Below are 107,171 nucleotides of genomic sequence, written 5' to 3' on the forward strand. Positions count from 1 at the left end.
CATCTCAAACAGGAGCTTTATGAGATTTATGGATCATGTTTTCTGGGTCGAGTGGCTGTACGAGTCTGAGATCACCGGTCTTGACTGGAGTGGCGTAAAACACACCAGCACTGCAATTTAGAGCAATATAAACACAGATGAAAGTAGACGGGGGATTAAAGCTAAGTAGAAAGGTCATCAGAAGAGTTAAGGCTGGCTGTGAAGAGGCACTGACTCCATGTTAATGTATTTTATACAGGATGAGTTCTACTGGTGTCTACATACTTACGGCCATGTGGTGTGCACCGGTTTAGTTCAAGTCACACACAATTGTGTTAAGAGGGGATTTGCGTAGATGTAATTAGTGCAAATGGCACAGTTAATCAGTATAATCAGTGTGTGTGTGTGTGTGTGTGTGTGTGTGTGAGCTCTCGTTAGATGACAGATTAATCTCTTTATGGCATTTAGTGAACACAGAAAATTTGCATATTAGCAAATGCTTTGGTTCATTTGCATGTCTTTTGCATATTTTTTGCATAACCCAGTGTGGTTGGTCATGACCTCTGAATTAGCTCCGCCTTTCATAAACCTCAGCAGCTCTTCATCATCTTTCATATGAGCTATAAATAGAATTATTTTCCTTTTTTCATTTTATTTTCATCAACCCGCTTTATCCTGGTCGGGGTTGCTGCGGGTCCAGTTTCACCAGGAAACACTGGTCGTACGGCAGGGATACCCTGGACTGGACGCTGATCCAGCAATGGCTTCGGCCTCCCCCCACCCTCAGACAAAACCAATAATGAGTAGACGCCCAGCCGGCTGATATCAGGTTCGGCCGATCTGGATTCGGATCTGGAGTGGTGATGGGCTAGCGTAATAGACAGCTGCGCCACCTGAGCGCCGCCTTTCTTTTCATGCTTTAATATTTATTTTCTGGTTGATTTTCTTCACTTCTTTAACCTGTTTTCCTTTAGTTGTTGATTTTATTCCGTTTTATTTATTTATTTTAAATATATTTATATCACCAGAGCTGGGATTTCGAATACATCATATCGAATCTCAGCTCTGCCATCCGGCTGTGCTCGGCGACTACATGAACAACGATTGGCTGTTGTTCATACAGGGTAGGAGCCGGACGGGAACACCTCATGACTGATGCATTTACGACCTCTGCTGGCTGATTGATGGCGCCTGCACAGAGTGGAGGGATAATGCGTTGATGGTGGATGATTGTGGTGGATGATTCTCAGCACTGCAGTGACACTGACATGGTGGTGGTGTGTTAGTGTGTGTTGTGCTGGTATGAGTGCACCAGACACAGCAGCGCTGCTGGAGTTTTTAAAAACCGTGTCCACTCACTGTCCACTCTATTAGACACACCTACCTAGTTGGTCCACCTTGTAGATGTAAAGTCAGAGACGATTGCTCATCTATTGCTGCTGTTTGAATCGGTCATCTTCTAGTCCTTCATCAGTGGTCACAGGATGCTGCCCACGGGGCGCTGTTGGCTGGATATTTTTGGTTGGTGGACTATTCTCAGTCCAGCAGGGACAGTGAGGTGTTTAAAAACTCCAGCAGCGCTGCTGTGTCGGATCCACTCATACCAGCACAACACACACTAACACACCACCATCATGTCAGTGTCACTGCAGTGCTGAGAATCATCCACCACCTAAATAATACCTGCTCTGTGGTGGTCCTGTGGTGGTCCTGACCATTGAAGAACAGGGTGAAACAGATGGACTACAGTCAGTAATTGTAGAACTACAAAGTGCTTCTATATGTTAAGTGGAGCTGATAAAATGGACAGTGAGTGTAGAAACAAGGTGGTTTTAATGTTATGACTGATTAGTGTAAATATATACAGTATATATATATATACAGAATTCACCTGAATAAATAAATAAATAAATAAATAAGTGACGCACGGCGTGTTGGAGTGAGCGCTGGAATTTCCTCTCCTCAGTCGGTGCTGAGAGAGAGAGAGGGAGAGAGAGAGATAGTAAATTGCCAGAATTATTGGGACGCAGAAGGAAACAGTCGCTGGTGGATGTATGTTGTTAGGTTTGGAGGACTGAGGATCATTTCGGATTGATTTATTTGGGATGGAGGGAGCGCAGCGCCTTTTGCACGCGCCCGGGTAAGAATGCATGATAAACACTGAAAGTGCGCGTGCACATGCACTCTATAAATACTATAAACACTAACGCAGCGTGCACGAGCACTTTAAACATCCAGTTATGTGCAGTGAGTCTCTGTTTCTGTCATTTTTATGGTTTTATGTTGTTTGGTGTAATAACAGCGGGCTGCTTCGTGTTTGGGTTCAGTTTCGCCTCGGGACAAAGCTTTGACACACACACACACACACACACACACACACACACACACACACACACACACACACACAGAGACTTAAAATAACAGTCTTTATTTGAGTGCAAATTGCTTTTTGATGTGTAAAGCTGAGGAAATCTACAAAACGCAAAAATTACAACACATCTATAATGATACAGTCCATAAATGTTTTAAATTGAATATATTGTTTTATAATCAGTCATTTATTAGATCAGCATTTACAAAAATATGTAAATGCAATAATAATATTAAACATTATAGCATTTTTGTTTGTGCATTTCCCCCCTATTTATTCCAGTGTAGTCATTTACATCCATGACAGTGGTGGATTCTTACAAAGAGCTTTAACATTGTAGGAGGATCACACTACACTCTCTGTATTCCTCCACCGCTCCTACAATACACTCAGACATGCCCATTAGTGCACACACTCTTATTATTATAACGCACATTATCATCAGGGAAAAGCTTGTTTAATGTAGGTGCTTTAAATTAAATGTATTTGTAAGCATCTGTGAGGAAAAAGCAAGTAAAAACTGCAGCAGTGAAGCACTGAACTCTCTTGATCCCTGACTTTCATGAAGCTTATCATTTATGAGAACATTTGGAGTTATGAGATGACACCTTAGCAGTAGACTGTCTAAAGCAGGGTTTTTTAAACCCTTGGTCGTGACCCTTGGGTGGGTCGCAAGCCAAAAAAATTGGTCGCAGAGAAAAATAATAATAATGAAATAAACATATTAACAGGCACATAAACACAAAATAAATTTGTACATGAACACTCTTAGTGGAGGCATCTTGTAACCCATAGTGGGACCAGGTTGCCACCAATTTCATTAAGTAAGCATATTTCGTTTTGTGTTTTGTATTGATGCATTGTCTGTTGCCTGGGTCATGGTAAAAATGATGGACAAAATGTGGGTCTCTTGAAAAAATGTGTGAAGAACCCTGGTCTAGAGAATATAGTCACTAGAATATGGTTCTCACCTTGCTAGATTTAGACCCAATGATATCATCGGTCCAATTTTTATCTGGCATATTTCATGAACGGATTCCTTTCAATGTTAGGGTCATTTAAAAAGACCAAATAAATGAGGTTACATACTATATAGTGAAAAGTATGTGGATGCTCCATTTAATTATTGGGTTTGGCCCCTACATTATAGAATAGAACAGAATAGAATCTTTACTGTCACTATACACAGGTACAATGAAATTTGGTATGGCATCTCTCCAATAGAGATATATATCTTCTAATATACGATATATCTTCTGCACCACTGTGCTGCCTGGAAAATGCTTTACTGATGTTAATTCTTTATAAATGAATCTGAATGTTTATTTCAATAAAGAAATATTTAATCACACCAAAATATATGTAAAAGCGGCTTGTCTGAATAAATACACAAACAACAAATAAATAAATGATTTTATAATCTAGTTCTGAGGTTAGGACACCCTTATTTTATTGGCAAAGAAAAAAGTTATTATTTGCAAATAAATGACTATGATGTATGTTTGAACGCCCCTCCTAATTAGTTTTGAACAAAAATCTCACAGAATCCTCTGTATCATTTACTCACCCCACAGTTGTAACCAAATCTAGATGTGGTTTGTTCCTAAAAATAGACGCCACCTGTAAAGTCCTGTTTGGTTCAGTAATGGTTCAGAATGGACCCACAGTGATGCAAAAAGCTTTATGTTTCTTACTGACACACCATGAAGCGGTGATTACCAATAACGCCTAGGCAACAATAATTCATGTTATTAATTGGTGGTGTCTGAATACTTAAGACATTATGTGTTAAATAGGTTTTAATACTCGTTATCTATATTATGTATGGAAATATTGTTTTATGAATGAAAATAAAATAAAAGGCATAAATGATTTGGTTTCTTAAAATGGTATTTCAAACATACCCAGGCAGATTTTTTTCTTTTGACCCCGTTGATGTTCCATTAGCACTATGATACAGTGAAGCTCTGGTGTTCAAACCTTGATGAAATGATTACAGTGTGAATAATTTGTGTGATTGAAACCCACTGATGACGGGGATGAGTTAATTGAAGATGTGGGCCAGCTGATGATGAGGTTTAGTGGTTGATACAGCTTTCAGAACAAGGTCAGTAATTTATTCAGTACCATACTGGACTGAGGGTGCAGGTGTTCCAGTACACCCCTCACCTCGGAGTGTGATGTGAAATAAATCTGTTATGGTGTGATAGAGTGAGAGTCTATAAGGACAAGATGGAGATGTTTCACCTCTGCTGTCCTTCACCCAGAATTTACAGAAATCCATTTTTTTTGGTTTCACTATTGATCTGTACATGTGCAAAATCAATTTAACATTCAATATTTCATCTCTGTGTGTTGAATCTGTAGAGCTGAACTGCCTATCATGCATTCTGACATGTATGAGTATGCATGTGTGTGTAGACCTTAATATATACTGATGAGCCATAACATTAAAACCACCTCCTGGTTTTTATACTCACTGTCCATTTTATCAGCTCCACTTACCATATAGAAGCACTTTGTAGTTCTACAATTACTGACTGTAGTCCATCTGTTTCTCTGCATGCTTTGTTAGCCCCCTTTCATGCTGTTCCTCAATGGTCAGGACCCCCACAGGACCACCACAGAGTAGGTATTATTTGCAGGTCACTGCAGTGCTGAGAATCATCCACCACCTAAATAATACCTGCTTTGTGGTGGTCTTGTGGGGGTCCTGACCATTGAAGAACAGGGTGAAAGCAGGTTAAAAACATATGTAGAGAAACAGATGAACTACAGTCAGTAATTGTAGAACTACAAAGTGCTTCTATATGGTAAGTGGAGCTGATGAAATGGACAGTGAGTGTAGAAACAAGGAGGTGGTTTCAATGTTATGGCTGATCGGTGTATATGTATGTAATTAGATTATATGGACAGACTCTTTTCTGTCCATATAAATAGGCCTAGTTTGACTTAACACGTTAAAACGTACATGGAACAGCAGCAGTCTTATTGCCAAGGTCATTAAAACAACATCCTATGCTAAGAAGAAATTAATCTGCATGATAAGTTGTGCAGGATTTAGGACTTTATTAATACAAATTAAAAAAATCGGTTCAGTCAAGCTTCACTGCTTTCCAACACGCCAACAAACCGGTAGCTTTGTAGCGCTGGCTTCCCGCTCATCCGTGACACAGATACACACACAGGAGGAATAGCAGAAAGAAGATTAACCTTCCCACGAATCAATCCGCACGTTCATTCCCCAATCTTCCACCTCACCCCCAACCCTCAGGGTTTCACTCAAAAACACACACAAAAACAGGTCGCTGCTGAATTAAAGCCGTCACTGTCCACAGTCAGTCTTAGAGGCTGGCATGCAAAAAAGAAACCCGTCCTTCTTATCACATGGACAAAGAAAAAGCAGGAATTTGTGCGTTTTTCTGAAATTCTAGTTTTTAAAAGAACTACAATTTGTGACCTTGTTTTGGCAAAAATTGAGAATCTTTCAGTCGGAGAGAAAAAAGCAGCTGCATAGATCATAACAAGTCATGATTGTAAACATAAAAAACTGAATCACCAAAACTGGCAAATTATTTCTACATTTAATAATAAACTATTTTGTTAAATGTGTCAGTTAATAATACAGTGGTACTTTGTAACTCAACGTCCCTTAAACTCAAAATCTTTGAAACTCAACACCCTTAGTCGAGAAATTTGTACCCTTAAACTCAATGTGTTCAGTTTGTTTTTTGAAAATGTATTTAATTAATCTCAAATCAACAATGAACAGCCGCTTTGTTCAGTGCTCGGCTGGAGCAGTGCAGTAAAACGTCATCGAAGTGAGAATATGAGACCAATCTGCATTTGTGTGGAATAACCCTCAGATTCAGTCTGAAAGCTCCACGTGTATCTGTGTTTATCTGGATGTTTCACTTTTAAACTTGTGTTACAGCTCGAGTTTCTGAGAAATTGTAAGAATTTCAAAAACAACCCCATTATTTTACATGAGCCTAAAATATATGCAGTTCCACAGGACCATGGAACGCATTAACAGGTTTCCCAAACATCCTTATGTGAAAAAATACCTTGAAACTCAACGCCTTTTAAACTTAACACCACTCCCAGAACCAATTGACGTTGAGTTTCAAGGTACCGCTGTACTAATTATTATAATTCCTCCTTCTCTTCTTTTCCCTCTTCTTCTTCTTCTTCTTTTAATAATAAAAGTAAATAAAAATAATAATAATAATAATAGTAAATAATAATAATAGTAAATAATAATGATAGTAATAATGGTAAATAATAATAATAGTAATTATTGTTATTAATGATATTATATTAAGAATCTGAGATGCTGTACAAGATTTTTTGGCGTACACATTTGCTTTTTTAGCTCCCTGCCAGCGACACCTTTTACCTACAATTAGGGAGTAGGTGGGTGTAAATGTTTAATTAATTCTTAAATCTTCACCTCAGTGCTGAGATTAACACAACCAATCCTGATAGAACTGGAACACAAACCCTGGAGGAGGTGGAGATATGAGAAAGAGAGAACAGACACACACTGTATGGATAAAAGTATCGGGACACTCCTTTTAATTATTGAATTCATGTGTTTCAGTGTAAGATTGCTTTATATGTTATATAATAAATTAGTTATATATAGAAAATGATATACTTCCAGCTCTGCAGCAACAGTTTAGGAAAGACCCTTTTCTGTTCCCCCCGTGCACAAAGCAAGCTTTTTAAAGACATAAAAATTTTGTTCAATTTAAAGAAACTCCAGTGTCCTGTACAGAGCCCTGAGCTCAGCCTCACTGAACAGCTTTGGGATAAACTGGAACATCAACTAAGGCTTTATTTACCAGCCATACATTTTTTAATGCATTTTCTCCCCAATTTCCTCCCGATTTAGCACACTCAATTTGTCTTCTGCTGCTGAGGGATACCCGACTGCATCTGAGAAGAGCACGTCGCTGTACACGCCTCTTCCGACACATGCACAGCCCTCCTCTTCTCGCCCCTGCATTCTGCACAGGCGTCTCTTCCGCCAATCAGGGTCCTTACACAGCGTATGAAGACACATAGTCCGGTCCCCACCCTGCAGATACGGGGGCCAATTAGTAACTGCTGCAGGCACTGCTAATTATGTCCGCTAGATGGCGCCCAGCCGACCAGTGGCAACACCGAGTTTCGAACTGAGGAGTTCAGAAACTCTGTGCTGGTGCATTAGCGGAATATCCCGCTGCGCCACAAGGGCACCACCAGCCATACATTTTGACTGAATGTGCACAAATAGCAGTTGTTATATATGCAAAGATCTCACACAGGTCAGATCACTCTATTTTAATAACATTTGTTTTTGAAATGTAAAGTCCAACGAGGTCATTGTCAGGTATCCAAATATTTCTGGCCATATCGTGTACGAGAGAGCGAGAGAGAGAGAGAGAATGGAACAGATCCTAAACATGACCTAAACAACATCATGTGTGTTTACATTATAAAACAAAGTGAATCCAAGCAGAAGTGAGTAACAGGAAGTAGAATTCCATGTGTGTTTACATTAATCTCAGCAGAAGTGAGTAACAGGAAGTAGAATTCCATGTGTGTTTATCTGCAGGTAGATGAACAAGATCAATTTAAACATGTCATTAAAACCTTGTCCGTCACCTTTTTATCATCTCTCAGTTTAGATCATAGATCAGTTTAAATGTTTATTTATATTTTAATTAAATTAGTTTTGTTGTTTTTTTAATCTGTTTGGTCAAAAATATACAGACAGCAACTGAGATAAATAAATGTGCTGGTGTAAAATGTTCCATAAAGCAATTTAACTTTGTATCATGACCTCCTGATTCCTCATTACTGACTTCTCTGTGCCCATAAAAAACTGCCACAGCTGAGAGGAAATTGTTCTGAATGTTCAGATATAATCAGCCATGATTCAGGAGCTGCTGGAACTCACGTCCCTCTGAAAGATTTTGTTCTTATGCAAATTTTATTTGTATTTTCGGTCGATTTTGTTTGTATTTTGCTTTTTTGTTCTCATATTCTATAAATAATGCTTTTTCTAAGCAGTGTAAAGTATTTATATTAGGTTTAGTTTGTATTTTTTCTGTAATTTTCTGTAATCAGTGTTATAATATAAAGGAAAGAGCTTCTAGTGATTTTTTTTGTGATTTTGCTCATTTGTTTTTGCATTTAAAAAAAAATCTCGACACCCTGTCATTTATCTGCTCTCAGCTCTTAAACGATTATTTTCTTCATCAAGTGTCGTGAATATTATTCTTGTTTTTGATACCCTGACTTTTTTAAGACACAAGTTGTTCTCTCACCAGCGTAATATGTTCACACTTTATTAGGAACACCTATACGCCTGCTTATTTATGTATATGATTAAATTAAATCAGTCAGTTACAGCAGCACAATGTATAAAATCATACACACGCACATCAGAATCTTCAGTTCATCTGCATATCAAACATCTGAATGTAAAACAAATCTGATCTAAGTGACTTACATGGCTTTATGTTATCACCAGACAGGTTGGTTTGAGAAACTGCTGCTAGAATTTTCACCACAACTATGGTTAAAAGAAACACAAAAAAACACACTTCCAACCTTGACACAGATGAGCTACAACAGCAGAAGACCACATTGGGTTTTATCGTTGTCAGTCAAGAACAGGAACTCGAGGCCACAGTGGGAGCAGGTTCACTGAAATTGTTTACATTTTATTTAGTGATTGTTTCCTCTTGCTGGAGAGTTTTTATTTTCTACAGTTCTTAATTGACTTTTTGTTTTCCATTGTTTAAATTATTTGCTGATAAAGCTTCCTTATTTTTAATAATGTAGTTCTTAATTTCCCTTAGGATTAATAAAGTATCTGTCTGTCTGTCTGTCTGTCTGTCTGTCTGTCTGTCTGTCTGTCTGTCTGTCTGTCTGTCTGTCTGTCTGTCTGTGTCTTTCTATCTATCTATCTATTTGTCTATCTGTCTGTCTGTCTGTCTGTCTGTCTGTCTGTCTGTGTCTTTCTATCTATCTGTCTGTCTGTCTGTCTGTCTGTCTCTCTCTCTCTCTCTCTCTCTCTCTCTCTCTCTGTCTGTCTGTCTGTCTGTCTGTCTGTCTGTCTGTCTGTCTGTGTCTTTCTATCTGTCTGTCTGTCTGTCTGTCTGTCTATCTATCTATCTATCTATCTATCTATCTATCTCTCTCTCTCTCTCTCTCTGTCTGTCTGTCTGTCTGTCTGTCTATCTCTCTCTCTCTCTCTCTGTCTGTCTGTCTGTCTGTCTGTCTATCTATCTATCTATCTATCTATCTATCTATCTATCTATCTATCTATCTATCTATCTATCTATCTATCTCTCTCTCTGTCTGTCTGTCTGTCTGTCTGTCTGTCTGTCTGTCTGTCTGTCTATCTGTATTTGTCTATCTGTCTGTCTGTCTGTCTGTCTGTGTCTATCTATCTATCTATCTATCTATCTATCTATCTATCTATCTCTCTCTCTCTCTCTCTCTCTCTCTCTCTCTCTCTCTCTCTCTCTCTCTCTGTCTGTCTGTCTGTCTGTCTGTCTGTCTATCTATCTGTCTATTTGTCTATCTATCTGTCTGTCTGTCTGTCTGTCTGTCTGTCTGTCTGTCTGTCTTTCTGTCTGTCTGTCTGTGTCTATCTATCTATCTATCTATCTATCTATCTATCTATCTATCTATCTATCTATCTATCTACCTATCTATCTATCTATCTATCTATCTATCTATCTATCTATCTATCTATCTATCTATCTATCTATCTATCTATCTATCTATCTATCTATATATCTATCTATCTTCTTAAAGGTTTGTGATAAAAACTGTTTACGCTATTATTAAAAAGGTTTGCTGTGCGGTGCTAAAATCTAAAATCCACCAATAGGAAGATGGCTGAGGATGAAAGAAAACTGCTGTATGGAACACTGTGACTTTCTCACTTGAAATGTTATGGTTTAAACCAGTGATGATTTATCAGACATTTATTATACACAGGTTTTCTTACAACAGCATAGCAGCTAGCACAGATGCTAATATGTGTGAAAATATCATTCTTTGATCTCATTTTTTATTTAAAAAGTGGACATTCCATGTTTTATGCTGAAGTGTTTTTTTGTTAATATTTATTTATTTATTAGGATTTTAACCTAATACTAATACTAACACTTTGGTTACATTCATGACAGGACAAGTAGTTACTGGTTACACAAGATTTATCAGTTCAAGTTTATTGTCAAACACAGTCATGGACAATTTTGTATCTCTGATTCACCTCACTTGCACGTCTTTGTACTGGGGGAGGAAACCGGAGCTCCCGGACACTCCCACAGTCACGGGGAGAACATGCAAACTCCACACAGAAAGAACCCTGACACCCCAACCTGGGGATTGAACCCAGGACCTTCTTGCTGTGAGGCGACAGTGCTACCCACTACGCCACCATGTCACCCTTTTATTGATGACATGATGCGAGTATCTGATTGTTTATGAAACACGTAAAAAAATTAGAAGGAGTGTCCCAATACTTTTGTCTATATAGTGTATATATGAAACTCTGTGATGGATTGGCACCCTGTCCTTGGTATTCTTGCTTTGCACCAAGTGTTTCCAGGTGAAATCGATCTTGCTGAAACCCTGACCAGGATAAAGATGGCTTAAGTGTGAATGTTTTTATATCCAATGTATAATTTGTTGTAAATAAATAGTGTTATTATTATTATTATTATTAATATGTGTGCAGGAATTTCCAGCCCGCTGCTTTACTTGAGGATTTAGTGGAAACCGAGGGGTTTAAAACTGAAACTGGCATCAGAGGTTCAGTCTCGGCATACAAGAAGGTAAATACATTATTATGTGTGTGTGTGTGTGTGTGTATGTTTGTGAGAGAGAGACACTGATACCCACACTGAGCTACAGTGATTCATTACAGTGACTGAACAGTGTTTGTCAATATTACACACACACACACACACACACACACCTTTGTATTAGTAGTCACATGATCAGCCACCCTCATCATTCTCAGCTGATGTGTCTGACCCATCAGATCTGGCTACAAACATGCTTGATGTTGAAAGTGTTACGAATTACACATTCGCTCACATTTATTTATTTTATTAAAAATATAAAAAATTTAATTAAAAATTTAATTAAAAAACTATATATATAAATATTAATGTTTGAGAGGCTTTATGTTTTGGTGCATTATGCACAGAACATGCTCTCGTCTGCTACTACAGTTCCAGAGCCAAGAACAAAACAATACGTAGGCTAAGGCAACAACAATCATATTTGATTTATACTGATTTGATTGCATCAAAAACTGATTTGGTGCAGTGCATTATGGGATCTGTAATTCTGCAGCTGTTTTCTTTGGTTTGATTATTTTAACCCTTTGTTTGGTGGTGCAGGTCTCATGTGCTGCCCACCGGTGCCAAGGCTTGACACTGGTTCAAGTCTCGGTGGTGCCATTGGCCTGGCCGGACACTCAACAGACACAGTTTGTGTCTGAGTGTTTGAGGGACGGATGGACAGATAGGGAACAACCTCCGCTGCTATAACAGTGACTCCTACTGTCTGTCTGGTCAAGGTGCTGATATAAGTGGTAGAGGAATATGGTGTGGAGTGGTGTGGTCATCTGTACCTGCTGAGACTCTCCCTGTAATAATTCCTCACTGGCTGGTGCAAAGAAGCATCTGGTGGCAGCTTTACACATGTCGCAGAAGGCATGTTCTAACCTGTGGCTCTTCTCTGCCGACATGGGTGTGGTGCAACCAGCAGAGGTCACCAGAGGGCAAAGGTGAATTGAGCAGCTCCAAATTGGGATGATGCAGAAAGGGTAAAAACAAACGAAAGTTCTGTTATAAAGTCCTGATGTGTCTGAAGCTCTACAGATGTTTTTTACACGTTTTATTTATTTTTTTTGCTTTGGTTGAACTGGTCGACCTCTTCCTATAATGCTCGAATAGGTTCACCTGGCGAGTGAGAACCAAAGTGAGGAGATTGGATTTAGCTCTAACTCGCTGCACTCGTTTATCGTTTCTTGTTGCTCTCACTTCATGGCTAACTCGTTCTCCGTTATTGATTTGTGTTCAAGTGAATTACAGCTGCTCACACTGCAGATGCTGCACCATCCAAAACTCAAATATAAAATCGAATTTATTAATACGATCAGATCTGAAGCATCAAAGATAATCCGATGTTTACTGGGCTGATTCAGGAGCGCTACCAGCTAGAACACACACACACACACACACACACACACACACATGCTGGTTTTCTGAAAGAGATTGAACTTTTTTGTACAGTCCACATATTTTTGGTGCCCTTGATTAATACTGTAAGCTGCTGTCTGTATTTTAAAAAGCCAACATCCTTTATAAAATTTCTGTTTCTTATTTAGATATCTATAAATGTAAAAATTTGCTGTGAAAAAGTGTTAACCTCTTAACTGTTTTCATATTTCATTATTTTACAACCCCTAATCAGAAAAAGTTGGGACAGCATGGCTCTCTTACTGTGCTGCATAATAATAATAATAATACTAATAATAATAATAATAAAACACAGAGTTTCTGACATTTACTTATTTGATGTCACACAGGATGAACCTGAGATATTTCATGTTTTATCTGCTCAACTTCATTACATTTATTAATAAACATCCATTTCTGCATTTCATTCCAAAAAAAGTTGGGACAGTAAAGCATTTACCACTTTGTAATGTTGCCGTTCCTTTTCACCACACTTAAAAGTCGTTTTGGCACCGAGGATACCAAGTGAGTTAGTGTCTTGTCCCATTCTTCCTGCAAACACGTCTTAAGATGTGCAACAGTACGGGGTCGTCGTCGTCGCCTTTTTCGTTTCAAAATTCTCTATAGGGGGCAGGAGATCCTCTGATCATCTGGCTTATCAAAGACTCAGCCTTTCCTGGATGCTGCTTTTGTACCAAACCATGATTACAATCGCCTGTTAACATCACCTGTTTGGAATCACATCCTTATTTAGTTTTTTTTATCTCATTACTAGCCCTAAATTGCCCCGTCCCAACTTTTTTTGGAATGTGTTGCAGAGACGTGTTAAGGAACGTGTTTTTTGTTTTTTTTGCATTTTCCATACTGTCCCAACTTTTTCTGATTTGGGATTGTAAAAAGTGTATATTTATTAGAAAATAAAAGTGTGTGTGTGTGTGTGTGTGTGTTTAGGTTCTGTGCAGTAACAGTGTATTAGATTCATCTGATTACTGGCTGAAGAACGATAAGACGCTCTGCAGAGTCAGATTCCTTGAGGACCAGCATGATGGGGGGTGCACCGTGAGTCCAAATCACACACATTCATAACGTCTAGATATAGAACCCTAAAGAACCATGCAGTGTTGTACTTAGCCTCAGTGACCTCCTTTAATTACATAAATCTGAGCTGTTATTAGAGGATGCAGAGAACATGTTGAGTCTGTTTGGTTATACTGGATGGTACAGGGTTCTGTAATGTTCTGTTTGGTTATACTGGATGGTACAGGGTTCTGTAATGTTCTGTTTGGTTATATAGGATGGTACAGGGTTCTGTAATGTTCTGTTTGGTTATATAGGATGGTACAGGGTTCTGTAATGTTCTGTTTGGTTATACTGGATGGTACACGGTTCTGTAATGTTCTGTTTGGTTATATAGGATGGTACAGGGTTCTGTAATGTTCTGTTTGGTTATACTGGATGGTACAGGGTTCTGTAATGTTCTGTTTGGTTATACTGGATGGTACAGGGTTCTGTAATGTTCTGTTTGGGTTATATAGGATGGTACATGGTTCTGTAATGTTCTGTTTGGGTTATATAGGATGGTACATGGTTCTGTAATGTTCTGTTTTGGTTATATAGGATGGTACAGGGTTCTGTAATGTTCTGTTTGGGTTATATAGGATGGTACAGGGTTCTGTAATGTTCTGTTTGGTTATATAGGATGGTACAGGGTTCTGTAATGTTCTGTTTGGTTATATTGGATGGTACAGGGTTCTGTAATGTTCTGTTTGGTTATACTGGATGGTACAGGGTTCTGTAATGTTCTGTTTGGGTTATATAGGATGGTACATGGTTCTGTAATGTTCTGTTTGGGTTATATAGGATGGTACATGGTTCTGTAATGTTCTGTTTTGGTTATATAGGATGGTACATGGTTCTGTAATGTTCTGTTTGGTTATATAGGATGGTACAGGGTTCTGTAATGTTCTGTTTGGTTCTGCTGTGCTGTTCTTTTTTTAAGCTGCTCACGCTCGCAGTATGATCCACTAACACAGAGACTCACACTGAGACTTTAATCCCACACACACCAACTGCTCGTCACACACTGCCAACTACATACACACACATATATACACTCACACACACACACACACACACACACACACACACACGCTCATACACACACTTAAACATAAACACATTTGAATGTGTTTGATCTTTTTTATAGAAGTTTAATATTCATCAATTTAACAATTAATTACTGACTTATGTAAAATACAGCATCATTTAAAAACACTGAGGCTTAAGGATTTCAACTGTATGATTTTAGTATAGCAAGCTAACAATACCCTGACTGTGTAATATCAATAATATATCAAGATAAAATAGCATAGCAAAATAGTATGAATGAGATAATACAGCGAGCTAACAGAATCATCACTGTATGACAGTTTGGGATGAATTACAATGTTGTTTGTGTAAGTTCTCATCCAACATCAGTGTGTGACCTCACAAATGATGTTCTAAATAAATGGACACAGATAGAAACCTTTTCCAAAAGAGTGGAGGCTGTTATAGCTGCAAAAGGTGAAAAATTCCTAACAATGCTTGTGGTTTTGATATCTCCAACAAGCTCATGGGAAAATATTTGGCCATATGATCTAAGATAATTATTTATAGACATTATTCAGTTATAATTTAAAAAGGCTAATCATGTTTGAGTGGCTAGGTAATTGCTATGAAAAAGTATTAGTTATGGAATCTCATGGTGTTTACTAAGTGGTTGCTGTGGTGTTTGCTAGATTGATGGTAGCTGGTTGATGAGATGTTTCAGGTGGTTGATAGGTTGTTAGTAGGTGGTTGCTATGTTGTCCAAGTAGGTTGCTATAGTAATACAAGTGATTGTTATGGTGTTCCAAATGTGTGTAGTTAAATGCTTTTGGTAGGTGTTGGTAGACGGTTACTACTGGATTCCTTGTGGTTGCTATGGTAGTATGGTGTGGTAATTGTTTGCCATTGTATTCAAGGTGGCCTCTAGGCTGGAGCTTAGCAGTTGTTGTGATGTTCCAGCTAGTTGTTAGATTTTAATGTGGTTGTAATGGAGTTGGTAGGTGGTTGTTATGGTGTTTCAGATGATCGGTAGGGTGTTTCATGTTTATGTGGTTGCTATGGCAATACAAGCGATTGCTAGGGTGTTCCAAATGTGTTGGATTGAACTGTTTTGGTGGATGGCTGGAAATACACTATATGGACAAAAGTATTGGGACACCCCTTGTAATTTTTTAAATTAATGTGTTTTAATTATATGCTATAAACTTTGCAGCAACAGTTTAGGGAAGGCCCCTTCCTGTTCCAGCATGACTGTGCCCCTGTGCACAAAGCAAGCTCTATAAAGACATGGCGCGGCATGGTGGCTCAGTGGGTAGCACTGTCGCCTTACAGCAAGAAGGTCCTGAGTTCGATCCCCAGGTGGGGCACTCCAGGTCCTTTCTGTGTGGAGTTGTGTGCATGTTCTCCTTGTGTCTGTGTGGGTTTCGTCTAGTGAGAAGCTTTCTGTTGTTTTAACTGAAAAGGTCACATAGAGGTCACTAATACCAGTTGTTTTGAAATTGGTTGTCTAAGAAACTTGTGGTCAGGTGTCCAAATACCTTCGGCCATACACCGATTAGGCATAACATTATGACCACCTCCATGTTTCTACTCACTGTCCATTTTATCAGCTCCACTTACCCTATAGAAGCACTTTGTAGTTCTACAATTACTGACTGTAGTCCATATGTTTCTCTACATGCTTTTATAGCCTGCTTTCACCTTGTTCTTCAATGGTCAGGACCCCCACAGGACCACCACAGAGCAGTTATTATTTCGGTGGTGGATCATTCTCAGCCCTGCAGTGACACTGACATGCTGGTGGTGTGTTAGTGTGTGTTGTGCTGGTATGAGTGGATAAGACACAGCAATGCTGATGTTATGGCTGATCGGTGTATAGTGTATAGTGTATAAGAAATAACAATGTCACTAAAATCACTTATTATTTAATAAATAATAAAAACTGTCTGTGACATTTCGCAGCAGACAGAATAATTTCTCTCTTCAGTCCTTCCTCGTTTCCGTCCGTCGTTTCTCCTGGTTTTTCCTGCTCTGTTTATACGGAGAATCTCATTAATCAGTCGGACAGGAGAAAAAAATCTCTCTGCTATTTTCTCTCTCTGAGTTAGAACAGATCTGTTTAACATTCATTACCATTTAAAATAAAAATGATTTCTTTCTATTTCACGTTCTTTCTGAGCTGAGCGAGAACAAATCACCTGGAGAATATCTCACATGTTCTTTTTATTGGTTCAGACTGGTTTGCTTACTTAGTTAGTATGGATTGGCTGTGTTCTAATTGTACATGCTGAAATGTGTGTGAAATTATTACGTTTAGTAATTTTATAGTATTATGGAGTGTATTTATTTATTTATTAGGATTTTAACGTGTTGTTTTACACACTTTGATTACATTCATGACAGAAACAGTAGGTACTCATTACACAAGATTCATCAGTTCACAAGTCATGGACAATTTTGTATCTCTGATTCACCTCATGGGCTGGTGCTGGTGGGTAGCACTGTCGCCTCACATCAAGAAGATCCTGGGTTTGATCCCCAGGCGGGGCGGTCCGGGTCCTTTCTGTGTGGAGTTTGCATGTTCTCCCCGTGTCTGTGTCCCGGGTGCTCCGGTTTCCTCCCACAGTCCAAAAACATGCAGTCAGGTTAATTGGAGACACTGAATTGCCCTGTAGGTGAATGGTGTGTGTGTGTGTGTGTGTGTGTGTGTGTGTGTGTGTGTGTGTGTGTGTCTTCCCTGCGATGGACTGGCACCCTGTCCAGGGTGTTACTGTGTGCCCTGCGCCCATTGAAAAGCTGGGATAGGCTTCAGCACCTCCCTGTGACTCTGATTGGATAAGCGGTTAAGAAAATGAATGAATGAATGATTCACCTCAGTTGAACGTCTTTGGACTGTGAGGAAACCAGAGCTCCAGGAGGAAACTCACACAGACACGGGGAGAACATGCAAACTCCACACAGAAAGGACCCGGACCACTCCACCTGGGAAACGAACCCAGGACCTTCTTGCTGTGAGGCGACAGTGCCACCCACGGAGCCACCCATTATGGAGTATATTAAAAATGAATAAGAAATAAAGCAGGACAGGAGCGCTAGAATCACTTTTCTTTATTAAATAGCAACAGTTTTAAATGTTTGTAGTACATTTAATAATGTGGAACGTTCAACCTTTACTTGTGCTGTGGAGCTCCAGAGCCACATCAAGCATCATAAAAGGGCAAGAACAGATACACAGAGGTGATTATTAGACAGCTCAGACCACAGTAAACATCCTAAACATGCCTGGAAGGTAAAATTCCAAAGAATTCACTGCTCAAACTCGAGTTATTGTGAGAAGTCAGCAGCTGTAGTTCATCATATTCAGTAAAAAGGAATCAGGGTCAAAGTTAAATGACAGAACTTTATAGAACTTTCAACACCAGCACATGCTTAATTAAAACTGCTGTCTGTATATTTTTGACCCAGCAGGTTTTTAGTGAAAACACAATAAACTTATGAATTAAGTGACCTTTTTTTGTTTAAATGATGAAGTTTGTTTCAGTTAAATCATGTAGACGCAGAGTCAGAATATCAGAAATGATCTCAGAATATTAATGAAGGAAGTGTTCTTGGATCTGATCTGTGTGATGCACTGATCCGTAAATAAAGTCTAAAATTAAACCTTTATTGCTTATTAATTTAATCTCATTCATATTTTCTTCAATTTCACTTCAGTAAATTTACTGTTTATATTCCTAAGTGTTCCATTTTGATAGCACATAAATTCATTAGCATAACATTTACTACTAACGAGCGTTAATGAGCTGTGAGAGGAATAAAGTCTGTGTGTCACTGGAAATCCTGAAGCTGGTTTGACATTTTACTTTTGTCCTAAAAAATCCACATTTATTTCTATTTGTATTTTTCCTGCCTATACACTAAAACAAACCACATCACATGCAGTACCTACGTACACATGCACTCTGTAAAAGCATTGACAGGCGGCATGTTGGCTAAGGGGATAACACTGTCGCCTCACAGCAAGAAGGTCCTGGGTCCTTTCTGTGTGGAGTTTGCATGTTCTCCTCGTTTCCGTGTGGGTTTCCTCCGGGTGCTCTGGTTTCCTCCCACAGTCCAAAGACATGCAAGTGAGGTGAATTGGTGACAATAAATTATCCATGACTGTGTTCAATATAAACTTGTGAACTGAGGAATCTTGTGTAATGAGTAACTACCGTTCCTGTCATGAATGTAACCAAAAGTGTAAAATATGACGTTAAAATTCTAATAAACAAACAAACAAATAAAAGTATTGACCCCTTGAACATTCATTCCCTAGTTGATGCTTGAGGAGATTAACGTTAGCCTAGTTTGTTGTTTATTCTTCCTTTCACTGTCTATGCAGAGGACCAAACATCAGATATCTGAGGTTTTTAGTTCCACCATGAACTTTAATATCAGCTTTAATGCATCTTGGTATCTTGAGCTGCTCTGGAGACATCTAGTGAGCCCTCTTCATATACGCAGTTTACGTCATCCTACGCACGCCCCAGGGAAGGAGGCTGTTTGAATTCTTAGATACTTTAAAATGCTGCCTAGTAAGGTACCTTAAATTTACATGGTACTTTGTCCGATTAACAATGGAGCATAAGATGCTTCCTTAGCACTGAAGGCAATCCCAGCATTCAGTGTGGCATAACTTTTCTCACAAAATTACAATAATGGCGGATGAATGCGGAGCAACGAGTGGAGTTCTTTCCAAATGTAAATAAATTATCATTGATTTTATTGTTTGTATAAACATGCACAAGTGTCATTTATTTGTAAATTCGGGCTCGTCAGGGACAGTTTAACCGTCTCTGGTACACGGGGGAGATGTTAGTTGACATGCTAGCGCATTGTGCCACCTCATCCCATTGTTTTTAATGGCGTGAGGCTAACAGTGTTTGCTTAGTAAGCGAAAACTGGTGTAATTGCTGTAATTTCTGTCTAAGTAGCGCATCCGAATAACCAGACGATGACTTTTTAGAATCCTCTCTACTGAGGCAGCTGCCTATGTAGGCACTAGACAGCAAGGCAGCTCACTGGGTTTTTGAACACACCCATTGAACAATGTTCTTCCAAAAGATCTTCCATATGTAGGTGTTTTGATGATGGAGTGGAAATATACATCCATCAGTCCACTTGCCTCTGTTGGATCTACTCATTGTTTTTCACATTTCAACTTTTGTCATCAGGTCAAAGGTTAGGTTTCCTTATGATGACGTCTATGCAGTTCATGTTTAAACAAGCAATGCTACACAGTATACGAGTGCATCACCACATGTCTTTGTTGTCATATAGTGGTTTTGCTTTGTCTTTCTGTCTTTTGTTAGCATTGAAGCAGATCAATCAAAGGGCTTCTTTGGTATTCCAAATCTTCCACCATTTCTCAGTACTTCAGTCTCTGAGTTGGAAAGGCTTTGATATATTTGAATAGCATTCCTCTTTTTTGTAGGCCACAATTAGCATTATTGTCTGATCCTTAGTCAGCTGCATACAGAAGCCCACGGTTGTTAACTGTTGAGCCCTTGTTTGCTTCAGAAGTGTCTAACAATATTCCTAATGCTAATCCCTACCTCCTTCACGAGCCCTAACAGGGTAATTAAGGTAAATAATTAAATAATTAATTAAATATGAATGCAAGGGTGTCTAATCATCTAAGTCAGTAAATATAAAGTAACTGTGCAGTAAAACATGTTCTTGTTTTAAAATGGTTCATTCAGAGATTTTGTTCACTTTTAATTTTTGCTTATTTGGTGGGGGGTGCAAACCTTTTAATAATAATTATTTATTTATTTATTAGAATTTTAACATCATGTTTTACACTTTGGTTACATTCATGACAGAAATGGTAGTTTCTCGTAACACAAAATTCATCAGTTCACAAGTTTAATGTCAAACACAGTCATGGACAATTTTGTATCTTCAATTAACCTGACTGCACGTCTTTGGACTGTGGGAGGAAACCAATGCACACCTGGACCTGGACCGCCACACCTGGAGATCGAACCCAGGACCTTCTTGCTGTGAGGCAACAGTGCTACCCACTGAGCCACCGTACCGCCCTAAACCTTTTAATTAAAATAATTTTTTTTAATCGAGATTAATCACGATTAAATAACTAAATTAATCGTGATTAATTGACTGCAAAAATAACTAAGCAAAATCTAAACAGTTATGTTAATTTTCATTGCAAGAATGTTTACCAATAAACAATGTAATTAAATTATGATAAAATTATTAAATCTAAATAATTTTTATAAAACCAGCCAGTGCCTATATAGAGTTGTTAACAGCGACCCATCTTTCAGCCAGTTCTTTTAAATGACAGGTCTGTTCACATTATCTGACAGAGGTGAGGATCTTTCCCTGTTCATAATCCTGCCACTGAAAACAGCCGCTCAGGGAACTACAATCAACCATTTCTAGATGCAACATGTATAACGTCGTTTCGACCCACATTGTTAACTATGTTAAAGCGTCTACAGTCCATTGTGATCCATTTAACACCAGTGTTTGTAATGTTCCCACGACGTTTACAGTTCATGGACTTTCCATCCAAATTCCTCTGAAATAAAGTTAGACTGAGTCTGAGCTCATTTAGCCTGTAACGTGTATCCGTGCACGCAGACGCCTGACGAGACAAAGGTGCTCTGACCAAAGATGATATTATAGCATCAATTAATAACTGTAATTTTGTCTAGTGATGATTTCTCACGCTTTTTTGAAAACAAAAATTAGCAGCTCGAGTAATTTGTAACTTACGCCCAAACTGGAAAAAGATCCGTGTTATCGTTATACAGTATTCATATATTATACAGTATATATATATATATATATATATATATATATATATACTGTATATAAAACACAATGTTGCTGTTTAAGCAGCGCAGATTACCACAGTGACGTATGTTTAAAGTGCCACAAACATAGCACAATAAAAATCATTGGAGAATTTTATTCTTGATAAATGTTTTTAATCGCGATTAAAATTTTAACGCGTTAATTAACGACAGCCCTACTTTTAATACAACTTACATTAAGGACCCCTCTCATACCAGGGAAATTGGTCAAGGTACCCACACATCGAGTACTACTTACATGGTTCTAAATCGTTATGTTAATTTTCTCAGTTGATTATGTGAAGGTCAAGGTTGGGGAACCTGATTGGTTGTTGAGATTGTATTCAAGAGCACAGGTGTGAAATCAGTGCCTCGTTAAGTACCTACTGAACCGTGAACACACACACACACACACACACACACACACACATACAAAGCCACAAATGATGAAGTGTGTATCTATTCTGAAGGACAGAGGGGACTAAGGAAAGAAAAGAAAAGTGTAAATACATCAATTTGAGACACAACCAGTTTGCACCTTCCTTACACCTCTACTCACCATCTCCGTCTTCTTTATTTTTTCATTCTGTCCTTTTCCATCACCTCAGCCAGACACTGTAGAAGGGACAGGGCGTCCCAGTGGAGGAACATTTTTAGATACACACAGGAAATAAAGGGTAAATGAGAGTCCTTGACTTGAAATCCAACACTCACTCTTGTTTTATTCAGCCCCCCTTTGCTGTTTTCTTGTTTTATGTTTTGTTTTATTTCAATGTCCTGCAGTCGTAGTCACTATATTTTTATGTTCTTTATCTCTTTATCTCTCTCTCTCAATTTGGTGTTTGTTGTCCTTCTTTCAGTTTCCATTTTCCTCTATTTCTTTTCTATGTTCTTCATTTGACCTCCTTTGCTCTTGTTCATGTTTATTCTACTGTTTATTCTCTTCTGTCTTTTCTTTCTCTTTATCTGTCTCAGTTATTAGAGTCCATGTAAATAAGGCTAGTTTGTCTGAACTTGTTAATAAGTTCATGGAAAAAAATTTTTTATTTGCAGAGGCCAGTAAGAAAATCCAAACTGTCTCAGACTGTCATGATGCAAAGCTTGCTTGACGATGTACTATGAATGTAGTTTTGATTTTAAGATCTCTGTTTTTGTAAATTTTTAAACATTTACAAAATTCTGTTATACGATAGCTTTTCCTGTCTGATTAGAAAGCAGCTTGTTTGTTTACATATCTCTTTTTGAATGGGCGATTTCTCTGCATCTGATTAGATTTTGACTTGTTGGATGTTGGAATACGTCGAATCTTATCAGATTTTTAGGTTTTATCATGGACAATTAAGTGAAAGTAATTTTAATATTTAACAACCTTCAAATTACCTTAACAATTCAGACAGAACTAATGATCTTTCATAAATGGAGAATTTTAATATTAAATATGTATTTAATATGAATTTAATATTAAATACATAAATATGTGGACGTGGTTGGATTTAAAGAAAACAATTTGAGCCAAGCAGTAGTTAATGATTTTATGGGGGGGTGGAGTATGTGAGTGGATTCACTGTGGAGCTTCAGTGTAATGAAATTCATTTGCATTTTTTTATTTGTTTATATATTTTCCTTTTTATTTTTATGAAATTCAAAATGTTTAACCAAATGGACCCACATATAGCTTTATAAATACAAATATTCATACTAATGTAGGTTTTATTTCCAATTAGTTCTTAAATATTTGAAATAAAATCAGATTAGAAATGTGACTCCAAATCTTAGTCATTTTATATAAAAATTTTATTTTTATAATTAATTTTTTAATTTTTTAAATTAAAATGCAGTCTCACTACTTCTGTTTTATTTCTATTTTCTCTGAGTTTTTCCTTTGGGGTCGGGTGACATGGACTGTGGGACAAGAATTTGAGAGAGGGGACAGGGATGGGGACATGGCCTGGAGGACAACAGGAGTTGGGGGACAAGGGGTTAGAGGATCCAATCTGTAAAACCCCTATTTATGTGTGTGTGTGTGTGTGTGTGTGTGTGTGTGCAGATTAATTTTGTGAATTTGGATACAAATGCTGATCACCATGACGACAGCTGTTTTCAGGTGGGTGGAGCTTTGTGTGTGATTGCTAATGTTAACAATAAATGTTATTATTATTATTGTTATTATTATTTTTTTAATATTATTATTATTATTGTTGTTTTTATTATTATTGTTATTATTATTGTTATTGTTATTATTATTATTATTGTTATGATTGTTATGATTGTTATTATTATTGTTATTCTTCTTATTATTATTATTGTTATTATTGTTATCATTATTATTATTGATGTTATTATTATTATTGTTTTGTTATTATTATTATTATTATTGTTATTATTATTATTGTTATTATTATTATTATTATTGTTTTGTTATTATTATTATTATTGTTATTATTATTGTTATTATTATTGTTTTGTTATTATTATTATTATTGTTTTGTTATTATTATTATTATTATTGTTGTTGTTATTATTATCATTATTGTTATTATTATTATTGTTATTATTATTATTATTATTATTATTATTGTTATTATTATTATTGTTATTATTATTATTGTTATTATTATTACTTTTATTGTTGATTTGCTATTATTATTATTGCTATTATTATTGTTTTGTTATTATTATTATTGTTATTATTATTATTATTGTTGTTGTTTTGCAATTATTATTATTGTTGCTATTATTATTGTTTTGTTATTATTATTATTATTGTTATTATTATTATCATTATTATTATTATTATTGTTATTATTATTATTATTAGAAGCTGGCATCAGTGTCTCCTGATCTGCCGAGGTTGGTTGAGTCTCTCGTTTCTCGGCGTCTTAAAGAGCACGAAGTTCTTCTCCTGAATGGTCTGGAATCACCTGATACCTGCTCACATGACCCCGTCCATTCTCAGGTGAGTCATGTTACAATGCACTTTCTTCTACAGTTTATTCAAGCAGCTACACTTGATCAAAAGTAACAAACATTAATGAATACACAGTGCTGAGAAGAACACGGTGGCTTTTTAGAAGCTACCTAAGCTAATAATCATAGATTAGCCTTATATAAATATGCTGAATTCAAGTTATTTTGCATTGCCTCAGTGTTAACATACAGTAGTTAATTCCACATGTGCACTCTGGTGACTTCTGCTAGCTGCACAACACCCTCAATGGTCATGTGAGTCACATGTTAATAGAGTCCTCCTCTGACCATGTGAAGCCATTGTTTGTATTCACAAGACAATGGTAGATTCTTCCAAACACCTTTAACATGTATGGAGGAACACACTACACTCTCTGTATTCCTTCATCACTCATGCGCTGTTACAAAATGACGGGGTCATTTTAGACTCCTCAATTTAAAAAAATTAATATGTATAAAACATTTATCAGTTACTGAACCAGCAACAACTTACAACTTGGTGCAGAGAATCAGATCCAAACTGTAACTTTAATTAGATATGATTTAATTAATCACCCCATCTGCTTATTTACTTTATTTATGAGTGTGTGTTTTTGTATGTGTGTGTGTATGTTTGCATGTCTGTTTGTAAATGTGTATCTGTGTATTTGTGTTTGTGTCTGTGTTCTTGTGTGTATGTGTGTGTGTGTTTGTATGTGTTTGTGGTTTTTGTGTGTATGTGTGTGTGTTTGTGTGTATGCATGTGTATGTTTGTGTGTGTCTCTGTATATTTGTGTCTGTGTGTGTGTCTGTGTTTTTGTGTGTGTATGTTTGCGTGTCTGTGTGTTTGTGAATGTGTGTTTGTGTCTCTGCGGTTGTGTGTGTATGCATGTGTGGCTGTGTTTATGTGTTCGTGGGTGTCTCTGTGTATTTGTGTTTGTGTGTATGTGTGTGTGTGTGTGTGTGTTTGTCTGTGTGTGTTTGTCTGTGTATTACAGAATCAGAGGGCTGATGTGTGTGTGGTACAGAATGGCAGTAAGTGTGACCAAGTTCAGTCCGACAGCCTGATTCTTCAAATCAACAAGTTCCTGATTGGTCTACAGTCAGGACAGGAGAAACAGCGACACGTCCGATTGGCCGGTCATCACATCACCGACGACGACACTAATCGTTCTGTGTCGTCGATAGAGGAGGATTTCCTCACAGCATCAGAACATCTGGGAGAAGAAAGCGAGGATGACAAGAACGGTGAAAACATCTGTTTTTTATTTACGTTTTTAACTCCAGGTTCTTTTCAAATTACACAGTTTATAGCTGCTAATGTGGATGAGGAAAAAATTGTTTTGGAATGTGTATATGGGAATTTGTTCCTATTTCATCAAAAGAGCTTTGTCAGATTGGGCTCTGATGCTGGACGAAAAGCTGTGACATGCAATTGATGTTCCAATTAATTCCAAAGGTGCTCAGTTAGATTGAGGTCAGGGTTTTGTGCAGGACCCTAGAGTTCCTCTATACCAAACTCATCACACCCTGTCTTTATTGAACTCACATGGACACAGTCATCCTGGAACAGAAAATGACCCTATATTACACAGAATTGGAATCATATCATTTATTGGATATAATGGATTTTATACACGTTTGAAATCAGTGAGTGACGGGGACATGAAGTTAAAAAATCTGTATAAATGCAAAATGTTAAAGCACCATTTAGACTTCACTTGAGCGAAGAAGGGCGGCACGGTGGCTAAGTGGGTAGCACTGTTGCCTCACAGCAAGAAGGTCCTGGGTTCGATTCCCAGTTGGGGCGGTACGGGTCCTTTCTGTGTAGAGTTTGCATGTTCTCCCCATGTCTGTGTGGATTTCCTCCGAGTGCTCCGGTTTCCTCCCACAGTCCAAAGACGTGCAAGTGAGGTGAATTGGAGATACAAAATTGTTCATGACTGTGTTCGATATAAACTTGTGAACTGATGAATCTTGTGTAATGAGTAACTACCGTTCCTGTCATGAATGTAACCAAAGTGTAAAACATGATGTTAAAATCCTAATAAACAAACAAACACTTGAGTGAAGCATCTAGAATCTATAAACTCATTTAAAAAAAAAATGGGACAGTAGGTTAAGTTCAAATAATATATAGAACAGTGGTGTGTATTGAGATATTTAATCTTTTATTACTTTTACTTGACTGATTTTGATCATTGTAGAATATAGGCCCGTCAATAGCTGAGACTTGAAATTGAGAGCCAGCGTTGATGGACTAGTACAAAAGACCTCGGTGCCACCTTAGCGTCCGTCTTTGTGCTGTTTTTAATTGAATTCAGATCAATAAGGATTAAAAAATCATTGCAGTGTTGGTTTAAAACACAAGATAAAATATCTGATGTGGTTCGAGCTGATTGTGGTGGAGGTTTTAAGGATAGTAGGTGGGAATAAGTGAGATGTTAATCAGATGACTTGAACAGGATCAGTTGGGCAGGTGAATGAATTAGATTTGGGTTGAAAGTGACAGATGAAAGCGGCTCGGTGAGAGAAACAACGGACGGAGATTTATGGGAGGGAATTTAGAGATGTTATCATTATTGTGATGAAGTGTGGAGAAGGCCGGGAGGGGAATTGCTGATCTGTTTTGCTGATTACGTTGTTAGAAAAGCTAAGAATAGCACCAGCAGCGCCGGAGGGATCAGCAGTTTTCAGTGTCCAGCGCGTCCACTAGCAGTAATGAAAATGTGCTGCAACAAAAGCTACTGAGGGACGCAGCAAAAAGTGCTCGGCTGTTAATAAAGTTAAGCTGACATAACAAATGTAGCCAGGAATCCCAGAGAGAGTATCTGTGTGAGAAGTGGCACTGCTCCCAAGTCAGCAACACACTGCTTCAGTTCAAGTTTAAATTTAAAATATCTTAATACTGTTTTAACTTAAACTTTACACAATTTAATAACAGTGTTTTTTATGCATTTTCTGCCCATTTTTCCTCCCAATTTATTTATCAATTTGTCTTCCGCTGCTGAGGGATACCCGATTGCATCCGAGGAGAGCACGTTGCTGTACACGCCTCTTCTGACTCGTGTACAGCCCTCCTCTTCTCGCCCCTGCATTCTGCACAGGCATCTCTTTCGCCAATTAGGGTCCTTACACAGCCACTCACACATAGTCCGGTCCCCACCTTGCAGATACGATGGCCAATTAGTATCTGCTGCAGGCACTGCCAATTATGCCCGCCAGATGGTGCCCAGCTGACTGGTGGCAACGTCGAGTTTCGAACCGAGGAGTTCAGAATCTCGGCGCAGGTGTGCTAGAGCAGAGTACTTGTCTGGGGGGGCGCGAGTGCCTGACCGGGGGGCATGGCATTACGAGATTTTTTTACTTCTAAAACTAAAGCAATTCATTTTTCACCCACGGGAGACAGATTTCATTACTCTAACTGACCGCGCTCACACGCACGTTTAATGTTATTCAGTTCCGTCTGAAAAAAACCTTCAAAATAGAGCTCACAGCGAAGATAACCGGTGTCAAAAGCAACGACCGCTGTTATAGGACGTGTTTGTGTCTTTAAGAGAGACGCTCTGTTCACAGTATCGATTGTAAGTGACTCGGGAGTCGATTCATTTTAAGCGCAGCGTAAGTTTCTTTTCTCAGTCATCTCTCCGTGTTTACGGTTCGCAAGTTCACGGTTGGCACACGAAGGGGGGCGCATATCCAAAAAGGTTGAAAACCCCTGTGCTAGAGGAATATCCCGCTGCGACACCTGAGCGCCTCAGTTTAATTACATTCTTAAACACAAACATTAAAACATACAAACCCTATTTCCAGAAAAAATGGGACATTTTGTAAATCGCAGTAAAAAGAAGATTCTTTGATCTCTCAAATCTATATTTAACTGACAAAACTGGACAGAAAATGTTTCCAGTGTTTTCATTGATCATTATTGTATTTCGTAAACAGAAACATAAAAGTTGGGACATTTTTAAAATGCAATTATTTATTTATTAGGATTTTAACGTCATGTTTTACACACTTTGGTTACATTCATGACAGGAACAGTAGTTACTGCTTACACAAGATTCATCTGTTCAAGTGCACGTCTTTGGGCTGTGGGAGGAAACCGGAGCTTCTGGAGGAAACCCTTATAGACACGGGGAGAACATGCAAACTCCACACAGAAAGGACTCGGACCACTTCACCTGGCAATCGAACCCAGGACCTTCTTGCTGTGAGGTGACAGTGCTACCCATTGAGCCGTCCTGTAAAATGCAATTAAAAGAAGAATCTGTGATTTGATTTAATGGACAAAAGTGGAAAGAAAAGATTTCTGACGTTTTCACTGAACAATTGTAGTTTGTAAAAAGAAATAAAATTTTATGCCAACACACACTTGAAAAAATTGGGACAGAGGAATGTTTAGCACTTTGTTTTAACACCTTCTACTCTGAGACTTTTAAATGATTTGGGAACTGGAGCGCTCTAATTGTTGCAGTTGTGCATGTAGAATTTTCTCTGTTCTTAACAGTCTGTGGTCACTGTTGTCTGATTCTTTTCTTTATGACGCACCATACATTTTTAATACGAGATAGATCTGGTTTCTTTGGTGGTGATGATTCTCTCACTTGTTACCAATTCACCTGCTTTATGTAGAATGTGTTAAAACGCTGTACCTTTAATATTATATTAGGTTTTCATTCTTACTTTGCCCTTGTTCCAACTTTTGTCCCAAGTGTGTTGTTGGCATCAGAGTCTATTTCTTTTTACTAACTACAGTGATGTTGATTAGTGGAAACTTCAGGAATCTTTTCTTTCTATTTTTGTCAGTTAAATGAAATCACATTTATTTTTTAATAAATGTTCCAGCTTTTTAGAAAATGAGGTTTGTGTATACACCGATCAGGCAGGTAGTTCTACAATTACTGACTGTAGTCCATCTGTTTCTCTACATACTTTTTTAGCCTGCTTTCACCCTGTTCTTCAATGTGAGTGGATCAGACACAGCAGCGCTGCTGGAGTTTTTAAATAGAGTGTCCACTCACTGTCCACTCTATTAGACACTCCTACCTAGTTGATCCACCTTGTAGATGTAAAGTCAGAGACGATCGCTCATCTATTGCTGCTGTTTGAGTCAGTCATCTTCTAGACTTTCATCAGTGGTCACAGGATGCTGCCCACAGGGCGCTGTTGGCTGGATATATTTTTGGCTATTTTCAGTCCAGCAGTGACAGTGAGGTGTTTAAAAACTCCATCAGCGCTGCTGTGTCTGATCCACTCATACCAGCACAACACACACTAATACACCACCACCATGTCAGTGTCACTGCAGTGCTGAGAATGATCCACCACCTAAATAATACCTGCTCTGTGGGGTCCTGTGGGGGTCCTGACCATTGAAGAACAGCATGAAAGAGGGCTAACAAAGCATGTAGAGAAACAGATGGACTACAGTCAGTAATTGTAGAACTACAAAGTGCTTCTGTATGGTAAGTGGAGCTGATAAAATGGACAGTGAGTGTAGAAACAAGGAGGTGGTTTTAATGTTATGGCTGATCAGTGTACACAGAGTGCTCTGGTGACGCTGCAGACTATTACAGTAGCTCCACCATCATTCAGCCCCAGGCATTAAGCTACACAAGCTCAGAGAAGACTATAGCTGGAGCATTTTCAGTACAATATTGGCACCCCTGCACGTCTTTCAGAAGACTGTTGAAATTACAATAGCTGTTGTTTTCTCATGTTTGTTATGATGGGCAGCATGGTGGTGCAGTGGGTAGCGCAATCATCTCACAGCAAGAAAGGCCTGGGTTTGACTACCTGTCTGGTCCTCCAGGGTCCTTTCTGTGTGGAGTTTGCATGTTTTCCCTGTGTCCACATGGGTTTCTTTCGGGTGCTCCAGTTTTCTTCCACAAGTCCAAAGAGATGCAGTCAGGTCAATTAGAGTCTCTAAAATTGCTCTGTGAGTGTATGTGATAGTCTGCACTGTGATGGACTGGTGACCTGTCTGGGGTGTTTCCTGCCTTTAATCATATGAATCAGACCCACTGCAACCCTGACCAGTATAAAGCAGTGAATGAACAATGAATAAATGTTTATTATGAATATGGGTTTGTCAGACACCAGGGTAATGCTGTGAAATAATGCTGTGAATGTTTTTGATGGTTTGGATCTCAGTGAAGGGAAAGAAAAACTGCAAGCCATGCTGTTCTAAGTATTCCAACCTGGTGCTAACAGTTTAGGGAATGCCCTTAATGTTTCAGCGGGCAGTTTACTAATCAAGTTTTTGATAAGAAAGAACTTGACTGGTCTGCACAGAGCACCAACTTTAAGAAATTCTCTGTTAAAACAGCAAGTGGGAAAACCAAAACAAATGGTATGGATGTGTCCACATACTTTTGGCCATGTAGAAAAATACAAAATACAAATAAATATGAACAAGATGAGCCACTGACTCATTAGAATAAACAGTTTTAGAGGCGTGAGTTAATGAGTTCATCTTGACCTGAACAGACCATGAGAGTTAAAACTGAGACACGAGGGCGGTTCCTGGGTGCCGGGGGCACGGCGGCTAATCTATAATTAATCTCTCACGTGGAACAAGAGAGAGAGTCTGTAAAGGTTCTGCTCTCCAAGCAAATGTAATATTTATAATCACATACATTTACACTTGAGCTGTTTATGAGAGCAGGAAAGGAAGAAGAAGATGGCATGATGATGGGTATGACCCGTCACGTGTATAAAAGCAGCGCAGATGAAGTGAATCTATAATTACATTTCATTTTTCTACTCTTCTTTTCTCATATTTGTCACCTCTCGTACTTCTACACACATTCTCCTCTAAATCAGTTATGCTAACGGCAACCAAAAGCATCAAGGCACGACATGGAGTGTTTTACTAAAGCGGTTCCACAAAATAAGATTAAGATCCATTGCGGGCAACTTCATACTCGTAATCCACACAGACATGCCAAGGTCAGAATCAAAGCAGAGCTGAGGAAATTACTTTAAGAAGCAAGAAAAAAAGAACCAAGCAACAAGTACAAAGATGTTCAAACATACAGGATTAAAATAAGATACATACAACATTAACACAGAATAGGAACATTATGAGACTATGTCAACACTCATACAGATATTTTATACACCGATGAGGCATAACATTATGACCACCGCATTGTTTCTACACTATATAGAAGCACTCTGTTCTTTAATGGTCAGGACCCCCACAGGACCACCACAGAGCAGGTATTATTTAGGTGGTGGGTCATTCTCAGCACTGCAGTGACACTGACATGGTGGTGGTGTGTTAGTGTGTGTTGTGCTGGTATGAGTGGATCAGACACAGCAGCGCTGCTGGAGTTTTTAAATACCGTGTCCACTCACTGTCCACTCTATTAGACACTCCTACCTAGTTGGTCCACCTTGTAGATGTAAAGTCAGAGACGATCGCTCATCTATTGCTGCTGTTTGAGTCGGTCATCTTCTAGACCTTCATCAGTGGTCACAGGACACTGCCCACGGGGCGATATAATTTTGGTTGGTGGACTATTCTCAGTCCAGCAGGGACAGTTAGGTGTTTAAAAACTCCAGCAGCGCTGCTGTGTCTGATCCACTCATACCAGCACAACACACACTAACACACCACCACCATGTCAGTGTCACTGCAGTGCTGAGAATGATCCACCACCTAAATAATACCTGCTCTGTGGTGGTCCTGTGGGGGTCCTGACCATTTTAGAACAGCATGAAAGGGGGCTAACAAAGCATGTAGAGAAACAGATGGACTACAGTCAGTAATTGTAGAACTACAAAGTGCTTCTGTATGGTAAGTGGAGCTGATAAAATGGACATTGAGTGTAGAAACAAGGAGGTGGTTTTAATTTCATGGCTGATTGGTGTACAAAGATGTTTCTTCTGCCCCAAAAACATTTAAAAAAAACATCTCCAGCTACACAAAAACTCCAAAATGCTGCGGAATGGCCAACATGAGCATACCAGCCTATATTCCAGTTAAAAAAGAAAAACACTAAAATGTGGGTACTAAAAAATTATTAACCAGTAGGTGGATTGAGAGTTTTTGAGCATTGTGGATATACTAATAGATGAAAAACCTGTGCCGTTTGGCACTGAATTCTGGCCCATGCCTCCTCCAGCACATTTCAGTCCAGATTTTAACAGTCTAAGCACAAATGGAAGATCGTGCTACTTTCTACATATTCTTCTGCAGCTCCTGCTGGCACCTTCACCAGAAATCAGGAATTGCTGTTGCTGCAGAGACATCTACTCCCCATACTGTTGCTCTAACCAAAAGCTTTAATAGGTGTTTATTTCAGTTTAATGTCAATTTAGTTCTATATGATTAATTTTGTAGGTTTGTTTCCTATTTGCATAGTTTAATTCTGTCTTATTTACTTATTTACTAGTAAAGTTGCTATAGCTAAAGAAAGCTTCCAAGACTGAGGCTATCTGAAAAACGTTCATTGTCATTCCTGTGCTTTGCACAGATTGCTGCTCCAGAGGGGTCTCTTATATTGGTGGTTTTATGCTTTAGAATTGTACCAAAGTGTATATGAGTGTTTCATTTAGAAGCTCATGATTTTAACATCATTATGACCCAAACATCACCTCATAATATTTCTTTTCTCTCTTTGTAGATTCAGAAGGTGGATTAACACTAGAAGCAGTAGGGATGCTGAAGATGGCACCACAGCATAGGACTATAGTAGAACGAGAAGACAGTGAGGACTCAGATACCATTTGCGCTTCCTCCAGATTCCAAAAAGTATCCAGAACGTCCTCCACCAGGGGTGGTAGTGTTTCCCTACACAATGAAAGACAACAAAAGAAAGAGTCCAAATATGCCTCCAATCTTGCTGAATCTGTTCTGCAGGACGCTTTCATTCACCTTTCCCATGATGAATCCTCATTTTCTACTGAACCAGCCAGGAGAGTCTCCAGTTCTGCGCAAACGTTATCTGAGAAGCATCAAAGATCCAGAACTCACTCTTTCGAACTTCCAAAAATCGTGATTGTCCAGAGTCCAGATAACTGCGAGGAGGCTGCTGAATGGCCTGGGACGCAATCCTCTGAGAATCAGGACGTGCGCCAGTCAGATACTCAGGCTCACTCATATCACAGCTCTCCAATCATGCATAAAGCTAAGCCTGTGGAGGTAGCATTAGCATATGCTGCTAGTGTAATTGGGACAATCAGCAGCCCTCAGGTCACGGAGAGACTTGCTCTAAATACAGAAGATGATCATGATGGGAGGGATGCTGATAAATATGAAGATTGCACCGAGGCAGATCAGGGTGACTATACGTTACCTTCTGCCTTATGTGGCATGTCAAAGGTAGCAGGAGCAGTAAACCAATCAGGAGATTCTGGTGAAACTAAAGACCCAGGAGAGACATTCACAACATCAATGGGGTTGCTATCAGCGGCTCAGGCTTCCACAGCAGTTACGTTACAAAGCAACTTAGTGGAAGGCACCAGCATTGATACGTTTAGGTCCATAGTGGCTGAGAGTCTCCTTGGAGAAGCGTTGGAAGTCCTTAACAAGAAGCAGAGCTACACATGCCTACTAAATGTCCTAGAGACCACACAAAACAAGATAGTGGATGGGATCATGCATCCAAGAAGGTTGTCCCAGGAGGGGCTGGGAGTAGACGATTTTACCCAAGAGGTGGCAGAAAGCGTGTTCAAATATGCCCTGGAAAAATCAGTAAAAAAGAAAGAGCTGAAAGGGAAAGATGCCCCTGATATCCAGAATTTTCTCACTGAGAGTGTGAACAGCTTGCTCTTTGATGTCCTTTTTGCCGTTTCAAGGAAAATCAGTGACATTTCAAATTGTAGCCCAGAGCCATTTAACAGCAGTGAGACTGAAGTGTGTGCAACAGAAAATGAGGCCACTACCATGCCCGGAGAAAAAGAAATATGCCAACCAAACCATTTGAGTCAACTCAGCCAGATTGAAAATTCGGAAAAGAAAAATGCCACGGAAAAGCAGTCTTTCATTGACGGGAAGAAGGAAAATCAGAGGAGCTTGCAGGACAAGGAATCATGTCTGAATGACACTGGCAAACATGCCCAGAGCAAGACAAACAAAACAATTGTTAAGGAAAGTGAACCCCAGCAACAGTTTTTGTTTTCCTCAACAGGTTGCACAATGGAGCAGAGTGAATTAAAGACCTCAGTGAATTGTTTTGCTGAAGACTTGGCGTCTACGGTTGTTTCAATGGCGACAGAGCTAGCGGCAATCTGCCTTGAGAATTCAAGCAGCAAGCAACCCTGGTTTTGCGCCCTCAAAGCAGGATCCGAGGGCCCAGAGGGACTTTTGGTGCCTTGTCGATCATCAGCAGCTGCGGCACTTCGGAGAAAAGAGACACACAACGGCGTTGTCAAAAAGCATCGCCCACCTCGCCTCAGTGAGATAAAACGCAAGACTGAGGAGCAACCTGAACTTATGGAGCGTCTTGTTAATCGAGTCGTTGACGAGACCGTAAATCTCGATGAACCAGTGACTTCAGACTTTGCACTTTTTGCCCTAGAGGTCACTAACAAGATCATGAACTGCCCAGAACTGAATGTAACGGACACATCCAAGTCAGGTCAGACGTCTCGTAGTCGGCTGCAATGCGAAAGGTGGGGCAGTCGGGGAAAAGCCTCCAGCTGTGAAAGCATCCCTGAGGAGGATGCAGATCCATCCGGAGCACCAAATTCCCTGGATCCAGGGAGCAGACTGGGTCATAATCTGAGCCGAGGAAGCTCGATATCGAAGCAGTCCAGCTGTGAAAGCATAACTGATGAATTTTCTTGCTTTATGGTGAACCAGATGGAGACAGAAGGCAGAGGGTTTGACCTGCTACTTGACTACTATGCAGGGAAGAATGCAAGCAACATTCTGGCTGCTGCAATTCAACAAGCGACAAGCAAGAAAAACGGTCACCTCAGCATTCGGACATCAACTTGCTTGTCAAAGCAGTCCAGCACGGAGAGTATTACTGAAGAATTTTACAGATTCATGCTTCGAGATATTGACAAGGAGAATAAAGACTTTGGGATGACAAAGACCAAAGAGTGGAGCAACAACCTTTTGCCGCCCCCTTCAAGAGCCCTCTTCTGTATTCGTCAATCGTCAGTCCCGGATAGACGATCCTCCGATTCAAGGCTGACTGTAAACTCACCCATTAAAGCCAACTCTTTTGATGGATTTGCCCGGAATGTCCATGGTGACTCATTGAATATCTTTTCATCCAACTCTGTCTCGTCCACAGGATTGTGCAAATCCGATTCCTGTTTGTATAAGCGTGGCCGTACAGACCATATCACGGACATGTTAATCCATGAGACCTGGGCTAATTCCATTGAGTCTTTAATGCGTAAAAACAAGATCATAGCTAACCCTACAGATGACATTACAGAGCTAGACGCAGAATCCCAACCACATGTCCAGCTCTTTGCGAATCGGCTAGCTGCGGACATCGTTGAGAGTGGCAAGTCCCTTCTTGGAAGCCAACCGGACGTTTCATCAGCGGTTGGAGAGAGACGGCGGGGTTTTAAACAGTCCCGGTTAGGAAGTAATCGTGGTCGGACCCAGCAAGAAATGGTACGACCAACACAGAGAGAGGTTCCTCTGATCCACATTGAGCCAGATAAAAGGGACGAACGGTGTGAAGATGTCGAAAGTGAAGGTTGCTTCATCAGGGAATCAAACACCCAGGTTAAACCTCAAAGCAGCCTGGAGAGAGTAATGTCAATCCAGAATAGGTACGGCAAAAAACACACACTTAACACACTTGTCGAGGTCATGGCATCACTACAGCTATATTGAGAGCAGCAGATGAGCTCGTAGAGAAGCTTTGAAATTCCAGCGGCAAGATTTCAATTCGGCCGAGTTGCTTTGATCTGCCAGAGTGGAAGAAATTAAATTGCAGACCATTTCCTTTAATGCCACATGATTGCCCCGGTGGGTTGGTACACTGGTACACTGAAAACAGATACAGAGCTCACAAAAATGTAGCCTGAGATTCCCATGCTGCAATCCTGTCTTATTATTTGCCAGATTAGACAGATATATATTAGATGGTGTCCAGTCTCAGGTGCTTTATAGCCTTTCTGATTGATACTGCAGTTCTGTGGAAATATACACAAACATCCACACAACATCAACCCTGCATGCTTATTCTGTTTTCTCTTTCATCCGTCCTCTCCGGTGGCGTTAATAATGGTTTTGAATAATAATATTTTTAGCAACGTTAGCCCCCTCAGTGTTTTACAGTTAATGCAACAATTACTAACTACTGTCCACAAACTAATACAAGTCTAGTAGAGAGAAATCCCATCAGTTTTGACATGAACATTCATAGCTGGTATATACACCGATTAGTCATAACATTATGACCACCTTCCTAATATTGTGTTGGCCCCTATTTTGCTGCCAAAACAGCCCTGACCTGTCGAGGCATGGAGTCTGACATCTTTCTATCAGAACCAACATTTACTTCTTCAGCAATTTGAGCTACAGTAGCTCGTCTGTTGGATCGGACCACAGGGGCCAGCCTTCGCCCCCCATGTACATCAATGAGCCTTGTCGGCGGTTTACCACTGTTCCTTCCTTGGACCACTTTTGATAGATACTGACCACTGCAGACCGGGAACACCCCACAAGAGCTGCAGTTTTGGAGATGCTCTGACCCAGTCGTCTAGCCATCACAATTTGGCCCTCGTCAAACTCGCTCAGATCCTCACGCTCGCCCATTTTTCCTGCTTCTAACATCAACTTTGAGGATAAAATGTTCACTTGCTGCCTAATATATCCCACCCAGTAACAGGTGCCGTGATGAAGAGATAATCAGTGTTATTCACTTCACCAGTCAGTGGTCATAATGTAACGCCTGGTCGGTGTACAGTACAAGTCAGGAGAATCGGAAGCATCATTTCACCAATTACGTCCACATTTTTGTTTATCATCCTGGTGAAAGGTCCTGATAAAAAATCTGCTTTATTAAGAATTTATTCCCAAACAAATGTGTAATTTCTTTTTTAGTTTCATAGCTAGTGACACCACAGAGCCCCTAATAGAGCGACAATATGCCTCTAATAATGAACTTAAAATATCTTTATCATCATAATGGTATGTACCATCTGAACCACCAAGTAAAACGAGCTACAAAATAATGCACCATTGCATGGTCACATGCAGTCTAAATTGCCCCAAAATAAGGGGTCTGCCATGAATTACAAACTAATTAAAAACATATGACACCATCCACAGTCAAGCAAGCTTTACTTTGCTTTACTTTGCTTTTTTGTCAGCATAGTGGTTCTCCTTGGTCAGGGTGATGGTGGTGCAAGCAGTGAATGAATTACAAGCTGGGAATTGGAAAAGATTGGAAGAAAAATCAAAAGTATATAAAATCACTCACTCACTGTCTTAACCGCTTATCCAATCAGGGTGGCAGGGGGGTGCTGGAGCCTATCCCAGGTTTTCAATGGGCGCAAGGCACACGGTAACACCCTGGACGGGGTCCATCACAGGGCACACACACACACACACACATGTACACACACACCCATTCACCTATAGGGCAATTCAGTGCCTCTAATTAACCTGACTGCATGTTTTTGGACTGTGGGAGGAAACCGGAGCTCCCAGAGGAAACCCACACAGACACGGGGAGAACATGCAAACTCCACACAGAAAGGGCGCAAGGCACACGGTAATGGGCGCAAGGCACACGGTAACACCCTGGACGGGGTCCATCACAGGGCACACACACACACACACACATGTACACACACACCCATTCACCTATAGGGCAATTCAGTGCCTCTAATTAACCTGACTGCATGTTTTTGGACTGTGGGAGGAAACCGGAGCTCCCAGAGGAAACCCACACAGACACGGGGAGAACATGCAAACTCCACACAGAAAGGGCCCGGACCGTCCCGCCTGGGGATCGAACCCAGGACCTTCTTGCTGTGAGGCGAGAGTGCTACCCACTGAGCCACGGCACCGCTCATAATATAAAATCTTTGAATAAAATAAAATAAACAAAAATCAAACACTACCATGTGTTGTGTTTTGAACACAAAACCAGCACTGCACTGGTTTAAATCAGCAGTAGATATTATATTAATTTGAAACAGAAATCAGTTTGGACTAAGCTGCTCTCAGTTTTTTTTTCTGTACTTTGACTTTTTAGCTACAGTAGCAGAAGTAGCAATGACCACTACACTTTTGGTCTTGTCATCTCCCCCATCACCAGATACAGGACGGGTACAGCACCCTCTGCGGGCGAGGAGGGTGAGCGGTGCTCTTTCAGCAGTAGCAGTGAGGAGAGCGGATCAGGATGGGCACAGGTTCCTCCTGATGAAGAAACTCAAGAAGAGACCACCAGTAGCTTCATTCAGCTCAGTGAGGGGTCAGTCCTCTTTATTGCGTTCCCAGCCATTCCCTGGCTTTTCCATTCAGCACTTTATCATGCTTACATATGCTAAGTGCTCACGCTAACCATGGCATTCCAGAGCCATAATCATTACAATTAACAGTTACATTTTTAGCATTTAGCAGACGCCTTTATCCAAAGCGACTTAGAGTACAGTTACAGTATACAGTCTGAGCAATTGAGGGTTAAGGGCCTTGCTCAAGTGCCCAACAGCAGCAACCTGGCAGTGGTGGGGCTTGAACCAGCGACCCTCTGATCACTGGTCCAGTACCTTAACCACTAGGCTACAGCTTGCCCTTAACGTTAACTTTAATGCTGCTTAGGGTGGCCACATTCATAGCCACAAAAAGGAGGACATTACACCAGGAACAGGGGGACATGATACTGCAACACACAGAATGAAACCATAACCCATATAACAGAGTTTTTGACCAATTTAAGCAAGAATTATATAACAAATGACTGTTTTACTCACTAAATGTTGTGTCTACTTTTGATATTTAAGTATGTTCCTCGCTGCCTCCAAAAGTTTACTTTGTGAAAATTGCTCATTTTCACAGCGTTCCTGAGCATGAGAGCTGACTGACTCTATTAGAGGTGTATACAGACCAGAGCGAAATTCAACCACCCAATCACAGACTAGCATTTAGATGGCAGACCTTCTGCGATTGGCTAGTGGTAGCACTATAAGCAGTCAAATGAGGCTGTTAAACCAATTAAATACAAAGCATTTGTTTTGACATGTACCTGAGCCAATGACAGATAATATTGATAAAAAATGAAACCAGTTAACTCCAAAAGGAGTATTTTTAAGTGTCCGTCCTAGCGTTGCGTAAATGGAGGACTGGCAGCTGAAAAGCCGGACTGTCCGACCTAAAACCGGACGGCTGGCCACCCTAGTGCTGCTACATCAGACTGTGTATTAATGCTACGAGTGCTAAATGCTAATGCAAACCACAGTGTATAGGAGCCATTTGAATGACATTTAATTTTTTTCTTCATTAAAATGAAATATTAATGCTAACCATGGTGGTCTGTGACTCTTTTTAGATAAAAATTTTCTCTCTGTTAGCATAATATACACTAAATGCTAGCATTTGTGTTACAAAGTCATTTTGTGGCCCCTCCACTACAGCTACATGCTAAAGTTGTAGAGAAAATACACTATATGGACTAAAGTATTGGGACACCCACACATTACACCTACAGGAGCTTTTATGGCATCTCATATGGGGTTGATCCCCCCCTTTGCAGCTACAACAGCTTCTTCTTTAATGGGGAGACTTTCTCCAGGATTTTAAAGTGTATTCGTTGGATTTTTTTTTCTATTTTATTTATACATTTTCTCCCAATATAGTGCAGTCAATTTGTCTTCTGCTGCTGGGGATCCCTGATTGCAGTTGAGGTGGGTATATTGCTGCTCACCCCTCCTCCGACCCGCATGCAGCCCTTAACGGAACCCTTTCACCCATGCAGTCTGCACAGGCGCCTCTCTATCTGCCAATCAGGGTCCTTACACAGCAATTGAAGACCCCACCCACATAGTCCGGTCATCCCAGCCCTGCAGGCACTGCCAGTTATGCCCGGTAGATGGCGCCCAGCCCACCGGTGGCAATGCTGAGTTTCGAACCGATGAGTTCAGATTCTCGGCGCTGGTGTGCTAGCGGAATGTCCCTCTGCACCACCTAGGCGCGTCTGTGGGATTTTTGACCGTTTATCCAAAAGCGTATTTGTGATGTCAGACACTTCTGTTAAATGAGAGACTCTGGCTCGCAATCTTCATTCTAGTTCATCCCAAAGGTGTTTGTTGGCATTGAGCATTGAGGTCCGGGGTCTGTGTGGGCCAGTCAAATTCTTCCACACCAGACTCACCCAACCATGCCTTTATAGACCCAAGTATTTTAGTAATCTGTGTGTGTGTGTGTGTTATAGCAATGGGAACAGCAGTGCATCCAGTCTTGGTGTCACAGATCTTGAGGGGTTTCCAGAAAGTTCCACTGCAATTTCCACTGCACAGATCAGGTAAGATTATTATTGTTATTATTATTTGCTATAATTGTATTTTTGTGGGCGGCATGGTGGCTCGGTGGGTAGCACTGTCGCCTCACAGCAAGAAGGTCCTGGGTTCGATCGGCGGTCTGGGCCCTTTCTGTGTGGAGTTTGCATGTTCTCCCCGTGTCTGCGTGGGTTTCCTCCAGGAGCTCCGGTTTTCTCCCACAGTCCAAAAACATGCAGTCAGGTTAATTGGAGACACTAAATTGCCCTATAGGTGAATGAGTGTGTGAATGAGTGTGTGAATGTGTGTGTATGTGTGTCTGCCTTGCAATGGAATGGCGCCTTGTCCAGGGTGTTACTGTGTGCCTTGCGCCCATTTAAAAGCTGGGATAGGCTCCAGCACCCAACCCCCCGTGACCCTAAGTTGGATAAGTGGTTAAGAAAGTGAGTGAGTAAGTACTTTTGTGTGGTTAGTTGTGAATGTGATCTCTAATAATATTATACACCCGAGAAATATTGATTATACATAGTGCTGCTCCACCCACATGATTTAAAAAACCTGCTCTGTTTAACACTGTAGGAGTGTAATCCATAAAACCCATCCCAAACCTTATTAAAACCTTATTAAGAAATAGGTTTACTGTTTGAGATGTTTCAGTGCTGCTGTGCTCTTTGTATCATTCTCATGGGTAACAGTACAGCACTGAGCTCCAGTACAAATCCCCACTTCACACTTCTCTAAAGTTATTACAGTTTACATCTATGATTATGACAAGTGGGGATTGTTTACACATCACACACCAACTCCTGTTGTGTCACAAATACTGTATACCAGTCTAAATATACCAGTGGTAGTGCACTAATTAAACACACTATTAAGTATGTTAGTTGTGAGACCATCTGCCTTCAGGAGGCAGGGATTGACAGGAAAAAGTTCAGTCTGATTTTTTACCTGCCCTAGTAAGACCTTGTGTATCTGCAATAATAGTGCACTCAGCAGTGACTGGAATGAAACGCAGCCAAACCTTGCACTGAAAATGCTGATTGTATGTTTGTGTGTGTGTGTGTGTGTGTAGTGAGGACAGAAAGACCCTACATACTGCAGAACAGACTGATGGTGAGTACTGTTTACTATTATGAACCACACACACACACACACACACACACAGAGATTCATGCTGTTTTGCTGCAGTAAAGCAATCAGACATGGTTAATGAGCCATTTTACAAAACCCTTCTGTTCTATGCACACAATATACACCATAATACAGAAAAACTAAAAGAAATATTCACCGTCTTAGTCACTCAATCAACCCTTAACTAAATGTTTAATTAGACTAGACTCACCCAGCCTTGATACAACATGGAAAAGAAAGGGTATTAAAATGAATCAGTGTGAAATCGGTTACATTGCCATTTTTAAATCTCTGGGACTCCACAGCGAGAGCCATTACACTTAGAGCAGTGGCAAATCTTTTCAGAAGTGGCCTACAACATAATCCAGACAAACATTGAGGCTTTAATGAACTACAGGCCTCTCTCACCTCAGATAAGATTGTGTTCATGATTCCACTATTAGAAAGAGTCAGGTCAAAAATAGTATCAGTCAGAGAACTGTAGGCCAAAAACCACTTCTAACCAAGAGGAACCCAAAGGTTCAGTTTAATCTAATATAAAATCCACTAAACATTTAAAACAACTAATTGGCATAGAGTTACTTTTTCACACTAAGAACATCAAACTAACAGTAAAAGTAATATTTATTGCATCAGGGCCTGTACGACTTGACACACACGATATGGACAAAAGTATTTAGACACCCCTTTCTAATTACTGAATGTGAATTTCTAATGTGTTTCTGTTGTGTGGAACTGTTGTGGCCTAGTGGTTAAGGTACTGGACTAGTAATCCAAAGGTTGCTGGTTCAAGCCCCACTACTGCCAGGTTGCCACTGTTGGGCCCTTGAGCAAGGCCCCTAATCCTCAATTGCTTAGACTGTATACTGTCACAGTACTGTAAGTCACTTTGGATAAAAGCGTCTGCTAAATGCCGAAAATGTAATGTAAAATGTAATGTAATGTTTCAGCCACAACAATTGCTAACAGGTGTAATAAAGAAGTGATATGCTTCCAACTTTGCACCAACAGTTTAGGAAAGGCCCTGTCCTGTTCCTACATGATTGCCCTTATGCACTATCCAAGCTCTATAAAGACATGAAGAAAAACTCAGTTTAAAGAAACTCCAGTGACCTGCACAGAGCCACGACCTCAGCCCTACTGAACAGCTTTGGAATATCAGCTGAGGCTTTCTTGACCAACATCAATGCCCAGCCATGCAAATGCTTTTTCGACTGAATGAGCACTAATCCCCTCAAACATACTTCAAAGTCTTGTGAGACGCTTTCTCAGTTATAGCTGAAAATATCACATAGAGGTCACTCTGTTTTCATACTATTTATTGTTAAATTGGATGTCCAACAAGCTTATGGTCAGGTGCCAAATACTTTTAATTAGGGGAACCATGATTTCTGATTTCTACAGAAAATTCTTCAGGAGAACGTCTGGCCATCAGTATGTGATATTACGCTCAAGCACAACCTGGTTTCGCAACAAGACAACAATCTGAAGCATATTCACAATCTAAAATTCCAGCTCAGTCTCTGTTTGTGTTTCTGTCTCTGCGTATCAGAGGTGACGTCGGGTTTATCCACAGCCGGAAGTAGCTGTCACAGAGAGCTGCAGGTGATGAACTTCGACTTGGAGTTTGAAGATGCGGATAGAGAGTTGATGGCGGCGCTGCAGTGGATCGCGGCGTCAGAGCTCAGTGTTCCAGCTCTGAACTACAGAACCACACAGCAGAACACACACACCAAGGTACCAACCATGTTTACCCCCATAAGCCCTCAAAATGTGTATCACACCTTCAATATTTACAGTACACAGGGGTGACACATTTTTAAACATGGTGTTTTTAAAAAATAAAACCTAATTTGTCCTGTCAGAGTGATCATCTCAGTTAAATAAGGGTTTTACTCACGCTGTTCTCAAAACGCAACATAAACAAAGCAAAATTAGTGATAAAAACTATCAACTAACTGTGGCCAGTGGTAGCTTAGTGGGTAGAGCTTTGGGCTATCAACTGAAAGCAGGGCCCTTAACCCTCTCTGCTCCAAGGGCGCTGTATGATGGCTAACCCTGCGCTCTGACCCCAGCATCCAAACAAGCTGGGATATGCGAAGAAAGAATTTCGTTGTACTGTACGTCTGTATGTGTATCTACGATAAATAAAGGCATTCTATCACTACTTAGTTTATTTTTACAAAAAATATTTGAAAAACCTGAAAACAGTCGACTCTTCACAGCCAGAATGCAGCAAAGGAGATGTAATAGGGAATTGGAAATGACTAAAGTTTGTCCAAAAACCCAAAACAAACAAACAAAAAACATTAATAGAATGTAGAAAGTTTAGCTACAGTCTTACTTTAACGTTTGGACAGCCCTGTGATAAACATTTGCACATTAAAATACAATTGAAGGGCCGCTCAGGTGGCGCAGCGGTAAAACATGCTAGCACACCAGCGCTGGGATTTCGAATACATCGTATTGAATCTCAGCTCTGCCATCCGGCTGGGCTGGGTGGCCACATGAACATTGATTGGCTGCTGTTCACAGGGTGGGATATTAAGTCGGACCAGGGTTCCTCATAACTAGTGCAATAATGACCTCTGCTGGCTGACTGATGGCACCTGCGCAGAGTTGGGGAATAATGCTGATCAGGGTGTAACTCTCTGTGCACAAGGCTGATTCGCATATGTACTCACTTCATGCAGGTGAAAAGATGTAGTCAGTACTGCACACGTGTCGGAGGGGGCGTGTGTCAGTTGCGAAGCTCCTCAGTCAGCAGTGGAAGGTTGTATTGGTAGAGGTGAAGTGTAATTGGATACGACTAGATTAGGGGATAAAATTAGGGGGGAAAAATCAGGAAAAAAAGGGAAAAAAAATACAATTGACAGTACATTTACTGAATGTTACACATTGGAAAAATGATAGCACCCCTCTTACCTTTTAAAGAAATTTTGAATTCAAATGTACAGTTTGTAGCCTGTGGTAAAACGCTTGGGTGGTGCATCTGGCTAACTTGATATCCCACCATCATAGAAACATCAGAGTTCAATAAAATTAGGCCCGATAAGAAACACATTTTTGCTGCTGCATTATAAAAGCATCAAACTGTCCAGTTTCTAAAGATTTTCTGATGTTTACATGCTAAATCAGGTCTGTTGGAGACCCTCGGTGTAAATGATTGAGTGATGTATATGTGTCACCATTTATTGGTTTAAGCATCCAGTGTTTGTGACCAGTGTTTTTGGTCGGCACTGCACTCACTGCAACCCTGACCTATATCTATGTGTGTTCAGTTTCAGAAGGTGGTACAGTTGGCATTACAGAGGTCATGGTGTATTGGTGAATTCATCTCTCTGGTTCTACAGTTCTGTCGACTCAGCCCTGACTCTGGGGAAACTCTCAGCCTCTTCGACTGGCTCCTCCAAACCCAGCGCTAACACACACCCACACACACACACACACACACAGACTGTGCTGTGTTACCCTGAACACTGTGTTAGGCTCTGCACCAAACCACACTGACTTCATTCCAGTCCCAAAATCTGAGTGCACTAATGAGAACCGTTCTTCACTAATATACCTCATCACATCAGCACTTCTTACACCACCCTTAAAAGCCGAATGTTAAGTGGCTGCACTAAATTGGCACAGGTGTAAGTGGGCGAGTGAATAAGTGAGTGTGTTACACCATGATGGCCTGCCGATCTGTCCAAATTGTGTTTCTCGAAAGTGTCAGGCTCATCGCCACCCTGACCAGATCAGTTAATAAATCAGTTAGTAAATTAATTAAATAAATAAAAAACTGTAAATGTGCAAATGTGTCCACAGTCAAATAAATAAATTAATATTTAATTAAATTCTCCCAAAATGTGACACCACAGACTAACTGACTGCTGCATTGCAAAAGTTATATTTGCCCCTGTGGAAAATCTAAATGTCAAAAAGTTTGTTTAAAATTGCAATGATTATTTTACATGCAGCATTGGATTGGGGTCCTATTCAGGGGTGTTTTACGTCTGTAAGCTGTTTCTGATGAAGTGAAGTGTTTAGGGATTGTTTATTACCGTAAGTAAACCGTTATGTTGTGCAAGGCTCCATTGGGCACAGGTTCACTGAAACTGTGTAAATGTGAACTGGATATTTGAACTGAAATCATATTAAATAACAGATTCTATTTAGTGATTGTTTCCTCATTTTTAATCATGTAGTTCTTGTGTGTGACTGGAGGTTTTTTCCTTTAATGTTAACGAGCAAATCTGAATAAAGATGACCAATCAGATGCAGGCAACTCTTTTGGAGTTAAATTATTTATTAGTTATATATTTCAAGATGCTTTTTGTTTGATTCAGCTTTATATAAGTATATATAGAAATGAAACAACATTCCCCCCAGACCAAGGTGCACACACAGACTTACTATAAATACGAGCAACATTTTTGGACCTAAAAAGTGAAGAGATGGGACCAAGGACGAGTGTGGCGTTGGCCAGTACATTGTTCTAGTAAATATTTTATCATAATATGAAATGGAAAAACAATTATGATTGAATTATGATTGTATAAAGTAATAATTGTGAGTAGAAGACTCTGAAGCACAGCAGAATGATTTCTGTCACTGTACAATAGTGTGGAGTTGTTGATATGTTGCGGTGTGGTGTGAATAAATGATTTATTTTGGTGTAAATACTGTATAGTAGCAGAAACAGATTTAAACGGCAGTGTTTAGGCTGTATGTACTCTTTTATTTGTCTGTAATATGTGAAGTATTAGCGTGTTAGAATTAACATAACATGTTTCATCATCAGAATCACCTGAAAGCACAAGCGTCCGATCTGTGACTGTAGATCTGAATGTGCGTAACTTTTCAATGTCAATAAAACGTATGGAACATGATCTCAGTGTGGACCTTTTTCTGCTAAGATAAGGAAAGTTTTCTTGGCAAACACTGACCCCCATATACACCATCAATGTATATCTGAGTTTTGGCGACTACCAGCATGATGATGCACCAGGTCACAAAACACAAACACCTCAAACTGGTTTCAGTAACATGACAAAGAGCTTGATTTACTGATGACCTCTCCAGTCACCAGATCTGAATCCAGTACCTAGATCATTTACAGCGTGGTAAACGGGAAATTGGCAGCATGAATGTGCAGTGACAAATCTGCAGTAATTATGTGATGCCATCGTGTCAACATGAATTCTAGTGAGATTCCAACATCCATGCAGCAAAGAACTGAAGATGTTCTAAGGAGTTTACCTTATGACGCATGGTTAAGAGACACTGCTCTGAACACTTGCTGAACTGCAGGTTGGAGACACTGGTGATAAACATGGAGAATCACAGCAGTTTTACACAAACATTTATTTACACAAAATCATCAGAGGTGAGATGATGCTACATTATTAGCTACAGTAGCTACATACAGTAAAGCGAATCAACTACATTTAGTGAAGAAGGGACATTCTCAGACAATCTGATCCTTTAATACTGCAGCTCGTCCTCTTCATGTGGAGACTCAGCGCCAAATCCGACAAGTGTTGTCTTTACTGCCTGTACCGACACACACAGACACACATGAACATAAACAGACATTCACATACACACAGTAAAGTGTGCTATTTAAATTTGTGTACCTGTAATGATGGCATCCCCGTCATAGTTAAAGGCGCAGGAGAAAATCTCATCTGTGTGTCCCTCCAACACCTGCATCATCATCATCATATTATTAATATTATTAAGTTTTTATTATTACTATTTTTTCTGCTCCTGTATTTAGGCATCACCACAGCAGATCTGGTGTGCATACTAGCCTAGAAAGAGTTTGTACGCCGAACGCCCCTCCTGACGCAACCCTTCTTATTTTATCTGGGTTTTAACCGGCACTGAGAGTGCACTGACAAGTGCACCTTCCAATGGCTAAGCTGTTTGGCCACCGCCACCCACTTTAGATATTGCCAATCATTTCTGTGTAGTCATCTGACCAGCGTATAGCAGCACCACTAAGATTTAAACCTTGGGTCCTGGGATCTCAGCGGGGGTGGGCTAGTGCACTTTACACATCCGCACTGTGTCACCTGAGCACATACACTATTCTTCTTCTTTCTATTATTATTATTGTTATTGTACTACTGTATGAATAATTAATAATACAGTACATGTTGCAGTTGAAGGCAGAAATTTCAGACTCTAAATGATGTTGCAACACAGAATGTGAGGTTCTCTCCAACATCAGACTTAGTATCATTATGACAATGAGAAAGTTCTGACAGGGTCCAAAATATTGGCTAAAACTACAGCAAACTAGGCGCTGTTACTATTTATGATGCTCATGCTAAATCCACCAATAGTAGAAGTTTTGTTTTTGAACCTCAGTATTGCCCTGAGACCAAAATGCTCTGACTGAAGATACAAGTAGAACATCATCTTCCTTTACCGTACACCCACTGGACATGAGACATCAGACATTTCATGTAAAACTGATGTAAATCATGTCATACAGTGTGACACGGTAATCTCACTGAATTCAGACGGGTCTGTATAATAGAGGAATAAATGATTTGGGAACGAATCCCTCACCTGCAGACATGATGCAGACTGAACACACCACACACGAGCAGTTTTATCAGCGCTCGCCGTTAGAACCCGAGTTCCCTGTGGATTAAAACACACCTGCAACACAAACATTCCAGTTCTGTTACTGCCACTCTTCCTGGTGCATCCATAATGGCGAAGTACATCATCATGATGCACGTCACGAAGAACAATTCATCTCAAACTGGCTCCATTAGGTTTGTTGTACCTCAGTGACCACACCGGTCACCAAATCTGAATCCAGTAGAGCAATTTTGGGATGTGGTAGAATGGGAGTAATGTCCAACACCTTGTGGAATCCATGCATCAAAGGCTCAAAGATGTTCTGAGATGAAGCAGGCTCTAAACAGTACTAATATGCTATTCCTAATAAAATGGCCAGTGAGTGTAAACAACAGTGGTTTAACCCTCACACAGTCAGTGTGTGTGTGTGTGTGTGTGTGTGTGTGTAGATAAACTGATGGAGAGATGCTCGTGTTATTACAGGAACATTATGGAGTAGAAGAATGCATGGATGAAAGAGAAAGAAGATAAAAGTATATGCAGTTGGCATGACAACGGAATGAGAAGGAAAAGGAAGTGTCAGAACAGGATGAGCCGAATGTAGCAGGAGAGACAGGTGTAGATACACAGGAAGTACATGACAAACCAGTATATATGACAGGAAATTACAAACTGGGGACAAGAAAATAAGAAAGTGGTGTGTGTGTGTGTGTGTGTGTAAAGAAATGTTTTTTTTTTTTATGGAGAAACTCCAGTGACCTGAACAGACTCTGATAATTGGGTCATTCCTACAATTCGATGCCTTTTGTGTCCCCATTACTGATCATTGTATTTATGAAGTGAATTTTAAACAATACAATTTCTACACATCTTACTGAAAAAATTTTAACACTTTCAAATACTAAACACAATGTTTTCTACCCCCCAAAATAAAATGACTGTATACATACTGTTTTTATCTCTTAGACAGCAGAGGTTTTCCCATGTCCCCAGTGCTGTACATTCTGATTTAGTGATGATATATGAGGTTTAATCATGAAAAAATATCTCAGTCTTTCAATACTGTTTGAAAGGTTTGCTTAAGTCCCTCTAAACCTTGTATTTTTTTTCTTTATGAGTTTGATTTTATTGCTGATTATTAAAGCAATAAGCCACGAGAGGCCTGCGATTTTAAACGTCTTTCCCTGTGATAAAATCATAGCAGTAACACACGGTCTCGAGTGGCTTATTGCTTTTATAAAACAGATGCTCTTTTGACTAAATGGGTACAAATTCTCAGACAGACTTCAAAATCTTTTAGAAGAGTTACGGCTTTTATGGTAACAAAAGGGGTGGGGTGGGGGATGGGGGCTTACAAAAACCTGTATTAATGATGGGAATGATGGGATGATGGGAATTCTATGGCTCACAGTCAGATGTTTACATACTTTTGACTGTACAGTGTAAGTCTAGAGTGGATTCCTTCAGTAGTTGGTGGTGAACTGCTGGAGGTGACGATTAAGCAAAATTAATTAATTATTGAAATTTACATTGACATTTTCAGCATTTAGTGGACACTCTTATCCAGAGCGACATTTTTCTATAAACATTTTTCTACTCTAGTTTAAGAAGACAACAGTCCAAGATTACAAATCTGCTGAAACCCATGTTAGGACAAAGAGTTTTATATATATATAATTTGTTTATTTATTTTCTCCCTTTTAGCGCGTCCAATTGCCCGATTGCTTTCTCTCCACCAATGCCGATCCCCGCTCTGATTGAGGAGATTAAAGCTAACCCACGCCCCCTCCGACACGTGGGCAGAAGCCGTATGCATTTTGTCACCTACGCTTTGACGAGTGCAGTGCAGATCAGCACCGTGTATGGAGTGACACACCCTGACAGCACTCTTTTCCTGTCTCTGTGCAGGCGCCGTCAATCAGCCAGCAGAGGTTGTAATTGCATTAGTTATGATTTATGAAAGAGATCCTATCCGGCTTTTAATATCCCACCCCTATCTGAACAACAGGCCAATCATTGTGCATGTGGCCACTCAGCCCAGCTGGCAGGCAGAGCTGAGATTCAATACGATGTATTTGAGATCCCAGCTCTGGTGTTCAGCGTGTGTTTTACCGCTGCGCCACCTGAGCGGCCAAACAAAGGGTTTTTTAATAAGATGCTATATTTGAAATATATTGTATCTTTTATATTTTAAGATAGTGTATGTTGATGTGGGTGGCACAGTGGTTTGGTAAGTAAGGTCCTGGGTTTGATTCCCACTATCTTTCTGTGTGGAGTTTGCATGTTCTTCCTGTGTCTGTGTGGGTTTCCTGTAGTATACTATGTGAGGTATGAATGTGAGGGTGAATTTGTGTGTGCGTGTGTGTTTTCCTATTTTAAACTGGCGACCTGTCCGGGGTGTTTCCTACCTTTCGACCAGGAAATTGTACCCACTGTGACCTTGAATAGGATAAAGCAGTGGTAAACAGACAATGAATGAATGCATGTTAGTCTGAAAAAATATTTGCCCCCTTCCTGATTGCCTTAGTTATTGTATATTTGTCACGCTGAATTATTCCATTACACAAAGAAAACTTGAATAAAACTAAATTATTTCCTGTTATTGTTTCCTGGTTGCATCCCAAACCACATTCTACACACTAATATATAAGTGTACTGTTGGTAGTGTATTGCTTTCATAACCTATATAGTAGTGCTGTGTGGTTTGGGACACAACCGGTGCCTATTGTTTGAACGTACCTTAGATATTTCTCCTTCATGACCTTCCAGTTTACACACACACTGATACCTTTCTGCATCAAACACTCTTGATGTACCTACATACACACACACACACACACACACTTTATAAAGATCAATATAAAAGCATATTTTACTTTTAGTAGAAAATAAACAGTACAATTTATTTAAGTGTAGCATGTTTTGTGACAAGGCGGCATGGTGGCTTAGTGGGTAGCACTGTCGCCTCACAGCAAGAAGGTCCTGAGTTCGATCCCCAGGCGGGGCGGTCCGGGTCCTTTCTGTGTGGAGTTTGCATGTTCTCCTCGTGTCTGCATGGGTTTCATCCGGGAGCTCCGGTTTCCTCCCACAGTCCAAAAACTTGCAGTCAGGTTAATTGGAGACACTAAATTGCCCTATAAAGTGAATGTGTGTGTGTGTGTGTGTGTGTCTGCCCTGCGATGGACAGGCGTCCCGCCCCCCCGTAACCCTAATTGGATAAGCGGATAAGAAAATGAATGAATGTTTTGTGACAGAACATCATCTGTAAAAACAAAAAGAAAAAAGAACATCAGTAATGATGAGGATGATGATGAAGATCTCACCATCGGCTGAAGCTGTAGCGATGAGGTGGCCCGTGTAATTAAAGCAAACATCCAACACCTCGTCATCATGGCCTGCTAAAGTCGCTAAACACCGCCCACTATCAGCATCCCACACCTATGCATGCACATATATATTTAAAAAAACATACAATTCGCATTAGTTCAGTATAAGTAATAGTTTTTATGGTAATCATGGTGCTCATGACGTTAATAGTGTTTACAGTCTTTGTGAAGTTTGTGGTGCTCATGGTGTTTAGAGTATTCATGGTGTTTATGGTGCACATGGTGTTTATGTTGCTCATGGTGTTTATGGTGCTCATGGTGTTTAGAGTATTCATGGTGTTTATGTTGTTCCTGGTGTTTATGGTGCACATGGTATTCATGATGGGGGTGGCACGGTGGCTAAGTGGGTAGCACTTCACCTCACAGCAAGAAAGTTCTGGGTTTAATACCCAGGTGGGGCGGTCTGGGTCCTTTCTGTGTGGAGTTTGCATGTTCTCCCCGTGTCTGCATGGGTTTACTCCGGGTGCTCCGGTTTCCTCCCACAGTCCAAAGACGTGCAAGTGAGGTGAATAGGAGATACAAAATTGTCCATGACTGTGTTGGATATAAACTTGTGAACTGATGAATCTTGTGTAATGAGTAACTACCGTTCCTGTCATGAATGTAACCAAAGTGTAAAACATGATGTTAAAATCCTAATAAACAAACAATTCATTGTGTTTATGGTGCTCATGGTATTCATGATGTTGGTGGTGTTTATGGTGCTCATAGTGTTTATAGTATTCATGGTGTTTATGGTGCTTGTAATGTCTACAGTAAATGTGGTGTCAGACCTTGCAGGTTTTGTCCATGGAGGCGGAGACGATGAGGGAACAGTTCCAGTTAAAGTGTACACTACTGATCTCACCCCTGTGTCCTATCAGAGTATGAATCCTCCTGTAGACACACACACACTTACACACTAATAATTGGGTTTGGATTTTCATCATCATTATTTAAACCCTTTGTAACAAAATATAATTTGGATAAAATACATTTAATTAACTGATTCCTTCAAGTAAAAAACACCCCTGTCAACAAAGAAAATGTGGACAGTAGAACTAAAGAATATGATGGTGGTCTAATGCAAACTGGGACAAAAAAGTGGAGAGAAAATGATTTAACTGTGTAATTGTTTCTGTTGAATAATAAAGTGAGGTTTGGATCCCACCCACCTTCCGGACGGAACGTCCCACAGCGTCAGTGTGTGATCGAACGATCCAGTGACCAACCGATTACCACTTGTGTTAAAAGAGAGAGAGATGATCTCGGCCGAGTGTCCCTAAGATACGGAGTGAAATGAAAATCATTATTGTAATAGAGGAAGTGTTATCATATCTGATTTATCATAAAGAACAAATTCATGCAGATTCATGCAGAAATATTAAAAAAATTAATCAGGGCAAAAAAGCCACTTTCCAACCCCCCTCACCCTCACTACACCAGCTTCATTTCATTCTGAATATTTCACAATGTTCCAAAACTAATGAAAGTAAAATATTTATTCATCTGATGTTTCATTCAGACAGAAATTGAGCTCTTCTAATCACACACATGTGTCTCAGACAGCAAACTGAACAGAATTTACATGATTATTTGGCTGGAGCTGGTTTAGCCCTTGTTGGAAAGATTTCTTAGATTAGGATCATTTGGTCTTGTTAGAAGTAGAGCTGTCTGAGCTTTAAAATAATAATTTTTTTAGACAATACTATTTTAATTCTGCATTTTGATGCACCACTTTTCCACTCGGCGTGTTGATGAACTTGTCTCCTGGCTGCTCAGGTAAGTGATGCTAAGTGCATTAATGCAGGCTTCACTGAAGAATGCATTAGATAGAATCTTTCTGAAACCCCAAAATGAAAAAAGAACAGAGTCAGTGATGCTTACTGCCAGGGTGGAAACCGCTACACCACTCTCCACATCCCATAATTTAGCCGTGGTGTCCATACTTCCCGTAGCAACCAAGGTGCTCTGAGGGTTAAAGGTCACACACACCTAAAAACGAGACACACACTCAGGGTTAGAGTTAGATATGGTTAGATATCACTCGAGGTTATAAATCATGGTGTATGCTTGTCATTTGGGTTGGATAGATAGAATAGATGCCTTTATTTGTCATATTTACATATACAGATGTACAGTACAATGAAATTCCATTCCACATATCCCAGCTCGTTTGAATGCTGGGATCAGAGCGCATGGTCAGCCATTGTACGGCGCCCCTGGAGCTGAGAGGGTTAAGGGCCTTGCTCAAGGGCCCAAAGCTGGGATTCGAACTCTAAACCTTTCAGTTGATAGCCCAAAGCTCTATCCACTAGGCTGCCACTGTCCCACTATTGCATGTAGCATGTAGGATTGCATGTAGCGTGCATGTAAACAGAGATTGTAATCAGATTGTTGAGTAGAGTTTAAACACCTCAGTCTGAATCTATAATCAGAGTGAATTTAATCAGACTGGACAAAATCTTTGCATGTAAACACAGCTGATGTTACCTGAAACAGGACACACAGGTACACTGAGTGCTGAATTTCAGACTGCTGATAAAAGCAGATTAGTGGAATGTTTGATCATTGTGATGAGTGCTCTGGTGAACATGTGATTTGGAAGGTGTGAGACGTACGATTTCAGCAGTATGTCCTCTAAATGTGTAGAAACACTTTCCTGTCTCGGCACTCCATAATTTACACGTCTTATCAAAGGAGCCTGTGGCAATCTTATCCCTGAGAGAGAGAGACACACAGAGAGAGACAGAGACAGAGACAGAGACAGAGAGACAGAGAAAGAGAGACAGAGACAGAGCGAGAAAGACAGAGAGAGAGAGACAGAGAGAGAGACAGAGAGAGAAAGACAGAGAGAGAGAGACAGAGAGAGAGAGAGACAGAGAGAGAGACATACATAATGACATCAGCCCACATGACAGCCTGAATCCATACAAATTGGCAGTGTGTGTGTGTGTGTGTGTGATCAGCGATTAGCTTAACAATTAAAACTGTGTAAAAAAATTAAACTTTAAATGCTAACAGTAAGTTTAGCAGTGATGGCAATCACTAGTGTTTGCGCTCCATTTTTTATGGGTTGGTGTTTAGGTAAGTTTACGCTAGGTAAGTTTTACTCTAGCATTTGTGTTAAGGTATGTTTTAGGCTAGTGTTTGGGTGGGTGTTTAGGTATGTTTTAGGCTAGTGTTTGGGTGGGTGTTTAGGTGAAATTTAGGCTAGTGTTTGGGTGGGTGTTTAGGTATGTTTTAGGCTAGTGTTTGGGTGGGTGTTTAGGTGAAATTTAGGCTAGTGTTTGGGTGGGTGTTTAGGTATGTTTTAGGCTAGTGTTTGGGTTGGTGTTTCTGTATGTTTTAGGCTAGTAATTGGGTTGGTGTTTAGGTATGTTTTAGGCTAGTGTTTGGGTTGGTGTTTATGTACGTTTTAGGCTAGTAATTGGGTTGGTGTTTGGGTATATTTTAGGCTAGTGTTTGGGTGGGTGTTTAGGTATGTTTTAGGCTAGTGTTTGGGTGGGTGTTTAGGTATGTTTTAGGCTAGTGTTTGGGTGGGTGTTTAGGTGAAATTTATGCTAGTGTTTGGGTTGGTGTTTACATACATTTAGGCTAGTGTTTGGGTTGGTGTTTAGGTATGTTTTAGGCTAGTGTTTGGGCAGGTGTTTAGGAATGTTTTAGTCTAGTGTTTGGGTGGGTGTTTAGGTATGTTTCAGGCTAGTGTTTGGTTTGGTGTTTAGGTATGTTTTAGGCTAGTGTTTGGGTGGGTGTTTACGTACGTTTTAGGCTAGTGTTTGGGTTGGTGTTTAGGTATGTTTTAGGCTAGTGTTTGGGTGGGTGTTTAGGTGAAATTTAGGCTATTGTTTGGGTGGGTGTTTAGGTATGTTTTAGGATAGTGTTTGGGTTGATGTTTATGTACGTTTAGGCTAGTGTTTGGGTGGGTGTTTAGGTATGTTTTAGGCTAGTGTTTGGGCAAGTGTTTAGGAATGTTTTAGGCTAGTGTTTGGGTGGGTGTTTAGGTATGTTTTAGGCTAGTGTTTGGGTGGGTGTTTAGGTGAAATTTAGGCTAGTGTTTGGGTGGGTGTTTAGGTATGTTTTAGGCTAGTGTTTGGGTGGGTGTTTAGGTATGTTTTAGGCTAGTGTTTGGGTGGGTGTTTAGGTGAAATTTAGGCTAGTGTTTGGGTGGGTGTTTAGGTATGTTTTAGGCTAGTGTTTGGGCGGGTGTTTAGGTATGTTTTAGGCTAGTGTTTGGGTGGGTGTTTAGGTATGTTTTAGGCTAGTGTTTGGGCAAGTGTTTAGGAATGTTTTAGGCTAGTGTTTGGGTTGATGTTTATGTACGTTTAGGCTAGTGTTTGGGTGGGTGTTTAGGTATGTTTTAGGCTAGTGTTTGGGCAAGTGTTTAAAAATGTTTTAGGCTAGTGTTTGGGTGGGTGTTTAGGTATGTTTTAGGCTAGTGTTTGGGTGGGTGTTTAGGTGAAATTTAGGCTAGTGTTTGGGCAAGTGTTTAAAAATGTTTTAGGCTAGTGTTTGGGTGGGTGTTTAGGTATGTTTTAGGCTAGTGTTTGGGTGGGTGTTTAGGTGAAATTTAGGCTAGTGTTTGGGTGGGTGTTTAGGTATGTTTTAGGCTAGTGTTTAGGTGGGTGTTTAGGTTAAATTTAGGCTAGTGTTTGGGTGGGTGTTTAGGTATGTTTTAGGCTAGTGTTTGGGCGGGTGTTTAGGTATGTTTTAGGCTAGTGTTTGGACGGGTGTTTAGGTATGTTTTAGGCTAGTGTTTGGGCGGGTGTTTAGGTATGTTTTAGGCTAGTGTTTGGGTGGGTGTTTAGGTTAAATTTAGGCTAGTGTTTGGGTGGGTGTTTAGGTATGTTTTAGGCTAGTGTTTAGGTGGGTGTTTAGGTTAAATTTAGGCTAGTGTTTGGGTGGGTGTTTAGGTATGTTTTAGGCTAGTGTTTGGGCGGGTGTTTAGGTATGTTTTAGGCTAGTGTTTGGACGGGTGTTTAGGTATGTTTTAGGCTAGTGTTTGGGCGGGTGTTTACTACTAATACAGGAAACTAATACAGGAGACTGGGACCTTATTTCAACAACATCATGTTCTATCAGAAGCACTCACACACACACACACATTTCATGCACATTTTTAGAATGATTTTATCATTATTATTGATGTTCAAAGGTTTAAAATGACAGTTAATTGCTAATAAATTACATCATCCATTGTATTCAGGTAGTAGATTATTTTTGGATATAATTTAGACACATCCAATCCCCCCACTTCGTAAGTGCAACTGTAAATCTCCACCTCATTCACAACATTTACGCTGGTGACGGATCCCTACAGAGTTGTAGTAACGTACAGAGGAACACGCTACACACTGCTCTTACGATGCATCTACGCAATTAATTAAAAAAAACGTGTCTGGCGTTCATGTAAAATGTGACTACATTACACTTGCATGCATCATGTCACCTGTTCTCCAAATAAATAGTAGTAATATAACTACATATATATTATGTTATATACAATTGTTGTGCATACACCCACTAAGCACCTTATTAGGAACACATTTACATACATTAATTGATTATTTTATAAGCTACACCTACCATAAAGATGAACTTTGTGCTTATTCAGTTACTGACCACAGTCCATCTGTTGCGCTGCATACTTTCTCACCCCCACTGGACCCCTAATGACCAGATGATGTGTGGGTGGTGGATCATTATCAGCAGTAGTAGTGGGTAGTGTGTGTTGTTTTGGTATGTGGCAGGTGCAGCAGTGTTGTTGGGATTTTTAACCACCTCAGTGCTGATGCTTGTAGAAGAATAGCGATCCACTCACTCACTTTATTAACCGCTTATCCAGTTAGGGTCACGGGGGGGTGCTGGAGCCTATCCCAGCTTTTCAATGGGCGCAAGGCACACAGTAACACCCTGGACGGGGCACCAGTCCATCGCAGGGCAGACACACATACACACACACACACACACATACACACACCCATTCACCTATAGGGCAACTCAGTGTCTCCAATTAACCTGACTGCATGTTTTTGGACTGTGGGAGGAAACGGGGAGAACATGCAAACTCCGTACAGAAAGGACTCGGACCGCCCCGCCTGGGGATCGAACCCAGGACTTTCTTGCTGCGAGGCGACAGTGCTACCCACCGTGCCGCCAATAGCGCTCCAACCAAAAATATTAATCCAACAGCATCCTCTGGTCAGTGTGGGTCAGTTTAAATTTATAAATTAGGTACAGGGAGTGACGAATTGTAAAGAGCAACAGCTGACTTACAGTATATCCACAAATCTGTATAGTAGGTGTAACATAAACAATCAAGGAATATGCATTCCAGACAGAGGTTTCTAATGAAGTGTTGGGGAAGTGTTTAGATCATATTAGTGTATAGAGTATAAATTAGGACGTTTGGGATCTGTGAGGGAGGTTAGTGTTGACACACAGAGAGGGTGAGGAGTTACAGCAACAATAATAATTTTTACCCGTAGGGATTATTAAAAGCTATGGCGTAGACGACATTTCGATGGCCCTCCAGCGTGTGCAGTTCTTCTCCAGATGCTGTGTCCCATATTTTACACGTCCTGTCATAGCTGCCGGTTATAAAACTGCAGAGGAGAGAGAGAGAGATGAGAGAGGGGCATGTGGGATGACTGGAATGAGGTGAATGAGGTAAACGTGAGTGGTGAAGATAAACTCACCTCGACCCTGATTTATTGAAAGCGACGTTGGTGAGGGGAAGGATGTGAGCCTGAAGTGCCTGGAGACACAAAACGAGAGAGACAGAAAGTGACGAGTGGGCGAGTGAGAGAGTGATGGATGGAGAGGAAATGTGGTGAAGTGGTGAGCTTAACTGCTTTCATTCATTTCCAATTGATATTCATGAATAGCTAATTTATGTCCATCAGTTATTTTCAGCTTATAAACTGTCTCCCATGGCCAAAGGTGGTACTACAGCAGTGGCAGCATCAGTAGTATTGTCTGGCTCCGTAAGTTCAAAGTGGGTGTGGTCAGACAGAGACAGGGACCATTTAAAAATTATCAGTACTTAGTCACAGCACTTATTGCATCTAAAAGCAACATATTTATATGTCATGTGAAATATTCTCTGTGAAAACATTCTCTGGAGTGATTAATCATATTTCCTCATTAGGCAGACTGACAGCTGGGTTAGGCATTTTTCAGCATTTGGCAGACTCTTTAATTTTAAAGTGACTTGCATCTAATACAGGATGCATTCCAAGCAACTGAGGGCTAAAGACCTTGCCGAAGGGCTCGACAGGGAAGGTTAGGCAGTGGTTGGTGCTTAGACACTTAACATTTTAAACAACAGTGCAGTACATTAACCACTATACCACCACTGCTGTGAGAACAGAAGACCGGTGTTAGATTAGGTCAGGGGTCATTTACAAAGAACAAAAACTCTCACAGTTGTTTAGTTTGGTCCCACTGATTTGGTGTCAGAGGTGTTGCTTTCCAGGTGTTTTGGCATTCGTCAACCAAAAAGCAGCAGTAAGCATCCAGCTTTGTGGATTGGATGCTATGTAGATTTAAATAAAGCATTCTCAATCTCTGATGCTTGTTGGTCAGCCCTATCTCTGGTCTTGGTATCTCAGTTTTGTGTTTGGTTAAGATGCACAACACAACACAAAACAACAGTGGAGAAGCTTTAACAGGTCTATCTGTTTTACAGCAGTGCCTTCTGTCAGCAGTTTATGATAGGCTGTGGCCCTGACCTTTTTTTTTATTTCTTCTCTTAAATCAATAGAGCACTAATCCAATTTGTGACATCAACACCAACTGCACAGTCTGCCAGACAAATAATATAACAGAAATCCAGTTAGTTTGGTTTGTTTGGGTTTACTAGTTTAACTGACGGAAATTCTTAATGTAAAAACAACAGTTTAGGGAATATCCTTTCCTGTTTCAGCATAGCAATGCCACCCTGCACAAAGTGAGTTCCATAAAAAAATAATTAGGCGAGTCTGGTATGAAAAACTTGGCTGTGACACACACAGCAAAAAAATCATAACCACTGCTTACCTTAGCTTATGTTCTTCCAGATGCTATTAAATTTATAACAGCGTGTGTCCCATTAGGAATAGAATCCGTTATTTTGTAAATGTGCTTATAATTAAAAACCTCCAAACGGTTGTGAAGTAAAACACGAACTCGTTAGAAAGCCGATCAGGCGTTTCCTTGACACATCATCTGTGTGATGCAAACTGAATAAATGCAAATAACAGCATTTCTTACTAAAAATTACAATCAGAAGGTCTGATTGGTTCAGAAAGCGGTTCTTTCAACCATTAGCGCCAATTCTGTAGGAGCGTTTCATTCACCCCAGTTGTTCCTGTGAAGTGTACTACGTAGGGTATTCCACCATTTTAAGTGAGATTCCAATCCAAAGGTAACGAAAATGTTCAAATGAAGTGAACTTCAAACTGTGTAGGGAGTAGGGAGCTACGCTTCATCACTATGCCGGAAGCTGGCTGTAACATTTACCCATTGTGTGCGTGCGGGTTAAGACGGCTGGAGCGTTATTAGAGAGCAAAAAATGACATATACATATATATACATATATATATATATATATATATATATATATATATATATATATATATATATATATATATATAATTGTCACATGTAACTAATGTTAACACATGCTGACGCCAGCGACTCTTGTTGTTTACGATTGATGAGTCGACTCCGAGTCATTTGAAAGGAGTCCGAGTCAAGTCTGAAGTCGCTGTGTGCTCCCCATCTCTGATCTCTACCTCACCAATAATCTAGTGACTGAGTGAAAGTGTATTTGCGCAGTCATGTTCCAAAATCTAGTTACAAGTTTTAAAAGAAATGTCTATTTCAGTTCAACTGTAAATATTTACTAAAAAGTAAATAAGTCCATCACTCTTATACTCAGATAAAAATCTAATCACCAGACTTAATGAATTATCTGTAAACCTGGTGTTTAATTTTAATGAGCTGAAATGTTATAAATTAAAAACCTCGTTTACATTTATTAGGCTGATGGATGTTTTTAGAAGAAATGAGACGGGAACATTAGGCACAGTCTAAAATAAATGATGATTTCCGAACATAAGCATCTTCACATGCTGTGCTGGTCTAATTTCATACAGAACTCATAAAATCATCTCTACAGCGTCCATTCTCTTCTCTGCTTTCCTTTCTTCTCTCTTCAATTCTCTTCACTCTTTGATTCTCTTCTCACTTTGATTCTTCCAGTCTTATCTCCTCTCTCATCACCTCTATTTACTTCTTATCTACTCTGATCTCTTCTATTCGCTTCAATTTTTTTACTTCGCATGATCTCACTCTAATCAGAAAGTAAATTACCCTTTGCTTGAAGTCAGAAAAGGACAAATAATTGCCTCAGACGCAGAAGAAAGCAGATTCTTTCTGTGACTCTATTTTATATTTACATTTATGGCATTTAGCAGACGCTTTTATCCAAAGCAATTGAGGGTTAAGGGCTTTGCTTAAGGGCCCAACAGTGGCAACCTGGTAGTGGTGGAGCTTGAACTTTCGATTACTAGTCCAGTACCTTAACCACTAGGCTACACCTGCCATTTTAGCTTCTTCACAAAGTCATTCTGATTTGTATTGATAAGCTCCAGGTAATTGACTTGAATCCATGATACCATGTAACCTAACAAGGTTGCCAGGTAGGAACCGGACCCAAACAGCTACCTCAAGATCTACCTCATGTGCCTGTTACCAAAATGCTCTATTTTTAATTAATTCACCTAACTACAGGAGTCCTGAAGCATCTAGTGATGTTTACATATGTGGCTGTGTTAGGTCTTCCCAACAGATTGCTGACATGGAAATGGTGTCTAATTATGGATTTCAAGCCTTGGTGACCCTAAATGCTCAATGCTATGCTTGTTTTTTTGCAAGTCTTGAAGATCCTGTTTGCCTCTCTAACCATCCCCTTTACTCTGTGTGGGGGCAAAATATGTCCTTCTCAAGGCATTTCAGATTTAAACTCTATTGGTGGACGTCTGGTCTATGAAGCATAGCACTTTTTCATTTTATTTCTGTCTCTGTGATCTTCTCTTGCTCATGAATGACTACGGGAATGAATAGTCATCAGTGTAGTAATCAGTGTCATCTCATATTTGAACCTCAGGGAAACAGAACTAGTTGTGTGTACAGATGTGTGTATTGTTTACCTTGAACAGGTGGAACTTGCGCTTGTCTGGCTGGCTGAGTTTATCCTGCAATCGTTTTATCAGCGTTCTAATCTGATCAGTTCGTGACTCTGTAATTAATGGCTCCACTCTTTTGATTTCTGATAACAGCTCGTCCACATCAGTACTGTAACGATACACAGAGAAAGTGACATCAGAATTATCAGCTATTTACTAATTTATTAAAATGTACTTATTACACGGTGGCTTGGTGGGTAACATTTACATTTACATTTTCGGCATTTAGCAGACGCTCTTATCCAGAGCGACTTACAGAAGTGCTTCTATAGTGAACATTTCATTTCTCAAGTTTAGGTAAACAACAGTCAAAGAACACAAATCTGCTAAAACCTGTTAAAAGGCTTTTTTTTTTTTTTTTTTTTTTTTTTAAATGGAAAAGAATGGAACAAAATGTTAGTAAATAAGTACAGTCAGCCTAAGTGTTTAGTAAAAAGGTGGGTTTTTAATCGTTTTTCAACTGTCGTAACACTGTCGCCTCACAGCAAGGCGGTCCGAGTCCTTTCTGTGTGGAGTTTGCATGTTCTCCCGTGTCTACGTGGGTTTTTTCCGGGAGCTCCGGTTTCCTCCCACAGTCCAAAAAAACATGCAGGTTAATTGGAGACACTGAATTCCCCTATAGGTGAATGGGTGTGTGTATGTGTGTGTGTATGTGTGTCCGCCCTGCGATGGACTGGTGTCCCATCCAGGGTTTTAGTGTGTGCCTTGTGCCCATTGAAAAGCTAGGATAGCCTCCAGCACCCCCCCCACCACCCTGATTGGATAAGCAGTTAAGAAAGTGAGTGAGTGAGTGAGTGAGTGTATTTATTAATTTATGTATTAAAAGTTTATTAATCTCTAATGGGGCACAGCAGGTAAAGTCTGTCTTAATATATGAATAATATAAATGATATATATTATATATGAACAATATTTGCAGGATATTTAATCAAGGTAGAACAGTACTGTCACTAATAAACCACAAGCACAATGTAGAAAGAACAAGCGCCCAAAAAAACTGAAAAGAGACACAAAAGAAAACCAAAACAAAATCCACAGCCTGAAGTGAAGAAATGATAGAAGAGATAAACAAGCACATTAGAGTCGGGAGTACTCTCCACTCTCACAATCCCTCCACTCAGAAACAAAAGCTTAGGTGGACATGAGCTCACCCACAGGGGTATCAGCATTAAGGCCCCTGCAAAACGCTTAACCACACAGGAAAGTAAAATCAGATAAAAGACTAAAGGTGAAAACTGAATTTCCACCAGGCTCCTACTCAGTCCAACAGTGTATGACAACCCGAGTATAAAAGAGAGCAAAGAGAGTAAAAGCCAAAGGAGCTATACAATGAGAATGTGAATCTGTGGGGTCCGCTCAAAAAGGAGAATTACAATGCAGTTTTGTCTAGCAGCTTCTTTTTTCAAAGTTCTTCACTTAGTTGTATTTTTTTCTGTTTTTACCACCTTTCTTTTATACTGCTGTAACAAGTTAATTTCCCCAAGGGGATCAATAAAGTCTTATCTTATCTTAAAAGCTTCCCAAATACCCTCTCTCTCTCTTTCTCTCTCTCTCTCTCTCTCTTTCTTCATGTTTTGCACTTTTTGTTCAGCTCATTTTATTAGTCTGTAATAAGGAATGCTGTATCATCATGCTCTATCAGAACTTGGTTTATTTCAGGTACATCAGTGAAAATGCATATTGTAGTACGGTGGTACCTTGAAACTCAATGTCAGTTGGTTCTGGGAGTGGCGTTGAGTTTTAAAGGTGTTGAGTTTCAAGGTATTTTTCTTATAAGGATGTATGAGAAACCTGTTAATGCGTCCATGGTCCTGTTGAACTGCATATATTTTAGGCTAATGTAAAATAATGGGGTTGTTTTTGACACTTATACACTGAAAATAACACAAATATAATATAAAAAACACTGAAATACAATTAAAAACAGTTAAAAATCAATAACTGTTGCACAAAGCTTAACGTGACTTATTGTACTAAAACAACGAGTGAGGAATTTCATTAGTGGAGAGAACTTATTATAATGAAGAGAAGTTTAGAGCTCCTGTCTCCTTCTTTTAATACATGAAACCACGTTAAGCTTTATTTGAACGATAAGCGTTTTAGACTCTCAAAAAAAGCTGATTCTCACGATTTCTCAGCTTTTTCGAGCTGTAACACAAGTTTAAAAGTGAAACAGGGAGGAAAATCCAGATAAACACAGATACATGTGGAGCTGTAACACTGGATTTGACGGTTATTCCACACAAATGCAGATTCGTCTCATATTCACACTTTGATGACGTTTTACTGCACCGCTCAAGCCGAGCGCTGAACAAAGCAGCTGTTCACTGTTACTTTGAAATTAAATAAATCAATTAAAAAAAACAAAAGGTTTATGGGAAATGTTGAGTTTAAGGGTACAAATTGAGTTTTAAAGATTTTAAGTTTAGGGGACATTGAGTTACAAGGTTCCACTGTACCAGAATTAAAATCACAGTATTGCAACAATAAGATTCAGTAATAACTTCTCACAGTGGTGTTAGATGCAGCAGGTCGATGGATTTGCTCCTCAGCTGTCCTCCTTTCTCATAGTCCAGGATAATGCCTGCACATAACACATACAGCACCAAATTAAACATGTCATGTGGAAATACAACTGTACTACTACTCTACTTACTGTAGAGACATGCAGTGTTTATTTTTTTCTTAATTGTTTAGGGGATTGTTTAAACTTTGTGTTTGTAACATTAGGGAATTAAATGCTGTTAATGTAAAAGAAAGGTTTCTGCCAGCAATTATTAGTAAGTGTTCCTTGACTGTGAAGGTCCTGGGTTCGATCCCCAGGTGGGGCGGTCTGGGTCCTTTCTGTGTGGAGTTTGCATGTTCTCCCTGTGTCTGTGTGGGTTTCCTCCGGGAGCTCCGGTTTCCTCCCACAGTCCAAAAGCATGCAGTCAGGTTAATTGGAAACATTGAATTGCCCTATAGGTGAATGTGTGTGTGTAGATGTAGTAGTAAGTATGCGTGTCTGTGTGATAGGCTCCAGCACCCCCCTCGACCCTGATTGGATAAGAGGTTAAGTAAGTGAGTGAGTAAGTGAGTGAGTAAGTGAGTGAGTAAGTGAGTGAGTAAGTGAGTGAGTAAGTGAGTGAGTTCCTTGACTGTCTGAGGAGCTGCAGGCACTCACCAGTTTACGCTTGGCACACTGGGATGGGGAGGGGCAGCCATAATGGAACAGGAAATGGCCTTCCCTGAATATTCTTTGGAAGCATGTCATTTACTTTATATCATTAATTTTATACTTCTGTTTTCAGAAGGTGAAGAAAGTCTGAAACTCACTTAATAGGAGGGTGTCCACAAAATGTTCTGTATTTAACACTGATTAATACTTTATTGTTAGTAGTATTAAATTTGCTCAGTGGTGCAGAAAAAAAAACAAATTTAAAAACATTAAATCATATTTATTTGCTTTATTTGCTTTATTATTCATGTATTAAAAGTATGTAGCGTACAGTAACAGTGTTCCGTACAGTTTACCAAAATCTTTTTTTTTGTATAAATTACATCTGCGTTTAAAAAGACCAATAAATAACCTGTAAATTAAACCTTTTTCGCTTAGTTTTCCAGAAATAAATGGACGCAGTTTTACTACAATAAATAAAAATCGTCGTTTTTACAAGTTTTTACAAGTTTTCGCTCGTGTTCTGTTCACAGTTACAGTTTTAAAAGTTTAGAGTCACTAAAATTACCTTTATGCTTCAATAAAACACATAGATCTAATGAACAAGAAGTAAAAATGAGATTTTATAGTGTTTATATGAAGATTTTGTACCTGGAGGAAAGTAGCGAATATGCAGTCGTTTCAGCTTCATTCTGTTTATTGACCCTCGGTTACCATGGAGACCGCAATGCTCTCTGTGCGCATGCGCACTATAAAACCTGTACCCCACCTTGATTGCCAAAGGTGAATTTAATTCATTTTATTTCCTTAATAAATGTATTTATTAATTAATATGTCTATTAATTATATTCTTAAATTGCAAAAGCTTTTAAATTGCACAGTCTGTAACTGCACCTTTAGCCCCCCTTTTTAGTTTTTGTTCTGTTAGATGTTTTTATATTCTTATTTTTTAAATTATTATATTCTATTTTTCTTTTTTTATATATACATTTTAGATTTAATATCTTAATTTTTATTTTTTCCTACCTTATTGTAATGTTGTTGTGTGACGTTTGTAAAATTGTAATTGCTGCTGGCTGCTACACCGCAATTTCCCTTCGGGATCAATGAAGTAAATCAATCAATCAATCTTCTTATTTAATTATTTCTTTTGTTCTTACACCTAATTAAAGCTAAAAAATGGGAATAAAATATGTTTAAATATGTTTAATATGTTTGCCCAGCTCTTTATTAGGAACACCTGTCTGGAACATATATTCATTGATTTTTTTTTTCATAAACTACACCTGCTATACAGATGTGTAGATATACTATAACCCAGTCACTCTTTGTACCCAATTTATCAATTTAAACGGACCCCCACTGACCAAAGAATACCGTTGGCTTAATATTTTTGGTTGGAGCGCTAATCTTAAGGTGGTTAAAAATCCCAACAACACTGCTGCACCTGCGTCATACTAGGTCAACACACACTTCCATTTTATTATCATGTTAGTGTCAGTGTACTGCTGAGAAAGATCCACCACCCAGACATTATCTGGTCAATGGGGGTCCTATAGGGGGCCTTTCTCATTAATAAATGGGGTCCAGTGAGGGTGAGAAAGTATGCAGAACAACAGATAGGCTGTGGTCAGTAACTGCACAAGTACAAATTCATCTTTGTGGTAGGTGTAGCTTACAAAATAATCATGTATGTAAAGGTGTTCCTAATGAAGTAGTTCCTTGGTGAGTGTACTGCAAAATGAAAAAGTTTTTGTCAGTTTCTCTTGCAGAGGACTGTTTATATAAATATAAAATAATAAGTGTTTATTCAGCTGAAAAAGCCACACAAAAACAGTGAGGAATGTTATACTCCTCGCACAGAGTGACTGGTGCGAAGATCAAACCCAGTTCCGCCAAACCCTGACATGGTGCAGCACCCACACACCCTGCTGCCAGCCTGCACATGTACAGAAGCTTTATTAACTGAGAGCAGGAGTGAAGGTGTGTGGAGTTTAGTGAGATCTGTGCGACACCTAGCGGTGATGTTTCCCTTCTGCAGTGTAACAAATCCTCAAAAAATGTTTTTATTAAAATATTATTATATAAAAACGTTATTATAATATTTATGTGTATATATTACTTTATAATATTTTCTGAATAAAACATTTATTATCACTTTATACAAAATTATACAATTATAAATGTATCAAAATTAAAATTAAATTAATAAAAATACAGTAAATTAAATCTATAAAATATTTTATTATTATTATTAAGTTATAAACTATTGTTTATGTCTGTATTTAAATTATTATAAGATTATTTTATTTTCAGCAGATGCTTTTATCCAAAGCGACTTAGTGGCAACCTGGCAGTGGTGGGGTTTGAACCAGCAACCTTCTGCTTACTAGTCCAGTACCTTAACCTCTAGGCTACAACTGTCCTTTTATGTATTCGTATTATTTAATTGATTTTTTCATTATTAAATTGTTGTATTAAATACTATAACATCATTAATTCAATTGAATACATTTAAAGTCATTTTATAATTTTGTTTTTACTATAATTGTAATATTTGCAGGTGTTATTATTACTTTATAAATAATGCTCAAAAAATAAAACAGTAATGAAAAAATTGACATTAAAAAAGCTTAACCATGCAAAATAAACATTAAGATTAATAACTGTAATGTCTGGGTAGTTAAATTAAACAATTATAACAATGTAAAATATTTATTTCTTATTTTCTGTGAGTTATTATTACTATAATAATATTGTGACCTATTATCTATAATAATACATTTGTGACCCTTTTAACTGAAAGTTTTTGTAAAAAGTGTTTTTATTGAAAGAAAAATATTCTTAATTATTTTACAGCAGAAAACAACATTTTTATGTTGTTTAACAAAAATCTTTTAATTCAGGAAACTAAAGCGAAAATAAACCGGAGGTGCCGCGGAGGTCACAGTGAACTCACTTACTGTTTCCTCTCCTGTCAAAATAAAAGACCTTCAGCTTCGATTACAAAAATGACTTTAAGAAGTAATTTATTAAAAGTGTTAATAATAAATAAAAAATGTCTAACAATTCTGTTTCGTATTAAAGTGATCATTTACATTTAAAGAAAAAAGTAAGAACTTCTTTAGTTTTTTCATCTGAAAGAAAAAAAATTGTGGAAACTTTTAAACAAAATAAATTCAGTTTAATCCAATTTATTCATAATTACTCATCAAAATTAAACAATTACAATTATTTTAACGATTTATAAATGTTAAATAATTTTGACAGTTAAATAAAAAATAAAATTATGACTTTTCTTTCATTTTACTGATTATTTAGGAAACATTAGTAGAATAATGTAATTCTTCATAATCATTTTAGTTAAATATATTATTGTATTAAAAATAATTATTAAAGCAGTTCAGATCAGATTAAATCATTTTAATAATAAAATAAAAAGTAATTTTGTGAAAAACACTTTTTACATTCTAAAGCAAGTAGAGCTAAAAGTGAAAATAAATAAAGTTGTTAAACCTGTGTTTTAATTTAATTATAAAGTATAATTTATAAAACAAATCTGATAAAATAAACAGAACTAAACTAACATTTTGTAACAGCACCACAGATAATATAATTGTTTTTGTTTGCAAAATATTTTAAAACATGCATATGAATAAGTTACATTATTAATGTAGACTGTTTTATTTATTATTTGAGTAATTAGTTAAGTTTGTATAATAACTAATAACTATATAGTATATATAATAACTATAATAACTAATAATACAATTTATTTACCAGGATTATTTTAACATGATTGATTAGAAATTTGCAAACAACTAAATATTAGACATTTAATTGTTTATTACAAGAATATTTAAATACTAAAAATGTTTACAAATAAATACTTCTGAACAAAAAGTTAGATTTTTTTTTTTTAGGGTTTTAAACAATTAAGGTTTAGAGAACAAAAAATTCTTTAAGCGTTCTACTTTTATCTCAGTGTTTAAGAATTAAATTATTAAACCAGTATTTTACTGTTTATATTTTTAGGAAATGTTTTGTTAACTCAAAGCGAAAGCGAAATACTACATCTCCCAAGATGCACTGCGACATAGTTGTGTAACTTTCCAGCGTCTTCCAAGCGAGGCTAGCTAGCTACATCGGCTAAAACAGAAACATCGGTACAGTTCGATTCTGGATGCTTATAAAAAGTTAAAAAGGTTATTGTTGTGTGAAAACGGTAGATAAACTTTACAATTCCGACACGCAGAATAAGAAAAAACGATTAGATATAAAAGAAAATCAAATCTGGGGTGGATCGGAAAACAAACATGTCCTCCTCTTCCTCCTCACAAGCAGCCTCCAGGCGCCAGTGGTGCTATTTATGTGATTTACCTAAAATGCCGTGGGCCATGATTTGGGATTTTAGTGAAGCGGTGTGTCGGGGTTGTGTTAACTATGAGGGGGCAGACCGGATAGAAATGCTGATAGACACTGCGAGACAGCTGAAAAGAACCCATGTGATGCAAGATGGTAGATCACCAGGTCCACAACCACTGGGGAAACATGGGCCTGGTGGCAAAGATGGCACCCTGGAGGGTGGCAGAAGCACTGCTGAACGGTATGAGAGGTCCAGAGGAGAATTTGTACCTGCTAGATTGCCTAATGGACTAACAAGACTGGAAGATGGGGCTATTGCAGAAGTCAGCAGGCAGAGTCCTAATGCAAGAAGAACCATGGTGGGAGTGCCACCTAATTTGATGGCACAGGGCATTGTGGGTACGCCGCATGGCCTTTTAATTGGCCCAAGATCTACTGGTGCACCTTTGGCCATCTCGGCACCGATGTTAAGCGAGATTGGAAAGAGGCAGCCCATGGGTGTTGGGTTGCCTTTTGTGAGCCCGGATTTTGAGAAGCAAAGAAGTGCCGAGGCCCTCGCAGAACTTTCAGAAAGTGTCCGTAACCGTGCAGAAGATTGGGCTAACCGTCCCAAATCCGTACGTGACACTTTGCTGACACTGTCCAGCTGTGCCCCATTTAATGTCCGATTTAAGAAAGATCATGGCCTAATCGGTAGAGTCTTTGCATTTGATGCCAAACTTGGGGTCGAGTTTGAGCTTAAGGTGTTCGTCGAGTACCCATGCGGCTCTGGAAACGTCTTCTCCAGCCTGTTAACACTGGTCAAACAGATGTTTTACGATAGCCAAAAAGATTCTGGAAAAGTGATCAGCTCAGGGTTTAAATACGTCGAATATGAGAAGCGGCATGGTGCCGGAGATTGGCGGCTTCTTTCCGAGCTCCTCAGCGATGCTGTGCGGGCATTCAAAGAGCCGCCCGCACCTGATTCCCTTCCTCAGCCTTACCTGGATGCAAGCTGTGCGATGTTGCCGTCTCCGCTCCACTGTCATATTGGCCGGCCTGGTCCATCTCGTATGCGGCGCCGGAAAGCCTCTCCAGATCCGGAAGGCTCTGAAAGGATGATTTCAGAGGAGCAATTGCGGCAGCACTGGTACCCTGGTCTGGGCATCCACATTTCCACCAGTTCTTTGTCTGGACAGTCTGCAAATCTGCAAGAAGTGATTCCTCTTTCACACAGTAGTGACCCCTCCCCAATAAGTGCCCTGATGAGCGTCGCCGACAACGTTGGAGGGGTAAGCCAATCGCCTAAAGATGTCCCAGGAAGCAGTGCCGCTCACACTTCCAGTGCCAGCCCGTCATCATCTGGACAGCGGCGACTGGCATCGCGTAATGGAGAGAATGGAGCTGGAACAGCCACCGTTGCCACAGCGATGCCTCCGGTTGCTACAGGTGACCAAGGATCCGAGAACGCAGGAGCCTCAGGTTCACCACTTTGTTGCACCATTTGCCAGGAACGGCTTGAAGATACACACTTCGTCCAGTGCCCATCAGTACAAGTTCACAAGTTCTGCTTTCCCTGCACCAGAGATTTCATCCGCAGTCAAGGGTCAGGGGGTGAAGTGTACTGCCCAAGTGGCGATAAGTGCCCACTGGTGGGCTCCAATGTGCCCTGGGCATTTATGCAGGGAGAGATTTCCACCATTCTGGCAGGAGACGTGAAGGTGAAGAAGGAGAGAGACCCTTAATTTACATCAGGTATGCTTTACCTGTAATTAAACACATAAATACACTAATATACAATTAAAGCAAATAATAATTTAACTGTTTATTAATTTTGTGTTTCACTGAAAGACTCCAACGTTGTTTTCCAAATCTGGACCTTCATCCATATATTTTTTTACTGCATTAATAATCACCACGGATGAAACCTGTTTATTTTAAACTCACTGTAATGTGTGTCTACATGCAGCAGGTTTTTTTTTTTAAACATGATACTTTTATCAGGTGCTAACCTAGTGGTTAAGGTACTGGACTAGTAATCAGAAGGTAATCACCACTGCCAGGTTGCTGCTGTTGGGCCCCTGAGCAAGACCCTTAACCCTCGATTGCTCAGAGTGTATACTGTAACTGTACTGTAAGTCGCTTTGGATAAAGGTGTCCGCTAAATCCTGAAAATCTAAATACAAGCAGAAATATTTTCCTAACCGTAAATCAAATAGTTAAATAGTGGAAAAAGTATCGACATCACACATTATTAACATTTAGTGCTGGACAATAATTCGATATCGATATATGTCGCGATAGAAAATGTTTCAATAACGGTGATATGATTTTTAAACAAATTCGATCGATATGCATACGTCAGTGCGTGATGACGTACGCCACAGGCACGAAGCTAGTGCTCAGCGTTACCGTTACCGACACATCACTAGTGGTTATACAGTTTAAAAAGGTTTTATGGGACTAAAATGACACATTACACATCCCTAAATGTTTTAAATGTTATATCAACATTTTTCTTCTATTATATTTGAATTAAAAACAACTATTGTAAGATTTATATCCACTTGTCCTGTTTGCATTACACAGAAGAGACCCCCATCCTGCTGTACTAAGTAACGTTTACTCTGAGTACATTTTAAATGAGTTACTTTTACTTGAGTAGATTTTTAGACTAGTAACTTTACTCGTACTTCAGTAAAAATTCATTAAAGTAATAGTACTTTTACTTGAGTACAATATTTTAGTACTCTTTCCACCTCTGGTTAAGACATATGTTAATATATTTTCATTTCATTCATTTCATTTTCAGCATTTAGCAGACGCTTTTATCCAAAGCGACTTACACAATGAGCTGAACACGATGAGCAATTGAGGATTAAGGGCCTTGCTCAGGGACCCAACAGTGGCAACTTGGTGGTGGCGGGACTTGAACCGGCAACCTTCTGTTTACTAGTCCAGTACCTTAACCACTGAGCCATCACTGGCTCATATTTTTGAGCCAGTTTTTTTGTCTGTATACAAATGCTGAATACAAGTAAAATGTGAAAGCTAATTTATTTGTATTATTATTATTTCTAAAATATTATGTAGTTGTAAAGGGTGAGATTTCATAGACTTTGCAAATAAATTTTTCAGAGGTTCGCAGGTACAGCCTTTTAATGTTGGTGTTCCTGGCAGTTTTTCTGACATTTGTATTATTCATATCGATATCGGAATTATATCGTATCGACCGAAATTAGGAGTTATATCGTGATATACATTTTAGCCATATCGTCCAGCCCTATTAACATTAGTACTTTGTTTATAGTAGTTCTATCATTTTGTTTCTTTTGTTTATTTTGACCAATTATTCATAGGAAAAAGTTGTAAAAGCTCGTTTATCTAATTCTTAAACACGTTTATTGGGATTCTTGCTCGACCACACCACATCTTCAATTTTAAAATAAAAAAGTTTTATTGATTAATCGTTGCTTCATGTTTTGACACGCTGTCTCGTTAAAACTTCCAGATTCAGTTTCCTGATAATTGATGTTAAATGATCCTCTGATTTGTTCCTACAGCTTTTCTCCGTTTATGTTTTGATTTGATGGTTGAATTCATTCAGTGACGTGCAACGCTCCACTATCGTTTTAGAGAAGCAGTTCCATGTCACGATGCTTCCACCACCATACTTTCCACCCTTATTGCCCCAAAACGAGCAGCTGAATTATTAACCGGGCGACACGGTGGCTAAGTGGCTAGCACTGTCGCCTCACAGCAGGAAGTGAGGCGATCCCCAGGTGGGCCGGTCCGGGTCCTTTCTGTGTGGAGTTTGCATGTTCTCCCCGTGTCTGCGTGGGTTTCCTTCGGGTGCTCCGGTTTCCTCCCACAGTCCAAAGACGTGCAAGTGAGGTGAACTGGAGATACAAAATTGTCCATGACTGTGTTTGATATAAACTTGTGAACTGATGAATCTTGTGTAATGAGTAACTACCGTTCCTGTCATGAATGCAATCAAAAGTGTAACGAAAGTAATAAACAAACCGAATTATTAACCAAGATTATACTGTAGTTTTATGAACATTGACAAAAATTGGTCTAAACACATTTTAGCATCTTTCCTATGATGAGTCTGAGAGCAGGATGTGGTATCTCCTGTGCTGCTCCAGGGGTGAATTATGGTTCTCTAAACTTTTCCACTTGTAAATGATGAGACCTGATTAACAGCGTTGTTAAATATTTTTATAATCAAACCAGTAGTGATTTTTACTTAGTTACTTGACTTATTTGGACATAACCTTTTCAGAATTTTTTTTTTCATATCCAATTAGTCATATCCAATGACCCAATCGCATTACGCTTCCTCTTTACTGATGCTGACTTCCACTCCTGACCTTGACTAACACAGGCTTACTCCAACACCTGTGCAGTAGCCGACTTGCACAAGGAGAGTCACGCACTTTGCAGGTGCCATTAATCAGCCAGCAGAGGGCGTAATTACATTAGGGATGAGGAATGTCCTCCAGCACTCTCTCTAACATAGCAGGGCTGAGATTCGAACTCACAAGTTCGAGATGTCAGCTCTGGTGTGCTATCGTGTTTTACCGCTGCGCCATCAAGCGCCACATTTTCAGAATTTTAACACAGAGTTTCAGTACCATTAAAAAAAAAAATCTACAAGAAATGTATTGTTAAAAAAACAAACAGTTTACAACCCTTAATCAAAAATAATAACCACAATACACTGCAAAATATTCCAAACATATACATTATATACGATTTTGTATAAGGTGATATAGAATATAATGCAGTTATTATTAATAAGCCTGATGTTTGCCAGTGATTAGCTTGAATAATTAGGATTAAATGATGATTTTAATCATTTAGGTCCGTCCCAGATTGAACATTGTGTGTAACAGTGACGTACACTGATCAGCCATAACATTAAAACCACCTCCTGGTTTCTACACACATTGTACATTTTATCAGCTCCACTTACCATATAGAAGCACTTTGTAGTTCTACAATTACTGACTGTAGTCCATCTGTTTCTCTACATACCTTTTTAACCTGCTTTCACCCTGTTCTTCAATGGTCAGGACCACCACAGAGCAGGTATTATTTAGGTGGTGGATCATTCTCAGCACTGCAGTGACACTGACATGGTGGTGGTGTGTTAGTGTGTGTTGTGCTGGTATGAGTGGATAAGACACAGCAATGCCGATGGAGTTTTTAAACACCTCACTGTCCCTGCTGATATCCAGCCAACAGCGCCCCGTGGGCAGCGTCCTGTGACCACTGATGAAGGTCTGGAAGATGACCAAACAGCAGCGATCGTCTCTGACTTTACATCTACAAGGTGGAGCAACTAGGTAGGAGTGTCTAATAGAGTGGACAGTGAGTGGACACGGTATTTAAAAACTCCAGCAGCGCTGCTGTGTCTGATCCACTCATACCAGCACAACACACACTAACACACCACCACCATGTCAGTGTCACTGCAGTGCTGAGAATGATCCACCACCTAAATAATACCTGCTCTGTGGTGGTCCTGTGGGGGTCAAAGCAGGTAGAGAAACAGATGGACTACAGTCAGTAATTGTAGAACTACAAAGTGCTTCTATATGGTAAGTGGAGTTGATAAAATGGACAGTGAGTGTAGAAACAAGGAGGTGGTTTTAATGTTATGGCTGATAATGTAAATAGAAAAATAGCTTAAAGATTTCCATAAATCATCTTCATAAATGCATCAGTGTTTATGATGTATTATGTGTAAGATTATTTTAAGCAGCAGGATGTGATACGTTGCTGTGTTCTACTTGTATGTTATGCTAATATCACCTGTGTGTTTTATTTCGTTATAGAGAAATACAGTTCCTGAAGCCCAAAGACGGCTGGCGCCACAGCACTGAAGAGTCATCAGTTCACCTGTGTGCGTCCTCCTCGTCTGTTTATATCAGCCATCACTCTTTCTGCGTCTCTCGAAAGAAAAATCCATCGATCCTCATGAGTGAGGAACATTTCCTTCATGCATTCATCGTCTCATCTGTCTCCTCTTTTAAACCTTAGTTTTTACTTTCTGCTCTAAACGGGACAATCAGTTACATTTATTTTGCTTTATTCTTTTCCAATGTGTGACACAGGTCTGATATTTAGGATTTAAAATCCGATTTTATTTAGCATTACTGATTCCAAGAATGAACTTCCTAATAGTGCGTAATGAATGATAGTTCTTTAAATGTTGGAAAATGAAATAACTTTGACAGGCATTCTAACAGCACTGTTGTGGGCATGTGCAGATACTCGATTTGCATATGATGTTAAATCAAGCTGTACATTTCTTTATTTCTACAGACCCAGTGCAGGAGGACAACGAGTGTTTATCAGTTTATCTTTACCCGCTCACCAGGGATTTGGCTTCAAAATTTCAGGCACAAAATAACATCAGTAATTCCAACAGTAATTCTGGGTGAAAACACAAAACAGCAGGTGACATTTTATAAAATGATTTGAGTTTTCGTAGGACAATCAATCTGCTGTGCACACAGGCTTACAGTTCATTCAAAATAACAGAGAGTTTAATTCTAGCATGTGTATTTTTTGTTTTGTTTACTGGCTTCATTAGCTTAGCTTGCTGTCGGTGACATACAGGAGAAACTTTGTGCACATGAAGGACTTGATTTGGTTACCCACGTCATATACACCGATCAGCCATGACATTAAAACCACCTCCTTGTTTCTACACTCACTTTCTATTTTATCAGCTCCACTTACCATATAGAAGCACTTTGTAGTTCTACAATTACTGACTGTAGTCCATCTGTTTCTCTACATACCTTTTTAGCCTGCTTTCACCCTGTTCTTCAATGGTCAGGACCCCCACAGGACCACCACAGAGCAGGTATTATTTAGGTGGTGGATCATTCTCAGCACTGCAGTGACACTGACATGGTGGTGGTGTGTTAGTGTGTGTTGTGCTGGTATGAGTGGATCAGACACAGCAGCGCTGATGGAGTTTTTAAATACCGTGTCCACTCACTGTCCACTCTATTAGACTTTTAGTAAGATTTTAGTGATCCTAAAATCTAAAGATAATTGCTGCTGGTTTGGCTTTTTGGTTGTACACAAATTGTAGGAGAATGTATGGCAGGGGTGTAAGAAATCTTGTATCACCTTCCACCCACCTGGTTCATCTATTTTCTTTCAGTGCACGCAGCGCCACCTATGCAACAGAAAATATCTGTGGCACTTAGAAATTGGACGCAAAGAAAGCTTTACAAAAGCTGCTTCCAGTGTGAAATGCAGAAAGTCGACACCAACTCTCAGTCCTTAAAGTGATAAATGTAGAAATAGGTTTAGCATCAAAATCAGTTCTCTCAGGTGATTCAGTGCTGCTGTACGTCTCTGATGGGTAACAGCGTGGCACTGAGCTCCAATACAAATCCCAAACGCAAACATCAGCTGCTAAGCCATTAACATTGCAAAGAGAAGACTGTGCACCAAATAATATTAAATAAGAAATATTTAAACCGCCTCACTTTATTTGATTCTTTTCCTTGGCTTTCCTCTTTTTGGCTGTTAACTACCCTCACTGATGTTTGAATTAAACAGCGTTACATGTAAAAAGTGGAGATGGGAATATTATCTTTTCTACCCTGCAAGCAAATGCTTTCAGCTCCCGGCCATGGATGGCTTTTAGCAGGGGTCAAATTTTTTCTCAGAACTACCCCTCAGCCTGCGATTTTCCCAGTTCATTACTGTAAACATGGATGTTGCACAGAATTTCAGCAGATTTGTTTCTGATCAAAAGATGACTTGTGCTTGCTACAGCAGCACATAAAATAAATAACGATTTAGGGTTGACTTTAATAAATTACAATTTTATCACCTTTTGTTTACACATCATATCAGATTTGAATCTCTATCATAAACGTCTACAGTTTATTTCAGTGCAGTGCTGCAAAACAAACAGTGCTGGATGTTTAATGAAAAGCCACTCAATCATTTAAGCTTGTCCAGTATTGAAACGCTGCTGTGACGTTTGAGAAACCAACAACATTTCTGTACTACAAGCAACGAATCTACAGTGCTGTGAAAAAGTAATCGCCCTCATTCTGATATGTTGTTTGATAAAATTTGTTGTGTTTAGTGATTTGAAGTCAGTTGGAAAAGGGGGTGAATTTAGTCAAAAAGCTTGTGCACCCCTGGTAAAATTCCATATTACCACTGTGACGGTAGCTCAGTGGTTAAGGTATTGGACTAGTAATCATACGGTTGCCATTGTTGGGCCCCTAAATCCTCCAGTTGTATTTAGGCAGAGTCGTAAGTCACTTTAAATAAAAGCGTCAATGAAAATTTTATATTGATTTCAAGTAAAACCCTCTACAGAAATAAAAAAAGGTTATTGGGAAAAATAAAGGATGATCCTGGGCATGATGTCCATCACACCAATATTGTCCCGTATGATCAGCACATGCCTACCACATGCTGTACTGAATAAGAAATATAGAAATATATAACTGCAGTGCTTGGCATGTATAATACAGATATAAAATTTATATTTTCTACTGTCTGTATGTAGATTTTATAAATGTTTTGCTTTTAATGGTTATTATGGATGTGCAATTCTCTAGATTTGATACCAGAAATGAAAACCAAAGACACGTGCTGAATTTATTCTGTATAATATTATTATTATTATATTATAGAACGTATATAAACATGGCTTACAGTAAACATCAACGCTGTGTATTCTAAGATTAATTCACCTTATTGTATTTAATCCACATCTCTTTTTTTTTATTCAAGTGTTAGCCTATAGTGTGTTTTATATTCCACCTCTTTTAGTTGTTTTTCTACATCATTATAATTATTATTGTAGTCTGGATGTTTTATTTAGTACAGAATCTTCTGTTATTATTAATTATTTTTCTCGTACATGTCCTGATGGTTCACCTTCATTTCTTTAATTCTGTTAGATAAACATAAATATCTGATCTGATATCTGATGAGTTTGTGTGTATAAAGCTGTTTTGTTTAATCGTATCTCAGATTGTATTTCAGTTTAGAAAGTCGACCTGCTTTTCACCTTCAACATTTCACACAAATGTTTGTATAATATATATAAAGCTAAGCTAATTTTCTTTAGCAGGAAATTAAATGCTTTTTTAAAATAAATGTAGCCCTAAAGCACCTGAACGCTCCTGTTTTTAATGTAATACTTTTACTTTTATAAAATTTGGTGTTCAGGCACCGATGTTGGATGACGTGTTTGGTGGGCACAATTGTGCCGCCTGCACAGAACCCGAAACCTCAACCCAAACTGAACAACTTTGGGATGAATTGGAAAGGAAATTGAGAGCCGGATCTTACAAATACACTTTTGACATGTAGGCTGTTAAAGCAGCAAAGAAGGGAGGGGGAAACTCTGTGTCATTGCCCATGATTTTGGAGTGGGATGTCCAGCAAGTTCATGATCAGGTGTCTACATACTTTTAGCTATGTAGTGTAATTTAAGGAACTCAAGCTGAAGCTTTTAAAATGACCCCCACTGTCCTCTGATCTTACCATTATTCAAACACCATCAACATATTGCAATTCTGACAGATACACTACATAACCTGAAGTATGTGGACACCTGACCATGAGATTGTTTGATGTCATTTTTAAGGTCAGGTTCTGATGTTGGATTATTCATCTCAAAGCTATTCAATGGCTGCTCCAAACCAAACTCATTCAGGTCTTTATGGAGCTTGCTTTGTGAAAGAAAGTATGTTCTTGTTGGATCAGAAAAGGGTCTGTACGTGTAAATCTTTATATTTACCACTTGGTCACTTTATTAGGAACACTTGTACACCTGCTCAATCAGTCAGTCGTGTAGCAGCAACACAATGAATAACATCCTTCTGACATGGATCAATTTTAAGTTTACCTTTACATCGAACATCTAAGTGAAAATAAAACTGCTATGTGACTGATTTCATACGTTAGTGTGTGGGGATGCTGTAGGCCGTGTTAAATGATCTGAAATCTTTTAGTGGGATAAAAATACAGTAAAAGGGACAACCAGAAAGGGTTTAAATACTTTTTCTTAGCACTTTACAATTAGAACATTTGTGTGGGTCAGGGTTAAAAAAGTCCAATAAATGGCATATGCCGCTCAGGTGGCACAGCCATGAATTACACTTAGCTCACTACCGCTTGGCACAGCAAGAAGGTCCTGGGTTCGATCACCAGGTGGGGCGGTCCGGGTCCTTTCTGTGTGGAGTTTGCATGTTCTCCCCGTGTCCTCGTAGGTTTCCTCCGGGTGCTCCGGTTTCCTCCCACAGTCCAAAGACATGCAGTCAGGTGAATTGGAGATGCAAAATTGTCCAAGACTGATGAACCTTCCTGTCATGAATGTAACCAAAGTGTAAAACATGACATTAAAATCCTAATAAACAAACAAACACTACCGCTTGGATCCAGGGCATCTACATACAGACATGACTGGCTCTGTCTGAGGAAGGTGGAATGACAGCGGCCCTGTGAGGGATTGGCATCTGGTTTGGGGTGTTTTGCTAATAAAACATGAAATTATAATGTAATGATCATAAAGACCTGTGTACCTCCAACTTTATGACAGCAGTTTGGGAAAGTTTCAGCATGGCCATGCCATCGGGCGAAAAGTTAGCCTTATAAAGAAATGGTTTGGTGAATTTGGTAATGAAGAACTTAGAATTTTGACACCTATGCACAGAGCTCTGAACTCAACCCCATTTAACAATAAAAGCTGAATTTAAACATTAACAGATTCATACCCTGTATCAGTCCCTGTCACGTTTCAAAGTCTAGTATAAGTATCTACTCTTTCAGAGCAAAGGAGCACCGACTTTATATAAGCTTTCATGTGTTTGGATAAGTGGATGTGTCCACACACTTTTGCTCCTGAAGCGTATCTTCTGGAGGTCATGTTTATTATCTGAAAATCCCCTAGGGAACCTTCCTCTAATAATGAGCTATTCTAATTGTGTATTGAGATCCACTTAACATGATACAGTATGTGCATTTTGTGTGTGAGTGTGTGTATGTGTGTGTGAGAGAGACTTTAAATCTCCTGCTTCCTCCATTAGTGACCCATTAGTGCTTTTGTTCTCTAATTATTGAGGTGTTAATGAACGATGCACCCAGACTGCAGGAAGAGAACAGTGTGTATGGGGGCATTTACAAGGCAGTACAGGACGAGTCGGAGAGGAAAAGCCTCTTTTACGCATGTCACCAACAGTGCAGATTGTTTTCTATTATGTGTGTAGTGCACAAGACGGTGTAGAAGCCAAATCCATTCTCCAGTGTACCTGTCTACAAATGAAATGAAATGTAGCGGAAGTTGATATACTGGACTAGAAATTAGTAGGTTGCTAATTCAAACCTCACCACTGCCAGGTTTTTACTGTTGGGAACCCCTGAGCAAGGCCCTTAACCCTCAAATTACTCAACTTGTATTCAAGAATAATGTAAGTCGCTTTGGGTAAAATTGGCTGCTAAATGCCTCAAATGTAAATAAAGAAACCTGTACATGTAAATCTGTATATTTACCACTTGGTCACTTTATTAGGAACACTTGTACACCTGCTCAACTATGTATCATGTATAAATGTAAAAAATCCTATACTGACGTGGATCAATTTTAAGTTCACCTTTACATCAAACATCTAAGTGAAAATAAATCTGGTCTGAGGAACTTTTATAATTGCTGGGGCCAGGCGGGCTGGTTTGAGATTATTGGAAACTGCTGCTGATCTGCTGGGGTTTTCATGTCAAGTCTGCAAACAAACAAAACAAAACAAAAGTAATCCAGTGAGCGGCAGTTCTGCAGGTAGAATCGCAATGCTGTTGTGAGATATCCGAGAAGACAGAGGACCAGGTTGGTTCAAGCTGACGGGATGTTTATGGTTGGAATTTGATTTGAGTAAAATTTACTCTAAAGTTTTATCATTTTAGACGATTTGCTAACATGAAGCAGCTCAGAATGAGCTCATATGAAACTGGTAGCTTTGGGAGTTCAAGAGAAGTTTCCTCACATGGAAAGTAAAGTATTTATAGGTTTACATTTTGGCATTTAGCAGACGCTTTCATCCAAAGTGACTAACAGTACACAGTCCAAGCAATTGAGGGTTAAGGGCCTTGCTCAAGGGCCCAACAGTGGCAACCTGGCAGTGGTGGGGGTTGAACCAGAAACCTTCTTCTTACTAGTCCAGTATTTTAACCGCTTGGCTACAACTGCCCTTTATAATTATTTTATTAATTATTATATCAGTTATTTATTGTGTGTGTGCACAGTGACTCAGTGGGTAGCACTGTCGCCTCACAGCAAGAAGGTCCTGGGTTTGATCCCCAGGTGGAGTGGTCCGGGTCCTTTCTATGTGGAGTTTGCATGTTCTCCCCATGTCTGTGTGGGTTTCCTCCAGGTGCTCCGGTTTCCTCCCACAGTCCAAAGACGTGCAAGTGAGGTGAATTAGAGACACTAAATTGTCCATGACTGTGTTCGATATAACCTTGTGAACCTTGTGTTCCTGTCATGAGTGTAACCAAAGTGTAAAACATACAGACGTTAAAATCCTAGTAAACAAACAAACAATTATTGTGCGTGAGTGTGTGTGTGTGTGTGTGTGTGTGTTTGCTTGCTATAAACTGTACGCACGCGCACATGTAGGCTATGCAAGTGTCATGGACATACAGACCAACCAGGTGCACGAGACTTTTTAGGGTCCCCCCCATCTTAACAAATTAATCCTGTCGGACCCCCCTGTGATCTTCTCCATTACACGACCATTCATTAGTCTTTAGAGGAAACGCAATTGATATTGAGATGAGATTCAGTCTGAGAGCGCGAGGATGTGGATTCGGGGACACAGGGCGCGCGATCAGGATCATTTACTCACATGGACCCAAAAAATCCCAAAATCCAATGACCACCAGTATGCAGATTTCTCTTTTACTCTTTACCAAATATCAATAGATATTATCGGTAATATTTGATCAGAGCTGTTTGATTAGGTTATGTGCAATATTTTATAGAAACATATAAACTAGGGTTATAAAACTTAATGTAAATAAACACTGAACAATTTTATTAGAATTATTTTTGTTTTACTTTATAGATGGATGGATGGATAGATAGATAGATAGATAGATAGATAGATAGATAGATAGATAGATAGATAGATAGATAGATAGATAGATAGATAGATAGATAGATCTGTGAAAGTACACACTATAAAAAATTAAATTCGAAATAAAACAAAGAACATCGTACAAATAACAGTACAGATATACAGAACTGAACATATACCTTCAAGATACCTGTATTTTACAAGTATTGGATAGCTGTAGCAAGTCAACACCACATGTGAGGTTGAATAAATAGATGAATGAATGAATGAATAAATAAACGCATGTGCAAGTATACAGTTAAAAAAGACAGTTTGCAGTACAAAGTTTCAAGGATAATACAGTTACAAGTATAGATTTAAAATTAGAAATTAAATAGATATAATTAAATATTAATAAAAATGATAACGTGGCGAGTATTATTGCACCATGAGGTGGGCCGGTGTAGCTATCTGTGCATATATACAGTATATACACATATGTAAACATATATACAGTACATACACATACAATATATACACGTCCATACGTACATATGCATGTGTGTGTGAATATATAAAACTATACATACAGTGCCTTGCAAAAGTATTCAGCCCCCTTGAACTTTTCAACCTTTTGCCACATTTCAGGCTTCAAACATAACGATATGAAATTGTAATTTTTTGTGAAGAATCAACAACAAGTGGGACACAATCGTGAAGTGGAACGAAATTTATTGGATATTTTAAACTTTTTTTAGAAATAAAAAACTAAAAAGTGGGGCGTGCAATATTATTCAGCCCCTTTACTTTCAGTGCAGCAAACTCACTCCAGAAGTTCAGTGAGGATCTCTGAATGATCCAATGTTGACCTAAATGACTGATGGTGATAAATAAAATCCACCTGTGTGTAATCAAGTCTCCGTATAAATGCACCTGCTCTGTGACAGTCTCAGAGTTCTGTTTAAAGCGCAGAGAGCATCATGAAGACCAAGGAACACACCAGGCAGGTCCGAGATGTTGTGGAGAAGTTTAAAGCCGGATTTGGATACAAAAAGATTTCCCAAGCTTTAAACATCTCAAGGAGCACTGTGCAAGCGATCATATTGAAATGGAAGGAGTATCAGACCACTGCAAATCTACCAAGACCCGGCCGTCCCTCTAAACTTTCAGCTCAAACAAGGAGAAGACTGATCAGAGATGCAGCCAAGAGGCCCATGATCACTCTGAATGAACTGCAGAGATCTACAGCTGAGGTGGGAGACTCTGTCCATAGGACACAATCAGTCGTACACTGCACAAATCTGGCCTTTATGGAAGAGTGGCAAGAAGAAAGCCATTTCTCAAAGATATCTATAAAAAGTCACCTGGGAGACACACCAAACATGTGGAAGAAGGTGCTCTGGTCAGATGAAACCAAAATCGAACTTTTTGGCCACAATGCAAAACGTTATGTTTGGCGTAAAAGCAACACAGCTCATCACCCTGAACACACCATCCCCACTGTCAAACATGGTGGTGGCAGCATCATGGTTTGGGCCTGCTTTTCTTCAGCAGGGACAGGGAAGATGGTTAAAATTGATGGGAAGATGGATGGAGCCAAATACAGGACCATTCTGGAAGAAAACCTGTTGCAGTCTGCAAAAGACCTGAGACTGGGACGGAGATTTATCTTCCAACAAGACAATGATCCAAAACATAAAGCAAAATCTACAATGGAATGGTTCACAAATAAACGTATCCAGGTGTTAGAATGGCCAAGTCAAAGTCCAGACCTGAATCCCATCGAGAATCTGTGGAAAGAGCTGAAAACTGCTGTTCACAAACGCTCTCCATCCAACCTCACTGAGCTCGAGCTGTTTTGCAAGGAAGAATGGGCAAAAATTTCTGTCTCTCGATGTGCAAAACTGATAGAGACATACCCCAAGCGACTTGCAGCTGTAATCGCAGCAAAAGGTGGCGCTACAAAGTATTAATGCAAGGGGGCTGAATAATATTGCACGCCCCACTTTTCAGTTTTTTATTTCTAAAAAAAGTTTAAAATATCCAATAAATTTCGTTCCACTTCACGATTGTGTCCCACTTGTTGTTGATTCTTCACAAAAAATTACAATTTCATATCGTTATGTTTGAAGCCTGAAATGTGGCAAAAGGTTGAAAAGTTCAAGGGGGCTGAATACTTTTGCAAGGCACTGTATATACGTGTACATACACATTCATGACTTTATGGACATTCTGTTTGTTTTATCTTATTGGATTTATTTCTAAAACTAATTATTTATTTATTTCTCCTGGACTTCTCCTGGATTTTTTTCCACTAATGATTATTAAGATCTGTTTTGTCTCTGTTTTGTGTCTGTTTTGTCTCGTAAAACTAAATTTACTTTTTTCACGTCGTTTTATAAAACAATTACAGCCTAATTAGTAGAAAGTATTTTTTTCAATGTTTATGCCATGTATTTTTTCCAACATCTTTAATTCCATTTTACAGCCGGTCAGTGTTCTGTTGTGTTTGACACTTCACATGTTTATTTTGTACTTTTTTTATACAACAGTTTAAAGTTTGTGATTGAAAATGAAATATACTCTTTTATTTAGTATTTTATTCTAAACTTATTATTTTATAGTGTGTTGTTTGCAGAGTGCTGGAAAACATTTTAGTGTGAAAATGAACAATAAAATAAGTTCTTTATGTAAAACAGTTTTAGGGGAATAAAAGGGGAAATAAAGTTGAACAGCTTTACAGTCTTAGATACATGTTAAAGGTGTAGGAAGGTTTTCTTTAGTTAGGAAAGTTTTTTTTATGTTTAATGGATGTAATGGGGTTTTGGGTCTATATAAAACAAATTTATGATGATTTATTGATGTATTTTAATGTGTGATGCCATTGAGCTTATAATACACAGTAATTATTATTATAATCTGACATTATAAATAGACCAGAGCACCAAACATTTTAGTATGAATATAAAAATTTCACTTGATTCGAACAAACTAATAATGTTTCTGACTTTTTTTTAACGTCTGATGCCAATAAACAGAACAGCAGGGGGCAAGAGCGCCTAATCCGGGTTTCAATCCTGAATCCTGACTTCTGAAAGGGGGAGGAAGGTGATGATGGTGATATGCAAATGAGCTTCAAAGGGGGTGTGGTCTTTTTTACCTGAGTTTAAAATGCGCTGGACTTTCACCCCGAGACTCACTCACTCACTCCCAGTCAGCCTGTCAGGAGCAGCTCCAGCTGGATGCTTCTGTTCTTTATTCTGGATTTATTCTGCAGCCTTTCAGAAATAAACTGAAGATTCGAATCATGACTTTTACATCTGATTAAGAGGAACAGCAAGAAGAAAAGTGAATTTTCTACCGAACTCGAGATTCCTGGAGTTTTTTTCCTCTGAATATCAGACCGGACCTGAGTGAGTTTTTTCTACAGACTGAGAGGCACAAAAACTTTCCTAAATAAAACACGATTTTTATTTGGGAATGTTGAGCTCTGTGAAGATGGAAACTCATGACATGTCGGATTGGAGCGGATACTACAGTGAAGCCAGCGAGGTGAGACACACACACACACACAAACACACACACACACACACACACACACACAAACACACACACACACACTCACCATCATCATGATTAAGTCTGATTAATGATCGCACATTTATTCACTTTATTATTCATCATTAAAGCGAACATAGCAAGCCGGGCATTATTATTATTATTATTTAATACATACATTTTTTATTTAGTTTATTTTTTTATATAAAATTTGAATGCGCTTGAATAAAACAATTACAGCTTATTTTCTTCTTTACACTTTTCATCTAATAAATAAATAATAAATTATGTTTTATTTTTACTAGGAACTGTTTCCAATATAAGTAAAAAACTTTTAGTTTTTAATAGATGAAACAGGTGATATTTAAGGGAACATTTAAACATCGTTTCATTTGAGCTTAAATGAACGAAATTAACAAATTGGAAACGAAAAAAAGTGTTTTTTTGTTAATCGTATTTTTATATTAGTGAAAAAACTGCTTTTAGTTTAAAAAAGTGTAAAATGTGTAGAACAATCGCGGGATTTTTACATTTTTGTTAGAATTTATTGCCAAAGTATAAATGTTTATTAATCGAAGCGACAAAACAAAAGCAGAACCATTTATTATTTATGGTTAAATTATTGTAAATAAAATTAAAAACTCAACAGACAAATAAATGTGGAGTGAAAGGATCCGAAATGTAATTCTAATTTTGTATTATACTCCTATAACTTTTTAAATAACAATTAATTTCCTCTTTTGTCTGTAAATATGATTAAATAAACTAAATAAACTTAAAGTTCATGTGAATATTAGAAATAGCAAAAAGTCTGCACAGGAAACACTGTAAATTGTAATAAAGTCTAGGATCAAATTCATATAAATTAAAATTTGTTTAAAAAATGCAACAGTTAATCAAACAAATAAAAACATGATCTGAAGTGTATTTATGAATAATTTAGGGTGTTTACACCTATTACACCACCACAACTATTAATTTAATTGATTAGGTTTTAATTTAAAAATTAATGTTTAACTTGTATTTTTATTTACTAGCCACTTTTTTAAAACTACACAATGATCATTAAATAATGAAATGTGATTATCTTAGTATTTAGTTTATTACATCTCAAAATGTTCTTTATGCTGCCAATTTAATGGTCAAGCAGGAGGCTTTTAAAATATTTGTAATATTTGCATATTTCTGTAAATATATTCTGTATTTGTTTTATTTAATCTTATCTTAGTTAAAATGTTATAAATATTATAAATTAATACATGTTTTTGGTTGTTTTCTTAACATCTTAAATCAGAATATAAAATCTAAATTCGATCACAATGCCTGCAGTAATTATTATTTCTCTATATAAATTATCATTATTATTTCTTTTTAGATGTACTCCTCTCCAAGTGCCATGAACTCAGTGAGCAGCCTGAACACGTACATCAACCTGAACCCAGTCAGCTCCAACTCCAGCATGAACATGGGCTACACAAACCCAGGACTCAACGCCATAGGAGGAGCCACCAATCATATGAACCTGGGCACTTCCTTAAACACCAGCTCATTAAACCAATTGAACCCGCCCACCTCATCGCTTGCCCCGATTTCCCATTACCAGAGCATGAACCAGCCCATCCCTCAGCTCAGCTATTCATCTCCACCAGCTCTGAACAGAGCTAAAGAAGTCCCAAAACCATACCGACGCTCCCTGACCCATGCCAAGCCGCCATACTCATACATCTCACTGATCACCATGGCGATCCAGCAGTCTTCCAGCAAGATGCTGACGCTGAATGAGATCTACCAGTGGATCATGGATCTGTTTCCATATTACCGTGAGAACCAGCAGCGCTGGCAGAACTCCATCCGGCACTCGCTTTCCTTCAATGACTGCTTTGTTAAAGTGGCCCGTTCCCCCGATAAACCTGGGAAAGGTTCCTACTGGGCGCTGCACCCCAACTCTGGCAACATGTTTGAAAATGGCTGCTATCTGAGGCGTCAAAAGCGCTTCAAGATTGATGAAAAACCAGGGAAGAAGGGAGCCGGAAAGTCTCAAGATGGTACCAATGGCAAACACGGAAACAGTGAAGGGCTTCAAGAAGAGCACAGCCCTGTGACAGGTTCCTCAGACGGTGCAGATTCAGCCCAGTCCGATGTTTCCCATCATGAAGAACAACAAATGGGCATGGCAGCGCTCGATGTTCCATCTCAAACCAGCATCGCGTCCTCGATGCCCGGCTCCGGGTCACACCTACATTCAGACACCATGTCAAGTCCGCACCTCCTTTCCAATTCCATCCAGGACCACATGGATCTTCAAAATGACCAATTGAAGTCCATGGACCCACAGTACAACTTCAACCACCCGTTCTCCATCACCAATTTGATGTCCAATGAGCAGAAAATGGAGCTCAAGTCATATCAGGATCATGTCATGGCTTACAACGGATTCGCTGCTTCTTCACCCATTGCCCCCAAGCAGATCTACGACAGTGCAGGACCCTCCGGGATCGAATCAGGTGCCTACTACCAAACTCTCTACAGCAGATCCGTACTTAATGCCTCGTAGAACTTTTTGGCTGGTTTTTTGGATGCTAGAAATGCTGACAGCCACAGGACTTCTCTGAGTTTATATCAACATTTTAATGTAAAGCTACGTATGCTAACTCCACCCAGTTTGAATGGTACTGTACCCTGCCTATTACACACTTAAACAATCGTTGAAAACGTGCCTTCTGAACCGTCGTCTACCCCCTGTTCGAGTCGTATTGATTCGGCACTGATAACACCCTCCTGTGTGCAAACACCAACCTTATGAACTTATAAACCCAAAAATCCATTCGGCCAACCTTTGATCTTTTGTTAAACACACGGACGTGACGCAAATAATCCCTGTTGATTTTCCACCTGTAAGACTGTAAATACACTGTAGCAGAGGGGCGCAAGCCATTATTTATGAAGGGAAATATTAATATATCTTTTTTTTTCTTTTTCATTTTTTGTGTTCTGGGATTATTATGGGATGAGAGAGAGAGAGAGAGAGAGTGTGTGTGTGTGTGTGTGTGTGTGTGTGTGTGTGTGTGTGTGTGTGTGTGTGTGTGAAAATCGAGGTTACTGCATCGCTGCGTTACAGTTGTGTGTTACAGCAGAGCGCCAATATTTTTTAGCATTACGTGCGCACACAGTGTCAGCTCTTAGCAGCTCTTAGCTTTGGTAATGTGTTTGCTAATTGTTTATCTCTTCTTTTTTAAATTATGTCCATATTTTAAGATGTTTTTAATCTAAAGTATACAAATAAAACTGTGGTAAAAGTTAACATTTTGGCTTTTATTTATCATTTAAACGCCTTTGTTTTTTGTGTCACTGCAAAGATCTTATAGCTACGAAGTGCTAAGCATATGCTGATCTTACATTCAGTTTACAATATTTACCCGAAATTTATTCAGATGTATGATTTTACAAACAAACAAAATATATTTATTGGTCAAATGGCTGTTTCTGAAGTGCAAATGCAAGACATCTAATGCCAGCAAAGCCAAAAACCCTAAACAACCACACATAAATATCTAACAGCTAACTAGCTAAATAATGCTAGCTAAAAATGAATCTCGTGTAAGGCATTTCTTTGCTTTGTTTTATCCGGATCTTGGTGGTGGATTGTCTGAAAATCCAAAAAAAACTGGGTGTAAATTCACTAATAGATGGATGGATGGATGGATGGATGGATGGATGGATGGATGGATGGATGGATGGATAGATAGATAGATAGATAGATAGATAGATAGATAGATAGATAGATAGATAGATAGATAGATAGATAGATAGATAGATAGATAGATTGATTGATTGATTGAACTTTATTGTCATTGCTCAGTACAGTTACAAAGCAACGAAATGTAGTTAGCATCTAGCAGAAGTGCAGATAGTAGCATTGTGCAAAAAAACAGAGAATATCAGTAAAGTTACATATCTATGAGTAATATTAATATATAATTAGAACTATAGCTATTTACATATATTTAACATTTTTATAGCTTAGTTAAATCATTAAATACAACTATAAAGTAACTTCTGTTGATCTATGAATACATTTAGCAAGCTAACTAATTACCTAACCCTAGCTATTGAGTTTATTTGATTTGTTGACTTAATATCTTGCCAAATATCAACCCAAAGGATTTCACTGATCTAAATACAATGATTTAAAGTACTTACAAACAGCCTATTCTTGACTGTGAATTAGCCGGATAGCTAAATAGATATTGTAATAATATTAAAATGACATAATAAGCTAATTACATAAACAGTTAAATGCCAGAAAAGCAATCAACAAATTAACTAATAACTTATAAGTAATATGTTATACAACATAACACTACCAACAATCCACAAAAGCTAAATTCTCTCCAAATGAAGCTAAATTTGAGCTTGGAAACACAATGATGTAGCATTGATGCTAACATTTGTGTGTATTGTTTATGGTGGCATTAGGATCAGTTGATCAGTTAAAGCTTATAGTCACTTATTTACATACAGTACTTTGCACTAGCAACCCCCACCCTCTGTTTTTAAGGGTGGGGGGGGCTCTAATGACTTTATTACATCAAAGCCTTCGAAACAACCAGAATTTACACTAAAAGGCTAATCTGATTGATGGCGTCATGCTAACGAGTCACTGTTCATCACCTCAGTCCTGTTACGAGTTTACGCTAGAGAGTGTGTGTGTGTGTGTGTGTGTGTGTGTGTGTGTGTGTGTAGTTGTGTATTTAAAATGTGTCTGTGTGTTCTCACTTCAACAAAGAATTGTGTTGATGTTGTAATAATATGTTTGTATATATTTAGCTACATGCCGGTCGATTGTTATTCAGTGTGCGTGTTTGTGTTAATTTCTTATTAAAATATAAAAACCTGGGGAATAAAATAGAGTTTTTGAGTTTATTTCAGTTGCCAGAAAAAGAATGTGAACCTTTGTAATAAGCTGGATTTCTGCATTGAATTGTTATTAAACACTTAAATCCTGAATATAGCTATATCACTAATCACATCAGTCAGGTTTTATTCAACTTTTTATCTGTTTTTCCTAACAAACTAATTCATTGTTTACAATCTAGGCTGGAAAAAGTATTTGAACCCTTACTGTAGCAGCAATACTGACTGCTGCAGCCCACAAAACAGCCTGTTTCAATTGCAAGTCATGAGTTAAATACATCATTCATGGTTTTACGCTGGAAGCCGAGTTACTAGGGTGGGGTTTGGGTTGAAAAGGTAACTGGAGCATCCAATGACCCTTTTACATTTGTAATCCAGGGTTATTATAATTGCATTTCCTAAACAAGTCCTTCCTCCTCCAGTTGTAACTATAAAAGTCTCTACTCTTTTAGGAATGCAAAAAACAAGCTTTTGGAGTCTGTCTGAATTTTATTTGTCAGTTTATTAATATAGCATTTTAAGGTCATGTACTGAAGGCCTAGCTTGCCACCAACATTACAATTCATGGCAAAGATGTTTAATGGGGTTGTGGTCAGCGCTCTGTGCAAGCCACTGGCTTTCCTTTAAAGCATTGTTATCAGGGCAGTTCTTTATGGACACTGCTTTGTGCACAGGAGTAAAGTTATGCTGGAACAGGAAAGGGCCTTCCCCCAAACTGTCACAAATTTGAAATTATTTTATTTATTTTATCTAATTGATAATTAGGGTGGCTAAAACACCCAAACTTAATAGTTTGCTCATATAGTGCAAATAATAATCATATCTACTTTATATCATGAGCTCTGTTACTGTGCACCAGTCTGAAAAGTTTCCTCCTTCATTGAATATTAGATTTTTAACCCTCACAGAAGAGTAATTAATCTGGGGCATCATCTTGGTACAGGAAAAAAAGGGGTTTTAAGAGCTACGGTGTGAACACGCTCTGCCAGTTCTAATTCAAATGTATTAAAATGTAGATATTTATTTAGACGTGGCAACATGAACACTGTAAAAACATTTCATTTTTATTTTGCCAGTAGTAACACACACAGAAGCTACTGTTTCATGGTCCATGTGTTTTATTAGAATCACTTCATTCAGGAGTTTTTGCTCTGACTGTAATTTACAGATCGAGGGATGAGAGGAGGAGACACTAGATAAGAATGGGGACAAGACAGGAGAAAAAGAGATTATGTTTGTGCACCCCTGGTCAAGTTCCATGTTTTGGTAAATTTCTAAAAGAAAAGTGAACATAAACTATAATGGGAAAAAAAAATCTTGAATATTAAATCTTATTTCAGCAAATTTTACAGCACAATATCAGAATCAATCATCAGAATCAGAATACTTTATTGATCCCAGAGGGAAATTGCAGTTCTTACAGTAGCACCCATTTACGTAGAAAGAATAAACACTCTACTAGCTTAAAACAAATAAAAAAAGAAGAAAAATTTTGCAAATAGAAGTTAAAAAGTTATTTACACATAATTAAATAATTAAATGCTTGCATTATTATTATTGCACATATGAATATTGAATATTGCACAGAATATTGCACAGGTGAACCATAGTGTCACACATTAAGGGAGGAATTATAGAGCTTGATTTATATTTATATGCAAAATGTATCATTTTAAGATTATTTAAAATAATACATTAATTAAGCAAAAAATATGTAATATTAAAGGTGGCAAAACTTTTGCACATGCCACATTTGATGTTTCATATGTTCAATATGTTAAATTCAACAAACAAACAAATCTACTTTTGCATATAGATCATTGTTGACTGAATTTCTGTAACTGAATGATTGTAAGCATCTATTATAAAAATCCATGAAGAGAATTTTTTGTTATAAGAGTTTATTGTGGGATTTTAAAAAATCTACTGGCTTAAAAATAAACAGACAATAACTAGATGTTTCATTTAGTAATGTATAAAGAACCGGAACAGTTTCATACTAATTATATTTGACCGCAGCAAGTGATTTCTTTGTGTCCATATAATTAGGGCTAGCTTGCCCTCATAAGAGCCTATAGCATTACAGTGGGAAAGTTTAGGAAGCCCTGTACAGATCTATTTTACAGTCGTTGACAGAAATGTCACTTGGAACCATTACTGAGCAACTTCCAAATAAATAAAATACCAACACTGCCGTGAAATGTTCATTACCTGTAACGGTATGTAAAAAGTTCACCTCACCTGTAGCCTGTATCCTGTAGCCTGTAGCATGTAGCGCGTCATTAATGTAACTACACACACTCTGTGTACACAGCTAATAGCTCAGGTGAGTGTGTGTTTGCTGTATTAACACCAAGCCCAGTTTTACTTAAAAATAATTGTACCTTTATTTTTAAGCTTTAAACAAGCTGCAAACAAACTAATGATTTAAGTAAAAAGTTAAACAAATTAATATTTCAATAACAACTAAATATTATGGGAAAAGTTGTAATGTACAGAATCCATAGTGTGAGTTTCACCTCTGTTCATTATCTACTGCAACTTTTACTTAACAGTACTGATACAGAGACTTCACATCAATATTTACAGTCTGACTTTTACTGTAATATTGACTTTGTCTAAGCAACGAGACTTTACTTTAATCAGAAACCAATAAAACCTCCAAACACAGCCATACATCATACATGTAGGTCATTTAACCAGAGCTGGTCTCAAAAGTCCATATTTCAGCTTGTTTTTTCCATGCCAAAACCAGAAAGGACCATCCAGGCTGTCGTCAATGCAAAGTGGTATGGTAAACTTGAATGTGTGTGAAGGTATCAGTGACACAGAGGCGTATATTGGGATTTTAGAGAGACACATCAAGGTGTCCATTATTACTTCAGCAGGACGATGCCAGGGCTCATTCTGCACATGACTTCTTAGATACAGAGTGTGTGTGCTTAACTGGCCTGTCTGCCGTCTAGATCTCTGTCCTGTTAACAATGTATGGTGCATCATGAGGAAGAAAGTCAAACAATAGCAACCACACCTGAAGTCTCTTATCCAGCAGGAATGGAAAAATAAAATTACTTGCACCACTTAGTGTCCTCAGTTCCCAAATCCTTAAAAAGTCTCATTAATAGAAAAGTGCTGAACATGCCTCTGTCCACACTTTTTTGAAGTGTGTTGTAGGCATCAAATTCTAAATAAGTTTTTATTTACAAAATACAATAAAACTGATCAGTGAAAAAAATTTTTTGGAAATCTGGAATTTTTTTCTTTCTATGTTTGTCCATTAAATTAAGATTAAAGTGAATGAACAAATCACAGATTCTTTTTACAAAATGGCCCAAGTTTTCTGGAAATTGGGTTTGTAATCCGGAGGTTCTTCCTCACTGTCACCACACTTGTCTCCTTTTCCTAATTTACTTTTTTTTTTTTTAATTAACAATAACTCGAACTCAACGAATTCTCACTCACTCACTGTCTTAACCGCTTATCCATTCAGGGTCTCAGGTGGGGGGTGCTGGGGCCTATCCCAGCTTTTCAATGGGACACACACACACACACACACACACACACACACACACACACACACACACACACACCCATTCACCTATAGGGCAATTTAGTGTCTCCAATTAACCTGACTGCATGTTTTTGGACTGTGGGAGGAAACCCACGCAGACATGGGGAGAACATGCAAACTCCACACAGAAAGGACCCGAAATGCCCCACCTGGGGATCGAACCCAGGTACTTCTTGCTGTGAGGCGACAGTGCTACCCATTTAGCCACCGTGCCGCCCATCTGAACAAATTGATTTGTTTTATTGTTTTATATTGTATTTATAATTAATTCACATTTTACTTTTACATCAAAGCAGCACAACTTTGCTGTTATAAAAAATATAAACCAAACCCAAACCAATCTCACAGACACACCAGCAACGGCCACACAAAAATCTAAAGCGTGATGACTGGAGAAGCTTTTTGGGCTCTTTTTAGGCTTCTGCCAGTTTAAGCTGGTTTCTAAAACCCAGATCGACTGACTCTGGACAGTGTCATCTGTGTCCAGAAATTTTTGGTGGTTCTTGGGTTACATTTTACCATCCAGACTGATTTCTCACAGCTGTATACAGCTGTACACAGTTATAATCAGTAGTGAGAAATCAGGACACAAAGTTTAGTGACAATGTAGAACTTTCTGCTCCACTACATGCTGTGCTGCTGTCTGTATATTTTTGACCCAGTAGATTTTGAGAAAACCCACAATAAACTCATTAAAGATCTCAAATGCATCAAAGTTATTTTTAACAAAGATGTTTGTCACAGAAAAATTAACAATTTAAGAAATCATGAAAATACAAACTGCGCTTACTTACTTTCAGTATCTGAAACTGAGAAGCTGAAAGAGTTACTGACATTCCGAAATAAACCACACACACACACACACACACACACACACACACACACACACACACTGGTACTTTTATATGCAGTGTGTGAATGAACTACAGTTCCTCTGTAACACTCAGACTTTTATAACACAACTCAAGCTTTTTACATTATTTCCTAAATGTATAAAACCTGTTGATTGAAGTCTCATTTTGAATTTTGTCGTGCAATTTTATTATTTTTAATGAAGTTCTACAACTTCATGAGCTGTATAAAATATATAAAACATTAGAATTGGTGTTTTTAATGTGTAAGTATTTGGTCCATTCTAATTTATTTTGATTGCAGCATAGTCTTTATCTGGTTCTCTTGCTCTAATATAAGATTATATTAAATTTCATTTGTATTAATGACTTTATTAACGCCTTTAACCTGGTCAAGGTTGCAGCGGGTTTAGTTTCACTGGGTAACACTGGGCACAAGACAGGTATACTATGAACAAAGTGCCAATCCATCAAAGTGCTCTATCGCCAAATGGTTGTTTATTTATTTATTTATTTATTTATTAGGATTTAGGGTCATGTTTTACACTTTGGTTCCATTCATGAAAGGACAGATAGTTACATGTTACAGTTCACCTAATTTACAGGTCTTTGTACTGTGGGAGGAAACCGGAGCACCCAGAGGAATCGCCAGATAGAAAAATTCAGAAAACAGGCACATAATTTCTCACCTCACGGTGGATTCTTTATACATTTATCATTAACAATTACATTATTAATAAATTATTTAAATAAATCATGATGCAAATAAAAAAGGAATTATTTATAGTTAAATGATGTTAAATTGGAAATGATAGACATGTTTAAGGTGTAGAAGTTCTTCTCAGTTCTGCTCCTGCTTCCTAATTTACATCTTTATCTCTAGATGAGAGCACATTTAACTCACCTGATTAAAAATATAAAAACTGTCAGTTGGAATGTAAAAAAATATAATATATATAAATTATACATATATATTAACAATCTGAACAAGCAGAAACACAAGAAAACATTTTAAATATAAATTTTTACAGACTTTAAAAACTACAAACTAAATCTAGATGCACAAATAAATATAAAAACTACCACAAAAATGTAAAAAATATGAAACAATATAAAAAAAAGCAAAAGATTTTTTATTAGCTGTTTTTTATTTAAACTGAATTTTCAACACAGCAAAGTCCCACATTATAGGACTGAAGCCTGAAGCCAGTGGACCAACCTGTAAATAAAATATTACTTTAAAACTCATTAAATAACAAACAATAAATACAAAAATTAAAAAGTACAACCCTGTTGTTTAAGGAGCTCCATAAAATCTTCAGTGAAGGAAGAAAAGACTCTGAAGTCTTCTTAATACCAGACCCTAACCCAGTTAAACACTTGTGGAATGAACTGGAGTGTCTGTTATACGTCAAACATTTTTATTTAACATCAGTGCCTGTCCTGACAAATGCACTCCTGATTGAAAAAGCACAAGGTTCCGCAGACATGCTCCAAAATCTTGAGGAAAGCCATCCTAAACGAGGCTGTTAATGCTGCAAGGACTGGAAGCTCATGTTTAGGTGTACAGATACTTTTGACCATATAGTGTATATTCAGCCCTGATTCTTTCACTGTGGTTCTGTTTACAGATGTTCCCGAATTACAACGTCTCATCAGCAGAAGCCTGATGAAAGTAGATGTTCCAGTATGAACACTGCATGGGTTCAGGTCGTTATTTCTCCATGTTGAGCACAACGGTTCCTCTCAGTCAGAGCTGATAAGAACGGAGTTAGCTGATATGGTTTCAGGAGAAATGCAGCTCTGTTCTTAGCTGCAGCTTTATCACCAACACGACTTCAATAATTATGCAAAATAAAACCACTTAATTTATCTTTACCCGAACGAAGAAAGAAACACCTGTAAGTAGCTGCTGTAGCGAAGAGCATCCTGTGGTATTGGGAGGAATTTGTCTTGTCTGGAGAAGCTGTTATTCAGGAGGTTCATTTTCTTTTTCCCAGCCTGTAGTAAACATGGTTAATCAATGTGTTTAATAAGGAGGTCTGTAGAAAGTAAAAAGTCATTTTTGTGTGCTGGCAATCAATATTTCATTTAATTTTATTGAATGGAGAACCTGACCTGAAGGTATTCTATAGCCCAGGGGTTCACAAACTTTTTCCAGCCTTGACTAAGAATGCTGAATCAGCGTGTTCATTAATGCCGCTTGTGTTTATGGATTCTTGGAAACTGGATGAAGATGAGACAACTTCACGCAGAATTACTGCAGAATTCCCGCTCACTATCAAGGGGGTTCACAAACTTTTTCTTGAAACTGTGCTGAATGTTACTCATCAGCTTTTGCAGGTGCAGTTTAGATCTGGATGAAGATTACGACAGAGATTCAGATGATACCCATCGAGGATGAAACGTGCAAACAGGTGCTTTGATGTCATGAGTGTATGTCAATAAATGAGAGGCTGAACAGGACTCAGAGTGGTGCTGCAGCTTGTATGTTTACTGATGATGATCCAGATAATTTTGGGACAGAAGGAACAGGAACAGAGGAACATGCACCCAACCCTTTTCTGCCAAACGAACTGGGCGAAGGATCCTACAGCAGATCCTGGAGGAGGAGCCCATTGTTTACTCATGTGGCTTCAACAGAACGTTCAGCCTCGGGCCTTTCTGTAGTGCGTGTGTGAGGGAGTTTTACCTGAGCTCTACATCCGTCTTGTGTTTTGCTCAACGCCAGTAATCCATTAAGCCAAAATCCCTCCAGAGATTCCATTCACACCTTAATTTTACCTTACTGTACTTTTTTAATTTATAACTGACACTCTGTTATCAGTTTATTCCAAACAGTTTGACCAAAGGTATATGGACACCCCTTCTAATTAATGAGTTTAGGTATGTCAGCCACACCCATTGCTACCAACTGTATACAATCGATGTCATAAAATAAATGATATGCTTATAAATTTGTGGCAACTGTTTGGGGAACTTCCCGGTTACACTGTCCCTTTCCACAAAGTGAGTTTCATAAAGACATGGTTCAGAGTGTAGGAACGTAATTACATTCAGGGCTCTGTGGGATGAATTGGAACACTGATTATGAGCCATGCCTTAAACATTAGTTTCAAACACACTTCAAAAGCCTTTATGGAAGAGTGGAAACAACTCGACTTTACTGCCACATTAATGTTAATATTAATGGTTTTGGACCGTCCAACACGTTCATTGATTGGTGTGCACATATTTTTGGACAGTATATATTTTATTATTGAACCCCAGTACATCTCAAAGTCAAACAATGATGCTGGATAAGAATTCCTATGGTCAGACCTGGTCAAACCATGTCCTTATGGACCTCATGTACCTCTGTACACAGTAGTACGATGGAGACACAATAAAACTAAATAACTGATAAAAGCAAGTTGTTTATATTTTAAAATTCTCCTGTTGGTCACGTTATTGACACTCCCCCAAGATCTTTACTTGTCACAAACGCAAACATGGCAGAATCCTTGGCTAAATGCCAGCATCTTTATATGTGGGATCTTCAAAAAGTTTCCGCACTTCTATATTTTGGTTGGACATGGTGAGGGTGGGGAAAGACTGAGAGACGCTTATAGTCTGGATTTAGTGCTATCTGATATCCCCCTTTTTGGACACTCAAAGAAGCTTTAAGGGAAAGAAGATTTTCATGTGATGATGATGTGAAAGCAGCGCAGCATCAGTGGCTACACACTCAACCAAAAACGTTTTTTTGCTGATGGCATTAAAAAGTTGGTACGACGCTGGGACAAATGCATCAGAAAGTGATGTCATTTGTTTTTAAAATTCCTAATAAATAGAGTTTAAAAAAATGCGGAACCTTTTTGAAGAACCCTGGTATAATACACTACACAGTCACACTACACAGTCAAACTACACAGCTGCTGCAGTTCATCTCATAACAACCAAAATGTACTTCCTGCACCTTTAATCACAAGAACAAGTAAATATAGAGTGTAGTGATGACATGTTGATATTAATCTTCATTTTCTGATGCATTTTTTGAGTCCCACACCTCGTGTTGTTCCTCATCGGGACAGGTGTGCTGGTTTCAATCAGAACTGGGTCAGTTTGTGTAAAACTGCACAAACACACTCACAACTGGAGGACTGAGCTTCAGGTGTGGTGTTTTCATCAGGTCACACAGTGTGTGAGCGTGTGTGTGTGTCTGTGTGTGTTTTGGAGATAAGAACATGGACTTTGACCATGTTGGTGCTGTAGGTGAGGTGAACTCGGCATCTGATCAGCACTGAGAGAAATACAACATGATTATTTTACTGAAGGAAAAAAAGAACGATTGATCTGGGATTGATCAATAATAAACACACACACACACGTGTGCACACAAACAGACAGACACACACACACCAACACACAAATTCACACATACGAACACGCACCTACAAACAGACATACACATGCACATAAACACATACACACACAAACCCATACACACACCTACACACACACAAACATTTACACACACATACACTTACACACACCTTCAACTCCACAACCATACACACACATCTGTGCTGCTTTACTGCTACAGCAGCCTTCACTCCTCTGGGAAATGACTGCAGGGATTCACTTCCATTTATCCACAAGAGCATCAGTCAGATCAAAGCTGGCAGCCAGTTGGTCATGAAAACCAGATCTACAGTATAAGGCCTCTGATAAACAGTTCTTGTGATTACACTGGTTCCAGAGGCAGTTTGGAATTAGTAGTGAGGGCCACAACCAAGGAAAGGTGGTGTTATCATGTGGCTTTATTGCTGAGCTGTTGATGCTCCTTGACCTTCCATCTTTCCATTTTTCCAGTTGCCGTGATGACCAGAGTTGCTTTAGCAGGCTCATTTAATAAACTGACATGTTCATGGTGACCCGTTCTGTGTTCTTTCAGTGACACAAAGAAACATTAAGCACATGAAAAAGAATTAAGCATTTCGTTCAAAATAAAGATTGTATAAATTCAGATTAACTCCGCTGTAAGAAATGTGAGTGTATTATTATTTATTATTTATATTCCGTAGACATATTTCTCACTCCTGCTGATGGTATAATAAAAATCAGTCTGCTCGTAACACATTGTTACATCAGCACTGCACGCTGAGGAAACGGAGTTTGATCTGCAGAAGAATCAGACAGGAAGTCAGTTACAACACAAACATAAACACAGTTTTATGGCTGATCTGTAGGACACTGACACACCTGAAGCGACCCAGACACTCCTCAGTTCTACACTGCTGTATTATCATTATTCTGTACACATTTACCATGGCCCTCCTGTCCTAATAAATCCTCAGATCATCAGTAATCATACATCTGATGAGGATTCACAGCATTTCAAAAGCACTTAATAAAAATCAGCGTTTAGCCATCAGTTAACCGTCATTTAGCCATCATTAAGAGTCAGAAGCTTCAGTTAATCTCCACATCAAACATCAGAATGAAGAAAAATCTGATCTGAGTGACAGAGTGTGGCATGGTTGTTGGTATCAGATGAGCTGGTTCAAATTTGTCAGAAATTGCTTCTGACCACCTGGGATTTTCACCACAACAGTCTCAGTTTGCACAGAACTGACAAAAAACATCCAGTAAGTGGCAGTTCTGCAGGCAGAAATGTCTTGTTGATGCGGGAGGTCAAAAGAGCAGTTTGAGCTGAAGACCACATCAGATTCAGTATATTACATATTACATATTCCATTCAATAATTTGTACTGCATGACACTTTTTTATATTACATACTACATTTATTATTCTATTTAATAAATCACATAGTGATGTACTTGTGTACTTTAATGCGTTTTGCTTTAATGTATCTTGAGCTGCTGTACTAACTGACTAAATAACCTAATCTATTTCACTCCTTTGAGACAAGAGCAGGATTCCGAGGCTACAGATGGCACAGGTTCGCAATACGAAACAGTGGAAGACTGGAAATACATGGTTGGTTTGACGAATTTTTATTTCTGCTGCAACACGTACATGGTAGGATCAGAATCTGACATGAACAGAATGAACTGCAGAGGTAAAAATGAATGATTAATATTTAGGTTGTGAAATGTCAACAAACGTTTAATGTTATCTACTAATGCTAGCTAGCGCTGCTTACTGTAATGCTAAATTTGTAGATGTACTACTGAGGGTGAAATATGTAGCCTGGTGCTACTGAGATGTTTTGGGATATTTTGGGTGATTTACAATAAATGAATTTATATCTTGTATAGTACATTTAAGGTATGACATGAGAGATGAAGGTTTAGAGAAAACAGTTTATAAGACATGTAAGTGGCTTTGAGGTTAAATAAAGATTAAATTATAGCTAAATATACTCAGTTCCCGACATTCTAGAGGTTTTGACATGAGAGATGAAGGTTTAGAACATAATAGAGAAATAATAAAAAATGATTTGAAAAGTTTAAATTTAGTTTGCTTTACACCAACCAAAATGCATTTCTGAGAACCAATTTGTTCAGGACAGAAAATTGGTGAGTGTGTGTCATGAGTCGCTCTGATTTTAGGAATTTTAGTTTTAACAGGCACTTTTATTTCAACACAGGGTTGCCAGGTATGTAAAAGCTAAGCAAAGCAGCTTAACATGAAATCAGATGTTGCCACATCAGGAGAACCATTTTGTTCTTAGTTGATCAGTATGAGTTTTTTAATAACATGGGGTGTAAATATTTGATGCAATTTTTGTGTGCATTAGCGTTCTTATAAAATTTTATATTTATTTAATAACCGAAAAAAATACTTTACCCTCCAGTAAAAGACCAAATGTTGGTTGCTGTTTCAACAATCCTAAAATTTAGTGCAGCCGTGTTCCCATCATCCCTAACCAAATCTAACCCTTTGCCGTTAACTATGAATGGATATCTCTATTTTTAGATGGTGGTGCCCTTCATTTATTTACTGCATTTTGGTGGTGAACTTCCATCTTTCGCTAAAAAAAACAAACAACCTGATGCTGAATGCTGCTTTCTCAATGAAGTCTGGCCAAAAATGCACCCCTCTACCTCCTGTCTACCTCACTCTCGCCCTTGTCCTCGCCCTCCTCTATTTACATTTTCATATTTTACATTTTTGTTAATAGCGAGTGATGTAAGATACGCTGAACCCAAGTTCTGTGTTTATCTTGTTTTAGCTCTCAATTAAAGTAATTTATCTGTATAGTCTTTGATTTTGTGTGATGTAAGTTGTTTGGAAAGTAAATTCAGTGTTTGTTTTGTCTTTCCTCTCGTCCCAGCTTCGCGCCTAAACCAGAGCTGGTTAGCTTTCCTGGCTCTGGAGGAGGTTCGACAATCATTTCTTTCATAGAGGGTAAAAAATTTCGGCCCCTCGGCCCCTTTCCTAGCGAAAGTTTCCCCCGACTCTCCTCACAAAGCTACCTTTTTGCCATTTATATTTAGCCGCCTTCTTCCCCGCTGGCTGTTCCGTAGGTGCCAGAGGCTTTGAGTACAAATTAAAAACCTTTTAAAATGCAACATTCGTGAGGCGTGTTTTTGTAAAAAAAAAAAAAAAGAGAAGAAGAAGTCAGAGATGGATGAAGGGATGAAGGAAAGCGTTGGTTTTCTTTGGCCATTCCCGTAACCGAGCTGTGTACTTTATTCAAATGAGGACCAGGTGGATACCAAAAAAAGGTTTGATAAACAGAAGAAATATGGTAGACAACCCCCCCCTTCCCAAAGTTCTACCAAAAATAAAACTACTTTGGTAAGTTTGACGTTTTTTTCCCTTCCACATTAAATCAAGCTCTAAAATTTACCGTCTGTGAAAGAAACAAAACAATCTTTTTTTAATAGAATTAACAGATATTTATTTTTTATTTTTAGGAGAATCAACTAATATTATCTTCTTTTTATTGTATTTAACAAAACATCCCCCAATCCAATCCATTTTTAATAGAGTTAACAGATATTAATTCTCTATTTTTAGGGGAATTAACTATTATTCTCCTCTTTTTATTGCGATTAACAAAACACAACTTTTTCAGAAATTGGGGTTTAGATGTCAGTATTTTATGTAAAACATTTTCAACTGAATAAAAAGTTAAATACAAAAAATATAAATGCAAACATTGTAAAAACATCTAATTATTCTTTGATGATATGAATCATTTTTATATGTTGGACACAGATACAGGGATGAGCCAAGACTCTGAAGGACGTTACCAGCAGGTACTTCTGCACATTGTGAGCTGGATTATTCTGCAGTCCTTCCTGGTTCCACCTCTTCCTCCAGTAAATGATAAACATGTGTCTGTCCGTCCACACGATCTCGAATCAGTCATCCTCCTTCTGTTGCACCAACATTCAGTTCTAATACTTGCATGAATATTGTAGGTGCTTTCTGTGACTCTGCTGCCCCATACACAGAGAGGTTCGATGCACTGTGTGGTCTGACACATTTACCTCATCACCAGGATTAAAATCATTCTGTTGGTCCATACCAGATGCCACAGCCTTCATATTCTCTGGCATCTATGAGTCTTGGCTGCCCAGCAACCTGTCAGAGGACCACTGTCGGTCGGTACTTACAACCCAGTCATTTGATCATAATGATCTGGTCCTTATCAAAGTCCCTCAGGTCTTACAAATACAAATAAGCTCTGCTGTTTATTTCGTCGCTCGACAAAAAGGGTCGCCAAATTTGGCATGGGTACTTAGGTACTGAACAGGTCACTTGGCAATGAAAACTACACGTGTGTGTGTGTGTGTGTGTGTGAAGGCCTGTTTTGTTCTGTTTAGTAACTTCTGTCCTCTTGGTGGTTAAGAGACTGAATTAGCTATATGGTGAAGGTTTGACCATTAAGAACAAATAAACATACAGTTTTCACACAACTACACACACACCAACTCACAAACCTACATACATACAGAGAGAGAGAGAGAGAGAGAGAGAGAGAGAGAGAGAGAGAGAGAGAGAGAGAGAGAGAGAGAGAGAATAAAGTGGTGTGACTGGTGGACAGAAATAGGTGAATAAACAGAAATTGGGAGTAAAAAACATCCTGTGGAGTTCAGTACTCAGTACTGTTGGGTTCTGCTGCTCACACTCCGACACCTTCTGTTTTATACAAACATCACTTCATCTTTAACCAGGACTTTATCCTGACTAGACTCTCAGTGAGTCTCCATCAACCATCACCACCCATTCACTCACTCATTCACACCTACAGCATTTATTTCACCAGGTCACCAAACTTTCAGTAAGATTAGTTAGTCCTACTGCTGATATATGTTCCTCCTTTTATATACATTTATACATTTATTTAATCATCGTCTGTTTTAGCACCTCCTTTTATACTATTCATGGTTGTGGTGGGTTCGATTTACTGAGCAAAAGGCAGGAAACACCCTGGTTGCCGGTTTATTACAGGGCATACACATGGAGGAAACCCACGTAGACATGGGGAGAACATGCATACTCCACACAGAAAGGAGGTGGACTGCTCCACCTGGGAATCGAATACAAAACCTTCTCGCTGGGAGGCGACAGTGCTACCCACCAAGCCACTGAGGCACCCTCCTCAGATTTTTGGGCCCATGTGCAATTAAGAGCAGTCAATCCACCTTCTGGATGTTTTTGGGACATGGGGATGTCAGTTATTTCATTATTTTTCTCTAACCACTTCATTCTGGTCAGGCAACTGGGAGCAAGGCAGGGATCAGTCCAAACCCAGGGCTTTAAATACTCCCACAGTCACTCATTTACTCGCATCTCGGGGCAGCCACTCCAAGCTTTGCATGTTTCGGGGATTTGCTGGGAGAGATCCCACATAAACATGGTAAGAACATGCCAAACTGTTTTGTCCTGCTTTTGGTTGATATAGTTCCTGGTCTTGTTTTGCTTTTGGTTTCAGGACTGATTATTATTACCTTGTCGCTTCCAACATGCTATTGAGTGCTGTTTTGTCATTTGAGACGTTAAGACCCCATTGCACTGAGTAAACACCATTCATATCCATCAGACCCCCCCTCCTCCCCACAACCATCATTACCGCCACCTATCTCCCTGCCCTGAGCTCCACCCGGCCAAGAGCAAACACTCGGCTTCAGGAACAAAAGAGGAGTGAATAATCCGAGGGAAATGTCAACGTTTCGTCATGGACGTCCTGCAGTTACCCATTAACCCATTGACATAAAGAGCAGCCTCTACAGAAACAAATGCCAATATTAAACCTGAACTGTTCACTTCGAGCTTCTCACATGTAGTTTCATCCCAAAGTGTAGTTCTTTAATGATAAGGGCTGTAATTCAAGACTATTACATTTAATATAGTACTTATTTAACTGGGCCGAGACAGTTCTGGTTCAGTCTACAGATTTTCAGGAGATCTTAAAATGTGATTGGGAGTTTTCTGCCTGCTAAAGTTTATTTAGGAGCTTAGTGACAACTCATCCAGAAAATCACAAATCATTTCAAAAAATGAAGTAAAGAAGTGTAGAAGTGCTTTGCTCCATCAGGGCACGGACCTTGTTAATGATGAATTCCATTGTTCATCAAGTTCATCTGTCCATGAGCTGATGCTGAGGTGTAATTGGGTTCCTCATCAGGACAGAGATCCTAAATACAAAAGTAGGTCCAGCATCGAACGTCTAAAAGGAAGACAGGATGAAAATTTTGGGTAGCCAGATTAAAGTTCTGACTAGAAGCCAGTAGAGATGTTGTGACCTGGTGAGACCCTAAAAGTGGTCTGATTTAAAGCAGGATTGATGAAGAAGAGTGAAGCTAAAATTCCTCCAGAGTGACGTGAAAGATTCACATAGAAAGTTTTTAGATGCAGTCAGTGCTGGTAAAGATGCTGATACATGGGCCGGATAATTTTAAACAAATGTGGTTTTGGTTTTTTATTCAAGTTCTTCTGATATAAAATCATCTTGGTGGACAATCAAAAACCATTTAGTGTGACAAATATACTAAATAACTGAGGCAAATATTTTTGCACATAGATGTATTACTTCATTTCCTTTGAAGTGTGTGTGTGTGTGTGTGTGTGTGTGTGTGTGTGTGTGTGTTTGAAGCTTTTAAAGCTCTTGTTAAAATGGTTTCAATCTAAGCTGCTCAGGTCTTATCAGAATTGAGGTGGAGGCTAAATCTCCAAACACACCTACAATAGCCGACTCCTCCACACACACACACACACACACACACACACACACACAGAGGGATTTGGAGTAGGTGGGTGGGTGTTGGAGAGGTACAGGTGGAGGATATTGTAGTATTGTGGTTATATTTACTCTGCTGACGAGCAGATGGTTGAGCTCATTCAGATCAGACAAGCGTGTTTTATTCCAGAACCAACGGAAATATGATATAAATATCCGGGTCTTCCACAGTCAAGCATGCTTTACATCACCATAGGTTAAGGGC

General features: G+C 38.9%; 4 protein-coding genes and 1 long non-coding RNA gene across 6 annotated transcripts in view; 3 read left to right on the forward strand and 2 right to left on the reverse strand.

Annotated features, from left to right (window-relative positions):
- Positions 1-2,048: 2,048 nt before the first annotated feature.
- Positions 2,049-46,954, forward strand: sphkap (SPHK1 interactor, AKAP domain containing). The gene is made up of 13 exons (XM_063004459.1): positions 2,049-2,119; positions 11,100-11,196; positions 13,564-13,671; positions 23,614-23,670; positions 24,385-24,522; positions 25,511-25,760; positions 33,149-36,263; positions 37,342-37,350; positions 38,765-38,920; positions 40,877-40,966; positions 42,025-42,056; positions 43,627-43,811; positions 45,356-46,954. Exons 1-13 carry the CDS (start codon positions 2,085-2,087, stop codon positions 45,497-45,499), a joined length of 4,416 nt encoding a protein of 1,471 aa, XP_062860529.1. The 5' UTR covers positions 2,049-2,084; the 3' UTR covers positions 45,500-46,954.
- Positions 46,955-47,414: 460 nt separating this feature from the next.
- daw1 (dynein assembly factor with WDR repeat domains 1) lies at positions 47,415-66,152 on the reverse strand. The gene is made up of 14 exons (XM_063004446.1): positions 66,068-66,152; positions 64,771-64,843; positions 62,224-62,368; positions 58,726-58,784; positions 58,510-58,632; positions 54,649-54,748; positions 53,915-54,022; positions 53,203-53,309; positions 52,822-52,924; positions 51,986-52,100; positions 51,402-51,478; positions 48,645-48,737; positions 47,702-47,771; positions 47,415-47,618 (listed from the first exon to the last, which is right to left on the reverse strand). The coding sequence occupies exons 1-14, from the start codon at positions 66,105-66,107 to the stop codon at positions 47,584-47,586; spliced, it is 1,248 nt and encodes a 415-aa protein (XP_062860516.1). The 5' UTR covers positions 66,108-66,152; the 3' UTR covers positions 47,415-47,583.
- A 3,475-nt stretch (positions 66,153-69,627) lies between these two features.
- Positions 69,628-76,619, forward strand: irf2bp1 (interferon regulatory factor 2 binding protein 1). Of its 2 annotated transcripts, none has more exons than XM_063005021.1 (2): positions 69,628-71,515; positions 75,607-76,619. In XM_063005021.1, exon 1 carries the CDS (start codon positions 69,733-69,735, stop codon positions 71,503-71,505), a length of 1,773 nt encoding a protein of 590 aa, XP_062861091.1. In that variant the 5' UTR covers positions 69,628-69,732; the 3' UTR covers positions 71,506-71,515; positions 75,607-76,619. The 2 variants fall into 2 exon arrangements, with proteins under 2 accessions (XP_062861091.1, XP_062861092.1); XM_063005022.1 differs by lacking the exon at positions 75,607-76,619 and adding an exon at positions 72,573-73,121.
- A 9,468-nt stretch (positions 76,620-86,087) lies between these two features.
- foxa3 (forkhead box A3) lies at positions 86,088-91,336 on the forward strand. Its single transcript, XM_063005023.1, has 2 exons — positions 86,088-86,424; positions 87,806-91,336. Exons 1-2 carry the CDS (start codon positions 86,353-86,355, stop codon positions 88,982-88,984), a joined length of 1,251 nt encoding a protein of 416 aa, XP_062861093.1. The 5' UTR covers positions 86,088-86,352; the 3' UTR covers positions 88,985-91,336.
- Positions 91,337-100,834: 9,498 nt separating this feature from the next.
- The window catches only part of LOC134323695 (uncharacterized), a 9,293-nt gene continuing 2,956 nt past the window's right edge, over positions 100,835-107,171 (reverse strand). Inside the window, exons 2-3 of the long non-coding RNA XR_010014081.1 lie at positions 106,274-106,396; positions 100,835-100,928 (exon numbers count right to left, since the gene is read on the reverse strand). This is a non-coding gene — a long non-coding RNA (uncharacterized LOC134323695). The remainder of the gene's footprint in view (positions 100,929-106,273; positions 106,397-107,171) is intronic.

The sequence above is a fragment of the Trichomycterus rosablanca genome, chromosome 11, assembly GCF_030014385.1.
Source record: "Trichomycterus rosablanca isolate fTriRos1 chromosome 11, fTriRos1.hap1, whole genome shotgun sequence".
NCBI lineage: Eukaryota > Metazoa > Chordata > Actinopteri > Siluriformes > Trichomycteridae > Trichomycterus > Trichomycterus rosablanca.

Bases quoted from the DNA above. Each gene is read 5' to 3' on its own strand.
- foxa3 (XM_063005023.1), top strand. From the start codon at position 86,353: ATGTTGAGCTCTGTGAAGATGGAAACTCATGACATGTCGGATTGGAGC. The intron at 86,425-87,805 runs GTGAGACACACA...ATTTCTTTTTAG, and splicing joins ACTACAGTGAAGCCAGCGAG to ATGTACTCCTCTCCAAGTGC.
- daw1 (XM_063004446.1), bottom strand. From the start codon at position 66,107: ATGAAGCTGAAACGACTGCATATTCGCTACTTTCCTCCAG. The intron at 64,844-66,067 runs GTACAAAATCTT...TGTTATGTGCAG, and splicing joins TATTCGCTACTTTCCTCCAG to GCATTATCCTGGACTATGAG. The intron at 53,310-53,914 runs GTAAGCATCACT...TCCGTATCTTAG, and splicing joins TAGCGGTTTCCACCCTGGCA to GGACACTCGGCCGAGATCAT.
- irf2bp1 (XM_063005021.1), top strand. From the start codon at position 69,733: ATGTCCTCCTCTTCCTCCTCACAAGCAGCCTCCAGGCGCCAGTGGTGC.
- sphkap (XM_063004459.1), top strand. From the start codon at position 2,085: ATGGAGGGAGCGCAGCGCCTTTTGCACGCGCCCGG. The intron at 11,197-13,563 runs GTAAATACATTA...GTGTGTGTTTAG, and splicing joins CAGTCTCGGCATACAAGAAG to GTTCTGTGCAGTAACAGTGT. The intron at 38,921-40,876 runs GTCAGTCCTCTT...TGTGTGTTATAG, and splicing joins TTCATTCAGCTCAGTGAGGG to CAATGGGAACAGCAGTGCAT.